Here is a 103,320-nt window from a genome sequence, read left to right on the forward strand (position 1 = left end):
TCACAAAGCAGCCGCTTAAGAACAGATTCTTTCCCACCACCTTTCCCTGGAACCACACGATGGAAGGCAGCTGGGTCTCTTTTTCTCACAGTGCCGGGTCTAGGCCTATCCCTGCCCTCTGCCAAAAAGGTGCTCCAGGGTAAATCACCTCCCTGCGTCGAAACAAGTTTAACCAGGTTAGAGTTAACTCTGGGAAGCCATGACAGCCTGGCAGATGGGAAGGGGACCCAGAGCTCTATTATGCAGGCGCCGTTCCCAACCCCCGCCCCGACTCTAGGATCTCCATTACTGTGCTAGCCCTGGACAAGCTCTCGACCACCCAGCCAGGTCGGACGACTCCCAGGAGCGGAAGTTACCTCCGGAGACGCCATCCACATGGATGTGCGGCCCCTGGCGGGAGGTGATGATCCGCTCACTCTTCCAGGTGCCAGCCGCGCGGATCCCTTCCAACTCCCCCTCCAGGATGCCGCGCAGTTGAGCCACCGCTGACTGTGAGCGACAGCCGCAGGGAGCCCGGGAGAGCGCAGCGCGCCAGAAGCCGCCAGCCCACATCGTGCCCACCGCTCCGGTGCCCGCCAGCCAGCCCGGAGCCGTATGCACGGGTGCCGCTGGCTGTCACGTGGCCGGGGGCCGGGCCGCGGCAGCCAATCGCAGCGAGAGTGGCTCCCTTCAAGGGGCGGGGCCGGGAACCCGCGGGGCGTGGCAGTATCAGCCAAGGACGAAAGTGGATTGATTCGTGAAGAACCCGAGGAAGTAGAGCCCACCAGGCCCCCCATCTCAATCCCATCCCCCACCTACACACCCACCTCTTAGAAAGGGGGTGCCCCCCGGGCCCCAGAGGACAGAGCCTAGACGGAGGCTGAGACACGTTCTACACCTTCCAGTCCCAAAGTTTCCGTCCAGCTCTCGGAACCCCCCCACCCCCGGGCATTCTCAGGTGCAAACTCGGCCCCAGATGTCCTCCCGCGCCCAGCAGCCCGACGGCTCCGCATTCTCCTCCCGTCTTAAAGGTATATATATAAAAAAATACACCACTCCGTTTTTTTTTTTTTTCCATTTCCCAATTTTATTTTAAAGTTTTAAAATTACAACGACAGCAAATCTTTTCCCGGCACGAATAACACTTGTTTAAAAAAAAAAAAAAGTGGGAAGGGAGGGGGACGCGCAAGTGCGCGATTTTCTTATTAAAAACAAGAGGAAGACAACTGTACAGGTTTCTTCTCCCAGCTCCCGGTGCGAAACGTGAGCACGAGCCCTGGACAGGCGGACACAGACACATGCACAGACCCAGCTGCTAACGCTACTCGGCAAAGCCAAAACCGACTGCAAGTCTGACGGCCACTCCCCGCCCTCCCCCTCCCCGTCTACAGCTACTTATAAAAGATTCAGAAGTAAAAAGAGGTCGGTCGGGAGGTTTCCTCAAGTGGCTAGTGAGACCTAGTCTTACACAGGAGGGACAACAAAACAGTCCTCCTAGGGCACATCCATCAGTTGTGTGGAAAAACCCAAGTTAGCAGGGCACACTGAGGCACTTGGCTGACTGACTACCCTCCCTTCCCCAAAAGTTTCCACTCCCACTTAACAGGGGACTTTGCCAAGCCACAAAGACCCTCCGATGCCTAGTTTCCAGCTGACTGGGAGAAGCATTGGCTTCTCCCAACCAGCTGTCACCTGGACCCCCTCCCCTTCCCTAAGACAATAGAGGCCACTAGGGCACCAAAGTGAGGAGGAACTGGCCACTGCTCACCACCGGGAGGTCCACCTCTCTCCTTTGCCGCTGGTGGCTGCCACCGCTTTCCTCCGCGCAAAGGCCCTGAGACTCTCACAAGGGGCACCCAACTTCAAGACACTCCCACAGCGCCCCAGTTCCTGGGCTCCCTCTTGTCCAGCCAGAACAAACTGCCTCCCCCACCTACCTTCATAGCAAACAAACCACCCAAACCCCTGACCCCAGAGACTACTAGCGAATCCACAGAACACAATGTGCAAGCCCATCCCGGCACCACACAGCCCAGGTCTGTCGCTGCTGTCCTTGCACCACTGTTAAGGAAAAGGGGACTATCCCACAAATTTTGAGGAATCCAAATTCTGTCTCATAAAGTCAGAATAGAATGGGGCAAAGGGTTGCAGAGGAGGATGGAGAGAGAAAAGGAGGAGAATATTTACAGAAAACAGAGAGGAAGGAGTGTCCATAGAGAAGCCTTGGCTGTCACTTCTTCTTGCCGGCCCTCTTGGCACTGGACTTGGCTTTGGGCTTCACTGGTTTGGCCTTCTTGGGCTTGGTCGCCTTCACGGGCTTGGCTTTGACGACCTTGGGGGTTTTGGCTTTCCTGGGCGTGGCAGCCGGCTTCTTCTTGGCCTTCTTGGCTGGGGGGGCTTTGGGCTTCTTGCTGGGGGCTTTGGTGGCAGCCTTCTTGGGCTTGGTTGCCTTCTTTGGCGTGGCCACCTTCTTGACTTCTTTCTTGGTCTTCTTGAAGGCCACGGACCTCTTGGGCTCGTCGCTCTTGGCCAGACGGAAGGACCCCGAGGCACCCACCCCTTTGGTTTGCTTGAGGACGCCGGTGGTCACCAGGCGCTTGATGGACAACTTGATCTGGGAGTCGGCGTTCTCCCCCACCTTGTAGTGACTCTTGATGTACTTCTGGATGGACTGGCGCGAGGAGCCGGCGCGGTTCTTCTCGGCCTGGATGGCAGCCACGATCATGTCTGAATACTTGGGGTGGTCTGTGGACTTCTTGGAGGCCTTGGCCCGCTTGGGTTTGGCCGCGGGAGTGGACGTGGAGTTCTCGGTCATGGTGGCCCTCCTGGTCCTGCTGCCGAAGGCGCCTTCCAAAGGACCAGCCCTCGTCGGAGGCGGAGCGAAGCCTGACTCGGGGTCTGCTCTCGGGCCCCTGACCCGCGGGCCAGTGCGGGGTCCGGCTGGCGGGGGTGCGGCCGAGGGCTCGCGGCCTCTCCTGCCGGGCGCGGGTCTCAGGAGGGCTCGCCGGGCCGGCTCTGCGTGGCCCGGCCGCGCGGGTGTGCGCTCGGCTCAGGCGCCGGGCTCGGGCTCAGGCTCCTGCTCAGGCTCTGCCTCCGCCTCTTCTGCCTCCCTTTTCCCAGCTCCGCGTCTGGCGCTCGGGCGGCGCATCCGGGTATTTAGCGGCGGCGGGCGGACCGCGGTGAGGACAGGGCTGCTGGCTGCCTGCTCCCGGCCCGGAATGGCGCCGCGCCGCCGCCATCTGTGTTTCTTCCGCCGAGCAAATCCGACCTTTCCCCCCGGCCCGGGCCTTCCCGCCCCCCGCCGCCGCCCGGGGCCGCTGCCCGGCTCCCTGGGCTTCCCTGCTGGGCAGCCCGCCGGCCCCGCCGCCGCCCCCCGCGCCCGCCACGCGCCCCAAACGGCGCCGAGGACCGCCGGGGCGCCGGGACATTTCCCCTTTGCGGGGGGCTGGCTCTGCGGGGCCGGGGAGCACCGCGGCGGGAAGCACCCCGTTGCAAAGCTCCCCCCTGGGGCTACCAGCGACCCGGCTCCCGGCCCGCTGCGACGCCCCCCGGCCCCGCGGCGCGGCTGGAAAGCAGCCCCAACTAACACACGCGGCCCCGATAGGGGAGACTCCCAGCCGGGCTGAGCCGGGACAGGGGGGAGGGGTCGCTCCCCCAGGGTCCGGCCACCTCTCGGGGGTCACCCCGCCCCCGACCCCCCCGCACCCCTACCCCCCGCCAGTCCGCGGGCCCCCCGAGGAAACTTTCCCTGGAAGAGTTGGAAGAGCACTTTCAAACTTCGTCCCTTCCCCCTCCGGAGTCCTCTCCCCCAGCGAGCCCCCCGACTTATGCGTCGAGGTCCCCTCCTGAGGCCGGACCCCCAGTACCACCTGGGTCCCCAGAGAGATGGGAAGGGGCCCCCGGGTGGCCTGCTCCCCTGGAGGACCCCCACATCCCTAACGAAGAGATCATTTATGTGCCTCCCTCGGCCTGGGAGCCTTGGGGCGGAGGAGGCTGAGCTCGCTGCCCCGCACCCCGAGGCCCAGCCTGGGGGTCCAGCCCCCCTCCCAAGGTCCCTAGGAGCCTATTGGGTGTAGGGTGTGGGGGGTCCACAATGGAGGAGCTGCCCCAGAGGCCAGCCAGCCCGTTGGTCCTGGGCGTCCCAGGGATGAAGAGAGGCCCTGAGTGCTTTTGAGACTTGGGGAAACGGGGTGCTGCAGGCCGGGCGAGGAGGGGTCCCATTCCCCGGCTCGTGACTGATCCTCGGGAAGAGTGCAGTTATCCAGGGAGCCCACCGCCATTTTGCTGGGAAGATGCAACGTCTTTGTTAAAATGTACAGACCAAGTGGACAAGGGGCGCCCCGGTCTGTGCGCAGTCCTGGGCTCGGGGTGGGGCTTTAGGGGCTCAGATGCCCGCAGAAGGAACCCCAGAGACCCCAGGAGCCCTGCTCACGGTGCCAGGTCCTCTGGGCAGGGAGTGGGATCCTTGCCGGGATAGGACTCTGGGACGCTTGCTCCTGGGCCCCTCCCTCAAACAACCCGCTTTTATTCCTTAGCAAAAAGGTCTGTCACTCTTTAATTGAACAATACACTGGCAGTGGGTTTTTGTAGCTGGTCAAAATAAGCACATCCCTGGTATGGCCGGCCAGGGAGCTGTGTGCAGACCGTCCTGCCCGGGAGGGGTGGGGGAAGGAAGGCTTAGGATGGGGGGGATTGTAATTGGGGGGCTGCTGGGAGGGCTCCTGCTGGACCTGGGAGTCCCGAGTCCAAGGCGAGTGAGTGGGTTCCCCCCACACACCATGGGATGGGTTAATCCAAATGACGGGGGGAGGGGAGGAGACAGGGAGGGGGAGGCCCAGACGTTGGAGATGCCTTCTCCCCAGGCTTATCTCCGTGGCACAGGCCGCAAAGAGAAGCCCAAGGGCCAGGTTGGTTGGAAGGGTCAAGGTTCTCATTTCTGTGATGTCGATTACCCTGAGGTTTCCTGATTTGAAGACACAACACTGTAGTAGGTTTGTTTTGGCTATTTTCAAAGACAGTTCTGCGGGTGCCCACTAAGATCTGGAAGGGGAAAATGCATTCCCAAAGAGCTACCCCTAAACCACTGTTCCACCCTGCGCTCCCAGAGACTGTCACCCCCACACCCGCCCCCAGGCCCATTTTGCCTCAGAATAACGACTGCTCGAATCCAGTGACAGGAGGCTGAAAAACATAATTCGCGCAGCGCACTACAGTTTGCAAAGTGCTTTTCACCAGTTTCTTGATCCTTTGTGCCTCCCGACTGGGAGGCAATGTGATCAGTACCCCATCACCCCCAGTTGACCGTGGGGGCCACCGAGCTTGGAAGGAGGGGTGGGGCAGGGCGCTGCCAGCCCTCTCCTGGGGAGACCCCGGCCTTCAGTTCATTTTGCGGCTCACCCGCCTCGTCCCCGCCAGTCCCCGCCCATCCCCGCGACCTGTGAAAGCCAGAAATGGGGGAGGGGTCGGCGGGAGCGGGCCACCAGCCTGCGGACACCCTGCTCCCCCTTCGTCGCCCGTCCCTGTTGGGAAGCGCTGGAGGGGGAGGGGAGGGTCCCGGGGGCTGGGGCCCAGGCCCGGGCTGGCGGGGTCGGGGGGCAAAATGAGGAGAGGCCGCCTCCAGTCCGGCGTGGCCTCGCCCTGTGGGCGCTGCTGGGCCGAGGCCCCGGGGCCCCCTCGCAGGCGCAGGCGGCTCTCGGGTCCCTGCCCTCGCAGGGCCGCTGGCCGGCCGCAGAGGTGTCGCCCCCAGCCCCCGCCCTCGCCACGCGAAGCCCTTTAAAGGCCGGAGCCGCAGCGCGCGGGAAGCCGCTCCTGGGAAATGTAGTCCCGGCAGAGCCCCGCGCCGCCCGCCGACCCTCGGCCTCCCGCGCGGGGCGTGGGTGCACCTGGGACTCGGCGCTGTCACAAAGGGGCGCTGCCGGCCTCGCGCTGGCGGAAGGTCAGGGGAAATCCTGCGTGGACAGGTGGACCCGCAGCCAGGACTGGGCGCGGGCGGGTGGGGGTTCCAGCGTCCACGGAGCCCCGACACACAACATCTCCAATTCGCAAACCGGGGGCCCAGAAAGGCTTGATGACACCCCAGGGCCGACAGACGCCCAAGCCATGCCCCTTCCGTCTGCCCCCGTGGGCTCGTGAGACCTTGGCAAGGCGGTCACCCGTGTTTTGGACTAGGAATCCTAAGGTGTCCGCTTCCTATGTGTGACATACTGGTACATGCAGGGATCCGGCCGTGAGTGAGGAGAGGAGTCCCTGCCCCGTGGAGGAAAGAGAAGCATAAAGAATAAACCGAGATTATACAAAATGCTTGAAAGTGATGGTTGTAAAGAACAATCAGAGCGGGGTGGGGAGGTAGAGGCAGTACAGAGTGGAGGTGGTTTGCAGTTTTAAATGGGGTGGTCCCAGGAGCCTCATTAAGAAGCTAACATTTGAGTAAAAACTTGAAGGAGGTAAGGGAGGGAGCCATTTTTATTCTTAGTGGAAGGTTCTTCCAAGCAGAGGGAAGAGCTAGTGCAAGGGCCCTGTGGTAGGAGTGGGCAGAGTAGCCAGATGAAGGCAGGCAGGGAGGAGAGTTTAAAAAGGTGTGAAGGGTGGGTAAGTAAGGCTTAGAAGGAGGAATCTGGGGAGGGCAATGTGCTTGAATCCAATGGCAGGTTTTGTGTGTAGGGCCTTAGGTTTTCACCGAGTGAGAAGCTATTGGGGCGCTCTAAGCAGAGGAGGGCATGATCCCACCCGTGGCACCTCTGGCTGCTGAGTGGAGAAGAGGCTGCAGAGGCCCAGGCCAGAAGCAGGGTTAGGCGCTGTTGCAGGGTCCAGGTGGTCAGAGGAAGGAGGAGGACAGAGAGTGCGGTGGGACCTGATGTGGAGGTGGAGGTGACGTAGAGGTGCTGGCAGAGGACACCAAGAGGGAGCAACAGAGGGGTGAAGAGAAGCACAAGGAGGAGGTGTGTGTCCTGAGGCTCAGGAAGGAGAGAGGGTCGATGCCACAGGCCAGGGCAGCAGACGTCCATCCTGCCCTTAGCTGGAAGGTGAAGCTCCTGGGGTTCCGGAGCACCTCCCACCCTCTGGGACTCACAAACAGGGACTTGGGGGCCTCCAGCCTTGACATGTCTTCCCTTCAGGGACAAGAGGAAGCAGGGACTGTGGCAGGGGGCAGGTTGTGCGGTGAAGGATGAGGAAAGAGTCCGGGGGACAGGACCTGGGCTGGGGAGGGTGAGTGGGATTCCGCGGGGACGGCTGTGTGTCAGGGCAGGGTGGCAGGAAGGGGCGTGGGTGACTTTACCAGCAGCAGGAAGGAGCCTGGCTGGGGAGCAGCAGGAGGGGCAGGCCAAGGAGCCTTGAGCAGGGGCAGGAAGGCCTGGGACTCCTTCCTGGTGACACAGCCAGAGGCTGCGGGGTGCGGGGCGGACCCTGTCTGAGAAGTGGCGGCCCCTGGAGAGGCCTGGAGACTAGGCCTGGATTTTAAGAGACCAGAGTGACAGGTACAGAGAGAGGTGATGGAGGCCAAGGTGCCCGACGTCCAGGTGTCCACAGGAGGCCAGGGTGTGGACTGCGGGGCAGGGGAGGGTTTGCAGAGCCTGAAGGGAGAGGTGCCCAGGAGGCAGATGGCCGGGGAGTTGGGGGTCCAGAGAGCTCTGGGCTGAGGGGGACAGGGAGTGACGTGAGCTTTCTCCAGGAGTGTGATGGAGGGGGGAGCCTGCCAGGAGCTGCAGTGGGGGAGAGCCCGGGCCGGCCACCCCTGCCCCCTGGACATCCGAGCCAACCTCAGGGCCAGCCCAGGACCCTCCTCCGTGAAGCCCCGTGGACTCCAGTTCTCCCTGGTCCGTGCGTCAGTGTCCTCTCCGCCTCACAGTGTGGTTCAGATGGGGGCAGCTCTGCACCCCCGAGGGCTAGCTGGCCGTGCCCGCTGCAGAGAGGTGGGGTGAAGTAACTGGCCCAGAGTCACCATGGAGCAAGTGGCAGGGCCGGACTGCAAACCCAGGCGTGCTCGACATGGGAGTTTGACTGCTCTGTGGCTTCTTCATGAAGAACAAGTGCAGAAGGAAAGGCCGGTGGCCAGGGTGGGAGCTCCTCCGGCCCAGGGTTCAGGGCACTGGGCCCTTCACTCCCCTACCACCCTCTGCCCTTCTCTTGGAAATGCAAGGTGTTGCCAGCATTGTTTTTGCTTTTGTTTTTGAGACTAGATGGAGCCCAGAGGCGCTTTAACATCGAGCTGCATCCCAGCCCTTTTTAGACTTCAAATTTTGAGACAGGGTCTCACGAGGTTGCTGAGGCTGGCCTCGAACTTGAGATCTTCCTGCCTTAGCCTCCGTCTGGGTGTCCAGGTGGGAGCCTGGCTTCGACATTCTCGTACTGTGTTCAGCAGGTCAAGTGCACTCACATTTCTGTGCAGTCTGGATTCTTCATCTTACAAAACTGACTCTTCACCCTTGAATAGCTTCTTGTGCCCATCCCATGACGCAGCCCCACACCTACCATTGCTGTTCCTATGAGCTCACCAACTCTAAGAGCTTCCTATACAAGTGCAGTCATTCTACTTGTTGGTCTTCATTTTCCTGGTCCTGGGAATCAAACCAAAGGGTGCTCTATCATTGAGCTGTATCCCTAGTTCCCCCCCTTTTCTTGAGACAGAAAGCTTGCTGAGCTGCTGAGGCTGGCCTCAAACTTGCCATCCTCCTGCCTCAGCCTCCCGAGTAGCTGGGATTACAAGGCTCCCCGACTGGCCCCAGTGGAATCAGACAATTTTGTCCTATTGTGACTAGCTTATTTCACACAGATCCTGTTTCCAAGGTCCATTCATGTTGTGGCACGTATCAGAATTTCTTCTTTTAGAACATGGTGTGAGGTTCCGTTGGCTGCATGTACTGCGTCTTGTTATCGCTCGATGCGCACTTGGACCGCCGCGCCTTTCGCTGTTGCCAATTGTGCTTCTGAACATGGGTGTGTCCAGGCTTCCTGTAAGACTAGAGGAAGTTTTGCGCCCACAGCACCCAGGCCAGGTCAGAGAGTTGTGTCTGGCATCCTCGGGGCTCTTGCTTCTACTCCGAGGAGAGGTAGAAGGGTAAGTCACCCAGTGTATGGTCTTCTACTGATACCGTGACAAACTACCCCAAACCTGGTGGCTTAAATCAACAAAAAGGAACCGCCTTCCAGATTCAGAGGTCAGAAGTCCAAAATGGACCAAAGTTACTGGGTTAGCTGCTACGTGTCCCCTCTGGAGGCTCCAGCAGAGGGCTCGTCCTTTCCTGCTTGCAGAAGCCACCTGCATTCTGTGGCCCCTGGGTCCTCCCGTCTTGGAGGCCAGCAGGGCTCACACAGGCCTTTCTCCAGCACCGGGCATCTCTGGTTCTCTCGCTCCCGCCTCCCTCTTCCGCATTTAAGGATCCTTGGATCACATCCCCACCCCCCATCCAGGTGACCCCATCTCAAGGTCAGCACACAGGCTGCCCCCTGCCTCCTGGCCACAGAACAGAACCTTCCCTCAGGTTTCGGGGGCGAGGCTGTGGTCCTGTGCTGTTCCCTGGGTGGCGCGGGAGGGGCCCGGTGTGCGCGGAGTCCCCCTGGACCCTCCCCGTGCCAGGTGCCACCCTGCCCAGGCCCAGGCTGTCGCCATGTCCTGAGAAGCGGAGCTGAGCTGGAGGCAGGTGGACGCTGTCCAGCCACTACGCAGCAGGGTGCTGGTGCAGAGGGAGGGACATTCGTAAACGCGGACCCTCAAATGTTGGTTGCTCTTCAACCGAAAGAATCCAAGTGACACTTGGTCCAGGTGAGGGCACCCCCTATTTCCAGCAGGTTCCCGAAGTGTAACACAGGACTGAGCTGAGAAGAGGGGACTCAGGCCTGCAGGGCAAGGCGGTGTCCCCTGAGGGAGGGGACCGTCCCTTGTCCCTCGTGACCCATCCCTCTGTCTCCAGGTCTTGCTCTGGGGTCCTCAGTAGCCCTCGCCCCCCCCCCCCCCCCCCGCCTGTCTGCTCCACAGAGCGTGAGTCTCCCACAAAGTGCAGAATTCAGGTCGCAAGGAAAGGGAGAGAGGTGAGCGGCTGGCCGAGGGACTTCGAGTCAGGCCTGGTCTCCCAGAATCCAGACTGCAGCGCTCTCCGGGCACAGTGCTTGGGGTCAGTTCATGTCAAGCCGTGGCCAGAGCACAGACTAGTTGTTTGTTTGTTTGTTTAAATATTTTTTATTTGTTCTAGTTAGTTATACATACCAGTAGAGTTTTGCATTTTGAGACAGCTTATATAAGTGGAGTGTGATTTCTCATTCATCTGGTTGTACGTGATTTGAGTTACACCGGCCGGGTAATTGTATATGCACATAGGCTAATAATGTCCAATTTATTCTACTATTTTTCCTATCCCAGGCCCTCTCCCCTCTTTTCAATCCCCTCTGTTTAGTCCGGAATACCTCTGTTCTTCCCCCACCTAACTGTGAATTAGCATCCACATATGAGAGAAAATATTGGGGCCTTGGTTCTTTGGGATTGGATTATTTCACTTAGCATAATATTCTCTAGTTCCATCCATTTACCAGCAAATGCCATAGTTTCCTTCTTCTTTTTTTTTTAATTTTTAAATATTTATTTATTTATTTTTAGTTGTAGTTGGACACAATACCTTTATTCCATTCCCAGGTCCCCACGCATTCTAGGCGAGTGCTCTACCGCTGAGCCACAATCCCAGCCCTAGTTTTCTTCTTTAAAGCTGAGTAATATTCCAGTGTATATATGTAACACAGTTTCTTTATCCATTTATCTGTTGAAGGGCACCGAGGTAGGTTTGTTTTTTGATACCAGGGATGGAACCCAGGAGCACTTGACCACTGAGCCACATCCCTAGCCCTTTTTATATTTTATTTAGAGACAGGGTCTTGCTAAGTTGCTGAGTGCCTCATTAAGTTGCTAAGGCTGGCTTTGAAACTGTGATCCTCCTGCCTCAGCCTCCTGAGCTGCTGGGATCACAGGTGTGCAGCATCATGTCCGGCACAGACTAGTTTTATAGGCCCAGCTTATTTGACTATAGGGTCCTCTTCAAAACCCCACAAAATTATAAAACAAAACCAGGTAAAAAGTGATTTTATATTGAGAATGAGACAGATTGAAAAAAAAACAAAACTGTAGAAGACCAGTTATGGTGTGACGCCTGTCGCCTGAGCCCAGTGCTCAAGACCCACCTGGGCAACAGAGCAAGACCCTGTATTAAAAGAAACAAAAAAACTGAAAAATATCACAAAGTCCGGAATCGACATGTTTGTATTAATTAACTGACCTACGATGCCAGGGTCCCCGTGAGGACTTGCAAGGGGCTTGAGCAATGGAGGGACCCTGAGACATGAGTGTGGACAGCTTCCCAGCAGAGCTGTCCCTGAAGGCAGCGTGTTCCTGCGCAGGGAGAAGCCGCCCTTGTCTTCATGGCTCCCGGGTCTCCGTCCTGACCCTCCAGCCTGTGCCCGTGCTGTTTCCTGCGGGGGAATGAAGCCTGTGGGGGGGCAGGGCAGCCTGTGTGCCGACCTTGAGATGGGGGTCACCTGGAAGGTGGGGGGCGGGATGTGATCCAAGGATTCTTAAATGAGGAAGAGGGAGGCGGGAGGGAAGAACCAGACACAGGAGAAAGGCTGCCCCTTTGGACCCACCCAGCCCGGGAGGTTCCGGGGCTATTCTGGGAGCGACCTCAAGAGGGAGACACGGGGCTTCTTAAGCACGGGTAGACGCTGGAGGTGCAGCAAGTAAAACGACTGCTTTCTCTGAGGAGCGCAAACCCGGCTCCCGGGGGCTTTATTTTCGACCTCACACTCCTACAGTGTCTAATACCATAGCCCATCAGCACGAGTTATTCTGTAAGATGAAGAGGGCACGGCCACAGTCAGCTCTCACCTGCAGGCGCAGATCCCTGGTCCAATCCCAGCCCTGCAGGAAGCAGGGAAAGGAAAGGGGGGTCTTCATAACGTCAGAAACACTCGATGAAAAGGCAAATTATCACCTAGAAAAAGCCTTGGGGTACAGAGGAGCAGCGGCAGACATCCTAAGACATCAAAGGCTCAAACAAATGCCCCAAAGAAAGCCGTGACCCCCCATCAGGAGAAAGTTGATGAACACTGTTTCTAGAGAAATCAGTACAAGGAGCTCATTTCACGTCACAGGCCACGGAGCCACACAGCTGTGAACAGCAGCAAGTCGAACTTTCCACCAAGATTAACTAAGACTTTTAGAAATGACGGTGGGGCTGGCCGAGTGTGACAGAGGCACACCGCGTCCCGCCAACCTATTTAGATAACAATTTGCTTCTAGGAACAAGGACCTTAAATTGGTCAGACTCAGCCTGGGTCCAATCAGACAAAAGAACGGGGGCAAAACACACTGAGGACATTTGGCAGAATGCTCGGCCAGGACCTGCTGACGTTAATGTCACAAAGGTCCACAAGCCGAGCTAGCACGGGGATGCACGCCTGTAATCCCAGCATCGAAGGAGGCTGAGGCAGGAGGATCGCAAGTTCAAAGCTAGCCTCAGCAACTTAATGAGGCCCTCAGCAACGCAGCAAGACCCTGTCGCAAAATAAAAATAAATAAATAAAAAGGGCTGGAGATGTGGCTCCGCAGTAAGGCACCCCTGTGTTAAGTCCACCGCATGCCCCCCAAAAAACAGATGAAAAAACGAAGAGCCACAAAATGCCAGAGATTGATTCCGTCTTAAAGGAGACAAAGATACCTGGCAATCAAACTCAACATGCGACGAGGACACTCCAGGAATCTTGAGCAAAGTCGATTGTGACTTGTGGTGCCTGTGACCCGCTTCCGGGGTGTCTCCCTGGGCTGTGGTCATGCAGGCCAATGTCCTCGTGCTTGAGGTGTCACTGATGATGGCGTCGGAGCGTCGAGTGCCCCGTTGCTGCATCTGGGACCATTCAGCAGGCGCACGTGTTGAAATGTAGACACAGCTGTCTACTCTGCATACAGTCGGCTCAGCGCACCGTGGGCTCAACCAACCGCAGACCAACAATATGCAGAAAGAGGGCCACAGCTGCAGTGGGGTGGCAGAGCACTTGCCCATTGTGTGGTTTCAGCCTCTCACTGCAAGAAGGAAAGAGAGAAAGGGGGAGGGGAGACGGGGGAGGGGGAGGGAAGATAGCGCATTGTGCTGAACTTGCGGACTCCCTGTCCTCAGCCTGGTTACTCTTTCTCCAAACAATACAGTGTAACAACTGGGCACACAGCGGTTATCTTGCATTAGGTAACAGACTGACTGTTATGTGTATGGAGGGCCTGCGTCACTCCTGTGCAAATTCTACCCCATATTGCATAAGGCACATCAGCATCTGCAGATTTCTGTGTCCAAGGAATGCTCTGGAATCCAGCCTCGTGGACACCGAGGGACAACGGTCTTATCTTTCAACAGAGAGCTCGGCAGAGAAAGCGAGGGCTGTGGAGGGGAGCGGCTGTGAGCCTGGGCAGGCGCGCGGGCCCTGGGTGCTCTCCTGGCGCAGCGCAGTGTCAGTTTGAAGATGCTCCCGGTAAGTTGGGGGGTGCTCGAGGTCAAGCGAGTCTTGCGAGAAGCTCCTTCTAGGACACACCCCGGAGCAGCAGGGCAGGCGTGCCAGCTTCCTGGGCTGCCTCTGTCCTCAGTGCCACCCACCCCTGCCCTGTCCTCAATGCCATGCCATCCTGGAGCCCCACCCCCACAGCACCTCCAGGAAAGGCTGGACTTTCCACAGGGGCCTCCTGCCCCAGCCCCTTCCTCCCTCCCTCTTCTCCTACGTCAGGCCCATGATGAGGCCAGACCCGGATCCTGGTCCAGAGCTTGGCGTCGACGCTGAGTTTGACAGACACTGGGTTCAGTCCTGGTGCTGCCTGTGGTCTTCTGAGGCCCTGACCTGCGCTGGTCTGTGTCCTCACCCGCGCTCATCACCATCCCCAGGGCTCTGAACACTCAACATCAGCACTGTTTTCCTGATGTTGGGCACGTGTTCTGCCATCCGAGTGGGCAGCTGAGCTTGACCTGGTGCCCCTCGTGTGAGCAAGAGCCTGCCTGGAGGAGGAGGTAAGCAGGGGTCCATGGTGGGGGGACGAGGGCATCTTAGAGCAACACAGAGAGGAGGTTCCACAAAAGACAGCAAAGTTCTTGCTCTGAGTCCCTCCCTCCAAGGTACCAAGTCCAGCTGACCCTGACCCTGGACTTCAGAGGAGGAGCAATAGCCTTCCCAGAATAAAAGGCAAAGACTTCTAGAATCAAAAATTCAGAATAACAGAGTCACAGGAGCTAAGAATTCTGGACCCACTTATGTCACTTTATATTCTAAAATGTAAAGGGTCAGAGTGGCCCTCTCTTACAGTTACCGGGCAAATCCTTCTCTCCTACTCCACGCATCAGGCTCTGATGCACCAGCCGGTGCCCTGACCAGCAGCGGGCACCAGAGGGACATGGCATGGAGACAGAGGCCCAGGCCCATGCGCAGGACCCAGCTGCCCGCCTGGAACCCAAGCACGGCTGCTGTCACTCCCTGTAGGTGTCCAAAGCGTGCTTTGGCAGCGGCTCAGGAGGCTGAGGCAGGAGGATCGTGAATTCAAAGCCAGCCTCGGCAATTAAGCAAGGTCCTAAGCTGCTCAGCGAGATCCTCGGCAATTAAGCAAGGTCCTAAGCTGCTCAGCGAGATCCTATCTGTAAATCAAATCTATTAAACAGAAGGTCTGGGGTGTGGCTCGGTGGTAAAGTGCCCCTGGGTTCAATCTCTGGTGCCAAAAAGCAAAAAAACACCCACCGTGCTTTGGCCCTGCTCCAGGCAGTGGAGGAACCCTGGGGGCCGCCTGGCTCCTTTGCACATGTCAGGGACCTTTCCCCTGAAAGAAGAGGCTGACACAGGGTCAGGAGGTGGCAGTGTCAGCCGTTGGCATCGTGGCTGGTACTCCAGACGCCCAGGTAGACTTCACACGCTTGCCCCAGCAAGGTGGCAGAGACACATGAGCCTGGAGGGTCTTCATTTCTGGCTGATTGATGTGGATTCAGTGAGGGACAGTGACCTTCTGCTGATTCAAAGCTCCGGTTTTTCGGTTTCGCGTGGCTCTGCTGAAGGTTGGAGAATGCAGGAAATCTCTAATTTCCTAATGGAGTTTGAGACCCAAACTTTTGAAACATGGAAGAGGTCCACTATAGAAACGTCACCTAAGGATATAAGCAGAAGTTCAGCAAATATGTTAGAGTTCAAGGGTATTCGCTGTAGCATGATTATGTTTTGAAAATATTTTTATTTTTATTTTGTATTTATTTATTTTGGTACCAGGGATTGATCCCAGGGATGCTTAACCACTGAGCCACATCCCCAGCCCTTTTTGTATTTTATTTAGAGACAGGGCCTTGCTGAGTTCCTGAGGCTGGCTTTGAAGGCTCGATCCTCCTGCCTCAGCCTCCTGAGCAGCTGGGATTACAGGCGTGTGCCACTGTGCCCAGCGGTAGCAATATTTTTGATCTTTGAAAAACTAGGGGAAAGGGGCTGGGGTGGTAGCTCAGTGGTGGAGAACCTGCCCAGCCTGTACCAGGCCCTGGGCTCTATGAAAAAATAAAAAGTACACTTTATTTTATTTTTTTATTTTTTGCTGTCCTGGGATGGAACCCATTGGCTCTTTCCCACTGAGATACATCTCAGCCTTAAAAATTTTTTGAATTTTGACAATCTGCCAAAATACATTGTACTGTCATGAATGTCTAAAAAGAACAAATAAAAAAATATTTTGAGATAAGGTTTCACTAAGTTTCCCAGGTTGGCCTCAAACTTGTGATCCTCCTGCCTCAGCCTCCTGAGTCGCTGGGATTACAGGGGTGGGCCACCAGGTCTGGTTTTATGACCATCTTCTAAGGTGGGGTTGATTATTCTTATTTTATAAATGAAGAAGCTGAGGCCCAGAGAAGTTAAGTGACATGCCCAAGGTCACACAGGGGGAAGGGGCTAGAGCCAGGTGTCAAGCATGTTGAACTCTAAAGTGCAGCTGAGCTCTGGCTACCGTCACTGCCAGCGCCTCTCTGTGCAGCTCTATGGGATGGTGAATGGCTGGAGTCCATCTTTGGCCAAGTATCATGGTGCATCCCATAACCCCAGCAACTAGGGAGGCTGGGGCAGGAGGATTGCAAGTTTGAGGCCAGCCTCAGCAATGTAGTGAGACCCTATCTCAAAATCAAAATTAAAAAGGCCTGGGGATATGGCTCAGGGGTAGAGCACCCCTGGGTTTAATCCCCAGCACTGCAAAAGAGAGAGAGAGAAAAAAAAAAAAATATATATATATATAGTCCGTCTTTCCCTGAGTAGTTTCTATGTTCCGGACGTACAGAGAATCTCCAAGATGGTTGGTCTCTGAGTCTTAGGCAGCTGAGGTCAGCAAATACTGAAAATGTGAGGCCAATGTCCACGTCCCCCGCCCCCCCCCCAGCATTGGGACACAGCTTCTGGTGGTTGCTTAGGCTCGTGGCTGCCAGAAATGGTGACTGCCTTTCGCAGCCTCTTCTGCAACTGGGAGTGGCCATGTGATCAAATTCTGGCCAAAGAATATCAATGGACAAGTTGTGCTAGAGCTTCCTGGCACGGGCCAGGGAGAGACAGCTGACGGGCCCTTTGTCCCTTCTTTTGCATTCCTCTTCCCCCTCCTGCTGTCAAATGCTGATGTGATGCCCGGAACTAGAGCTGCCATGTTGGCCCCTTGGGGAAGGGAGACTCTGGAGTCCGGCTCCCAAGAAGGGCGCGGGGTCACCGCGGCACAGCAATGGTCCTTCCCTGGGGCTTTTCAGGGTTAGATAAACACAGGTTGTTCTCACAGCCAGATGTCTTCCATTCACATGCAACAATGGCCGCTTTTCCCCAGATCCCAGGGTATTGCAGGCCCCGGCCTCAGTGCCCCGTGTGGAGGCCAGCGTGGCAGGAGAGAGCAGAGGTGGCCTGCGGGGGTGTGCACGTCCACACGCCTGCACGTCTCGTGCCAGGAGAGTGTGTGGACACACATGCGTCGTGTGCATGAGCTTGTGAATAGGCGCACACAGGCTTTTGGGTGTGTGTGTCCAACACTCGCACACGATGGCTGCCTCCAATAAAACACCAGGATATCCCAGGAATATGGACACATAAGGAAACGTCGTCACATGGTCAGATACGTGAGTATGCGGATTTTTTAGAAGATATTTTCAGTTGTAGATGGACACGTGCCTTTTATTTTATTTGTTTATTTTCACGAGCGGCCGACATGGAGCCCAGCGCCTCCCACGTGCTAGGCAAGCCTCTGCCCGGGCCACGCCCCAGCCCCTGATTCTGCACCTTAACGTACACGTGGGGAATCCTCCTGGGAACAGCAGCAGCTCGGGCCTGAGATCCCAGCAACTTGGGAGGTGGAGGCAGGAGGATTAAAAGCTTGGGGCCAGCCTGGGTGACTTAGCAGGACCCTGTCTCAGAACAAAAAGACCAAAAAGGCTGGAGATGTGGCTCAGTGGAGAGCACCCCGGGTTCAACCCCCAGGACCAGCAAAAACAAGACCAAAACAGAAAACCTCATGGTCCTGCACACTCTCCAGGTGCTCCTCCTCACATCCCTACATGGTGGATACGTATGGCCATGCAAGAGGTGGGGGACCTGAGGCCCAGAGAGGTTGAGTGACTTCCCTGGGGTGACACAGCTGCTGTGCACCCTTGGAAGCAAATACACAGACACGTGAGGAGAAGAGACGCGCAGGACGGGGCGGGGTGTGCTAGGTGTTCGTGATGGAGCGTGTTCAGAGCTCTGTGTGGGGAGGACGTGGTGAGTCCAGTGGGAGTTTTCTTCATGAGTCTTAGTGGCTCTGCTCCCAGGCCTAGGCACCCTCCCTCCAAGGTCCCCAGTTTATCTTTGAAGATTCGGAGGAGGCGGCACCTCCAGGCCAGGTAGCCTCCCCTGGGTCCCCTGCTGGGTCGTTTGCTGCTCTTCCTGGTTGTTGTGTGGTGGGGTGAGGGCTGGGACAGGGTGTGTCCCCCATTATCTGTGTCACCCTGGTGCCTGAAACAGGCTTGACCAGGACATTAACAGCATTGGTAACAGCTGTCCCTCCGCAGGTGTGGACATGACTTAACCCCACTTAGTGACCTCATCTGGGGGCGGGGGTGAGCTCTCCTGGGCAGCTGGCAGGAGCAGGCAGGGAGGAGCCCGGTCGTGAACCTGGGCTTGGCTGCACCCTGGGGCCCCACCACCGTCCTTCTGGGATATTTTATTATTAAAAGAGAAAAACGAAACTTTATTTCTATTAGAATCTACACTGGAGCAGTTCAGAATGTCTGAGGGCACCTGATACTGAAATAAGGGTCCCCCGTCCCCAGGCCCTGCCTTCCCCCAGGAAGCAGCCGCGCGGTGGCCAGGTCTCGAGTGCCAGGGCCCCTTGGCCCCGGGTTCGCTGGCCCTGGGTGTGGAATGTTCTGGAGAGGTCTTAAGGACGTGCAGACCCACGCGAAACCCCACGGGCCGATTCTCCTCCTGCACAGACCGCGGCCGCCCGGCGTGCGCCTCTGCCGCAGGCCTGCTCCCTTCCCGGTCCTCTGGAAGGCCTGTCGCCCTGCCCCGGAGCCCAGGGGACAGGGGAGGCTGTGAGGGGAGGCCTGAGGTGGGGGCCTGGCCGAGGGGCACCTGCCTTCCTAAGGAGAAGCCAGAGGCCAGGCCCCAGGCGAGGGTCTCTCTGCAGGGCCCCTGGCACCCCCTCATGAAGGCAGCTGGGCCACCCGCTGAAGCCGGGGCACACCTCGCCCCTCTCGGACCTTGGCCAGCGCTGCCGCAGCCTGCTCCGAGGGAGGATGTGACCGTGCAGCCAAGGACACGGGCCTGAGGGTGGCCAAGCCAGGACTCAGAGCGAGTGACCAACCATGAGACCTCACCCTGCTGCTTGCCGACCTCCCGAACCGGGGGAGGAGCCGCCGCGGCCTGCGGGGGTGGCCGGCCCTGGGGAGGTCTGGCTGGGCGCCGCGGGGTGGCGAGGAGCTCCAGGCAGGGGCCGTGCGGGAGCTCAGGGGCTCTGGGAGGTGCGGTTGGCACCGCATGGGGATGTGGTGAGGCCAGAGCTGTGGGATCCCGAGGCGGCCAGCCACGCGGGGCCCACGCCCTCCTGCCCTGTCCAGAGGCCTCCAGCGTCCTGGGCCTTTGGAAGGACGCTCTTACTCTGCTTCTCCAGGAACCGGCGGGTGTGGAGGTGGCCCCTCAGGGCCCACGGAGGTCCCCCGACCTCCCTCCATACGCAGCTCCTGTGGGGGCCCAGGGCCCCTCATCTCTGGGCAGCCTGCAATGAGAAGAGCCCGGTCAGCTCTGGAGGCCACCTGGGCTGGGGGACTGGCACCCCTGGACCTCAGCTCTGTGATCAGGTGATTTGGCCCAAATCTTCACCTGTAAACTGGGGACAATTGTGCCACCTCTGCACAGGCTGTTCTGGGGATTAAAGGAGGGGAGGAGTGGGAAATGCTTCTGCAGAGTCCCTGCCGCAGCCAGTGGTGACGAAGGTGGATAACGTTGCTGTCAGGGCAGGCGGGGGACCAGGGACAAGCCGGGCTCTGGAGCCAGACCTCCTGAGTTGTTGACCTTGGCTGAGTCAGAGGCCCTCTCTGAGCCTCAGTTTCCTCCTCTGTAAAGTGAGGAGATCCATGGATACTTCAAAGGGTTGTGCGCATTAAGAGGAATGTTGTAGATAAACTTTGCACGTGACAGACGCTCCCTGGGCCTCAGAGCCCACAGGGCCCTTTTGAAGTCCAGATGGGACGCCAGGATGACAGGGATGACTCAGGATTACAGCCCAGCCCTTCATGTTCTGGAAACTGCCATTAGCCTCCAGCCCCGAAGGCTGAGTGCTGGGCTTCCCAGCAGGTTTATGGGGAGACACAGCCTCTTGTCATTTTGTGGGGAGCCGAGGCTGTAACTGTGCCTGGCTGGGTGGGATTCCTTTCCAGCCAGCCAGCCAGTCAGTCAGTCAGTCAGTCAACAAACACTCATTCAGCTGAGACTGGGCTGGGCACTGGAGACAGAAGTGAATCAGAGCCAGGGTCTTCCCAGCCCGGCTTGTCTCCTGGTCCCCCGCCTGCCCTGACAGCAACGTTATCCACCTTCATCACCACTGGCTGCGGCTGGGACTCTGCAGAAACATTTCCCACTCCTCCCCTCCCTTATCCCCAGAACAGCCTGTGCAGAGGTGGCACAACTGTCCCCAGTTGAATTGTCCCCTGTGAATCAGGCCCTGAGCTCACAGTCTGGGGGAAACAGAGAGAATGTGCCACAGGCAGGGGCTGCGAGAGCCATGGTGGGACCAGGGATAGGGCTTCCTGGTGAAGAGGAGGCTCGGGGGTGTCTACACCCTAATAACTAAAGCCAAGGATGAGGGGTCAGGGGATCACAGGAGAACACCAGGAGGAGAAGACAGGAGAGGGAAGACGGACCCTGGGGACCAGGTGTTAGGGGGCTGCGCAGACTCCTCCCCGGAGACCTGGGGGGAGCTGCTGGGGACAGGCGCGGGAGCAAGATGGCTCTGGATGGGCCACGTCTCTGCCCCTGCACTCTGCTGTCATCCTGTCCCCTGGAACCGGCCTGGACAACGTGGTCGGAGCCGCGCTGCAGCGTTGCCAAGCCTGACCTGGAGGAGGCAGGAGGCCCCACGGGTCTCGATGTAGGAAATGGGGCTCCAGACGTCCCACTGTGCAGCGAGGAGAGCCAGGGATGGCCACATGGAGAAAGGGAGGGACGTGTCCTGGTAGACGCACCGACCCCCCAGCGAAGGAGCCACCTTGATGTGCACCCAGAGGGGGCTCCTGGCGACTCCAGCCCCTGCCACCAGTCGATTGCCACCGTAAAAGGACACCAGGAGGACTGCCCAGGAGAGCGGCTCGCCCAGGGGACCCCGTGAGCACAGGGCTTCCTGGGCCGCGAGGTCGTGGGGTTGGTTACAGGCCGCGGAGCACTGGAGCAGTGGGCACTTCAGTACCGCGCAGCCCAGGGGACATCACTGCCCCTCTAACACCTGAGGAATGTGGCCCAGGGCGGGAGGTGACTCAGGACCAAGCCGGCTGGCGGGCAGGTGGGCGGGGCGGCCGCAGGGCTGACCCTTCTCTTTCCGGAGCTCCAAACCACGTGGATTTGGCCCAATTCCCAGTGTGACGGAGGTTACGGGTGTCCTCCAGGTGGCCACCTGATGAACCCTGGCTTGGTGTTTGTTTGTTGTTGTGTTTCAAGCAGCCATTTTATACACCCAGCCCAACTGGTGTCCCTGTGACAGCCCTGTGACACTACCCAGCTCGAGAGACAGGCATTTCTGGCACCAGAAACTTCCTCTGTGCCATCTGCCAGGCAGCGCCCCTGCCCCGGCCCCGAGGCACCCACCGTTCTGATGGCTGTTGCACCCGACTGTTTGCTTTGTGTGGTGTTGTGTTCTGTGACCTGGATCAAACCCAGGCCTCCAAACGCCAGGCAAGAGCCGCACAGCTGGGCCACACCCGGCCCGTTTTATTTTACTTGGAGACAGGGTCTTGCCAGGTTGCCCAGTCTGGCCTTGAACTGGCAATCCTCCGGCCTCAGCCTCCCGAGTGGCTGGGACTCCAGGCGGGCACCGCCATGCCCCGCTTTGCATGGCCTGCTCTTGGACGTCACGCAGACGAATCCTGCAACACGTGGTCTTCTGCGGCTCTTCTGCTCATCGTGCGTGTTTCTGTATGCAGTGGGGATTCTTCTTTGCACTGCCGTACCGTACAGTGTCACAGGGTACAGACACGCCCCAGCTTGTTCATCCTGTTGTTGATGGACAACTGTTATGTCCCCAGATTTGGGCTCCTTTGAATGAAGCCGCTGACTCGTGACTCCGCGGGCTGGCTCCCGCTGGCTCCTCTCTGCTGTGTGCACAGGAGTGAAACGCCGGCCGCTTCCTGGGTGGCTCACAGAGCACCCTCCCACCAGCTGTGCAGAACCAGCCCAGCTGTGTCCTCGCCAGCACTCGATAGGGTCAGTCCTTCTAGCCTGGGTGTCCCAGCTGCAGGCGCGTGGCCTTCTAATGGCGATGCCTGGCGCCTCCTGACTCCTGCCGGCCAGCTGCTTCCCGCGTTGGCCTGGGGCTGTCCCACTCACCCAGAGCCCTGGGGAGGAGGAGGGGGGACGCCAGCCGGGAGGACACTGCCACAGCCCAGGTGAGATGGTGGTCCTGAAGCGGACTGAGGCGCGGTGGAGGGGCAGTGAGGGCCGCCTGGGTAGGTGGCGGGGATGAGGAGGGAGAGGAAGGGCTCAGGTCCCTCAGGTGGGGCTGCCAGCTGCAGATCTCCATCTCTGAGTGGTGGGGGATGCTCCTCGTCCCCTAAGAGGTCCTGAGGCAGGTTAGCCCTAAGCCTGGGTGACTTGAAGGCCTGGGGACCCTGACTACTCTCTGATTCCCAGCATATGGATGAGACAAGATGGCGGCAGCATGAGGACTTCACTCAATGCCGTCTAGAGGCCGAGGGGGCTTTCTTTCCTGTGCCCCCTCTAACAAGCAAGGAACAGGGCTGGGGATGTGGCTCAGTGGTCAAGTGTCCCTGAGTTCAATCCCTGGTACCCGCCCCCCCCCCCAAAAAAAAAAAAGAAGCAAGGGACACATTCCCGAGGACCCTCTCCACCCCACTCCTCCGTGCACCTCACTGGCTGGAGCTGCTTTCCCTGCCATCTCTGAGCTAATCCCGGGCAGGGGGTGGCACGTTTCCCCGGGTCGCTCTCCTCCAGGGCACACTAGGGATAGGCTCAGGATGTGTTCCTGCGGCTCCTTCTGCTTAGAATCCCTCCTTGACTTTCCCATTTGGAAAAGTCGTATGTGCAAGCTGCTTCCAAGAGCAACTGCAGGCCGAGCAGGGCTCTCGAGTTCCCACAGGCCTCTGGGATCCAACCCAACGTGGTGTTTCTATGGTTCAGAAATGGGGCCTCCTCCCAGCCCAGTGTGACCATGGCCATGGCCAGCCGATGCCCACCTTGCTCAGAGCTTTCATGGGCTCGAGGCCAGTCCTCCATGCAGGAACGGGGTTGGAAGGAAACGCCCTCTAATGGAAAAGCAAAGTGAGGCTCGGAGAGGGTGACCCGCCAGGGTCATGGCCAGCGGCAGCCTCAGCTCCCACCCTCTGCAAGGCCTGGGTGCAGGGCCTTCCCCCAGGGCGTGCCAGACTTGGGTGCTGATGGTTCCCTAGGGACCGTGTTGGAGAGCAGATGGCTCCAGCAGGTCAGGGCGGGGCCTGCAGGACACTCAGATGTCACATCCTCGCCTCCTGGAAGAACTGGCTTCTCAACTCCACCCTCCAAGCCACATGCCACCACTCACGAGGGTGGGGCGCTATGGGGCGCCGGTGAAGAAGCCACTTGAAGAAACCCCACTCTCCATTCCCCGCTGCCTGGCCACCCAGGGAACCGGAGTTGCTGGAACGTTTTATTAAGTTAAGGAGGTTCACAGAGCAGGAGAGAAGCGCCCTCATGGGTGGCGCCAGCGTTTCCATGCCCAGCACCCCTTGGAGGAGGAGGTGGGCCGTGGGGCAGCTGCTGGCTTCCTCGGTCCCACTGTCCAGAGTCCCAGGGTGTGGGTCCACCCAGGGCAGGAAGTAGTTAGTGGGAGGTAGGCAGGAGGAGGGTGCTGGCTCGTGGCCTCTCCTCACCAGGGCCACCTGCCTGGCTGCTGCCTGGGCCTCCTCTGTGACCCCGGGCAGGGCCACAGCTGATGCCCCAGCAGGGGACTAGAGACAGGGGACTCAGTGCTGGGGCACACACCACCAGGAATTGCTTTTTAAAAAGTATAAAGTGTTCTGCAAGAAAAAATCTATATAAAAATCTCTTCACATATAAAATCCTGAAGAAGGTGCCAGGTAAGACCCAGTGCAGGGCGCGCTCAGACCCGCAGAGTGTGCACGTGGGGTGTGTGTGTGTGTGTGTGTGTGTGTGTGTGTGTTGGTACACGTGCATGCGCGGCCCACAGGGTGGCGAGAAAGCTTGGCTTCTGACTCCATCCATCAGGGAAAGAGGGCTATTGGTCCCTTGGGCTGGAGGGTCTGCAGCTGGACTGGACCATGAGGACCTGGAAGGCAAGGGCGGGTGCTGAGGGCCAGGAAGCCCCAGCCGCAGGCCCACCTGGGGTCGGTCCTTCCACCTCCTCCCTTCCTGAAGGCTGCGCCAGACCCTGGCTTCCCGAACAGCCCGTGGCCTTTCCCGTGTGCCTTGGGAAGCCTGCACGCCTGGGAGGAAGAGGACACTCAGGCAGGCGGGCCCTGGGAAAGCAGTGAGGAGAACCCCTGATGTGCGGGGACCCCCGTGTGCACAATGCACCCCTGAGGTCTGGCCTGTGGCTCTGGGAAGGGGCAGAGCGCCTGAAAGTGGCACTCCTGCATCCCCAATAGCCCCGTGGTGGCCCAATCAGGCCACAGAGTGGCCCTGGAGAAACTTAGGCAAACAAGTTCAGTGCAGCCCGTGGCCTGATTCTGAGCTCCCAGGGACAACCCTGTGTGGCCAGGGGGTGACCACTCACAGAGGGGGAAGGTGGCCCGGCAGCAGGAGGGGCAGGTGCAGCTCCCTCCCCCAGACCCAACACCCACGGCTGCCCGCCACAGGGCCCACCGCTCACTCTACTGCGCCAGGCTGTTGCGCGTGGACTCCTTCTCCTGCAGGGCGGCCATGGCCAGGCGCAGGTGCTCCTTCAGCTGCTCGATCTCCCGCTCTGACCGCGTCTTGATGTGGTTCAGCTCCACGTACACGTCCTGGTACTTTCCCGAGGTGAAGCGCTTGTCCTGGGGGAGGGGGTGGCTATGAGGGCCTGAAGTCCCCCTACTGGGCCTGACCTGGGCACATTCCCACCTTGCTGCTGACCACACAGCGCCAGGTGGCCAGGCCCTCTGCAGCCTGGTACTTTGGCCCCTTTAGGGCCCCTCCTGGGCCACCCCCTCCCAGCCCTACATGAGACACAGGTTTACTGTCATCTCATCCCATTGGGGTGAGCACTGAGGCTTGGAGAGGTGACGTTCTGCCCAAGACCACAGGCAGTGAGTGGCAGGGACCAGAACCAGGTCAGCCTGGCCAGTGCCGGGGCCGGCTCTTCAAGTGTGGTGAGCCCCATGCTGCTCACACATGCCCAGAGCCACCAACATGTCCACTTCTGGTCCCAAACTGGCAGAGTGTGTTGGGGCAGGACATAGTAGCCAAGGGTGGGCCAGCCAGGCCACAGGCGCAGACCTGGCCTGCACCCCAGCACCCCAGCACCCAGCCACGTGGCCTGGGCCTCACTAGAGTGCGCACTCCTCAGGGGCAGGGATCTTGGTCTGCTTGTTTGCTGTCAGGACCCAGCATGGTGCCTGGCACACAGCAGGCGCTCAATAATAGTAAGCAGACAAAGCCCTGCTGAATAAATGAAAGCAAGTGTCGGCCTCGTCCAGTCACTTCCCCTTTCCTGGCCTTTGTCTCTCCGTCTGTAACTGGGATAATGACACCTTCGTGGGACACACAGAAGAGCCTCAGGAGAGGAGGAGCTAGAGGGTGCCTGGCACCCAGTGTCTCTCAAGCACCCCTGTGCCCCCGCCCCAGAGGCCGGTGCCCACCTTCTGCATCCCCTGGAGCTCGTCGCGCAGACACCGCACCTCCTTCTTCAGGTACTGGAGCTCATTCTCCTTCACTCGCAGCAGCACCTGGGGACGGGGCGCCGGGGTGAGCCAGGGCCGGAGGCCAGAGCACCCAGGCCCACAGTGCACCCAGAGGGCCTCTCGCTGCCTCGGAGCCTGCTCCACATCCGGGGTGGACTCCCTGGGAAGCCCGCTCTTCTCTGTCCCTCCCCCCCCCCAGACCCTGTCCACAACAAGTGCAAGGGAATGTGTCACTCGTACCTGCAGCCCCAACCCAGCACCAGGCCTTCCTTGCTGGGGGCAAGGAGGTCAAAAGGAGGCTGTGTTGTGGACTGACGGTCAACCAGAGCTAGGTGACCATGGTGGGCTACCCCCAAGGCCCAGGGGCAGGGCTGCTAACTTGACCAGGGGGCTGCAATCCCAGCTGGGCCCGGAAGGCTTGAAAGCTGTTTGTGTGTGTGTGTGCTGGAGATTGAACCCAGGGCCTTGCACCTGTGCAGCCAGCTCTCTACCAGCCGAGCTATAGCCCAGCCCAGCTTAAAGGCTCTGATTGAGTCCGCCTGCCTGGTTCAAGCCCTGCTCCTGCAAGGAGGAGTAGGGGACCCCAGGAAAGTGCTGACCTCCCCGTGTCTGCTCCTCCTCTGTCCAAGAGGACATGGAACTCACCAGGGTTGGGAGGTTGGGCAACAGAGGTGAAGGACTTACACAAGTGCCCTGCTGCGGGGTGCCTGGTGTACCTGTGTGTTACTATTACAATACGGGGTGACCCTGGATCTCACGCAGTTTCCCACTCTACGTTGCCTTGTAAGGGAGGCGCTGGCCCATCCTACAGAGGCTCACGAAAGCAGCGGGACAGGACTGGATGGGAGGGCCCGACCCTGGAGGCTGGGTCCCCAGCTGCAGGTGACTCCGTCTGTCACAGGGAGCTCTCTGCACAGCCCGGGCCAGGGGCCACCGTGCCTGGCGTCGGGGAGCCCCTCACCTCCAGCTCACAGGAGCTCCGCTCGGGGCGCCCGCAGCTGTTACCGGTGCCCTGCGAGGCAATGAAGCTGCGCAGCCGGTCGATCTCCTCCGACAGGCGGGTGTGCAGCTCCTGGAGGGGGGCGCCATCAGAGGGTGCTGGCCCGGCCCCGCCCCGCCCCTGTAGCCCCGCCCCCCGGAGCCCCGCCCCGGCCCCTGCAGCCCGCCCCCGGGTCAGGCCCACCTGGTTGTGGCGCAGCAGCTCCTGGCCCTCCTGCTGGCAGCGGCGCAGGGTGTCCTCGCGCTCCTCAGCCTGCCGCGTCAGCGCCCCGATCTCCAGGCACTTCTGCGAGTAGCGCTCCGACAGCACCTGCAGCTCCCGCTTCAGAGCCTCCACGTCCGACCTGCGGGGAGGGAGGGCAGCCAGCTGCAGGCGACCAGAACTCCTGGTCCCTCCCCAGCTTGCCCTCGGCCCACTGGGGCCTGGGGGACGGTGACAGCCTTTCTGGGCTGCAGGGTGGTGGCGAAGGCCTCTAGAGTCCCCGAATTCCAGAACTGTGTTCTGTGGCGGGGAGGTGACACTGCCCAGGCCTGGGGACACTGAAGGGGTGAGGAGGAGGGAGGTGGTCAAGACCAGCTCAGACAGGCCAGAAGAGCTGTCACCGGCACTGGCCTGGGCTGGCTGTGGCCCTGCTGTCCCTGTTCCTGTGTGAGACTGGGCAGGAGCCTCCACGGGGCACACTTGTGTCTTCTGCCAAGCGGTCAGTAGGGCCCTGGCTCCGAGGCAGACCCTGCCCACGGGCTCCAGGGCTGTTCCCTCTTACTGGTGCTGCTTCCGGAGGCCGTCTGGGCCCTGCTGCAGGCTGCGCGTCTTGCTTAGCTCGCGGCTCAGCTCCTCCTGGTAGGCCTTCTTCATGGCTTCGATGGCTAGGACGGGGCAGAGGGGAGGAGAGGTTGGAGGGGGGAGGCACCAACCCCAGCCTCCTCTCAGCCTCCACATGAACTGGTAGAGACAAGATCAGGAAGTGGGTTCATAGTCCAGCTGTGCCCTGAGTGGCTTTGGGCAAGTGCTCAACCTCTCTGAGCCTGTCACGGAAGACGAATCTTGTCTGATGGACTCTCGTAGGGAGACCACGATGTCTAACCACTGGTGCCTCCTGTTAGTAACTGTGGGGTTGGACCTGACATGGGGGATTATCCCTGCAGAGCCCCGAGGGCCCTTGAGCAAGACCCGTCTGCCTCGCCCAGGCTCAAGGAACAGAGCTGGAGCTGGACAGTCTGCACAAACCTGTGTGACTTTGTGCAGTGACTTAACCTCTCTGTGCCTCATTTGGAAAGTGGGGAATCAGCTGCGACTCCACTCCAGGGTTCCTGGAGGATGTGCGTAGAGCGTTTAGAGCAAGGCCCTGCACAAAGCGGACATTAGCTGGCTGTTTTTCTCAGACCATGAGCTCCCAAGGCCCGAGTACTTTTCCACACCACACAGGGTTGTGGTGAGGCTTAAACAAGTCGCCATCTGTAATTTTACCCACAATTCCCAAATCCAGAAGCTCTGAACACAGAAATGAAAGTTTCCTATCATTCTTCTGATGGAGGTCCCCAATGTGAAGGGACGTGAGGCTGTTCATGGTCTTTGCTTTGTCACACAAATGCCACTCCATCCATCTCACTGCAGAAGCTCTAGTGCTGGATCACAGGGGGCACCTGGATCCTGCTGGGTGAGGGTGGCAATGGCGCCTGCACAGGGTGACCTCCCCAAACACGAGTCCCCGAGCCCAAGGCCCAGCACGAGGGACTGTGGGCTGCACAGGAAGCACCGTGTCCAGAGCTGGCAGCTGCAGCTCCGCATCATGTGGCCTCTTTTATGGCTCCTACGTTCTGCCCTGGGTGCCAGGCCACAAGCCCCCGGGTGCCAGGCTGTGCCAGCACACACCGCAGGCGTGCAGTGGAGGGGGAGGAGGTGTCGCCACCTTGGGCAGTTGCTGCTTCTGGCTTGAAGGCACAGGGGGACTCAGAGCGTGACTGCAGTCAGAGTGCTTGGGGCTCCAACCCTGGCTCTGCCACCTCCAGCTCTGCCTTCTGGGACAAGTCAGCAGCCTCTCTGAGGCCCAGCTTCTTCACCTGGGAAACGGGCTGCTCTGGGAGCAGTGAGGGCTAAGGACATCTCCTGGCCAACACAGAGTGGGCACAGCGGCCTGGGGCAATGCTCACAACCAAAGCCGGGCCGCCCGGGTCTGGCCATGTGCCCAGGGACGGGGCACACCTATAAGGACAGGGCCTGTGACTTGAGGTGGACGCCAGGGGCTACAGGCCCTGAGGGAACGCAGTCACAACCCCCGGGGCAGTTACTTCCCGTCTCAGTCTGGCCTTTCAAAGGAGGGCCAGAAACCAGTTCTGCCGACGCCTCCCAAGCCCGACACCGAAACCCTGCCTCTTCAGAGCCTCCCCAGTTCCGTCGGGAGGCTCAGTGTGGAGGCCGAGCCTGGCGCGTCCTCACCTGAGGCCGTGGCCGCCGTCTCCTCGGCCAGCAGCCACTCCTTCTCCTGCTGCAGCCGCTGCAGCTCGCGGTCGTGGTGCCGCTGCAGCTGCTCCATCACGTGCTGGTGCGAGGACTCCATCTCCGCCAGGCTGCGCTCGCAGGCCTCCTGTGGGCCAGAGGCCAGGAGGTCACCGGTTGCGCCACGACCCAGGCCAGCAGCCCTTCCAGGCAAGAGGCCTCCGGCAGCTCCTCGGCACTACCCGGACCTGCCCACCAGCTGCACCTGCCCACCCCGCCCACCCTCCTCACCCAGAAGCCTCAATTGGCACTCTCTGGCCTCACACCCTCCAGGGCTCCCCACCCTGCAGGCTCCAGTCCCTGTCCCGCGGCTGGCCTGGTGGCCCATCCCTCCCAGCAACCCGCTATGAAAACGCAACCCTGGGCGCGTCCATACTCCGAGCTTTAGCGCACGCTGTTCCCACTGCCCGGAATGCCCCGTCCTCTCCCTAGGGAAGGTGCCTGGCCTGCGGCCCAGTCAAGATGCCTCTCAGAGCTCTGTCCCTGGGCAGCCCCTTCCCTGCCTCCAAAGGTTCTGCTTCTGCCAGAACATAACACCCCCAAACAGGGACCTCTGACCCCTGGGGTCCAGGCCAGGGCACAGCACACAGCGGATGCTCAGCAAACAAGCTGAAGTTAATGATGTAATACCAAACAGGGTTCTGCAGAAGGGGGCAGGGGTTTTAAAGACTGGCGATGCCCACCGCTAGGAGTGCCCACCATGACGGACACGTGCGGGTGGATTTGCGCATCATTGCACAAATGTTTGTTTGGTTTTGTTTTTCTGTGGTGCTGGGGATGGAGCCCAGGGCCTTGTGCATGCGAGGCCAGCCCTCTCCCAGCTGAGCCACATCCCCAGCCCCGCGTCACCGCATTTGAACAATTTTATCCCTTGACTAGCAGGTCAACTCTGAAGTGGTCACACAGGGAGTCACACAGGAAGCCACACGTGTACAGACTCGGGGACAAGGGTATTCCTTGTGGCAAGGTTGGCAACAGATGGAAACGAGAAACAACCTAAATGCCAACGGGAGACCCTTAAATAAATGATGGCAGGGCACCTTCTGAAGGACTCCAGGCAGTTGCTAGGACACAGATGCCCCTCTAGCTGCTGCGGAGGGTGTCCCAGGAGCCAGGCCATGAAAGCTGGCTGTGACCATGCACACAAAGTACTCCCGCTCACAGGCAAATCACATCTGGCTCTGTGTCCAAGTCGCGTGTGAGAAAACATAGACGGGCACAGACTGTGGGAGGGAGGAAAACAGCACCCCAAGATGTCCATGCCCTACTCCCTGGGCCTGGGACTGCGTGTCAGTCCATGGCAAGAGGAATCAAGGCTGTGCGGGATGCAGGTTACTGGTCAGCTGACCACAAACTAGGAGATTAGGCTGGACTATGGGGCCAAATGCAATCACAGGGGAGCAGCAAGCCGAGGGAGGGAGATGTGACCAGGAAAGAGTGGTCACTGGGGCAAGAAGTGACAAGGACCAGACTTCCCCTCTGCAGTCTTTGAAGATGAAGGAAGGGACCAGGAGCCAAGAACAGGCCTACCACCAGAAGTGGGACGTGGCAAGAGCCACGGAGGGGAAGGCCGTCCTGCAGCCCGGCCAGACGGCGCCAGGCGCCAGCCTCCCAACCAGTGGAGACCTGTGCTGTTTAAGCGCTGTCTGTGGTCATCTGCGCCAGAGGAGACAAATGGAGACGAGGTGCGATGGTCACTGGGGTGGGAGAGGCAGGGACACGCTCATTTCTAACCTTTCAATTTGCTTCAGTCATTACTATTATTTTTGTGGTGTTGGAGGTCAAAGCCAGGCCCTCACCCAGGTCTGGGCAGGTGCTCTACGACCACCAAGCTCCGTCCCCAGCCCCTGTGAGAACTTCTTGAAAATGTGAACATGTCTCTTGTGTCAGCTTTTGAGGGGTACCAGGACTGAACTCAGGGGTGCTTGACCACGGAGCCACATCCCCAGCCCTATTTTGTACTTTATTTAGAGACAGGCTTGCTTAGTGCCTCGCCATTGCTGAGGCTGGCTTTGAACTCATGATCCTCCCACTTCAGCCTCCCGAGCCACTGGGATTACTGGCGTGCACCACCGCGTCCAGCTCTTGTATCATTTTGTGAAAATGTTTCCAGTAATTAAGAAAGGCAGGGAGGGGCCGGGCAGGAAAGCACTGCTCAGAGCCAGGAGAGCTTCGCGGTACCCTGCAGCAGGCCTCTTGGAGGGAGGGTAAGGGCCTCCTGGATGCAGGTGTTCTGGTGGGAGAGGCACGTCTGCCCTCTGGGCCTCTCTGCTGTGTTCCGAATGTCCCCTACTGAGGACCACAGAACATGGCTTCAGAGCCCCACAGAACGGATTCCTTAGGAAGTGGATCTGCAGAGCCCCACTCTCTGAGCTTAGCTTCAGCCTCTCTCAAACTGGCCTCACAAGACCAACCCACGAGGCTCCCTGAGCAGAGGGACCGCTGGGCACAGGAGGACAAGGTCAGCACTGTTGGGGGAAGCCTGCATTCTTAAAGGGCCAGCGCAGGCAGGCAGGCAGGGCAGCTGAGGGTGTGGGGTAACCGTAGGAGGTGCCCATGAAGAGGACTCCTAGAAGGCGAGGTGCTGCCCTGACCTACCTTCCTGAGTGGCCCCAGGTCCCGGTACTGGCTGCACCTCTCCATGAACACCTCGGTGAGTGAAGAGACACTGCGGCACCACCGCACGGGGCCGGAGGGGTCTCCTTTGCCAGCAGAGGGGCTGAAGTCCCAGCGCATGAAGCCAGGCCCCTCAAGGGTGCCGAGCCCCACAGGAAGGGCGCCCGCTCGGCCTGAGACACCAGGCTGGGGAATCTTCCCCAGAAGACACCTCTCCAGGGCCCGCTGAATATCTAGCCACCTCGTCCTGTGCCTGAGGGGGACAATTGACAACTTCTCTTTTGCAGCCTTCCATTCCAACTACCTTCCTTCAGCTGAACCCAATCCGCCTGCTCCCCACCCATCCCATCCCGAGAGGAGAGTGCCGAGGCCTCTGGAGCACACACGGGGCAGATGGCCTGGAGCCCAGGTCTGTGACAGCCCAGGGCCACGCCCCTTCTATCTGTAAGTCAGAAGCCAGACGCTGCTGTTCAAGCTTCATTTTAGTGGCAGAAACACTTTCCAAATGGATCAAAAGCTGGTTCATAGCAGAACAGATGAAGGCGGAGCTGCTGGGTTCCAGGGCCCACCCAGAGCACCTGGAGCTTCCTGCCCTGGGGGGCCTCTGAGGTCTTCCAGGTGCCCCAGGCTGTGGTGTGGGCCCAGCTTGAGGAGGGGCCCTGCCCAAGGCACTTTGACAATACCGGTTCCCCTGCACCCCCAGTCCTCCCTCCCCAAACCCAGGGACCCCAGGCTAGCCCTCCTCACTAGCCCCCAACCCACTCCCTCACTGAACTCGTCACCTTCAATTCGGCCTTGGGTGGCCCCAACTAGCACAGCAGCCAGCCTCGAGGGCTCCCCTTGGCCTGCCCAGGGCCCAGCCCTACAAGGCTCCTGCCAGCCCACTGCCCTCCAGCTCGGCCCACTCCTTGCCTGGGCTCTGCCCTCTCCAGACCTGCCCGTGTCCCTGGCAGACCTCCCCAGGCCAACTCCTCAGCTTGTCCTTGGAGGCCCTCAAGAGGCAGCGGCTGGCCTTCCCCCCACCACCACTCTCACATCAGTGCCTGCCCCTCAGGAAGCCTTCCTGGATCCCCCTCGTGGTGACCTCCCCCTTCCCCTACTGGAAGCTTCCAGAAGGGTCCTGCTCCCAGGGTCTGGGACCCCAGGGTTCTTTTCTCCTCAGGCAGTGATGTGCTGACCGCAGACAGCTGATTATCAAATTTTTAGGAATTTTATGACTTCATTACTAAGCAAGACCATTTCAAAAAATTAAATTTATATATTTATCATTAAATTAATTACATTATAAACAAAAATACTCAGGATGTATCACTCCCTAATTGTTTCCCCGTGTTTATTAGCACGCTTACGTCCTGAGGGTGTGCCTGATGGTGCCAGAAGGGGAAGCGCTACCTATCCTGCGGTGTTTCCTCCCAGACCCTGGCTCCAATACGCCAGGGACTTGGGCTGGACTCGTGGCACTGGCCACATGGGAGTGTTACACCCCGGAAACCCGTACGCGTCACAAGTCAGGGCTCAGGTTATTGCTTCATGGATCAACTACAGACTTCAGCCAGTGACGAGGAAATGCGGAAAGGATGCAGGTTAGACTCTGAAGTGCGTCATCGATAGCTTTAAATGCACACAGAACCAAAAACTGGAGAAATATTCTTAATAGAATATTCTCAGTAGAAACTATTATCTGATTCAGGAAAGAAGTTTGCTCACATTTACCAAGTTTCAATGTACGTCTTCTTATTCATTAGCATAAACCACATATCCATCAACACACACATTACAACTACACGTGGACACGGCACGGAGAAGTCACCAGAGCCCTGAGACAAGTCCATCTGCCATATGGAATTCATAATAAAAAGTATTTCATCATTTTTATTTGTAAGTTATATACTAAAAACATCCTTTATATGGGGAATATTTATAATAAATGTGTACACACACACACACACACACACACACTTTCTGGCGAGCTAGTCGTCCCAGTTGTGACAATCAAGAGTTTCCAGACACAGCCAACTCTTCCTGGGGGACAAAAATCTCTCCCAGTTGAGAGCCGCTGTCCTGGGAGGACAGTGTGCTCCCAGAGGGCCACTAAGGGGGCCCGTGTCCTGCAGACCTCCTTGGAAGGCACAGGCAGGCTTTCCCTGTGTTTAAGGAACAACTCCCAGGGCCACTGGCTCCCCACTTCCCCAGGGTGATGCAGGGGAGGGGTCCAAGTGCAGAGTGTCACACGGGGACTCACACACAGGCTCTGCAGTCAGCTGGACCCAGGCTCAAATCCCACCTCTGACACCTGCAGGTCGGGTGACCTCGGGCAAGTCACATAACCTCTCAGTGCTCAGTGGCCTTGTCTGTAAAATGGGCACAGTGATCATGCCCACCAGCTGTGGGGAGATTAAATGAGATGACGCATGTCAAATGCCTCACGGTTCCACCGGGCAGGAAGGGCTCCCAAAACATTAGCTGTTTTCGGGTAACACAGCAACCAGGAACCTGCCCCCAACCCCTCAAAACAACTCCGTGCCATACCTGGGAGATGTAGCCTGGGGGGACGTGGCCATCCTCCTGGGACTTGCGTGCATTCTGAGGGGTCTCCCCTCGGAGGCGCCACGCCTCCAGCTGGGCTCGAAGAGACTGGACCTATGAGGGGAGGAGACCAGGTCAGTGGGCGCAGAAGCACGAGGGACCTGGTGGGAGGCAGGGAGGGGCCCACAGGCCTCCAGCTTCCAGGTGCTTAGGAAGGGCTCAGGGGCTGAGAGGGACACGCAGCCCTCGCGTGGAGGTGCAGGCAAGGGGACGGTTGGGCTGTTTCCTGGATGGCCGAGTTCAGCCCAGAGAAGCCCAAGCAGGTTGGGAACAGCACACGGCAGGCACAGACCTTGCCCACACCGGGGAGGTAGCAGGGGCACCTTAAGTCTGTTTTGCCACCAGTGAAAGGCCTGCACTGTGGGATCCCAGGTTGCCCGGCGACTGAGTAACCAGTGAAGCGGACCCAGGACCAAGGACAAGGCCTGGGGTGTACAAGATGCACATTTGGTGACCTCTCTCCACCTCCATGGCTTAAAATTAAGGGCAGAAGCGGAAAATACCCACGCGACTAACGCGGCCCAGCCTGGGGAGGGCTCCCTTCCCGGGAAGCGGGGCATCAAATCGGGCGACCCCCCACCCCGGGAGCTAGGCCAAAGCAGCGCCAGGGCGTGCGTGCGTGGTGGGCGCGGCCGGGCAGGGGCCCACCTCCTTCTCCAGGGCCTCGTGGCTGTCGCTCGGGGGCCCGCGGCGCTCGCCCCGGCTCTGGTTGAGCAGGGCGGTGAGCGGCACCCGCTTGTTGTCCCGCAGGGGCAGCTTCTCCAGCTCCTGCCACTTCTTCTCGATCTCCTCGCTGAGCCTGCTCTGCTGCTCCTCCGTCAGCGGGGCGCCCAGGCTCCTGCGCGGCCCCTCGCCGGCGGGCACCTCGGGGGCCCGGCTGTCCTCAAACCACTTGCGGCGCTCCTCGGAGCGCTGGGCCAGGTCCCGCTCCAGCTCCTCCTGCTTGGCCGGTCGGTCGGGAGCGCGGGCCCGCTGCGGGGAGCCCTGAGTCAACGGGGACAGCTCCACATAGTCCAGGGCCTGCCGAGGCCCATCCGCCTTCCGGGGGCCGGCCCGGCCGATGGCCTCAGAGCCGGCCCGCTGCTCCCCAGCCTTCAGGGAGCCCTTCTGGGAGCCATAGCCGTGCAGCGTGTTCTCTTTATTGCACTCCGAGAGCCTAGGCAGGGCACAGCAGAGAACTCTCAGGGGGGACTTGCCCACTAGGTCCCCCAGGAGCACTTTCGGCGGGCGGCTCAGGTGCCAGGAGCTGGACAGGGCCCAGGGGAGTAAGCAACCCAACCTGGAGGCCGAGGACCTGAGTTTCACTGTTTACAGACCCTGGGGGCATCCCAGCTCTGCCACTCAGTGGAGCCTCCGTTATCCATTTGTAACATGGGACAGCACTGACCCGAGCACTTAGAGAAGAGTGGGACGCACCAGGAAGCCCTCGCAAATGCTGACCAGTGCATTATTACCAAAAGCAAGAAACAAAAAAACGTATAAGACAAGGCCCAGGGGCTGGGGCTGGGGCTCAGTGGTGGAGCGCTTGCCTGGCGTGTGTGAGGCCCTGGGTTTGATCCTCAGCACCACATACAAATAAACGAATAAAATAAAGGTATTGTGTCCAACTACAACTAAAAAATAATTATTTTTTTAATATTTAGTTTTTAGTTTTACATGGACACAATACCTTTATTTTGTTTTTATGTGGTGCTGAGAACCAAACCCAGTGCCTCACATGTGCTAGGCGAGTGCGCTACCACTTGAGTCACATCCCCAGCCCAAAAAAATAAATATTTAAAAAAAAAAAGACAAGGCCCAGGGTTTAAGGGGCTCGTGGTGGAGCAGAAGAGGGGTGCCTGTGGTCTCTACAGATGGGGTGAAGACTTTGGGACTTTTAAGTGACTGGCAGTTCTCTTCTTCCACAGTATAGGCGGGTACACTGTCACCCAGCCAAAAACTACACTTCCCAGCAGCCCCTGCAGCAACCCCTGGCCATTAGACTGCATTCCACCAGCAGGTGCAAGAAGCTGCTCCCTCTATGGGGCTGGGTGATCCTGGCTCCTGACAGGGCCTCTGAGCCATAGCCCAAGCTCTGCACAGAGGCTGCAGAGCAGCCCACCAGGCTAGACTCCACACCTTGGGGCTCATCTGGAGAATGGAGTGAACAGCTATCTGGCTTAAGCCACGGTGTCTTGAGTGGCTATGTCAAGGCCATGAGCCTGTATGCTGAACAACAACTCCGCTGCACTGGACCTGGGAGCCTACCAAGGCTCTGGGCACATCTGCACAGGTGTGCAGACATAAAGCCCAACACGACAGATGACAAATCTGAAATTCAGATGGGAAGTCATTGGTCCAGGCTGAGCCGCCAGGGTGTGGCCAGGCTGGGGGACTCACCTCAGCCCTCTTCAATAGCAGGCTCTCTTCCTGCTGCCCAGCAGCTTCAAGTCCTGGCCCCAAGAAGGCTCTGCCACCAGGTAACAAGAACCCCACCCTTCTGCCCCGGCAGCCTGGAGCAGGGGCTCCCCACCTGGGAAGGGACTGCACAGACGCCAGAGGACCCAGTCTCTCCCCTACAAAGGCGCAGGTATGGCCCCCAAGGCAGAGAGGGAAGAGCCACCTGGCAGGGACCTCTGACTCAATGCCTCTTCTCTCAAGAGCTGAATCCCCTTCCCACTCTTACGGGATGTGGGGGACATGAAGGGGGAGAGGTCAGACTTCAAATCCTCAATGTGTTTCCGGGCGAATGCCAAGAACCCCCGCTGTTCTTGCCTAGCTTATGTTTTGGTGCTGGGGGTTGAACCCAGAGATGCTCCACCACTGAGCCAATCCCCAGCCCTTTTTATTTTTTGAGGATTTCTCGCTAAATTGCTTAGGGCTTTAGTAAACTGCTGAGGCTGGCTTTGAGCTTGTGATCTTCCTGCCTCAGCCTTCCAAGTCGCTGGAATTACAGCGTGTGCCACAGCGCCCAGCTCCCTACTTTGTTCTAGAGGTACCGAGGCCCAGGAGGCTCAGTCTCAAGGCTGTCAGGTGAGTTCCCAGAATCCCACTCCTCAAGATGTGAAGGCAGGGACACCTGCCCAGCCCAGCCCAGCACTTACTTGGTGACATCTGGCGCTGAAGTTGGACGCACAGTCTTCCTCAGAGCCTCGATCCAGTTCCGCCGGATACCTGAGGTCATGGCTGACAAGGTATAGACAGCATCCTTGGTCTGCAATCCACACCGCAGTAGGTTAACACGTGGTCAACCCCACAGTCTCCCTGCTGACGCAGGAAAGGTGGCCCTTCCTTCCCTGGAGGGGGTCTAAGGTGATAAGCAAAGGGTCTGCAGAGGGCGCAAACGTCCTCCACGAGCCTGGGCAGGCGCCAGTGGCACCAAGCTCTCCCCAGAACTCCCAGGTGTTGGCACCAAAGCTTGACTGGCTCTGCGGAGAGGGTCTCTGCATAAATGGGGGAGTCACGTCCGATACCAACACCTCCTCTGGGTCCGACAGCCACGCTGCCCACCCCCCACCTCCCCCAGCCACACGCAGCCTCACGTGGATCTGGAAGCCATAGTTGCGCTGCACCGCGTACTCGGTGACGTCTGTGCAGGAGCGCAGGTCGATCTCACCGTCCAGCTCATCTGCCTAGAGCAGAAGGCACGGCAGGGTCACATGCGCCCTGGGGAGTCCCAGTCTACCGAGCCCGGCTGGGGCCTGTGGGCACCGGCTGCCTCACCTCTTCCGCTGTGGAGTCTCTGTAATACTTGAGGCTTGAATCTGTCAGCACGAACCAGTGCTTCTTCCACTGTTGGGGAGAGGGGAGGTGAGAAGGGCTGAGGCTGCGGGAGGCTGGACCGCGGGGGCTGTGCGCGCCACCCTGCTGGCTGATGGGGGGGCTGTGCGTGCCATCAGAATGGCTGACCCGGGAAAGCAGCCGGGTCAGAGTCAGAGCCTCAAGCACCTCCCAGGTGCAGATGAGGGAGGGGCGTGTCCTGGGTAAGGCCACTTCCTGGCCAAGTCAGGGGCTAAGGGCAACCAGAACATCACCCAGGCTTTTTTCATACACCCGTGGTCAGGGACAAAAGACTTCCCAGACAGGAGAAAGAGGCCCAGGGGAGGGGACAGAGAGCTGGGCACAGGCAGCGTGTGAGCTCCGCCAACCTGTACGTGATGACTTGGGCATCTTTCTGTGGTGCCCATCTCCTCTAGTCCAGGGTCAGGTGGCAAAACATGTTAGTAAGGGGCAGGGGCGCTAGATGCACTCTGGGCTTTGGCCTTTCTACTGGAATGCCACGGGCAGTCCGTGTCCTGCCAGGGTCAGTGCGTGTCGCCCAGGCCCCAGCCCTCCTGGGGCTCCCCGTCATCAAGCCCTACCTGTGCTGTTGCAAGCACTTAGTTTCCTTTCCTCTGGGCCATAGTCAGTTTTCAGGGGTGTGCAGGGATGACCTCCCCACTTATTCCCACTCAGTATCTCCTGGGAACTCGGGTGTCACATCCAAGGACCTGGGGTGTGCCTGTGCCCTTGTTGGCTGAGTGCCTTTGTGCAGCTGTCTGCACTTCTCTGAGCTTTAGTCTTCTGGGGCTACCAAGAAGTCCCCAAGCCTTTGGCAAGGCGAGAAGTACCTACCCCTGTGTTTCTCACGACACTTGGCACGGGCCTAGCCGAGGTTGTTGGGAGTGGTCCTAAGAGGCCACTGGCTCAGCCACCCTGCCCTCCCTAAGTAGGACTTCAGCTGCCTCTCTGAGAGCGGCAGGTGCTGTGGCAATGGGGCTCTGGTCCTTGCAGGACTGCTCTGAGATGGAAGGGAGGAGCGCCATGGGCCTCAGTCCCGAGTTGTAGGCCTGGGCCGCCCAAGGTGCTGCCAGGAGAGGAGGGGACCACCACCCTGGTGGGCCTTCTCCTGCCTGTGCACCAAGGGACTGGGCTGGCTGGGCTCCCAGGGCCCTTCCAGCTCGGACATTCCAAAACCCTGTGAAAGAGGGTGAGTAACAGCCAGTTCTGGGCGGGGCCCATAATCCTCCTGCCCTCCGGGGACCCTGGGTGGGGAAGCCAGGAAGGGGTCACTGGCAGGGCGCCAGGCCTTGTGTGAGTCTGGAAAGCAGCCACCAGAGGACAGCGGCAGGCAGCAGGGACGGAAGGCTGTGGGCTGGAGGGAATAAAGCATGTGGGCAGGAAATACAATGAGGTCCCCCCTGGCCCGGAGCCCTGCCCGGCATGCGGGCTGCAGGCAGCCCCGAGCCGCAGGCACACGCAGACTGGGGTAGGCTGTGTCCCCTCCCAGGCTGGGTGGCGGGGAGCCAGCTCTCACTCCCAGGCAGGCCTGGCAGCCGAAAGGGCAGAGCTGGTGAAGTGGTCACTGTCCTCTCTGGTTCCAAAGACAGATATGACAGAAAAAGGCAGGGGTCATCACCCTAATAGGTGCCAGGGCTGTGGGGACTTGTCCACGCTTATCTCTGTGCCTCTGTCTCCACTCAGTTCCCATCACGGGTATATGACAGACGGAGCTGCTGAGGCCTAGAGAAGGCTCTGGCTCCACCAGCGGGGGCCCCAGGTTGGTGAGACTCCTGAGCTGCGCTGAGCCCCACCCTACGGCTGAGTCTTGGGGATCTGCATGTGTCAGGCCTGGAGATCTCTGTGGACCTTCCTGCCCGACCCCGTGGAGTCCCAGTCAGAGTTACTGTGAGGGGGGAGGACAAGCGGCCCCTGGTGAGACCAGAGGATGGGGCCTGGTGTGTGGACCAGCAGGCCTCTACTCCCTCCACTCAGGGTGACCCACATACTGCAGATCATCCAGGAGGACGATGCCCACTCCTCCCATCGGCACGACCCAGGCCCTCTTCTCCACTGGACAGGAAATGTACCCCCAGGGTTTTCACTCTGGGCCCCACTCCCACCCCCAGAGGCCAGGGCTCTAGAAGGCTGGGAAGGCAGGGAGGCCCTGAAGAAGCCCAAGCCAGCCTCTCCCCTGGCCCGGCCCTCCTACCTCTCCAGGCTCATCCAAGATCGACATCCATCCCTTCTTGAAGTTGAGCAGGTCGGGCTGTGGGGGGTGAGGAGGCAGAGGGTCAGGCCCAACAAGAAGCCCCCGGGCGGGGGGGGACGGGGTACTACACCCACCTGCCCCAACCCCGGTAAGGTTGAGGTCTTGAGAAACCAGGGAGGGCTGAGGGCCCAGGTAACACCTACCCCACATGCAGGTGGGCTCCCCACCACTGAGGCAGCTTGGCCCCTTCCCCAACACCTGGCATGAGAGCCCAGGGAGTGGCCAGTGGCCGATATACACACCACCCATGTCCAAGCTCCCCTCCCACCAGCCTTCCTAACCCAAGATGGGGAAAGAAGGGGTGAGGGGACTTTGCCTGTAGAGTCTCCTAGGGGCTCAGAGGACAACACAGAGCAACAGTCGGAGCAAGCTGTCCCGTCCTCTCTGACAGGCCGAGGGAGCCCAGGTGTGCACCTTAAAGCTCTGCCCACCCCTTGCTCCGACCCTCTGAGGTCCCCCTAGTCCCACCCTCTACTCATCTATTGGAGACCCTTAAAGACGGAGCCAGTCCCAGGCTGGGGTCAGAAACCCTCTGGTCCCCCAAGTCTCTTTGGGAAGGCCCAGCATCTCACTCCTGGCAAGCCCTACCTGCCAGGTGCTGCCCAGTGGGGCACGACCCCGGGGCCGGGGGGCTCCCAGCTGCAGCATGCTCCCTGGGGAGCCTGCAGCTAGAAACCCCACTCAGGCCTACAGGAAGAAGCTGCACATCCGGGCATATCCCTGACCATGTCCATGTGAAGGGTGCCAGCCTCCAGCCCGTCCCTGCCTGTAGGGGTCCTCTCTTGTTTATGTCCTGGTCCCTCTGCAGTCTCAGTCCCACAGGCTGGGAGGCTGGCAGACAGGGAGGAGGCAGCCACCTGTTGCCATGGCTCTGAGCCCACCTATCAGCACCTGCATCGCAGCTTACAGGCCGAGGTATCTGGTTGCCTGGAGGGAGCCGGGTGGCATGGCTCTGTGGGGTGGGCGGCGACAGCTGGAAACCAGAGCCACCTGACCTGGCCACCTCTCCTGACCAGTCCTACTCCCAGGGAGCCCTGTTCTCCTCAGGTGGAGGAAGCTGGCTGAGAGGGGCTTGGGCCAGCAGCCTGGACATCCAGAATTATGCATGGCCATGGTCAGGGGACCTCAAAGACTGGCGGCCTCACCCTGCTACCTGTCTGAGCAAGGAGACAGGCTCTGCTCTGAGCCAGGAAGCCCCAGGGCTGTTTTGTCCTGTCTGCTCTGTGTTCTGCCTGCCCCGTCAGCCACCTGTCCCAAACCAAGCCTGAAAACCAGTGACCACACTTCTACTTCCCTTCAGACCCTCCACGGCCCGGGGCCTGCCACAGGGCCTGGCTACAGCAGGCCTCAGAAAAAGCTGCCAATCACACCTCTTCTTCCTCCCTGGACTAAATTCTTGTGCTTCTGGGCAGGGCCCATGGAGCTGATCCAGGGGAAAGCCCCAGGGGAGAACCCCTGGGTGGGCTGAGCAGACGACAGCCAATCGGGCCCAAGAGGCTGAGCCAGGGATCCCCTCACCTCCCCCCCTCACTGCAATGACAGGCGGGGGGCTCTGAGAGTTGCCTGGAAAGTGGAACAGCTGTGACCTTTCTAGGACACATCCCTCTTGGAGCCCCGGATGCCTGATATGGCAAGTGACTGAGGGTCCTGCCCTCCCCCAGCCTTCCAAGAGGCCGGAACCTGCCGCAGACAGAGCAGCCTGGTGACCCTCCAGAGATCAGTACAGACCAGTACAGCCATGTCAGGCACGACCTAGCACGGCGACCTACGAGAAAGGAGGCAGCCAAAGCAAGTTTTTAAAATCTCTGGCACAGAAACCTAGGGCCAGGTTCAAAAGGTACGGCCAACTCCATTTCTCCTGTTTTGCCCTGGCTCTGTGGCCAGTCACCCTTTGGCACTTGCAGGATGCTCAGTGCTCCCGTTGTCCTTTCGGAAGTAGCCACAGGCTCCTGCGGCTGTCCTCCCAGACCTTGGTCACCGGTCAGCCCTGCCTCCTGCCTGGACCAAGGCCATGGACCCCTCTAAGCACACTGCTCACTCAAAGAGGCCTAGTGTCATAGGGTTGCTTAAGACCTGCAAGGTTGGTTCCAGGTGTCTCCAAAACAAAGTATAACTGCCTCAGGATGTGACAAAAGCCTCCACCTGCTGTCCCAACCTGGCTCCCCCAGCCTCGGCGCCCACATCATGCCAGGCCACCAAGCCCTTCACACTTGCCCCTGTCCTCAGCCTGAAATACTAGGTGCCCTCATCTGTCGGCCAAGCAAGTCCCCACTGGTGCCTCAAGAGTTGCCCTAATTGTCACCTCTGAGGCCCCCTTCCCCATACTTACCACCCACCAGCCGCTCATCCACAGCCCCTTACAGAGGCCCCACTGTGTCAAGATTGTCTTAAGACCTTTACTTCTCCCCCTGGTGGGCTGCTCACCCAGACCCCACTGGAGCTCAAAGAGTCTTTGCAGGAAAAACAAAAAGCAACCTTTTTTTTTTTTTTAGGCACCAGGTACTGTTCTAGGGCAGGAAGCCAGCTGGGAACAAGAGCTGTAGCCCCTGCCTTGGTGGGTTTGAGTGGCAGACCGTAAACAAGAGAACAAGCACATAACTTGACGCCCAGCGAAGTTGTGCTGGGACTAAGGCAAGAGTGGCAGACAAGGATTCCGACCCCAGGTCCAGCGCCAGATCACCAGCTCCTACAGCCTCGAGCAGTTACCTGCCCTCAGTACTGTGCCTTCTGCTCGGTCAGGGGTGGGGGCCAGGGAGATGGGTCAGGCACAGGAGAGGCAGCTTGGAGCAGGCTCAGATCCAAATGGCAGCCAGGTGAGCACTTGAGCCCCAGATTGGTGACTAGGAGCCTGTCTCTGCTCCCAAACCTGTGATGGCTCCCCTTTCCCACGACCAGGCTTTCCTGAGCCTCCAGGTGCTCTTGCCAGCCCTCCTCTACGCTCTCAGCATCCCCAACACCAGCCTTCACCCACATGCCCCTCCCCCATAACGCTGCCCTCCTCCCCAGTCCATCACCTGACAAAGTTCTAGAATCACAGGAATCTCCCTCCCCAGGCCCTCCTCCCACTAGCGGGGAGGAACTGTCAGCCTACTCTTGCTCAGCGCGTGCAGCGCAGGAACTGCAACCACACACATCTCTTATCTCTCCCTAGGAAAAAAAAATGGGACAGAACTGGACACAAACTGTGGCCCAGCCACAGAGGGACCGCGGGCATGCTGCTTCACCTCTCCACAGCTTAGCTCCCGTAGCTGTCTGATGGGGACCACACCGCAGACCTTAAAGGCTCCATCTGGTAGGGTGAAAGCACCCAGTGCAGGGGCTGGCAGGCACCCAGTGGGCAGTGTAAACACCTCCCCCTGGCCCCAGGACACTGACTCAGCTCCTCCCCCCACGTCCCCCTCTGCTCCCTGACAGGGAAGGGGAGGCTGCTGTCGACAGGAAGGGCCAGCAGGGAGGTGGCAGGATGTGCGGAGGCCGAGGAAGTCCAGGCAGCAGCGCCAGGTCATCCCGCTCACAGGGGCAGGGGCCCCACATGGGCCCCGCCTCCATCAGCCCAGCCCACTCCTCACTAGGACTTCACTCACTGGAAGGTAGAATGCGCATGTGCCGTGCATGTATATGTGTATGTGTATGTATGTATGTATATGTGTATATATATATATATATATATACACACACACACACACACACACACACACACCACACACACCCTGCTCATCCTAACCCCAGGAGGGTCACCAAACTCTGGAGCCTCCCTAATGCATTAGCCAGAAATCAAAAGCAGCTCCACCCCTCCCTTCCAGCACATCATGATCAGTTGGCCAGACTGATCTGGAAAGGGGCACTTCTTCCCTTACGTTAGGGGCAACCCTCAGGCAACTCACCAAGGCCCTCCCAAGCCTCAGTTTATCTTGCTGTGAAATAGGAACAGTGAATTCAGTTATGAGGCTCTACATGATCGTTAAGGCGCAGGTACTGACAACGCCTGAGTAGACCTTATCCCCCAGAGAAATACAACCTCCTGCCATCATGCCCACCGCCCCACCTGCAGTGTCGCCCCACTCAAGGCCCCAGAGCCCAAGCGGGGGAAAGTATGTTATCCCGCAGCTTCAGAGCCTCAGAATGGCTCCCGGGCCGTGGGGTGGGGCCGGCCGCCCTTCTCGCCCTCCTAATCTCGGGCCAGCGCGCACACGGGTGGCCAGCCTTTGCAGGCCAGGTCTGTGCGACCCAGTCAAGCAGCCCGGAGACAACCCAACCCAGGCCAGGCCCATCTGCGCTCCTCCCGGGCCGGAGCCCCTGGCAACCGCGGGAAGTCGGGTCTTCTAGGGAGTCGGAGGGAAGGTGGGACAGGCTCGCTCGAGTCCGCCCGCCACTGGTCCCGTCAAGGCGAGCGGGGTGCAGGGGACGGGGAGCTCCCAGCTCCTTGGGGTCGCCTGGGCTCCTACGGTAACGAGGGGATGGGGCGCGGAGGCAGGTCTGGCTGCCGACACCACCTCCCAACTCCGGGAAGTGAGGAGGGGGCTGCCCGGGCAGGGAGCGGAGGGGCTCCACCTCGGCGGCGGCGCGCAGGCAACGGGGCGCGGGGCACTCACCGTCATGGCGGCGCCCCGGGGCGGCGGGACCAGGCGGCGGGACAGTGGAAGGGGCTCTCGGTCCGGGCTCCGCGGCGCGGGGACCCCGCCGCCGCCGCCCCTCTCGGCAGGCGCCCGCCGCTCCTCCAGCCCTGCCCTTCCCCAGCTCAGTCCCGGCCCCTTCCATCCGCCCATAAAACTTTTTTTTTTTTTTTTCAAACTTCCTGGGAGGACCCGGGCGGGCCAATGGGCGGCGGGAACGCCGGGACAAACAGCGGCGGGGGGCGCGATCGGACCAATGGGGGCGCGGGACGGGTCCGGGGGCGGGGCCTGCCCGAAGGGACGGGCGCGCGGGGGTGGCAAGGCGGCAGGCCCCGCGGGCGGATGGGGGCGGCGGCAGGGAGCCACGGAGGGCGGGTCCGGCTCCGCAGCCGGTTGCCTGGCGGAAGGAAGAGCCCGGCGTGCAGGTGACTCCGTCCAGCCACTGCTCGGGGCGGGAGCTGGGGGTGGCCTCCTTGCCGCCCTGGCTACCCCCAGCCCTAGCCCCCAGCTAGGGGCGTTGGGCCAACCACGTCTCCGCGCCTTGATTGGATGGGGACATGGGCGAAGCATCTAGCCCTAACGACTCGAGGGGCACACCTGTTACCTTGTAAACGACTTTTGTCCTCACCATAGACCTGAAAGGGAGTGCTCCTTGTCTCCATTTTACTAATGAGAAAACGGAAGCTTAAAGAGGTGGGCCAACTTGCCCAAGGTCACAAAGTAAGACACAGAATTGTTAGTAAGTAAGATGGCACGCAGACTGAGTTCTTGAATGGTAAAGGCTTCCCCAAATGTTCCCTCCTGCCAAGCAGATCCTTCTCATTTTTGGTTCTTGTGGGTGGGTGTGCACCCGTCGATCATGTTCCCAGAGCTCTTGACAGTTATAGGCTCTTTGGCTGCAGATCTCATCTGAGGCCTGCAGATAAGGAGTCCTTGGAGGAATTTCTTGGCTACTGGTAGCCTGTGTAGCATAGCCAAACTGTTACCTGAAGAAAGGCACTGGATTCTGCCTCAGTTTCACCCGTTGTAAATGGACTAATGCTATTACCTCATCTGGTTGAGATGAGGATTAAGCTTTAATCCAAGTAAGGCATGTGAAACAACCTCTTGATCCCTACTTAGCCCTCCTTAGGTGGGAGGCATGGGAGGCAAGGGAGCCTGGATTACCCACCATTTAATTTCATCTGACGACTTGGGGTTAAAAATGATTGCCTTGTGGGGCTGAGGTTGTAGCTCAGTGGAAAAATGCTTGTCTAGCACATGTGAGGCACTGGGTTCAATCCTCAGTAACATATAAAAATAAATAAAATAAAGGTATTGTATCCCTTAAAATGAAAAAAAAAAGATTTTAAAGGAAATTATTGCCTTGTAATGACTATCCCCATTTCAGAGATAAAGAAATGGAGGTCCAGAGACCTGCTGTTCTTTCTCAGCATTTTCTGCTAGGAGTCTCCCCACCATGAAGAATGAGGCTGAGGATAAGTCCACCTCACTCTAGACACTGGCCTTCAGGCACCTGTGTGGCTTCCCACTCTCCTCTGTACTTCCCACTCTCCTCAGGCCTCAAGAGAGTGAGGAACAGACCGAAGACCCCACCTACCCCCAGGGGCCTGGCCCATGGCCTGGGAACTACGCCAGCCCCACACTCTGGTTTTCTGGTCAGGGATTCACCTTCTAGTACCCTCAACCCAGTGACCAGAGCACTCCACTGTACAAAGTCTTTCCTCACTTAATGCATACTAACAGACCAGCTGTACCTTCTCATCCTGGGGAGTCATCACAACCAGGCCCACCTACTGTCCCCCTCTTACGGGTACGTTCACATTCAGGGTCCATAACGCCGCACTACTGGAAATTCCCGGGGTTAACCAGCTCCTTTGTACCTCCTGGCTGCCATGTCTGGAATACTTCCCACCCTGTCATCCACACACCCATGCACGCATGCACACACTCATTTCCTCTCTCCTCACCCCCCTGAATGTCTGCCTGGACTATTCTCTTCACCCTTCATGCCTCAGGCCAAAGGGAGCCAGAGTGTCCAGTTAAACTTAGAAACTCCCTGCCACGTGCTCCCTCCAGAGTGATCCCTGCCTCTGCTGCCCAGACCTGTGCCCCTGCCTCTGCACATCCCTCCACCAAGGTCATGGCCATGCTGTGTTCTAAACAGTTACCTTTCAGGGACCTCACCTTGCTGCTCTCCTTGTGGGCGGGGATGGAGTGTGCCAGGCCTTGGCCCCCAGTGCTTCCTCAGTGAAGGTTGGTTAAATGGATAAACACCAAATAAAGAAGCCATGGCCCAGGCTAGCCAAACACAACTGGCAACGCCAGGAGTGAGTTTTTAAGATGGCAAAGACCACAGCCCCAAACGCAGGCAGTCCGGCCTCAACCCACTACTCCATTGAGGATAATAAGGTAAGGCTCAGAGAAGGGGGCCACGGGCCAGAGCGCACAGCAGGTGAGGACTCAGGGAAAACAGCAGGTGCTGGGCAGGGTTTGCAGACATCCAGCTCTGAGATCAGCCAGAGCAGGGTTTGAATCCCAGCTCTGCCGCTTGCCCTTTTGTGACCTGGAACACGTGACTTTCCTCTGTGCTTTATTTCCTCATCCGCAAAATGGGCAACATGTGTCTAACTGTGACTGGTGGTGAGCATCAAGTGTGGTCAGGCGCACTGCGCACTGAGCATGGAGCTGGGCATACAGTAGGTACACAGTCATTGCTGGTGACCATCACCATCATCATTACCCCAGGGTGCTGTCCTCAACTTCTCTCCTCCTTCTCTCCACCGAGGACGAACGTGTCCCCTCCTGGCAGACCTGCTGTGTGTTGGTGACTTTAGCTAGTCTGATAAGGTAATTCCTGCCCCTGCCTCGAAGGTACCACCCTACCTGGATCACTATGTTTGCCCAATTGCCCTTGGTGCCCTGATCCCCTAAAGAGGAATAATGATGTGGATGAGAAGTGGATGACCCTCCCCAACCTCTGTGCCTCTGGATCTCCCAGAGCCCTCCCTGCAGCCCTGAGATTCTCGGTAGATTTTCCCCAAGGGATGTGGCAACCAGGGCTGGGTAAGTTTGGCCGCAACCCTTATCTCACATGAGAAGCGGAAAATCAGCTCCAGGACACCCAACTGTGTGACTTCAGGTCAATCAGCTCACGTCTCTAAGCCTCAGTCCCTTCATTTATAAAATGGGTACACTGTCTCTAAGGTACCTGGATCAGTGCTAGCGCCAGGACCGACTATACAAAGTACAAGAGTTGGCCTGTCACCAATAAAGGAGATGCCATGGGCAAGCCTGCAGCCCCTAGACATGCAGCAGAAGCGAAGGGGACAGGAGGGTACTGGTCCCAGATGCCTCCCTCTCTGCCCTTGAGGAAGCCCCAACCAGAGGCCAGAGTGTTTACAGGCCTCTCTGGGCAGGGGATGGTTACGTAACGCCAGATGTTTGTGAAACTGGCTCAGACCCAGGCACACTTTGCAATCCCAGAGCCCCTTGCAGGCCTCCCCCGCCTTTCCCTCTCCCCAGCCTGGCTCCCCTGGCGCAGGGCTGGGGGGAGCTACCAAGGAGAAGCTCTCAGTCACTGGGCTGTTTGGTTGTCCTCACCCCCAAAGCCAAAAAGAGCCCCCACCCTGCCCTGGAGGCAAGAAAACCCACCTAGCAGAGACTGTCAGGAGCTTAAGAGCTCTTTCTGTGTGGGGCCCCAATCCCTGCTTAGCCCCCTCACTATTCTGGGACTAACATCAGCCTCCTCCCTGCCCTCCCTCCTCTGCCACCCTCACCCCTCCAGCCCCGTGGAACCAGCCTACCCTTTGCCACCTGAGGACCCCCAGAGACAGCAGGAACGGATTGAACAGCGTGGGTCGGTCCCCGGGCATCCGCCATGAGGTCACCAGTCGGCCCTTGAGTGGGCTCCCAGCCTTGCCCTCTGCTGGCCTCTTGTCTGCCTGTCAAACAGGGTCCAGTGTTGGCCACATGTCCCTTTGGCAGGATGGGGGCATCCCTGGCCACAGCCTCCCCTGCCCATTCTGCCACCTCAAAAGCCCAGCGTTCCCGTCATTCTCCCCTCCCAGAACTGCCCGGGAGAGAAGCTTGCCAACTGGTTCACACCTCACTGTGTTTGACAGACAGGGCCCCTGGGGCTCAGCATCCTGGGGATGTGCACCCCACACCCTAGAGTCAAACCCCAGGTTGCCAAGGGGAGGGTTACGTGTCCTAGACGCACGCGTCCACCCCAAGAGATGTGGGCAGACTGTTTCACATTAGGTTCTAGAGACGCAGAGACCGTTAAATCTGTGCCGAACTCTAGGCTCCTCTTCCTCAGAGCAACAATGTCTGGAGCCAGGGGGTCATACAAGTATCCCCCAGCCCCTACTCCTGTCACCTGCCTAGCCATCAGGCAGTAGATTTGTGACCCCAGGTTACATGAAAGGAATGAGTCACAGAACAGACACCTGCAGACACCTCTGGCAGAGCCCCAAAATGTTCCTTTGAACTCTTCCTTGTTGGGGAAACAGACCCCAGGGAAGCAGAGGGACTGGCCCAAAGTCACAGGGTTATGGGCAGGGGTGGGGCAGAGCTACGCGTACCTCTCTGGACGCGTACCTCTCTGGAATCGCAGATTTTCTGGGCTTTCCTTTGGTCTTTGGTTTGGTTGCAGGGCTGGGGATCGAGCCCAGGGCCCTGCACGTGCTAGGCCAGTGCTCGACCACTGAGCCACATCCCCGACGCTTTTTGGTTTTGAGTTTTGCTAAGTTGCCCAAGCTGACCTTGAATGTGCACACTCCTGTTTCCCCCACAGCCTGGTCCAGCCCCCCAGATCCCAGGAGGGGGGATCAGAGGCGGCGTGCCCCCGTGCCCCCGACAGCTGGAGTCCACACTCCCTGGAAGCAGAGCTGGAAGCCTCTAAGCAGAGGCCAGTAAGGCTTTGGAGGACAGAGTGCCCCACCTGGCTACCGTGCCCCCATCGCGGCCCTGAGCACCAGCTTGGAACGGGCCTGCGGTGGCACTCCAGCTCCGGCTGACCCAGCCCTGCACACAGATGTGCGCGAGGGAGCGCACAGATGAAGACCCAATGGAGCGGTCAGCACGTCTGTCTGCGCAGTCAGGGCTGCTGGGGGCTGGCTGGGAGGTTATCCACGTGGCTGGGAGACCAGAGGGTCCCCCAGTATTGCTATTTCCTCTTTGTTCACAAAGCTGTGGCTTCAGGAAGTATGAAGAAATTACTCCAAAAGAGGAAGAGCAACATTGTCAGAACCCAGATAGTGATCAGAGTCCCCTGTCCCATCCCCATCTCACAGAGGGAAGACTGGCCCAGCAAGCTGCTAGCAAGGAGCACGCAGATCAGGGGAGAGCTGAGCGGGAGGCCAGGGGCAGAGGGAACATTGGGTGGGGGTCTTGAGCCTGGGTTCTAGTTCAAGTCCAGCCATTGACTGGCTATGTGACCTGGGATGACCCCTGCCTGTTCCTCTTCTGCACAGGGAGGGGTGCACAGATCCCCCAGCTCCCAAGCAGCAGGGCCAGACTCGGGCTCCAGGCTGCCAGACAGATGCTCTCCTGTCACACCTGGATTTTCAGGAGGCAGCACAGGGAAGAGCAGGACCAGGAAAACAGCCCTGAACAGTGTGTCGCCTGCCCTCTGCCCCTCTGCTCTGATCTCAGCCCTCTGGAGGCTGAGGGTGATGAGAATCATCTGTTTGGCAGGTTGTGGGGAGGGGTGGGGCAGAGCAGGGCGCTCCAGCTGCAGCCTGGCCCCAGAGCGGCCTCACAGGTCCCCCCCCCATCACATGTCCCTTCCCCCAGGACCTGGAGACCCTCCAGGCCCAGCTGACCCAGCCCTCCTCAACACTTCTTTGGCTCTTAAATGTCCCACCCTGCCCCTCAGCCTGGTCCAGCCCCCCGAACCAGAAGGACCTTGCCCTCAGAGACCATCAGGGTCAAACCACGTTTGCCTGGGGAAAGGCAGCGACCTTTGTAGGGCAGCCCAGCAAGTTAGAAACAGCCCCGGGCTTTCAACTCCGGGACCAGCCACTCCCGGGTCTCCAAGCCAGAGTCACCCTGCTGTCCAGCTCTCCAAACCCCCACCATGTGCACAGATGACCTGGTTTCCCACCTGATTTCCTTCCCTTCCACTCCCCTGTGCCCATGCCCACACTCATCACCCAACTACCGGGTCTGCCTGCTTCTGGTCAGTCAGTAAATCTTGGCCTTTGCCTGGTTCTGACGTCTCACACTCCTCGGGTTGGAACTGGAGATGAGAAAGAATACAGATTAACCCAGGTTCTTCCCCAGGGTCCATCTGTCTGTCCGCTCTCATCTGTCCCACTCTCATCCATCCATCCAACTTGTATCTCACACCCAGCGTCAGTGGGTCCAAGTGTCCATCCGTCCATCCAACGTCATCCACCCTCTCATCCGTTCGGCATCCACCATCCGACCGACCCCTACTCCCAATCCAGCTTCTATTTATTCAACACCTCTCCATCCATCACGTATGGATCCTCCTCCGTCTGCTCAACATCTGCTCATCCATCCACCATCATCCCAGCCCTCATTTCCCATTCATCACCCAGCGTTAACTCATCCCTGTGACATTCTCCATCCATAGCCCGCCAGCACACCCCGCAGCCACCCTCTACTCTTCCAGCATCCGTGTATCCACCATTGGTCATTTGTCTGTCATCCATCCATCTCATTCACACATCTGGCACCTATCATTCACCCGTCTACCCGCTGTCCCATGGCCTCCCTGTGTTTCTCAGATGCTCCTCGACGGAGCCATGACCAGCCATCCACTGAGCCAAGCCCCTTCAGGCCTGGGCCAGGGCCAGAGGCACACAGATGAAGAAGGCTGGGCTCCTGCCCCTGTGGAGCTCATGTTTCATATGGGGAAATGACAGCCCAGTGTGACAGATGGAGAGAAGCAAAACTGCCAAGCTCAGAAGGGGAGCATCAGAAGGGGAGCTGGGGGTGGGGTGTTTGGGGAGGTCTGAGGACAGGACACCCAAGCTAAGGCTTGAACAACAAGCAGGTGTTTGGTGGGTAAAGAGGCAAGGAAACAGCACCCAGGCAGGGGAGCGGCATATGCGAAGGCGGGAGATGGGCTCAGTCCTGCAGACCCCCAGAGAGGAGGCTTTGGACGCTGCACCAAGGACGTCTTAGAGAGGAGCTAGGCAGCCCCAGCCACCATTCCTGAGCCTCCCTGGGACCCCTGAGCTGAGGCTGGACCACCTGCCTCCCTTTTGACAGTCCAGCCTGCAGCACCCCAGTGGCCCCTGGGACACAGCACCATGTCCTCCTCCCTGAGCTGCTTGTGGTCTCCTGACCTCCCTAACTAGTCCAGGGGCAGCTAGAGGGCAAGGGCAAGAGCAAGCTGGCTCTCCCTGCATCTCTGATGTCTGTGCACTGAGCTCATTAAAAGACCAATTTAGAAAAGTCTCAGGGTGGGGCGCAGTGATGCACGCCTATAATCCCAGAGGCTTGGGAGGCTGAGGCAGGAGGATCACAAGTTTAAAACCAGCGTCAGCAATTTAGTGAGGTTGTAAAAGCAACTTAGCGAGATTCTGTCTCAAAATAAAAAAATAAAAAATAAAAAAGGCTGGGTATGTGGCTCAGTGGTTATGCCCCTGGTTCAATTCCTGGTATACACACACACACACACACACACACACACACACACACACACACAAAGCCTCAGGGATAGACCACCAGGGAGGCCTCCCCAGTCCCACCCTGGGCTCAGGGCTTCACAACACCACGGCTGAAAGCACGGGCTTTGGAGTGGAGGCTTTACTGTCATTTCTCCTAACGTCTGCATGTGTGGTCCCCAGCAATGCCTAGTGAATCTGAGTCTCAGTTTCCTCATCTATAACAGGGGGCCGTCGCAGGTCCTTCCTGTCCATCTGAGGCACAGATGGCACAGCACCCAAGATGTCACATGGCAGCAAACGCCAATGCCGAGAAGCTCACCCTCCTTGGGGAGGGCTGTATGGGTGAGTGAGCAGGAGCCTTCCCGTCCCCCCAGTGGTGCCGCGAGTGCTAGGTCCCATTTTATGGCCAAGAATAGGCCGAGAGCAGCCAGAGCAGCCAGAGCAGCCGTGTTCCTGGTGAGCTACAGCCAGGTGGCAGGTCTCTCCCTGCCCCCACCTTCAGATACAGGCTCTGGGCTTGGAGGACGCACCAAAGTACCACTGAGATGGGGGGGACTTGGGGAGCACCTACTATGTGCCTGGTGCTGGGCCTACTCTGCACACAGTCCCCATTTAAGCAGTCTGTCTTGGCAGCCACCTCGACCCAGGGAGCACTCCCCAGCCTCTTCAGTGTCTGCAGAGTAGGGGCCCCAGGGAGAGGTGAGGCTCTCCTGGACTCAGCAACTTGGCATGGGGCAGGGGGAGGGGACACAGCCACACTGGCTGCAGTCCCAGGCATGGCCAGGTAGGGACCACAGACACAACACAAACCAGGTGCTGTGTGGCTAGAAGCAGAGAGGCCCTGACCAGAGCGCCCAGCTCAACGCATCAGGGTGACCCCCAGGGGGCAGACTTGGTTCTCCCTGCCCAGCCCTCGCTACCTGTGGACAAGGCGGGGCCTCGGAGTCCTTCTCCTCCAGACTCGCACCTTCCTCATCAGGGTGCTGTGGAGACAAGGGAGACAGGGCAGAAGAAGCATTCGGGCCAGGGCTGGGCTTGTAGTAAACGCTCAAAACAGGGCTGGGATCCAGTGTTGGGAGCTGGGACCGTCTTAATCAGCAGGGAGGACAAGGAAAGAACCCGGGGGTGGGGGGGCTGGGGTCGTGGCTCAGTGGCAGAGGGCTTGCCTAGCATGTGTGAGGCACTGGGTTCGAATCTCAGCACCACATATCAATAAATAAAATAAACGTCCATTGACAACTAAAAAAAATACTAAACAAACAAAAAGAACCGGGGGTGGGGTGGGGGAAGTGCATGAGCTGGGGTCATGCCACAGGGAAGCCTTTCTAAGAATTGTCTGCACTGGGGTGGACTTTCTGGCCGCCCTTCAGAGGAGGGACAGACTCACCTCCAGCACTGGGGGGCTGGGCCCGTCGGTGGGGCTGCTGCTCCCCAGGTGGCCTATCTGCTCCAGAGTTGAGGTCTCTAGGTCACTTGTCACTTTGGTCTTTGGCCACTGGGTGGAGGTGGAGGTGTAGGCAGGGCAAGGTGGCTGGGTCGGGCTCTGGGGCCGCTGCCCAGGGATATGTCCATTCACTTGAGTGGTCTCCATCCAGTCTTTGGGTTGGCTGTGTCGCTCTGGCTCTGGGGCATCTTTTGTGCCTGGGGGGACCAGCTCTGGTCCTGAAGTCCTGGCAGGGTCACCCCAGTGTCTGGCTGGGTCCTTGTGGGGCAGCCGGGCCTGCAAGAGCTCCAGGAGACCTTCCCAGTCCAGCCTTGGGAGTCGGGCCCAGGCCCCCTCCCCAGGTGCCCGGAGGAGGCCCAGCAAGTCCCTCCAGTCGAGGTCAGGTGGCTTCTCGGGGCCGGGAAGGTGTGGGCATGCTCCCTCACCCCTCCAGCCCAGGGCAGTGGGTGTCTCTGGCTGCGGAGGGTGTGAGAAGTCTTGGGGGCCTGCCCAGGAACTCTCTGGGAGAGTCACAGGCTGGTGGGGACTGGATAGCTCCTGCAGGCTGCCCCAGCCCCCCTGGGCTGGCTCCTGGAAGGGGTCCTGAAGCCCATTACTAGGGGGCTCCTCCTTCCAGGCCTCTGACTGCCCCCAGCTGTCCCTGTACTCCCTGGGAAGGCCTCTCCATGTTCCCTCCAGGGTTCTGGCAGCCCCCAGGCTGGGCTCCCCAAGTCCTGGCCAGCCCTCAGGCCCTGGGCCTTTCTCGTGGTTGCTCCAACTTCTTTCCAAGTGTCTGTGAGAGCCCTGGGACCCCGTAAGCTCCTCCTGACTCTGCCACCCCCCCAGAGGCTGCTGGGAGTCTGCTCGGCTTCCTTTAGCAGGTCTCTCAGTCCGTGGCTCCCTCTCAGGGGGTCTGGCTGATGTCCTGGAGGGCGGTGAGGGGGCCTGGAGTCGCCGGTTACCCTCAGGCCGCCTCTCAAGACTCCGGGACCCAGGGGGCTCTGCTCTGCTCCGATGGGCGGCTGGTTCTGGCTGCTTGGCAGGGAGCTTGGTCACCTGAGGAACAGGTAGGAGGCGGGTGAGGCTCCCGGGACTGGGCTGAGTGGCCACTGTCTGTCTTGGCCGGGCCCGGGACAGTCAGCTATGTCCTCACAGTGGCTTGGATGGAGCAGACTGAATGAGCCAAGGCCTCTGGGGTTCTTCCCCTCCAGGGGGTCAGCTCTGCCCTCCCACCCATGTCCCCAGTTCCAGAGAGGGGCGTGCAGAAGCTGCTCACTCCCCGGCTCCCCGGGCTCCCCCTTCCCCGAGACACCGATTCCACCCTGGGCTATCGGGTGCCGGAATTTCCACCACCAATCCCCAGTTCCACTGGGGTGGGCCTCGCCCTCTTCGAGCTTCTTGGGAAACACAATCCCCACCCTGGATGGTGGGCGGTGCAGCCCAACCTTCTCCAAACAGCAGGGAGCTAAAGAAGAAAGGGCCAGCACCCAAGGGCTGTTGGCAGAGACTAATTTGGGTCCTTTACATTTTACCGAGAGCTTCTGGCCCCTGAGGAGGGAGGAGGCCTGGACACCCGTGACTGGGACCTGACCATTTCACAGAGGACTGCCCTGCCCAGGACCCTGCCTTGCAAGGAGTGGGAGGAGGAGGCAGTGACTGCCCCTGGGACGCGACGGCTGGCAGTGCTCACCTGCCTGCTGGGGATGGGGCTGGAATGTCTTCGGTGAAGCTGGCTTTGACTTTGGCTGGGCCGCTGCGACCATCCCTCATCCCGAGCCTGGAAGGCCCCTGGTGCCTCGGACTTCCTAGGAGCGAATGCAGTTGCTCCTGAGGCCTTCAGGGCCGTTCCACCCTCAGTGCCCCAGCCCCTCCCCTCCCACCCAGCGGGAGGAGATGTGGGGGGTCCAGAGACCCATGACAGCCCTAAATGAGGGTTGACCTTCTCGGGCCTCAGTCTCCCCTTCTGAGAAATGGGGCTGGGCAGTACCACCCTACTCTGCCAGGAGAGAAGCAGGGTCAGGCCTGGGCCACGTCTCTCCTGTGTCGTGCTGCCCAACAGTCCACCAGCCACTCTAACAAAGGTAGACTGGCCCTTGTGGGAATTCAGGTTTACTGAGCACCTATTGTGTACCAGGCACTGTGCACACAATGTTTAAGCAAACAGTTTTTGAGCATGGAAAAGTAAGAACATCAAGCAGACTCTGGGCACATTTGTCCCCTCCCTTAGTAAGGAGGTCACCTCTGTAGACCCAGCCACTCCATGAATATTTTCATGGGGTTTGAGAGTCTGACTTCATTTAAATTGGCAAGCAGAGAGGGAGTGGGTGGGGACGGGGTGGCTCAGTGGCAAAGCATGTATTTAGCATGTTTGAGGCCCTGGGTTCAATCCCCAGCATCTCAAAAATAAATAATGAAAATAAATTGATGATTGGAGTCATGTCTCTGGAGAGTGAGCTGAACTGGGAGGAGAGGCCTGAAAAGGATGAGCCTAGAGTGAAAAGGGAGGGGAGAGGAAGCGGGCCTCCCTGGGAGCCGCCCTGCAGCCTGCTGAAGAAGCCTGGGAGAGCGGCAGGGGTTTTGCAGAGTCTAAAAAAGTGCAGTTGGGGTTTGCTGGTCACGTGGCTTTTGCCAGCGTCATTAGAACCAGATCCACAGAGCAATTTGGGTTAGAATACACGCGCCCTCCCACCGAGCTGCGCCCAGGCTGTGGTTTGAGTTTTCTGCAGTTCTTAGCAGCTCACACAGAGAAGAGCCCAGGTCCCCTGGAGAGCTTGTAAGCTGGGGCGCTCCTCATCAGGTTCACTTTTTAATGTAATTGGAGGTGCACGACTTTCCTTTCTCCTTGAGAGCCATAAAGGGGAGTTTTCTCTAGAACTGAGGTCTGGCGGCTCCGTGAAGCAAAGCCCCAGGCGTGACTGGTGGATGCGGCTCCCTCCTGGGAGGGAGGGGAGCAGGATAGGAAATGCCACTCCAGGGAGCAGGGCAGAGCTGCCTTCTCTCCCCAGTGTGCATTTCCCAAACTTCACTTGCTAGATGGGCACTCCTTCCGGGAATTCTTCTTTCTTCCCCGTGAGACACTGAGAAGGACCTAGGGATTCTAGAACACTCTGAGGCCCCTACAGAGACCCAGCTTTCCTTATCAGAGGGGCCCCTGTTCCTGAGGGCTGGTGTGGCCACAAGGAGGAGGACTAAAAAGTTTCCTTTGGAAGCATAAATGGGCTCATCGACTTCCAAGTCATGAAGTCTAGCACAGAGAAGAAAGGCTCTGTTTTAAATTCAGGTGACAGCAAAACACACATATGGTTCTAAAAGAAAAGATTCCAAAGGTATCTAAAGAAAAAAAGGTCAAGATATCAAACTAAAACTCCTGATGCTTTGATGTGATAGCCCTTCCAGAAAAACGTTCCAGGCTCAGAACAATGCTTAGACAGAGTAGATGCTCAATAAACACAGCAGGATGGATGAATGGGAGACAATAGAAGTACTACTCTACCGCCACCCACCCACTCATAACTTCCAGTCTGTCCCTCACACAAATGCATAGTCTAAAAATTTGTCTTCAGGGGCTGGGGCTGAAGCTCAGTGGCAAAGTGCTTGCCTAGCGTGTATGAGGCACTGGGTTTGAGCCTTAGCACCAATAAAATAAAACAATTCTATCCATCTACCTACAATTTTTTTTTTTAATTTGTCTTCAGAAGACAATTGGCATTCCCTGTGGAAAAGTGCCACATAAGGGGAAATTTTACCCAGAAGAGTTATGAAACTTTGACCAAAAGGTAAATAATCTACTTTGAAGAGGAGCAGAATAAAATATGTAAGACTGTACAAGAATAACTAAACTGCTAATAAAAGGGCAAACAAATCCCTGATTTCTGTTATAAACCCCTTTCTCTCTCCAAAAGTCATTTCGGGGGGAACAAATTTGAAAGTTAACTTGGTTTAAAGATTTCAGAGTCTCTGGGCTATGGTTGTGGCTCAGTGGTAGAGCACTTGTCTCACAAGTGTGAGGCCCTGGGTTCGATCCTCAGGACCACATAAATAAAAAATAAAGGTATTGTGTCCACCTACAACTAAAAAAATAAAAATAAAAATATTTCAGTGTCTCTGTTGAATTTTCAATAAAACAGAGGTATACAAATTGGCATCAGTTGGGCACAGTGGCACATGTCTGTAATCCCAGCGAATTGGGAGACTGAGGCAGGAGGATTGCAGGTTCAAGACCAGCCTCGGCAAATTAGTGAGGCCCTAAGCAACTTATCAAGACCCTGTTTCAAAATTAAAAATTTAAAAGAGGTGAGGAGGTGGTAGAGTGCCCCTGGGTTCAATTACAGTACCAAAAATAAATAAATAAATAAACAAATAAATAAATGCCAAAGAAGGAATGACACCAATGCTGGAGTCCCCAAAGGTTGTCACTTGGATATCAAATGGATCAAGTGTACTGGAAAAGGAAATTTGAAGAATAAGAGATAAGGTTTCTTGTGCAGGTTCAGATCTCAGAGAAATGTCTCAGGGACAGCAAAGAGGAATTTTAAGCACCAAATATTACCTAAATAATATGGTAGAGCGCTCGCCTAGCACAGGCGGGACCCGGGTTGGATCCTCAGCACCACATAAAAATAAAGACATTGTGTTGTGTCCATTAAAAAAAAAAATAGGTATTTAGGGAGTGGGATATGTTTTAAACTAGGCTGTGGTGATGGCCCTACAACTTGGTAAATATGCTAAACTTCACTGGAAGTTCTGAGCTTCAGACCTGCTTTCCTCCCCCTAATCTCCTTGACCTCAACTAATGGAATTCTAGCTCTGGGCCTTGAAAACTCCGCAGCCAGCACTGCTGGGAAGGAAATCTCAGCCACCTAATGAGGGGGACAGTTCCCCTTCTGGCACCAGTTGAAAGTTGAAAGTTAACTTGGTTTAAAGATTTCAGAGTCTCTGGGCTATGGCTGACCAAGGAGGTTCACACCTGGACTCCAGGCATTAGCATTATGTCCCAGGAAAATCATATGTAACCTCTGACCCTAACTCTAACCCTGACCCTAACCCTGCCAGTCTGTGAGGTCACTTATTTAAAACACGGGGCTTCTGGTTGGGGGTGTGGCCCCAGGTTGCATCCCCAACACTGCCAAATAAATAAGATAAAATACATGGCTCTGGCTGTACATTTTAAATGAACATCTCTGTTTTTGGAATTGCAAAAGGGCCTGTGAGTTTTCTTTGTTCCGTCAGAAAAGAATCATGTTCTTTCCCATGCAAGAGAGAAAAATATATAAATAAATAAAACATCCCTGACTATGGGTCAAACAAAAGTTCTGAGAATTTAATTTCATTAAATAAATGTGCTATTGCTCTCCCTCCTTTGACAGAAGAGGAAACTGAGGCTCACATGGGTGAACTCATGTTAGCAGGTCACACAGGATGTGAGTGGCTTGGACCCTGGATTTGAACCCAGCCTGCCTGACTCTAGTCTACATGCAAAAACAGAGATAAAGTGCCTTGCCCAAGGTCACTCAGCCAGTGGACAGCAAAGCAGAAGGACTGGACCCTTGCTTCTGGCAACATCACCCTGAGTCCACCTGCCTTGCGCTCCACCTCCCGCAGGCCCCCTGGACGCCACTGCCCACCCAGGGCTCACCTGCGCTCCTGCCCGAAGAGGCGCTCCACCTCTGCGCGGCCAGGGCTGCGGGTGCGGCCCCCGTCGCTGCCCTGTGCCTGGGGTCCTGGCTCCCTCTGGGCCAGCCTCCTGGGCGGGGGCAGGTCAGCCAGCACGGTGTACTCCTCCCTTTCCAAATTGTGCCTGGTTTCCCAGGGGGCTGCCGAGCCCCGGGAGCCTCCTGAGCTGCCAGGGGGAGGTGACGGCGCTAGGAGCGCCAGGTCGCTGGGTGGGTGTCGGGGAGGGGAGGACGCTCGGGGTGCATCTCGGTGGCCAATGCACACTTGTGGGGGCAGCAGGGGGGAGCCGCTCAGGGAGTCGGTGGAGGGGGCCAGACTCTCCATACTAGCCCCGGGGGGGTCCTGGAAGCACAGGGAGGGCTCGGGGGCCTGGCGCGGCGGCGAGGAGAAGGAGGGGGCATCCCGATGGCCGATGCACACGGGGGCGGGCCTGTGCGGGGGCTCGGGCAGAGAGTCCGTGGAAGGGACGAGGCTCTCGGTGCTGGCCCTGGGGTAATCCTGGAGCAGGAAGGAGGGCTCCGGGAACTGGCGTGGCGGGGAGGAGGCCCGAGGCGCATCCCGGTGCCCAATGCACACAGGTGGGGGCAACTGAGGAGGGTCGTGGTGCGGGGGCTCGTTTTCGTTTTCGGTATCTGATGTGTCTGGGAGGAAGGGGAAGGGGTCGTACTGGGTGTGGCGAGGGGGCGCGGATGCCCAGGGGGCATCGCGGTGGCCAATGCACACAGCCGGTGGCAGGGGGGGCGGGTCATGGTGGGGCAACTCCATCTCAGAGGCTTGGGGGTCTGGGAAGAAGGGGAAGGGGTCGTGCTGCAAATAGCGGGGCGGTGAAGAGGCTCGAGGGGCATCGCGGTGTCCTATGCACACGGCACATGTTGGCTGGAAGGGCCCAGAAGAGAACTGGGGCGCCCCACGGGCCCCAGGGTACAGAGGCGAGGACATGCGCCAGGCACTGAGGTGGCCGGGATCGTGGGTAGAAGAGGTGGCCCCCGAGGGCAAGGTGTGCTGGGAGGGGCCAGCAGAAGTCTGGGGTGGGTCCCGCTGGGCTGGTCTGGAGGGAGAGGAGGTCTGAGGCCTGTCACCTTGGGTTGGCCGGAGGGACACGGATGCCCAGGGCACCTCACTTTGCTTGGAGCGGGATGGAGAAGAGGATCGGGGGCCGTCACTCTGAGTTGGCCGGAGTGGAAAGGAAGCCCAGGGGATGTCCCTGTTGGTGCGGTGGGGAGAAGGGTTCCCGGGACTGTTTCTCTGAGTGGAGCGGCAGGGAGATGGTGGTCCCGGGTTGTCCTCTGGGATACTGGTCTGAAAGCTGGGAGTCCCAGGGCCGTCCCGCTGAACGAAGGAGTGTGGGGAGTCCCGCTGGGTGCAGGTGCTCCTGAGGTGCTCCCACCTAGTACAGGAGGCTTTGGGGTTGGCTCGTTGGGCAGGAGAGATTCTGGGGGCGTTCTGTTGGACGGAGGAGGTTCTGGGGGTGTCCCGCTGGGTGGTTCTGCTGGGGGAGGAGGTTCTGGGGTTGTCCCATTGGGCACAGAAGGTTCTAGAGCTTTCCTTCTGGGTGGTTCTGTTGGGAGAAGAAGCTCTGGGATTGTCCCGTTGGGCACAGGAAGTTCTGGAGTTGTCCCTCTGGGTGGCTTTGTTGGGAGAAGTTCTGGGGGTGTCTCGGTGAGCACGGGAGGCTCTGGGGGTGTCCCGCTGGGTGGTTCTGCTGGGAGAGGAGGTTCTGCTGGGAGAGGAGGCTCTGGGGTTGTCCCGCTGGGTACAGGACGCTCTGGAGTTGTCCCGATGGGTGGCTCTGCTCGGGGAGGAGGTTCTGGGGTTGTCCCTCTGGGTACAGGAGGCTGTAGGGTTGTCCCGCTGGGAGGTTCTGTTGGGAGAGGAGGCTCTGGGGGTGTCCCGCTGGGTGGTTCTGCTGGGAGAGGAGGCTCTGGAGTTGTCCCGCTGGGTGGCTCTGCTTGGGGAGGAGGTTCTGGGGTTGTCCCTCTGGGTACAGGAGGCTGTAGGGTTGTCCCGCTGGGAGGTTCTGTTGGGAGAGGAGGTTCTGGGGTTGTCCCTCTGGGTACAGGAGGCTCTGGGGTTGTCCCGATGGGTGGCTCTGCTCGGGGAGGAGGTTCTGGGGTTGTCCCTCTGGGTACAGGAGGCTGTAGGGTTGTCCCGCTGGGAGGTTCTGTTGGGAGAGGAGGCTCTGGGGGTGTCCCGCTGGGTGGTTCTGCTGGGAGAGGAGGCTCTGGAGTTGTCCCGCTGGGTGGCTCTGCTCGGGGAGGAGGTTCTGGGGTTGTCCCTCTGGGTACAGGAGGCTGTAGGGTTGTCCCGCTGGGAGGTTCTGCTGGGAGAGGAGGCTCTGGGGTTGTCCCGCTGGGCACAGGATGTCCTGGGGGTCTCCCGCTGAGAAGTGGGAACAGAAGATTGTGGGCTGTCCTGTTGGGTAGAGGTTCCGAGGTTGTCTTCCTGGGCAGCTCTGAGGGGAGAGGACAGTTGAGGACGGCTTCCTTGGGTGGATGAGCTTCCGGGGCTACCCCGCGGGCTTACTCTGGCGGGCAATGAGGTCGCCTGGGTGTTCCGCTGGGTGAAGGAGGCCCTGGGGGTGTTCTGCTGGGTGGAAGAGGGCCTAGGGTTGTCCTTCTGAGCGACTCGGTGGGTAGAGGAGGCCCGGGGGGCTTCTCGCTGTGCAGAAGCAGCCTGAGCAGAGGCCGGGGTGGTGGCGCTGTGAGGTCTGTGCCGTGGTGTCGCAGAGGAAGCCTGGGCAGGGGCTGAGTGCTGTCGCTCCAAGGAGAAGTACCCGCCTTCTCCCCGGAGCTTGGCCCAGTGCTGTGCGGCACAGCGGCTCCCAGCGCCCGAGTCTGGAGGGAGACGCAGAAGGTGAAGGTGAGGAGGGCGCCAGGCCAGTCCCCACGCCCTATCTTTCTTTGTCCCCAGGGACCCATGATGGGGGCAGACCCTGCTCCTCTCCATAAGGCTGGCTGGACCTCCCTCTCCTCTGGGGCTGGGATTTGAAATCAAAGCCAGGTTCGCTCGCCAGCAGGGGGCGCCAGGCCTGAAGCCACCGCACAACTCCCCGTCCAGTCCTGCTTCCTGCAGAGGGGGTTCCCGCGAGTTGCTCCGATGTCTTCTAAGGAGCCTCTTGTGTGTGACACTCTAGAGGGCTCCTGTTCCCTGTGCCTGCCAGCTCTTCCAGCTCCGGAGGCCCCGCCCAGCACTGGCTGTCTACAGGGAATCACAACCTCAGGCCCTGCCCCCATGTGCACGGTCAGCATTGACCAGATTCCAGACGACTTAGGCACCTCAGAGCTTCAGAAGCGCTGGTCTAGGGACAAATGAACTTCCCTCAACAGTCACCTCTTCCCGATCCCCAGGCCCATGATGGCATTGCCATGACCTTGGTGTCACCTCCACCCCTGATTCCTTGGCCACCAGCTGTGTCCTTGGGCTGGTGGTCAGGTGAGCAGTACTGTGGCCTTGTCTTGAAGGAACCACAACTGCCTTCCTGGACGTCCCCTCTCCTTTGCATTCAGCTCCGTCCCCTCCACCCTTGCTACGCGGGTGTCACCTAAATCTGGATCCCTAGCACTGCTGTTCCAGATGGGCTGATGCTCCCGGGCCATGCTGAGCGTGTCCAGACCCACCCGCTTCTCTCATCTCCAGCCTCCCCTCCACCCTGCCACCGCCGTTCCTCGCCTGGGTGGTTGCAGTAGCACGGGCATGTGTTCTTTGGGTCCAATGTCATGGTTTTCCCCAGGGAGATCCTTTCCAAAGCAAAATGACCAGATCCCTCTGCTCACAGTTTTGCAGGGGAGGATGAAAGACCAGAAAGCTGTCCCAGAGAGGACACAGAGGAGACCTGGCAACTGATGCCATGTGGGAGGCTAGAGTGGACATAAAGGGCTGCTAGAGGAGAAACGAGAGGCTCCCAATGAAGTTGTAGTTTAGTTAATAGTGTCACACCCCAGCGTTCATTAATTAACTAATCAACATTTTTTGGTACCAGGGATTGAACCCAGAAGCACTTAACCACTGAGCCACATCCTCAGCCCTTTTTTATATGTTTTTAGAGACAGGGTCTCGCTGAGTTGCTGAGGCTGGCTTTGAACTCACGATCCTCCTGCCTCAGCCTTCCAAACTGCTGGGATTACAGGGAGGCACCACTGCACCCGGTTCTTTTCTTTTTTGTGCTGGGGATGGAACCCAGGGCCTTGTACACGCTGGGTGAGTGCCCTACCTACCTCCCCAGCCCTCGCTGTGTTCATTTCTTAATTCAGATCACTGCACTGTGGCCATATTCGATGCCAATATCCAGGGAACCGGGGCAAACGGCATAATGCACCTCTCATACCATCCGGGCAACTCTCGAATAAATTTTTTTTTTGGGGGGTGCTGGGGATTGGGAACCCAGGGTCTTGTGCATGCAAGGCAAGCACTCTACCCACTGAGCTGTATCCCCAGCCAAATTTTTTTTTAATTTTATTTTTTAGTTTTAGGTGGGCACAATATATTTATTTTATTTTTCTGTGGTGCTGAGGATCGAACCCAGTGCCCGATGAATGCTAGCTGAGCGCTCTACCACTGAGCCACAACCCCAGGCCCTCGAATAAATTTAAGAGTATTTCAAAACAGGAAGTTAGAAAGAGAGAGAGAGAGAGAAGGGGTAGAGAGGGAGAGAAAGACACAGAGAGCAGGGCTTCCTACTGCATTTGAAATAAAATCCCCAATTTCCGCCGCCAGGCTGGCTCTGCCCCACCCCCCACGGCAGCTTCCGCACCTGCCTACCTTTGGGTTCCTGGAACACACCACAGACACCTCACCACCCCAGCTCTTGCTGCTGCCTCTGCCTGAAGCACGCCCCTCTTCACCTGGCTGGTTCCTTCAGGTGCCCCTGTCACCGGGAGCAGCCCTGAGTCGCCTCCTCACATGGTCTCGTTCACTTGGTCCCCGGCTCCCTCCCCAGCAAGCTCTCTTCAGGAAGGGCCTTGCCCTCGGGATGGGGCTTGGAAAAGCGCTCAGCACACAGTAGGTGCACAGTACACACTGTGCTGCCACCTCCAGCTCTAGCTGTGCTTGGGCCTGGGGTCCCTGTCCTTTGAGAGTGGGCACTGGCCGAGCTGCCCCTGCAGGGGGCCCAGCTCCTTCCCACCATCTGAAGCAGCCCTGGCCCTTCCAGGACCGCCCTCACTCCCACAGCCCTTAGTGATCACAATGGGGTAGGCGCCTGCGTGTCCGTCCTCCGCCAGGTGGGCTCTGTGTCACCTGCCCACCTGGTGAGCTCTGCAAACAGGCAAGAGCTCAGAGAGTGGAGGGCGGAGCCCTCAGCATCCCAGAGTTGGCCAAGTCCTGGGCCTTAGCCCCTGGCCTGCCATTTAGGAAGATGCCACCAGGTGGACAGTGGTGTCCACTTCTGATGAAGTTGGGCACAGAGCGAGGCTGCCCACCCATGTTGTAAGGTGGGGTTTTTTCTTTTTTTTTTTTTTTTTAGTATCAGGGATTGAACAGAGGGGCACTTAGCCACTGAGCCACATCCCCAGCCCTTTTTATTTTTATTTTGACACAGGGTCTTGCAAAGTTGCTTTGGGCCTTGCTAAATTGCTGAGGCTGGCCTTGAATTTGTGATCCTCCTGCCTCAGCCTTCCTAGTTCCTGGGATTACAGGTGTGCGCCACCACATCCGGCCTACAATCTGTTTAGGAGCAAGAAACCAGGGGCTCAGTGAAAACCCCCACCTGCCCTTCCAGGACCCCTGGCCCCCATGGGGCCAGGACTGCCCACTGGAGCTCAAATGCAGATGCTCTGGCCCCCTAACCTCAAATCCTGTCCCTGCTGAAGACAGAGACAAGGAGACACAGAGCAGTGGCGATCAAGCGAGGGCTCAAACTCTGGGATTCAGCATCCTGGGCACGTATTCTGGTGAGCACGGCCCCTGTGGGCTCGGCCTGATGACAGCCTCTCCCCTCTCTGGTAACAGTCATCCTCATTTCTCTCCTTTCCCCATATCGAAAGCCATGAGGTTCATCAGAAGCTGACCCTGGTCACCAGGTGGGCACATCCTCCATCCTGAGTCCCAGCGAGAACCCTTCCTGAGACTAGCCTCAGGTTAGAGAAGACTGGACCCTCCTTCTAAGGAAGCTGATGAGCTGGTGGGACACACCTAGCACAGCGGTGGCCATCATGCCAGGGTCAGGGGAGGGTCTATCTAAGGATGGAACCACCTCAGAAGAAAGCCGAGCAGAGACCAGTTTCCTGATGCTGCTGAACACCTGGATCCAGCCATGCCTGAAGTCACACCCCTGAGGCTTTTTATTTATGTGAGTCATTCCATTCATGTTCAACCAGTTTCTTTCCTTGCAACTTACGGATCCCAACCTGGTTATGAAATGATGTATTTAAATCAGGCAGCCTGCCCATCACGGTTGTCCCTAATTCCACAGAAACTTTACTATTATTAAGACTCAGGTCACCAAAGTAAGCCCTGCCCGTGGCCCATTTGCCAGTGAGGTGGCTATCTGGGGAACTCCAGGTCCTTACCATGTCCATGGTCACAGGGACTAGCCTGATAGAAGGACTCACCATCCTTTTTCTGGCCTGCAGTGTCTCCTCTTGTAGGGGACCTGGTGACCCTTCGGGCCCCTTCGGCTCTTTGCCCCTCCTGGGGCCTCTGCGGGATCATCGCAAGCAGGTCCCAGCTGGGGACTTCCGCCCACCTCTCAACAGTGTCGCAGTCCTACCAGGAAAAGGGAGGACAAAGCTGGATGGGGGGGGAGGTGGCCCTGGCCTGCAGTCCCAGCACAAGACGCCAAAGGAACTGACCTTGAAGGTGCCCACTGAGTGCCCTCACCGACCTCCCACCAACCCCCCACCAACCCCGGCCAGCAGGCAGCCAGAGAGCCCAGAGTCTGTCCAAACCCTCGCAGCCAGGAGATCTGGGTTCAGATCCCAGCCCTGTCACTTCCCCTCTGTGTGGCTCTAGTGGCCATGACCATCTCCAGGACAGAGGGAGGTGGAGCCCCAGCCCTGCACACAGCCCGGGCCACCTGGGGGGCACCGGCTGGGGTGTTAGGCTGAGCCTGTCACTCCCCGCCAGGTTCCTCTGAGGGAGGTTCTCATGACAGGCCAGCCTCCTCTGCCCCCTGACGGCCCCTCCACCGGAGAGCTTGAGAGGACTCCAGGCCTGCTCCCGCACCATTGGAGGGGCCCAGTCCCTGCCAGGACGATCCCTTCCCTGTCCTTGGAAACCAATGCCAAGAGTGGCCATGGGCTCAGCAGCTGTGACCAGGGCCCAGCCCCAGGCCTGCCCTGGACACAGCGCCCACATCCCAGCTCTCTGGGACTCGAGAGGCTTTGGCAGCCTGGGCGGGCGGGTGACTCACCTGAGCCTAGTCAACCACCTTCGTCCCCACCACCCCAGGCCCAGCGGCCGGGAGACCCTCCCAGTTCCTGCTGTGAGGCACCGGCTGGGCTCAGGGGGTAGATCCTCTCTTGTCCCCTCTGTCTCCAGCCCCCAGCTCACCACAGAGGATGACCTGCTGGTGTCATGGGTGGAACTGCCAGGGCTCCAGCTGGTGTCAGAGTTGGGGTCCTCGTAGCAGCTGCCACTCGGGGAGGGGGCCAGGCCCTCCAGATAGGGCACTGCCTCCAGCTCCTGGTGCCTGCTCCTGGGGGCAGCTTTGGGGTCCTCCTCAGGAAGCCCTGCTGTCAGGGACAGGCCCCTGGGACAGGAGACACTCGTGACTTTCCCCCCAAAAGTGATAGGGAGTTAGGGAGCACTCCTCCGCCCAGATGCACACGAGAACACACTCTACAGGGGCCGGGGATCTGCTGTCATTGCAGAACAGGGAGCCACACCAAGGGCCTCATGAGCTGTGCGACGACAGCCTCCCTTTGAAGTACAATGATTCCCATTTTATAGATGAAGGAAATGTGACTCAGAGAGGTCAAGATACTGGCCACGGTCACACAGCCAGAAAAGGACAGAGCTGGATTGTGAACCAGGACAATTGCCTGGGATCCAAACCCTTGTCACCAGAGCAGGAGTGGGGACTCTAGGCTCAGTAAGAATAAGACGATAGACTCATGCTGGACTAATGCGGGGAGGTGGGAGACTGTGGGGCAAGAGCTGCAGAGAAAAACCTTGCTTTAGAGAAGCCAGTCAGGGCAGCCACGGACCCAAGGAGGCATGTAGCTGACATCTTTCAAGATGGGGACACACAGATTGACCTACAGGCTGGTAATGAGTGATGACCCCAAAAGAGTTCTATAGTCAAGTTTGGGACAAAACACATGTCTCTGCCTCCCGCACCCAAACCCACCCCGTACCCACCATGCAGATGCATGCCTACAAACTAAAAGTCCTGCTGAGAAAGCATTCGACTTCCCCTATCCCAGGGTTTCTGAAATGTATTTGAAAGCCGGGCTTTTCTTTAAAATAACGTCTTGGGGTGAGAGATGTAACTCAGCAATACAGCGCTTCCTCAGCGAGGGCCGAGGACCATAAAAAATGAATGAATAAGTAAAAGTAAAGCCTACTGTGAGGAGCACATGTTTCCAAGCAAGGCCATTTGATTCTGCACGGTGAGTGTGTGGGTGTGTAGGTGTGTGTGCGCGTGCGTGCGCATGCACACACACTCGGTGCTGGGATGGAACCAGAACTTCACACGCGCTGGGCCAGCACCCTACCACTGAGATGCGCCCAGCCCTGACCTGTCCCTCTTATTTTACAAAGAAAGTGAGGCCCAGAGAGATGGACCAACTTGCCCGAGGTCCCACAGCCTCTGAGGGACAGACCAGAAGCTGGGACCCAGGTTTCTGGATCCTGAAGTCATGGCCTCCCCAGGTTCCATGACCCCATACGGGGAGTCCAGGGGAGTCCAGGTGAGCGCAGGCGTGGGTGGAGGGAATCGAGAGACTGGCGCAGTGCACAGCCAGGAGAGAGGGTGACAGCTGGTACCCCACTAAGCGCAGGCCTCCTCTGCATGGCCGCTACCCCCTGGAGAGAAGCTGAGCTAGGGAACTAGCGAGTGGGTAGCACCCTCAGGAAAGACAGCCAGGGCTGGGGACAGTAGGCTCAGAGACCCAGGACCCCAAAGGGACAGTCTGATCCGAGTTCTCCTGTGGGGCTGAGGCGCATGCCTCCTGCCTGCCTGTGCCCAGAGCATGGACTACCCACGTGACCCCCTTCAGCAGCATCAGGCAGACGCTGTCCCCGTGGAAAGCGCAGGAGGGGTAGGTGAGGCCACCCTACCCCAGGGAGCCCTTCCCTGGGTCCTTGGGCTCTACCCACCTCTTGGGCCCCTGGCCCACCGCAGACTGGCAATCGGAGGTGGAGGTGCTAAGCGGGTCCTCAGGGGCTGGCGGGCAGCGGGGCAGGTCGTAGTAGGGCGCCTCAATGCTGGAAGGGCTCCCCAGCTCCTGAGGCAGAGCAGGAGAGAGACGGGCTCAGTGCCTCCCGCACGGGGCCACGGGGCGGGTGGGTTTCAGCCATGTCCTCAGGGAGCGCCTGCTGCTGCATGAGGCTGCGCCTAGGGACCCGGCTGGGGCTGGCAGGGCCTGGGGTGTGTACACAGCGGGCCTAGGCTCAGGTGCCGAGTTCTAAGGTGTGTGTGTGGCGTGCGCACGTGTGCATGGGACTCTTGAAGGTGTGTGCGCGCACAGAGCGTTAGGGGCGTAGGGCGTGTGCTTGTGTGAGCGCACGCAGGTTCATTCAGGGGTGTTTCAGTGCGTGCGTGTCTGAGAAAGCAAAGTGACCCAAAAGGGCCTCTGGTGGCCAGAAGGCAGGTGCACGATGCCTGGCCTGGCGAACAGGGAGAGGTCTGTGGGGAGAAGAGCCGAGATGGGAAGCAGATCTCAGAGGAGAGAAGAGATTTGCCCTGCTCAGGGCCAGGCAGGGGCTCAGGACAGGAGGCTGGGGCCCCAGGTGTGGAGAAGGCCATGGCCCTCGTACTCCTCTCCCCTCCTGGCCTCAGCACGGCCACACCTGGGCCCTGGAGCTGGGCTCACCCAGGGGGAACGGCGGTGGCTCGTCTCCACCAGGGCCCCCCCAGTCCTCCGGCTGCCTGGAGTGGCAGGGCCTCCCCTGGTGGTGGGACACCCGGCCATGGCACCCGTGCCCCGCCTCCTCTCGGGTTACCTGGGCAGCGGCTCCTGTGGTAGCAGCAGAGGCTGGCGGCTGTCAGCACCCTCGTCCCCGGGGGGCTCCAGCTCGGGCCCCCGCACTGCCGCCCTCCTGGCCCGACTCTGGGCCGTGGCGGCAGCAGCAGAGGCAGCGGAAACCTTAGAGGGGCCGGCCGGGAGCAGGGGCCCCTCATTACTGTTTCATGAGCCAGGGCCCAGCCAAGAACAATGGGGCACATGAGACCCAGGAACCCGATCCCCGCGGCTCACCTGAGAGCCAGGGCGGGTGGGAGCCTGGGTGGGGCTCCCTGGGGACCCTGGGACTGGAGTCCAGGGCCGAAGCTGCGGCCTGATCAGTGCCCCAGGTGGGCACAGGCTTTCCTGGACCCAGGAAAGTCACCCCCAGCAGGGCCTGGGAGTGCTGAGGTGTCGGCTGCGACTCCAGCCAGAGGAGGCCGAGGGGATCAGTTTCACCCCCTGCCCCGCAGCCAGATTCTGATCTGATCAGCGCTTGGCAGCAGGAGGTGTCAGATCCACAGCCGGGCCCGGCGCCTTGGCCACCCAGGGGACAGCGCAGCAGGAAAAAGAGGGAGTGGCTTGCTGGACACTACCAAGGGTCCTGGCTCAGCAGCACCTCCAGTCTGGCATGGCACCTGCTCCCACTTTCACCCCAACTGCCACCCACTGCCCACTCACTGCCCACTCCCCAGGCCGGCAGGCAGTCCCCACTCTGACTACTGTCTGGGGGTCAGCGCGGGCTTCAGTCTGAGACCTGCGTCCTGTCTGGGCTCCTTCACTGCCCAGCCAATGGCCTCACCAGGGCCTTGTCTCTGTAGTGCAGGCAGAGGGAGGCATGCCCAGGATCATGGCCATGATCTGCCCTCTCTGTGCCTCAGTTATGTCATGCAGAACTGGCCTGAGCCACGTCCTAGGGGCTGCCAGGAGAATTAAATGAGTTAATATCTGTAAAGGGCTCATCTGCCCTTTCCCATCGTAAGTATAATAACAACGAAAGAGCATTAAATAAACTGTAGACGCAGGCAATTGTCAGAGTAATGCTAAATGCAATCAAGACTCTGTGGAAGGGCAGGACCCGACCACCCAGCCACCCACCTTCCACTGCCTGCCGCCCCGCACCTGGCTGTGACCTGGACAAGGTCATGTGACCCCTCCCCTGGCTCCCAGCCTCTGGGAGACTCAGCTGTGAATAGAGAGGGACAGGAATCCAGAGCCAGGGGCCTGTGGGAGCTGGATTCCAAGGACTCCTTGTTGACCAGTTGGTCAGCAGTTGGTCATTCTTGGTGATGATGGGGACACCCTGGGACATGGCCATTGACACCTATTCTAGAGTGGCTGAAGATGTCAGAGTGGACCTGGCCCTGCGTCTCTGTGCCCACTGTGAGTAGAAGTCTGGCAGGAAACTTCAGTCCCTCAGACTGGAGGCGCTTTCTAACAGAGGCTTTTCCGTTTCACATGTTTGAAATCTCAGGGGCCATGAGGTTTGTTTGTATTTTGTTTTGTTTGGTGCTGGGGATGGAATCCAGGGCCTTGCACATGCTAGGCAAGAGCATCCCCAGTTCTTTGTATTTTTATTTCTTCATTTTGAAACAGGGTCTTGCTAACTTACCAAGACCGGCCTTGATCCTCCTGCCTGGGTCTCCCGGGTAGCTGGGATCCCAGGCATAGTCATTTTAAGGGGTCAGTTTTTCCTTTTACATCTGCTACACAAGAATTCTGTCCTCCATTGAGCTGGGTCCCACGGCCGGGCTCAGCCCTGGGAGGCTCAGGGGAGTTTCACACCTTGGGGTCTCGTCATTAGAGCAACTGGAAACTAAAGGATTTGGTACCAGTACCCTTCTCTGGTCATGAAACCCACTGTACCTGTATGGGCTGCGTGTCTCTGTCCTCCGGGATTCTCCGCCTCCTGTTACCTGGGGCTAAAAGCTGATTCAGTGGCCAGAGCTTGTCTAGAAACAGCTGTGTCCTGGCCCTGGGGGCCTCTCCTCTTCCCACCCCATACTCTGCCCAAGACTTTTGCTGGAGCCAGACCCCAACGATGGGCACGGCTCCATCTCCTGCTGCGGTCTGACGCTAAGTGCAGCCCTGGTCCTCTGCAGCCTCCCGTCTCCACCGTGCCTGCAAGTGCCCCACTCACCAGGCCCCAGCAGCTCCACGCGGACCTCCACCCCAAGTAGCTGCCCACAGAAATAACGAGGGGTCAGCCAGGGCTTCTCTCTCCCCCACACCCAGATTATCAGCTAGTTCTCCAGTGCGTCCTCTGTCACCACCCCAAAGCCCCGTCCTCTCTGGCACAAATGGGTACTCGCACATTTTCCTCACTGGTCCCTGATTCACTCCTGCCTCTCAGCACTTCATTCTCTGCCCAGAAATCACAGTGACTCTGAAAAATGCAAATCGAATAACATTCATTGTCACTTTTTTATTTAAATTCCTCAGTGAATCCCATGACTGTCTGAACAAAATCCAAAAATCCTCAGCTTGTCCACAAAGCCACATGAGGCCCCACCTGGTGAGACACAGGCTCCGCCCGTTTTCCATCCAGCTTCATCCTGTAGCTTCAGTGTCCCTCCCTCTCACCACTCTCCAGTCCACCAATGTGCCTCCTCCTTTCTGCCTCAGGGCCTTTGCACATGCAGTAGTACTACTGTCTTCCTCTGCACTTCCCCAACTTCGATGGCTAATTCCTGCAAGCCTACCCCTAGCAGCCAAGTGTCACCAGGGAAACCTTCCCCATGCGCCATCATTTACCCTCTGCCACTTGCTATTACTTATGGCACTTATCACAACCATGACTAAATAATCACGTGCAGAATTTCTGACTCTCCATTTCCCTGACTATCAGCTACACAAAGCAGGAATATGACTGTCTTACTTATCACTATGTCCCAGTATCCAGCACCATGGCAGGCACATTTTACGCACTTATTCAATATGAATAAATACGTGAGTATTTGCTGAGAATAGGTGAGGTTGATGCTGGAACTCACACCTGTCTGAATCCACACTGGCGTCTCCCCACCCACTGGGAGGAGGTCACTAGCATGGGAGACGGACTTACAACACTTTTGTGCATCTGTTGTCCTCAGGGACAAGGTGGCAGCTGTAGCTGGAGGTATGGAGACTGGTGTAAAGGAGCCTCCAAGCTTACCTCTCTGGTCAGGAAGGGGGTAAAGAAGAAACTGCAGGTACTGAATGGGCATAAGTACTGGCAGCGATCCAGAGTGAGGAGCCTGCTGCCCCCACGGACCCAGGAGGACAGTAAAGCCAGAGAACGTAAAGGGCCCAAGGCCACACAGCCGTTAAATGGTAACCCCAGGACTGCGCCTGCAGCCTGCTGGCTCCCAAACCGAAGAGTACCCTCCACCGCGGCCGCTTTCAGATCTCAACCCCTGCAAGAAGCTCGCTGCCAGGCTCAGGAGGAGCCTCAGCCCCACAGGGAATGACGACGTCAGAGGGGGTCAAGGCTGGAAGGGCCTCTGGAGATCCAGGAGCCCCACGCCTCCCGGGGTGTGTGTGCCAGGCGCTCTGGGATTACCGTACAGGGGCTTGGCATCGGACACACCAACCGCACAGTAAGAAAACCAAGACTCTTTCGCTCTCACAGCAGCTTCAGGAAGAAAGTCTTTGGCAGGTTCTGGAGTAGTTTTAACACCCAATATCTGCTAACCTGCCTTCTTTTTTGGGGGAGGGTACCGGGGATTGAACTCAGGGGCACTCGACTACTGAGCCACGTCCCCAGCCCTATGTTGTATTTTATTTAGAGACAGGGGCTCACTGAGTTGCTTAGTGCCTTGCCATTGCTGAGACTGGCTTTGAACCCACAATCCTCCTCTCAGCCTCCAGAGTCACTGGGATTACAGGTGTGTGCCACACATCGGGTTAGGCCCTGGTCTTAATTTCTTATTTGTGGTGGTGGTGTAAAGTTTTGTCTCATATAAGTGAAAAAAAGATGTTGCTTTTGGGGTTGGGGTGCAGCTCAGAGGTAGAGCTTGCACAGGGCCCTAGGTTTAATCCCCATTATCCCCCCACAAAAGATTTTAATCTAAGGAACAATAAGTAATAGATTAGATGAAGCTATGGTAAAAATCAAAAACTGGAGGAAAATGACTAAAGATTTTAAAACATCGACATGGTTCAGCCACCTCATTGTATCAACAGGTAAACTGAGGTGCTGGCCAGAAGGAAGCATTTGGGTTCAACTTCAAGTTCATGGCCCAGCCATTGTGATTCCCCCATCCCAAACCACCCCAGCCACCCAGGAAAGCCAGCTCACCTGGTGTCTTGCTCCATGGGCCTCCTCAGGGTGGAGGCAGTTTTGACAGCAGCTCTGGGTAAGCATATTGGCCTTGAAGGGTTCACAGGAGACCTTCTCAGCCTCATGCTCCATAATGGGTGAGCCAGGCCAGGGCAGCTCCTGTGAGCCACTGGCTGACCTTCTAGAAGGGGCCTGGGGAGAAAGGGGGAGTAGTTCAAGGACCAGATGACTGACTAGCCATCCACTCAGACCCTAGCCCCAGTGTCTCCAGGCCAGACGAGGACCAAGGATCCATGGCTATCCATCCACTCATGTTCATTTATTCACTCAGTAAACACTCCTCAATCCCTAAGCACCCAGGCACACTGCCAAGTATTTGACATGTGAATTTTCAGCCCTCACTACAGTGTTGTTCAAAGTGTGTTCCAAGGACCCTACGTTACACAATCCTGGTCTGCTCATAAAGAAATACAGATTTCCAGCTGCTAAAGAGGCCAAGGCAGGAGGCTTGCTTGAATCCAGGAGTTCAGGATCAGACTGAGCAACATAGAAAGACCCCTGCCTCTTAAAAAAATGCAGATTCCCTATTCCTTCTCCTGATTCACTCAGTCAGAATCTCCAGGAGGTGAGGCCTGGGGGTATGTCATTTAAACAATTCCCGTGGGAGATTCCAGCAAGCACCCCCAAATTTGAATACCTTTTTTTAATAGCAATCCTGGCATTGCAGTTCAAATTCATGCTAATTTCAGATCGGACAACTAGAGCTCAGAGAGGTTCCCTGACAGGCAAGGTGATGTGGCTGAGCGGAATTCAAATCCAGGTCAGTGTGCGCCCACTCTCTTGGAGGTGGAAGCGAGGGGCCCTAGGGTCACACTGACAGCTTACACAGTTCACTTGGGAAACACAAGGAGAGGCAAAAGGCTACCCAGGTATTTTTAGGGTTGAGGACTAAGTCTTAAACAAAAGTAAACAGCCTAAGATTACACAGCAAGTTTGTGACAGAGCTTAACGGGAAAGAAACCCTGATGCTTTGACCTGAGCCCAGGGCTCCAATGTTCAGCCTCTGGAAACAAAGCTGGGTCAGGAGAGGGATTGGAAGAAGCCCTCCCCTCCGGTAAGGAGACCAGGACGGCAGGGGCGACATCTGACTCCAAACACACAAACACCTTAAGGCTCCCCCTGCCACCCCATACTTACCGGACCTGGTGACTTTCCTCCAAAGCTCCCAAGGGATCAGGCCTTTGTTGTCAATCTCAGCTGAGAGCTGTGGAATTTCACGTCTCCACGGGGGCAGCAGGGGAAGGCTCCATCTCTTCCCCAGGAGAGAGGACCGCAGAGGGGACAGGGTGGGGCACCCACTAGCCCGCCCGTGGCATCGGAGCCTCGGATCTTCACGAGGCAGAGGCAGTCACCTCCCCGCCTGGCTCCCTGTTGCCGACGGTGGACAGATGCTCCGCACCACCTGGGCGGTTCTTTCCCGGTTGGTCCACATAAAGGAGTACCGCCTTGGACGGAGAACGCCATTCATTTCCCTGGGGGCGGGGTGGGGGGCTCCATTCCACGTGCCCCCAGCTGCTCCCGTTCTCCCCTACCCTCAATCAGTTGGCAAAATCTTTCTCTAAGATGCACTTTAGATTTAACAACGAAACCATAAGTGGCCACGCCTGCCCCACCCGGAGAATGGACCCCTGGACCTCTCTCCATCCATGCCGGCAGCCAGTTCCTCCCGCATCTCTCAGCCCCCTTCCCCTCCCTAGCCGCCCTTTTCCACCGCTCACCTGGGCTCGGGTTTCCAAGCACTGGGGCTGCGGGGGTGCGAGTACCAGGGTCACGGCCTTTACATTTTAACAATGAATCAAAACGCTGCTGGGCGGTGGTAGGCTCGCTCTCAGAGCCTCATTTACATGAAGGCCGTGGGATTGGACCAGCCGAAGACGAGGGGCGGGGCGGAGGCGGGCGGTACCCCGCAGCCTCGGAGCGCGGGACTCGGCACGTTCTGCCTGGGCAGCAGCATCCCCTCCCAGGCGCGGTTCCCAGGGGGCCCACGAAGCTGGCACGGTGGATCTTCTCTTTGGTTTATTCAGGCCACAGTGCCCTAAGCCGACTTTAGCCGAGACTTCACCTCTCCGCCTGTTTTTGGAACAGGATATGTAATAGTACCTATGAGAATGAAAACAAACAGTTTGCACGTGGCTCAGGAGGCTGAGGCAGGAGGATCCGAGTTCAAAGCCAGCTTCAGCAAAAGCAAGGCGCTAAGCAACTCAGTGAGACCCTCCTGTCTCTAAATAAAATACAAAATAGGGTTGGGGATGTGGCTCAGTGGTTGAGTGCCCCTGAGTTCAATCCTTGGTACCACCCCCTCCACCCCCCATCCCTCATCTAACAACAACAACAACAACAAAAAAAAAACCCAAAAACTGAAGTGTATCAGAATAGGCACCCAGTAAATGCCAAACAGATGCACAGAACTAACACAGCATCGCAGTTGTGGCCTCAGGGACCACCAAACATCCCTGCAGGAAGGCTTCAACCTCCACTCCACATTTCCACCAACTGGAGCTCAGGCCCTCCCCACTTTGACGCTGACCTTTGATCTGTACTGTCTGCACGCAGGCTCCTGCACCATGCCCTGACATTCAAGAAGACAGTGTCACCTACCAAGGGAGTCCAAGGAGGTCCTGGAGAAGGGGACCTCAACGCAGGATGTTGTCCTTGACATAGTGACTGAAAAGAGTTGTCAAGTATCAGATATGAAGGTACAGAAAGTTACTTAGGAAAGCAAGGAATTCATGTTCAACAGAGAATTGGGGATGTGTGGGGGGAGAGCAATGTGTGCTTTTGGGATCTTAGGCTCTTCTTTTAAAGGAAACCTGGCGAGGGGTGTGGTGGGAAGATTCATGGGGACATCAGCCTGGTGATGACAAGACTGATGGTGGTGGCAGTCTGGCACTTTCAGGACTCTTAGGTTGGCGTCTTCTCCACTATCTGATCAATAGATAGCACTGGGAAAGTGCCCCAATAGCAAGTTTTGTTTCTCTTTTTTCTCAATCTATTCTAAAAATACCTATATCTGTGGATAATTAATAGTGCACAGGGAAATTTTCAAAAGTGAATAAATTCCCAGTGACTTCACACCTACAATCCCAGCTACTTACAAGTTCAAGGCCAGATTCAGCAATTTAGTGAGATCCTGTCTCAAAACTTAAAAATAAAGGGCTGGGAATGTAGTTCAGTGACAAAGCACCCCTGGTTCAATCCTCAGTACAGGAATAAATACACAAGTAAAAGACCACCGTGAAGATTTGTAGATTTTCCAGAAATGTGGGAGTGACAGGCCTGGGAGAGAGAACTAGCTTGGGGATAAAAGGTACGAACTTTGGCACAAGTCCTTCAGATTAGAGATATAATGTCCTTTTTCTTTCTTTTGTCTCCTTTCTACCTTTTAAAAATAATCTCTGGCTGGGTGTGGTGGTATATGCTTGTCATCCCAGTGGCTTGGGAGCTTAGGCAGGAGGATATTGAGGTCAAAGCCAGCCTCATCAATTTAGTGAGGACACAAGCAACTCAGGGAGACCTGGTCTCTAAATAAAATATTTAAAAATGGGTAGGGGGTCCTGACTGTGGCTCAGTGCTAGAGCGCTTGCCTAGCATGTGTGAGGCACTGGGTTTGATCCTCGGCACCATATAAAAATGAAAACTTAAAATAAAGGTATTGTATCCATCTACAACTAAAACAAATATTTAAAAAGGGGATTTGGGGATGTGGCTTAGTGGATTCAACCCCACTATCCAAAATCAATTCTACCTCAATAGTTATTGCAGGGTGACCAGCACCCCTCCAGGGTAGGTTCCTGATCAGGAGGTGTGAGCCACCTGGGCATAAAAGTCGGAAATAATTAGTACGAAATAGAGATGGAACCAGATATTAGATATAAGAAGAGGAGCATCTGGACGAGGTTTCAGTGGGAGGAACGGTGGGGTTTGGTGCTTGTTTCTCCATATGGCAGGGTCTTGTAGTAAACAGGTTGATTGGCATTTTGGCAAGCCACACCCACCTCCAAGAGGCTGTGTGGCTCCAGCGGGTCACCCCATCTCTTATGCTGTGCTGAACTTGCAGTGGAGCTGGGTAGGAAGCCACATGAACCAGGCGTTCTCTCAAACCAGCCAGGTTGCTACTGGGAGTTCCAAATTCAAGGCTTTCCTCCTAATGGCTTCCAGATTGCTGTAGTTCATGCACATGGCTCAATTCACATATGGGTCATGGATGGCTTCCAGCCAATATGCACCTGAAGGACTAAGTACTAAGGTCCCCATTTCACAGCCACTGAAGATCAGCGAAGTTAACTAACTTGCCAGTATCACACGGTTAGTAAGTGGCAGAGCCAGGCCTAAAACCCCTGTGAGTCACCACAGATCATCTTCACTTCCTGATTCATCAGACCTTCGCCTGTGACTGGAACATGCTAGGCCACCACGGAGGGTACAGGGGAGAGGAGAGAAGAATAAAATGTGACTCCTTCCAAGGTGAGGGGCCTCCTGATCAGTGAGAGAAACAGAATCCTGAATGGTTCATCCTGGCCCAGCATGGAACTGGGTAAAACACACCCACTTAACAAGGGCCACAGGCTTCCTGCCTGGCCCCTCTTACTCCAAGCAAAACAGAGGCTAGAGAGACCCCCCCTCAGGAAGTGCTCATCTCCCCCTCGCGCTTCCTGGCTGGAGATCTTGAAGAATGGGACTTGCCTCCTCTGAGCCTATGGTGCTTGGGTTGAATTTGAAGCACAGGGTGTGGCCTCGGCTCTCTGCCCCCACCCACAAGCAAAACCTAGAGCCAACTCAAGGCAGCAATGAGGACAAGTCATTTATTAAATATTTACGGATCGCCTTTGTCAGTTATCAGGACAGTCTGCAAACAAAGGCTCAGTCTGCTTCTCTGGTGCAGAGAAGGGCTTTTAGCAATCCAGTGACAGCAGCCCTCCCCTTGCAAAGCCTCTCTCTTGCTACACATGGGCATGCTGATACCCATGCTGTCCAGGGCACAGGGAGAACAGCCTTGTTCCCATTTTATCATAGGGACAGGGAAGGCTTCTTGGAGGCGGTGGCCCAGAGGCAGGGAGGGTGAGCAGGGCTGGGACCAAGGCTGCGAGCAGCCTGTATCATCTGAGGGCTCTTAGAAGCGGGCTGCTGGCTCCCGGACTGCCTATCGGCCAGCCCTCTCCAAGCAGGCAGCAACCTGGGTGAGCCAGAGCACCCTCCCGCACAGCCAAAGGAAGGTCAGCACCTTGAAGTTGGGAACCCTGGAGGAGACAGAGGCCGAGGCCACCCTGACACAGGGACCCTCTCTTCCAGTTCCTGACCCACCTTGCCCACAGGGAGCTCAGGCCACCTCAAAAGAACCTGCTAGAAGAGATTCCTTCCCTTAGTGGACTGAGCCAAACTCCCAGGAACCACGGCCATTGCTCCTCGTTGTCCCAGAGCAGGGCCTGCCGAGGAGGGACCTGAGGGAGGGTAATGTCTGCAGATCCCCATCACAGCCTTGAACATTTGGCTTTGGGGGTAGAATCTTCTGGTTGCCAACCAACTCCTCTTCTCCTATTAGTAACATAATCCTCATATATTTTATTTACTTTTGTACTGGGGACTGAACCCAAGGGTGCTCTTCTGCTCTACCACTGAGCTACATCCCACTTCTATTTTTTTGAGACAAGTTCTCACTAAATTGCCAAGGCTGGCCTTGAACTTGATTCTCCTTCTTCAGTCTCCCATATTGCTAGGATCACAGGTGGGTGCCACCCCCTATAATCCCCATTTTTTTTTTACATGTACTTTTTTTTTTTTTGCATTACAATTCTTATTACCCATATATACCACAAATTTTCATATTTCTGTTAGTATATGAAGTAGGTTGTCACCCAATTGGAGTCTTCCTTCATGTACTTTGGATGATGATGTCCATCACATTCCACCATCCTTGCTAATCCCCTGCCTCCTCCCTGCCCCCCTCCTCTGCCCTATCTAGAATTCATCTATTCCTCCCATGTTCCCCCTCCCTACCCCACTATGAGTCAGCCTCCTTGTATCAGAGAAAACATTTGTTCTTTTGGGATTAGCTAACTTCACTTAGCATTATCTTCTCCAACGCCATCTATTTACCTGCAAGTGCCATGATTTTATTCTCTTTTATTGCTGAGTAATATTCCATTGTGGATATATGCCACATTTTTTTTTTATCCATTCATCCACTGAAGGGCATCTAGGTTGACTCTACAGTCTTGCGTTGCTATAAACATTGATGTGGCTGTGTCCCTGTAGTATGCTGTTTTTTTTTTTTTTTAAAGAGAGAGAATTTTTTAATATTTATTTTTTAGTTTTCAGCGGACACAACATCTTTGTTTGTATGTGGTGCTGAGGATCGAACCCGGGCCGCATGCCAGGCGAGCGCGCTACCACTTGAGCCACATCCCCAGCCCTAGTATGCTGTTTTTAAGACCTTTGCGTATAGTCCGAGGAGTGGGATAGCTGGGTCAAATGGTGGTTCCATTCCCAGTCTTCCAAGGAATCTCCGTACTGCTTTCCATATTGGCTGCACCCATTTGCAGTCCCACCAGCAATGAGTGTACCTTTCCCCCACATCCTCGCCAACACTTATTGTCTTCATAATAGCTGCCATTCTGACTGGAGTGAGATGATATCTTAGAGTAGTTTTGATTTGCATTTCTCTGATTGCTAGAAATGATGAGCATTTTTTCATATATTTGCTGATTGATTGTATATCTTCTTCTGAGAAGTGGCTGTTCAGGTCTATTTGTTGACTGGGTTGGTTTTTTTTTTTTTTTTTTTTTTTTGGTCCTTAGCTTTTTGAGTTCTTTATATCTGATGTGTGAGGGGTAAAGATTTGCTCCCAGGATGTAGGCTTTCTGTTCACCTCACAAATTGTTTCTTTTGCTGAGAAAAAAAAGTTTTTACTTTGATTCCATCCCGTTTATTGATTCTTGGTTTTAATTCTTTGCTATAGGAGTCTTATTAAGGAAGTTGGGACCTAATCCACATGATGGAAGATTAGGGCCTACTTGTAATCCCCGATATTCATCCGGTATTTGGTTTCCCAGGAAAGGCCAAAGTCCCCAGCCTCTTTTGCAGCCAGGACTTCCTTCCTCCACTCTACCCACCCCTGCACCCAGGCCTTTGCCTTCCGCCTGGCCAACAAAACCCAAGTGTTGAGAGTTCTTAAAAGTAGTAAGTATCCTTCTTACCTTCCCCTTCATCCTGCCAGCTGAAATGCAGATTTGATGGCCTGCAGCTCAAGCAGCCATCTTGGACTATGAGGCAGAAGCCATGTGTTAAGAATGGCATAAAAACTAAAACACTGGTAGAGAATCCCTGGGTTCAATCCCCAGTACCACAAAAACAAACAACTAAATGCCAACCTTCCCACCCTTCAGCCTTCCCAGCTCCAAGCTGGTAACCTCCTATGTCTGCCAACTAGAGAATTAGTTGTTTCTTAGTTTTGTTTGATACATATAGCTAAAACCCTTTGAAATTTTATTTATTATTATTATTAGTGTGGTTCTGGGGTTGAATCTAAGGATACTACCACTGAGCTACATCCCTAGCTCTTTTTCTATTTTTTCTTGGGACAGAGTCTTGCTAAACTGCCCAAGCCTCAAACATGAGATCCTCCCGCCTCGGGAGTGGATGGGATCACAGCGTGCACCACAGGCCCAGGGGGAACCTTTCTTTCCTTCAGCCCTGAGGATTGGACCCAGGGTCTCAGTGGTGCAAGCAAGTGCTCCAGCACTGAGCTGCATCTCCAGCCCTTTTATTTTGAGACAGGATCTTGCTAATTGCCCAGGCTGGTCTCAAACTTGCTATCCTCCTGCCTCAGCCTCCTGAGTTGCTGCGATTACAGGTGTGCACCACCATGCCTGGCTTCACCCATCTTGAAGAAACTCCTAGAGGCCCAAGTCGTCCCCCAGGATGGAGGGCAACAGGAAGGGAGTTTCAACTCTGTGGTCCCTGATCCCAGAATTCGCTAAACCACTGTCACTCAATTTTCTGGCTGTCTGGAAACACCATGGCACACATGGGAGGGGCAGGTCAGGACTTGACACTTGTAGAAACAAGGAAAACTGTGAGTGTGATGGGCAGGGCCTGGAGTCCGGACCTGTGGATGTCTCAGCTGAGACAGCGACAGAAGACACACCCTGAAGTGTCCCGTGTGGCCAAGTGGCTCAAGCAGGTGGTCTTGCTTTGGCCCTGAGGGAGGTGTTTTGTCATCTTCCATACAGCTGCGCATGGTGGTCTGCAGGGTGAGACCCACCCCCACTCTGGGCTGAGTACCAGAACCCCTGGAGGGTCTGGAAACAGGTGCATCTGCGCAGCAGGGAGGCGGCCAAGGGGAGTCACCCCACCCCAAGAACAGGAGGAAGGCAGGGAGGCAAGGGAAGGAGCCTGAGGCCTGTTCCCATGCCTGGGCGTGGGTTTTAGACATGAACTCGCTGTCATCAGACACCCCTGGGTGGGTTCTGGTGGTGCCAAGGAGGGAGGCCAGGTTCCCTAGGAATGGCCTGAGCCATGGTTTTCCTGAGCCTGCCTGCCAGAAGGGTACGGCTGCTCCTGGCACCCCCAGTGGAGTTGGGGGAGGCCCATCCTTGATTCCCTCCCATGTTCTGAGGTGAAGCCTGTGGCCCCCCAGGCGCTTCCCTGCACCATCTCCCACACTAGCCCGCGGGCTTTCCTGGGAGCTGGGAATACGACTTATCCTGCCAGGACTCACGCTGCACCAAGAGGGAGCACAGCTGCCTTACGAAGCCACATCGAAGCTCTCTCTGGAAAGAATACGAAGAAATGGCAGCCCCGGGCGATGGCAGGGGTGGGTCAGCTCTGGAGGGGCCGTACTGTGCTGGTTGGGATGCACTTTCTTTAACAACTGAGGACGCTGGGGTGGGGCTCAGCGGTACCCCTACCTAGCACTGGGATCCCAGGGTTCCAGCCCAGCCCCACCCAAACAACCAAACAAACAAAATGAAAGAAAGAAAAAGCCGAGGATCAAGGATCAACGAATGCTCCTTTGTTGGGCCCTGGGAGCTGCTGGCAGCCTGAAGGGGTCCCAGATCTGGGCTCTCCATCACCTCAGCTCCAGCTGAGGAGCCTGATGAGGCCCGGGGAAGTCTGAGAGGAGTGCAGGGCCTGCCACTGTCCAGCCACCCAGAGCAGCAGGTGGACTCTGGACTTTGCCATGGACATGCAAGAGGGACCCAGGGCTAACACGACCTTAGCGCATCCTCAGGGACAGTTGCCGGAGAATGATGGGCCCCCGCCCCAGCCATTTCCACCACGCCCTTGGGACGTGGAGACAAGTGACCTGGGAATAGGGTGGAGGGGCAAGGGCTGGGGGCACACCAGCATCCAGCCAGGGGGGACAGGCCCCAAATTCACCCCAAGATTGGCCTTTCCTGACCAAACCACAAGGCACACATTTGGAGTTTCACAAATCTGATGAGTTCCAGACAGGGGTACATTTCGGGAGATGCCTGACCTGGCTCTGAAGTCCCCTGCTGGGGCCAGCTCTCAGCTGCCTGCTCCTTCCGGGGTTCAGGCCCCAGAGTGGTCCTCGGACAAGGACAGTCCCAGGCCTGAGAGGCCCTCAAGTTTGGCTGTGGAGCCACCGCCTCAGTGTGCAGGTTACAGGACGGCCATGCTGAGGCAGGACAGGACCTGGCACTGCTGGGCTCTCGGGCTCACTCCCCGCTATGTCGGGATTTGCCTGTCAGCCGGCGGCGCTGGGTCTTGCTGGTGCGGGTGGCACTCGGGGGCTTCTTGGTGGAGTCCTGTGCCCGTCGGGGACGTTTTCTCTTGACCTTTTTCCGGCTGTGGGCATGCAGCGACGCTGTGAGGGAGGAGATCCTGTGGAGGGTGGAGGGGTGAGGCCCAGCCTCAGTGTGCCCTGGGAATGGGAGGGCTGGGGGCAAGGGCTGGGGGCACACCATCATCTAGCCAGGGGGGACAGGCCCCAAATTCACCCCAAGGTTGGCCTTTCCTGACTCCAGAGCACCTGCAGTCCCACACCTGGCCCTCTAGCTTCCCCCCACAGGCATGGTGACAAGCCAGGGCTCACCGCTGAGACAGCAGGGGGTCTTTGGACTTCCTGGGTAAGGCTCTGGTTGGTTTCTCCACAGACGACATCTCCTCCTTGGACCCGTCCCCAGCCCCTGGCTAGAAAAGCACAGGAGAAGAACTGTCACAGAAAGTGGATGGGCCTGGGGACACAGCTCAGTTGGTAGAGGGCTCACCTCCCGTGCACGAGGGCCGGGGTTCAATGCCCAGCACCACAAAACACAAAAAACGGGGAGTGGATGGATAGGGACCAGGCTGGACACCCTAAGTGAGCATGGCTATGTCCAGTGGTGGGCATGGCCTGATGCCTAACAGGCCTGGAGCCAGGCCAGAGAAGGCCTTGGCCAGATGGCCCACATCCACCCGAAAGCCAAGATCACACAGGGGACAGCCCTATTTCAAAGTCCTCCCTGCCTCAGCTTGTAGTTTACAGTGGACAGTCGAACACTCATGAATAAAAAGCAAGCAAACAGGTGACAGGACTGGTCTCTGCATCAGATCTCACACAGGGACCAGCACAGTGGCAGATGAGAGTCAGACCCTTATGGACAACACAAGGCAGTGGCTTCGGGCAGGACGCTGCCACCATGGGACGCACGCAGGTGGGTCTCTGTACCCAGGTTCACACTCAACTGAAAACATTTGGGAAAAAAATTATTGCTTCTGTGCTGAACATGACAGACTTTTTTCTGGTCATTATTCCGTAAACAACGCAGTGAACTATGCACCTTGCACCGGGCTGGTATTAGACGTCATGAGCCGTCTAGAGGTGACTAAAAGCCCAGGGGGACTGCACAGGCTACAGCAGGTACTATTTTATTCAAGGGACACAGACACGGCAGATCTTGGAATCGGGAGTCCTGGAACCAATCCTCCTTAGCCGCAGAGGGACAACTGCACATAATAAATCCTGAGGCAAACCAGGCAGATACAACTGTGATTGCAAGTGGTGTTTCATGAAACAAGGTTACATGTACTCACGAGGAAGCTTTCTGCTATTTTCAATTACATTCTTTTTCATTTTTATTTTTTTGGTACCAGGGGTTGAACCTAGAGGCATTTAACCACTGAGCCACATTCCCAGCCCCCTTTTTATTTTCTCCTTTCAGACACAGTCTCACTAAGTTGTTTAGGGCCTTGTTAAATTGCCAAGGCTGGCCTTGAACTTGTGATCTTCCAGCCTCAGCCCGCTGAGCTGCAGGATTACAGGTGTGCCTACTACCCGGATCAATTATATTCTTTTCTTTTTATTATTTTTGCCATGCTGGAGATGGAAGCCAGGGCCTCGTGCATGCTGAGCAAGCACTCTACCACTGAGCTCCTCCTTAGTCCCTCTTTTTTTTTTTTTAAAGAGAGAGAATTTTTCTTTTTTTTTTTTTTTAGTTTTTCGGCTGACACAACATCTTCGTTTGTATGTGGTGCTGAGGATAGAACCCGGGCCGCACTCATGCCAGGCGAGCACGCTACTGCTTGAGCCACATCCCCAGCCCTCTTTTTATTTTTTTAATATTTGTTTTTTATTTATAGTTGGAGACAATACCTTTATTTTATTTATTTTTATGTGGTGCTGAGGATCAAACTCAGGGCCTTGCACATCCTAGGCGAGCACTCTACCGCTGAGCTACAATACCAGCCCCCAGCCCCTCTTTTTAATGCTGTGAACTACTGATGATTTACAACCCACAGGTTGAAAACTCATGCTCAGTGTACACGGATGTGCCATATTACTGCTGCTTATCACACCAGGGGAACAATCACAACAAACAGCAATCTTTGAGCACTCATTGCTGGGCAGGCAAGGTACCAAGTGATTCACATGGATTGGATTCATCCCCTTTTGAGGATTGAACCCTGGGTCACCACAAAGATGTAACCTTTTTTTTTTTTTTAAAAGAGAGAGAGAGAATTTTAATATTTATTTTTTTAGTTCTCGGCGGACACAACATCTTTGTATGTGGTGCTGAGGATCGAACCGGGGCCGCATGCATGCCAGGCGAGCGCGCTACCGCTTGAGCCACATCCCCAGCCCTTTTTTTTTTTTTTTTTAACTTAAAAAAAGAAAAAGTGTGTGTGTATATATAAATATACATATTTATATATTTATATTTGTAGTTGGACACAATACCTTTATTTTATTTATTTATTGATATGTGGTGCTGACGATCGAACCACTGCCTCGAAAGCTAGGTGAGTGCTCTACTGCTGAGCCACAACCCCACTCTCCCCTTTTCATTTTTTAAAACAGGGTTTAAGTGGCTGAGGCTGTCCTCAAACTGATGGATCTCCTGCCTCAGCCCCCAGAACTGCTGGGATTACAGGTGAGTGCCACACCACACCTGGCTGGAATCACCACTTTTATCTTCAGAGCAATGCCACAAGGCAAGTGCTACCATGAGCAGCTTCCAGTTTATGGATGAAGACAGGGAAGAAGGCAAGTCAAAGAAACTTGCCCAAGCCGGCTGCGGTGGCCCACACCTCTAATCCCAGTGGCTTGGGAGCTGAGGCAGGAGGATCGCAAGTTAAAAGCCAGCCTCAGCAACTTATGAATCCCTAAACAACTCAGCAAGACCTGTCTCTAAATAAAAATATAAAAAAAAGCACCCCTGGGGGGCTGGGGATATAGCTCAGTTGGTAGAGTGCTTGCCTTGCATGCACAAGGAAGGCCCTGAGTTCAATCCCCAGCACCACAAAAATAAATAAATAAACACCCCTGGGTTCAATCTCCGGTACCAAAAAAAAAAAAAGAAAGAAAGAAACTTGCAGCTCCTTTACTGCCCAGTGGTGCAGCCAGGGACTAAAGGGTCCAGACCACAAGAGCTTCTTGCACTGCGATACCCGCGACATGGGCAGTATCCGGCAACCCAATGAGGACCATGCCCCATGCCCGTTCTTCCCCAGGGCAGGACCCACCTCAGGCAGGGGTAGTCCGAGCAGTCGGGCTCCAGAGAGGTCCAGGTCGCTGATGGTGGTCACGGTGACTGTGTGGTTGGGGTGGTCATACTGCACAGACTCTGTCTTTGCCGTCACCAGCCGGTCTAGCTCATCTGCCTCCTCTGCAGGGCAGCCACAGATCAGGCCTCAACCCCAGAACAAGCAATGGAGCTGCAGCCTCCCTCCCAAGCCTGGACTACAGGGGCCCTTCCACCCTGGCCCAGAGCCTGGCCTGCAGACAGATGTAATCAATCACCCACTCTTCCCTCCTTGCTCTAGGCCAGACCCCATTCACAAACTCTGTGATACCAGGAGCTGCCACCGCCCCTCCCTCCAACTACTTCCTCCAGTCCTTGGAAACTGGGTTCTGTTCAGGCTCAGTTTACCATGAGGTTTGGGTCTCCTCCTGGTCTCTGATCCACTGTGCTTAGAGATATGAGAGGCCCACCCCTAGTGCCCAGGTCATCACCAAGACCCCTGAAGCTAAGGAGGTCACCTGTGCAGTTCTCACCCTCTCCCCCCAACACCAGAAGCCCAGCCTCCCTGGTTGTTCTCCAGGTCAGGCCAAGGACTCACCCAGCGCCTCCTCTCTCTCTGCCAGCATCTTCAAGTATTCTTGGTGGCGCTAAGGGCACATGGGAAGGGTACAGTGAGTATGGCCTCTCCTTCAGTCTCAGCAGGGGCACTGCTGACCTCAGGGCATGTGAGACCACGGCCCGATAGTTCAAGGTCAGGAGGAGACTCCATACTCCACCTTCCCCAGTCCCAGGCCAGAATCTCTCCCTGTATAAAGGGCTTCTCAGTCCTGTCCTGCCCCACACCCCTCCACCTTCCCTGTGGCCATCTCTATCAGGGCCATCTGGGGCTGTAAGTCCCCCTCCATCCACCTTCCTTCACCTCCTCCCGGAGCTTCTTCTGCTCCTCCTTCAGCCGCTGCTTAATCTCCTCGATGGCTGCCTTCTTCCGCTCCACTTTCCGCTTGTGGAAGCCAGTCAGGTACTCCCTACAGGAAGGAAGCAGGCCAGAGGCAGGAGAGTTTGGAGGAGATAAGGAAAGAACTGGCTTAGGAAGAGAGCACAGCCAGTGCTGCACCATGTGTGCAGGGCTCTACTCACCCACCCTCCTCACCTCACCTGTAGGGATCAAGCCCCATTAACAGACAGGGACATGGAGGCACACAGTCTAGGTTACTTGCCCCAGGTCACACAGAGTACAGTCATGCACCATTTAATGATAAGAACACAGTCTGAGAAATGAGTTGCTAGGTGATTGTGTTGTTGTTTACATATCACAAAGTATATTCACACCAACTTAAATAGTATAGTCTACTACACATGGAGGTGGCATGGTACACCATCATTACGTGGGCCATCACTACCAAATCATCATTATGGAACATCTGATTGTGTAAGCTGTTTTTCTTTTTTTTGTTTGTTGTTTTTGTAGCAGGGATTGAACCCGAGGTGCTCTACTACTAAGCCTCATCCCCAGCACTTTTTATTTTTTATTTTGAGACAGGGCCTCACCAGGTTGCTGAGGCTGGCCTCAGTCTCCCAAGCCATGGGGTTGAAGGTGTGCGCCATCACACGGAGCTGGACGGCCTAAGTTTAGCAAAATATGAGATATGTTGCCTCTTTCCACTCTACACTCTCCAGAGCTCTCAGCTTCAAACAAGAGCTGGTAGTGGACACACAGAACTGGCTGAGGCCCCTTTTACACTGGCAAATATCACCGCTCAGGGTATTGAGCCACTTCCGGCAGGGCTTTCAAGAACACCAGATCTGCAGAAGTCCTCCACTGAACCAACACCCACTTCCCCAGGCCCCTGGCCCCACCCTAGGAGCTGCTGATTTACCCTCGGAGTTTCCGGGTGAGACCCAGGCATTTCGCTCCCTACCCCTGCCCTTTTACATCTCCTAGAGCCGGCTGCTCTTTAGGTCAGAACCGTTTGGTTCTGACGCCCAGCACGGGCTTTTTCGCGGGGTCGCCACCCTGTGCCATTTGTCTAGCGGGGCGCTGGGCCTGGGGCACTGCAGGAGCTCAACAGGCGTCTGGGGAGTGAATGAAAGCAGACAAGCCATTCTCGTTTCATTGGCTCATCGTTCTCAGCGACGGCTGAGCGCCTACTGGGCGCAGGGTCGATGGAGCCAGCTGGACTACCGAGGTCCGAGCTGCGGCTCTAGGCGAGCAGGAAGAGAGCGCGCCACCCCAACGGGCGGAGCTAGGAGAGCCCGAAGGACAGTCTGGCCACGCCCCGGGGCGGGGCCGGAAGAGCTCTCCACGCGGGCGGGCGCGACCCGGACCTGACCTAGGCCTCGCCGGGGAGCCCGAGGGGGACGCTCTCCCGCCCTGCCACTCACCGCCGCTTCTCTTCATCGAAGCTGAGAACGAGCCGGGGACGCCGGTCGTCGCCATCTCGCTGCTTCTTTTTCTTGTTGCGACCCATAATGCTGAGGTTCCCACCAGCACAGCTTCCTATATCGCCTAAGAGACTTCCGGGTGTAGCGTTCGCAGCCTTCCGGGTGCACTTCGCAGAGTGGACCGCCGTTCCGCCCGTCAGGCCCCGCCTTTTAAAGGGGCCGCCTGTTCTGTCTCCTCCCGCAATGGGTTGTATTCTGGTTATGGTCCTCCCAGACCCCATGCCTCGGACAGTGCCTGGCGCTAGAGGGCGCTCAACGTGGAGTTATTCGTGAATGGCCAAAATTCTCTGGTCCTAATTTAGGTCTGATGCCAAATGGTTGGTGATTTCCATGAGAGAGCCAAAGTGCTTGGTTTTGTAGTCTGGTACCCCACCTACAGGCTTGTGACCCAGGACTAGTTGCCTTCCTTGTGTTTCATTCACCCTATTCCTAAAATGGCCATAACTTTCGTGACTTTGTAGGTTTATTGTAGGACAGCGCTTCTGGAACTTTGACATGCACTAGATCACATGCGGGGCTTGCTAAAACGCAGATCCCTGGGCTAGCAGGTGTGGAGGTGCCCGGCTGTAATCCCAGCAGCTTCGGAAGCTGAGACAGGAGGATCGCAGGTTCAAAGCCAGCCTCAGCAAGAGTGAGGCGCTAAGCAACTCAGTGAGATACTGTTTCAAAATAAAATACAAAATAGGGCTGGGGTGTGAGTGTGTACTGTGTGCTGCGCACACGAAGAAGCAAACTTATTTCTGAGAGAAGGGACTGGGGCAAAGCTGGAACTTGAACCTGGTTCTTTGGCCTCCTTGTCCAGCTCTCTGGGCCACTGGTCTGCAGGACATTCGCCCAGTAGCCAACATACCCTCTGGGGGGGGTAATATGTCACAGACTCCCTCCCCCACTCAGAGTGGCTGTAGATCAAGCGGGAAGGCACTGCTTGATAAACAGAAACCTGCCTCTCTCACCCCCTTCCCTCTCCATAGTCCGTTCATTTGGACTTCGGGCTGAGGCATGTTCCCAGAGCAGCCGTCACCCCTGCTTTACAAAGGACAATGCAGAGGCTCCGAAAGGGAAAAGGACTTGGCCAAAGCCACACAATAAGCGATGGGATCAGAGCCGCCCACTGCCTGCTGCCCCAGACAGAGCAGCTCGACCTTCCCAGGGCTTCTTGTCGGGCCCAGAGACGGGAATGAGTGAGTCAGCTGCTGGCCTGGGACCCAGGTGGCAGGCTCTGCAGGTTCACCCCTCTCCCAGCCCAGCCCCAGCCACAGGTCCTACGGGGCTCAGGGAGGACACATCCATGAATGAACCCGGTGCAGAGTGAAGTCTGCCGCCTGGGTTGGCTCCGCTGCTCCAGACCCTTGCAGGGAGTCTCAGGTTCCTTTGTCCCAGGAAGGGAGGCAAGGACCACCCACCACCCTTGTTGATTGGGTTTCTCTTAAAGTTATTTTTGCATTTATTGATCATGTACTGTGTGCCAGGAGCAGCGGGACATGGCATGTTCTCTGAATAGAAATGATGATAAAGATGGCAGCTGCCACTTACTCAGCTGGTCACATCATCATTTCTCCGGGGGCATGATCCCCATTTTGCTGAGGAGGAAACGGGCTCAGAGAGATGCAGTCTCTTGCTTGAGATCACACGCAAGAGCAGGAGATGCAGGTGACGTCCAGGGGTCTAAGAACAGAGCTTTTCTTTTTTTTTTTTTTTTTAAATATTTATTTATTTTTTTAGTTTTCGGCAGGCACAACATCTTTGTTTGTATGTGGTGCTGAGGATCGAACCCGGGCCGCACGCATGCCAGGCGAGCGCGCTACCGCTTGAGCCACATCCCCAGCCCCAGAACAGAGCTTTTCTTAATTTCTCTGGACCCAGTTTCTTAGGCTCTCGGGGTACCCTGAGTCTTAAAGCGGGTGAGGGGAATCACATCTACAGGGCCCCTGTTGGTTTCAGGCACAATACATTTCTCCCCCCCCCCCCCAGGTCCCTCTGCCTTCCCCTCAGAGACAGGACCAGGGTTGCTTTAACCACTGAGCCGCATCCCCAGCCCTTTTTATTTTTTTGATTTTGAGGCAGGGTCTAGCTAAGTTGTTTAGGGCCTCGCCAAGTTGCTGAGGCTGGCTTTAAACATGTGATCCCCCTGCCTCAGCCTCCCCAGCCTTTGGGATTACAGGTGTGGGCCATCATGCCTGGCTCCAGCCCTTTTTATTTTCTGAGACAGGGTCTCCCTAAGTTACCCAGGCTGGCCTTAAACTTGTGATCCTCCCAGGCACCATACATTTATATACCTTACCTCAGCTAATCCCCACAACCCCACAGGGAAGATACTAGTATTAATTTGACAAATGAAGAAACTGAGGTTCAGAGATGTTGAGTAACTGGTCCAAGGACACATAGCAGTGGAGTGAGGTTTAAACACAGGTCTATCTGATTTCATGCTCAGTGGTCTCTTCTTGGCCCCAGGGATCTCCTCTGCACACTGTAGTCCCAGTCCAGAGTGCGCGCTTGGCTAGTGTTGGAGAATCAGTATGGGGGACTGCGAAGACCTGAGACAGGCCAGGTGCTATGGAGCATACCTGTAATCCCAGCAGCTCAGGAGGCTGAGGCAGGAGGATCTCTAGTTCAAAGCCAGCCTCACCAACTTAGACAGGCCTTGAACAACTTATCAAGACCCTATCTTAAAATAAAATATTAAAAAATGGGCTGGGGATGGGGCTCGGTGGCTAAGTGCCCCTGGGTTCAATCCCTGTACCAAAAAGAAAAAAAACAATTTGAGGCAGCCTAGGGGACATTTCCCTGGTGTCCAGCAGAGGGCGCCCATGGGAGCCCCAGGAGAGCATGGAGATTGGGTGTGGCTCATGGGACCCGCCACCGTTGTGATGCCTCTTCTTTGGCCCTCTCTGGAGGTGGGCCCACCAGGTCCCAGGGAACCCACCAAGATGCAGCTCATCCATCCACAGTGACCCCCATTTTATGGGTGAGAACACTGAGGCAACACAGCCGGTGCCAGATGTCCTGGAGCACAAGAGTGGCTAAGCAGCTGCCACCGGCTCAGGAGACTGTGCCCAGGGTGTGGGGGAGCCTGGTGACGTTCTGACTTGAGACTTCCAGAACGTTGACGGAGTTCCCACAGCTGCTTCCCAGGGAGGTAGAAGGGCCCCTGGAAAAATGCGGCCCAGCAACAAGCGGAGGGAAAAGGCACAGGGAGTGGCCTGCGGGGTGACCAGGCCACCCACCCTGATCCCTCATGAGCACCGGGCGTTTGAGGTCAGCATTGTCAACCAGGTAACAGCCGGGCTGCTCGTGAAGAGGCATCCTCTTTGAAAACCATGGAGGACCAGCTCAGAGGCCTCATCAGGCCCAGAGTGACCTCTACTCTCCTGTGCCCCAAGGAAGAGGCTGTGGGCAGCAGGAGGCCTCACATTAGCCGGCCTCTACCTCTGGGATCTTTGCAGGGGTCCACTTACCTCCCCAGCTCCTCCTAGCACAGAAATGGGGGCTGGCAATAGGGGTCAGGGGACCATGGCTTTCAGATTAGCCTCCCAGTTGTCCTTGCTCCAGCAAAGGGGCACCAGAGCTCGAATGCATGGGGCCCGCTCAGTCTCAGCTGGGCCTGGCACAGGACCAGGGCTCCTTTTTTGCATTCAGAGCCCATTTCCTCCTTTAAACTGGAGTCATGACATCTCAAAACGCAGTGCAGTGAGGAGGAAGGGAAAACCACCACCCACGGGGCACTTGCCATGAGCCACGCACTAAATTTGTCCTCCCTCATGTGACATCTCATTTAATCTTCACAACAACCCTAGGATACGCTGTGTGTAATATTCCCTTTCTATAAATAATAAGCTCAGGCACAGAGAGGTCAATTAATATGCACAAGACCACACAGCTGGTAGCCCCTCCTTCAACTCCAGGTTGTTGTTTTTTTTTTCCTCCAAAGTCTTTTTTTTCTTCCTTTTGAGACAGAGTCTCACCAAGTTGCTGAGGCTAGCCTTGAACTTGTGATCCTAATGACTCATCCTCCCAAGTTGCAGGAATGATAAGCATGCATCTTTTTTATCCCCTTAAATGGAGTCTCCTGTTCAAACCCCAGCACTGCACAACAATCAACAAATAAAGACGGTTTGCTAGGTTGGCCCCAAACCCCTGGGCCCAGGTGATCCTCCTAAGTAGCTGGAGCTGCAGGCAGAGGGCTGCTGCACCTGCTGACTCCACGTCTTTGAGCTCCTGAAGGTAAATGAGAGGGGGCTGTTGTTCCCTCCACCTTCTCCCATCCCACCTGGCACCAGGACCTAATGGGTTCAGTGCCCTCCATGGTGCCTTCAAGGGTGTGCTGAGCTCTGCTCCGTCTGGGGAGCCCGGGGGAGACGGTACACATGGAGGAGGTGAAGGCAGGGCCAGGCCTGGGGAAGGGGACCTTTCACCCACGGACACGCACACAGGAGGCTGGCTCAGGGGAACAGAGGCAGCTGCCTTTATTGGCGGCCTTGGGCCGGCTGGTGTCACTCGAAGGCTATGCACTTGATCTTGAAGTCGCCGTCCGCTGCCACATAGTTGATGGCCTCCAGGTTGAGGCGGTTGGGGAACTTGAACTCGTGTCCATCTGGCAGCTTGATGGTCAGGTCCGTCTGGTCAAAGGAGAAGCACACCTGGAGGTGGAGAGGGACATGAGCCGGGCCGCAGCAGGACCCGGCCATGCTGACCCCGTGACCAGGCAGTGAGGGAGGGACCCCGGGTGGGGCCCAGGTCCAGAGACCCCAAACCCAGCACCCCCCAGGGCACTCCCCCCCCCCCAGAGCCACCTCCACGACACTCCCAGGCTGGAAGGGGAAGGCGGGCTCGCGGTGCTCGGCCCCCCAGGCCCCGCCGTCCTTGCTGTTGCACACGATGGTGTTGGCGTCCCCGAAGGCGTTGAAGCGCGGGTTGAAGTGCAGACACAGGTTGTTGCTGTCTTTGCCCAGGTTCAGCACGAAACTAGGGAAGAACAGGTGAACTTGAGGATAGCTTGGCCAGCTGAGGCTACCTTCTGGTCAGTCCCTAAAGCAGACCAGTCTGTCACTCGGTACACCACTACTGCACCTTGCTGGGAGACTCATCCAACCAGACCAGAAATCCGTATTCTAGTCTGGCCTGGCTGTGTGACTTGAGCTAGTCTCTGACCCTCTCTGGGTCTCAGTTCGCTCGCTTGCATGATGGGGGCTGCAGAAGAAAGATCTCTAAGGGTTTTGCTGTGCTGATGGCCCCAGACTCTTGCAGATCTAACCTTTTTTTTTTTTTTTTTTGGTGCTGGGGATTGAACCCAGGGCCTTGTGCATGTGGTATCCCCAGCCGGTGATCTAACATTTTAGGTCAAGCTCAGGGACCCCCTCCAGATGGTGACCTCTGGGGGGGCAAGTGTCCTGTCTTGTACATTTCTGAATCCCTGTTGCCCAGCACTGAGTGGGACACAGCATATACTACCGGGTGAATGATCAGAGGTTTTTTGGGCTGGGGTGTGGCTGCGTGGCAGAGTGCGCACTTAGCACGTGGGAGGCCCTGGGTTTGATTCCCAGCATCACGCAAAAAAAGAAAAAGATGGCTCTTTTCGTGGAGCGATGAGTGTGAAAAGAGTGGGTGTCTCTTACAAAGAAATCACCGCCATCATTGATATACCCAGCCTCTGTCCTCCTCCAGCTCACCCCTGCCCCCGTGTTTATTGATTAAGAAACTGAGGCCCAGAGAGGTTGGTTGACTGGTCCAAGGTCATAACATAAGGCTGCTGAGAGGAAGGGCCCTGGATGGGCGAATGAAGGACTGAAGATACAGAAGGGTGGGCCAGGGACAAGCAGCCCTAGGAAGGAGGGTCTCTAAGGGAGAGTGGGTGGCGCCCCTCTGTCCCCTTCTCCAGGCCCCAGCCTCAGATCCTGCCCGGAGTCGGAAAGGGAGGGGGCCAGTCAAGGTAAAGATGAGGCCGCAGCTGGTTTAATTTAGAGGCTGGGAGGGGGGAGGGGGCGAGGATGGTGGGGGCGCCAGACCCCGCGGAGGAAGTGACTCACCCAGAAACGCAGCCAGCAGCTGGCCGCGGACCCACTGGAGAAGCGGGCTTCCCGCCGGCCACGCCCACCCCGCCGCCCCACCCAGGCCTCGGAGCGCCATCCCCGCCATCGCCATCCCCGCTACCTCCCACCGCCACCGGCGGTCACCCCTCACCTCTTGGCGTCGGGAGCCACCTCGCCGCGCACTCTGAGGCACTCTCCGGGTTTGAGGTTCAGGTTGCTGGCGACCAGACCCTGTGGCACACAAGACCCGCCCGCTGGGTTAGGGAGAGGTGGCTTCCTGGGGCGGCTGGGCGTGGCAGTGGGGTCTTTCCCACCCTATGTCCTCTGACCAGGCCACCGGGAATCCTGGGGGACAGGACAGGTTCTTACAGGGAAAGCCCCTCTCCCCACAGGGACTCTGAAACATGGGGTGCTCCCCAGCTCGGGCTCTGGATCTTGCCCTTGGGCTGCGGGACCTGGTTCAGAGCAGCCTGGGAGGCGGGGTTCAATGCCCCTCATTTAGCAGAGGCCACTTGCAGCGGGTGCAGACACTTTCCCAAGGTGACACTGGAGGGGTCTGTCCCTCTGCTGGAGAACTGGCCTGGGGCTACAGCAACCTCCCCCATTGGGGTCAAGCTCCTCTCTGCAGAGAGGTGCAGGGGCCAAAGAGGACACCGAGGACTATGGCCAGGCCCTTCTGCAGGAGGGAGAACCCCCAAAGATTAGGGCTGCCCCTGGGGATGGTTCAGGGTTAAGGAGACTGACCAGGACGCAGGGCACTGCCTGGCACTATGAGCCCTGGCACCAGGGCGGTGGGCAGGAGTTAACTGGAGTTAAGAGTTCCTTCTGCCAGAAGCCTTCCCTAGGGGCCTGGGGAGACTCCGGCCTCCCCTTCCCTCCCTCACCAGCCTCTTCAAGTGGGATTCCCCACCCCCACCTGGTCATCCCAGAGGAACCAGCCCCACCCCCGGCCCCAGGGAGACCTCCACCAGCAGCCCCCCTGGCTCCTGCAGACTTTTTAGAGCTCTCTGGAGCAGAGGGTGACTTGGCCCTGGAGCAGTGACTGGAGACAGCTGCAGGGGGGGAGGGGACATGAGGCTCTGGAGTGCAGGAGGGGGGAAGGACAGTGGCCTGGACCAAAGTGCCCCCCCACTGTGGCCACACCCTTCAAACTCCCACTTCTCCGAGCTGCAGAATTGAGCTGCAGAATCGCAGAATGTGGGACCTTGGCAGAATCAACTCCGCTGCCCCACCCTGGAGCAACCAGAAAATTCTTAAGCCACAGAAGGCCCTGGGGGACCATGGCGCCCACCCCCATTTTACAGATGTGGCCACTGAGGATCAGAGAAGAGAAGGCACTTGTCCAAGGCCATACAGCTGGGACTAGAGCCCCGCTTCGGAATGGCCCTGCACTCCCCTGGTCATCTGCTCCCCGCTATCCCCAGTCCTTGGGGTGGGGGACCCACACTCACACAAGCCATAGTGAAGCCTAGAGGGTGTTCCCGGGGTCTGCTGCAGGGCTGTCAAAGGACTCCTCAGAGAGATGGGCCCGGCCGCTCCCACCCTTTTAACTGGACCGGACCCGCTGAGTCCCGCCCCCTGGAAGCTCAGCCAATTGCAAGTCAGGACTGGGATGGGGGCCACCAAGGCGGGGTCAATGGAATTTCTAAATCGATTCTGGAGCAGAGGTGACCAATCAGAGTAGCGATTCCCCTCCCTCCTTCCTAGCCACGCCCCCAGGGTCCCACTCCACCTCCTATCCTTCATCCTCCCCCCATCAAAAAAAAAAAAAAAAAAAAACTTATGCTGTGGCAGAGATTGGGGGGAGCCAACGGAAAATAGTTTGAGGATGAGCTAGACCCAAAAGTTGGCGGGAAGGGGCCTGAGGCCGGCAGCTGAGCACAGGGGGCGCCCAGAGAAGAGGGCTGAGGGGGCGCAGGATGCGCCAGGGAACTAGAGCTGGGGAGGGAGAGGCTGCGACCTGGGAGGGCCAGGGCGTGGCTCCCGCTGAGTGCCACTGCGGAGGGCTAGGGCCGGTGGCCACGGGGCCCTGGCCCCACCCGTCCCCCACCCCGCCCCGGAAGCGGTGCCTGCAGCTGCCGCACTCGCCGCTCACTTTGAGCTAAAGAAAGGCTGGGCCCCGCGCCAGGGTGAGGCTGTCAGCTGAGGCCTGCACCTCGGGTTGCCTGGGCGGAGGGGGCGGCCGGGGGTTCTCTGAGAGTCGCTGCCCCCGGGAGCGCAGGCCTGGGAGGTGGCCCGCGGTGCGCCAGGCCCTGAGGGTTGGGGTCTCCACTCTGTGCACCCCTGCTCCTCCCATCTCCTGTCTGAAGCCAGCCTCCTCTTCCCCACGTGCACAGCAGATATTCTCCTGAGCACCTACTGTGTGCCTGACCCTGCTCCGACTTCAGAGGATACAAAGAGGAGCCCCTCCTGGTCCCTGTCCCTCCCGAGGAGCCCATGGTTGGGGTTAGGTGGAATCTGACCAAGAAGCTGATGAAGAAACCGGGCGGTTCTAAGGCGAGTGGGATGGAGAAAGGGAGGCAGGTGGTCTCAAAGTGCAGCAAAGAAAGACTGGCCTTCCCGCAGGACACAGGCCTGAGGACAGGGAGCGTCTGAGCATGTAGGAGAAGGTGGGGGGCGAGACTGGAAGAAAGCCAACTGTACCCGGTCTTGAAGGGGCTCGTGGGCCAGGTAAAGGGCTTGGCGAGTTTCATCTGAGGGTACTGGGGAGCCACCGAAAGTTGTAGGGAGGGTGAGTATTGAGAGTAGATATGGGATATGGGGAAGGTTTCCGCAGCAGAGTTGAGGGGGCCTGCGGGCAGTCACCTCACATTCGGGACCCGCTTAAGGAAGGGGCACGAGGGCTTGCCAGGGAGTTTCCAAGGGGACCTGCTCTGTGTGGCCACCCCCCTTCTAAACTGACAGCACTGAAGAGGGAGGGAGATGCGACTAGGAGTGAGTCACATCTGGAGGCCAGGCCAGCACCCACCCACCCCTCCCGGCCTCCCCAGCCGAGCCCCCACACCCCCACACCCCACTTTTGTCCAGATGACTGAAGCCCGCCCCCCCTGCACCAGATGACAGGGGTGTGTGTAGGGCCGCCCTCTGTGTGGGGGACCCAGAGAAGGGGGCTGCACCCAGGAGCCCCCTCCCTCTCCCCAGGCCAGTGTCGCCTGGTAACCCAACCACAGAAGCTTCACTTTTTCCTGTGTGCCTCCCCAAAACCTCAGTCCTAGGGAGGGGCCGCCGGACCAGCCCAGCTGCACTCCTCTCCCAGAGATGCTCCCTGCCACGTCACAACGGGGCCTCAGGAGGTGCCCCAGACCCAGGACCAGAGGAGCTCTGGGCAGGGCGCCTGTCCCAGCCCAGGAGTGACCTGGAGAGTGGCCAGCACCAGGGAGTGCTTGCTCCTGGGCAGGGACGGGTCACTTCCGTCAGGGTCCAGCAGCATGGCGAGGGTGCAGGTCCCCAGGAAGGCCCCACTGGGGTCTGGGGACTTGGGTTCTGCTTCTAACCCTGTTGTGCTCCCCCACCCCCAGGGAATCCTGGCCGCCCGGGCTCCCGGCTTGCCTCAGTCTCCCCATCTGCAAACTGGGCCTGTGAAATGCTGCTCTTCTGCTCAAGGGTCACACAGGGCCTGACTCAGGTCAGTGACTCAGGCATCTCAGGTTTCAACTTCCCTCTGGCCCTTAGGGCCCTTTCTCCCAGACTGAGTTTATCTTCCTGGGGGGATCTGAGAGGACTTGCCCTCTGGTTCCTAACATGGATAACTGGGCTCTCAGGGAGACAAAAGATACCCATGCCAGGCATAGAAGCCCACACCTGTAATCCCAGTATCTTGGGAGGCTGAGGTAGGAGGATGGAGAGTTCAAAGCCAGCCTCCTTGGCAAAAGCAAGACACTAAGCAACTCAGACTCTGAATCTAAATAAAATACAAAATAGGGCTGGGGGTGTGGTTCAGTGGTCCACTGCCCCTGAGCTCAATCCCAGGTACTCCCCCTGCCCCCCAAAAAACCAGAGACCTTTACTAGAGACCCAGATCTACGAGCATGAGCATGCCCAGCCCTTTGGTTAGATGAACAAAGTCTCCAGTGCGTGCGTGTGTTCCAGATCAACTAGAACAAAAGCATAGTCAATTTAAATGTCACCAGATTCAAAGACCTACACAGGGAGCCCACAGCTGATTTCAGGCTGGATTGCTCAACCAGGAAGCAACATTCTGAACCCCAAATATCAAAGGATTGATGTGGGGTTTAATTTTCACAGAAGCTTGCTGGAAAGTCGTACTTTTCTTCCTAGGAAAACCCTATGTATAGTCAGATAGCTCTGCCCTGGGGACATCGCTCTCTTCCCTGAATGAGGGGTCTCTGCACCCTGCTTTGGGGTATGTAGACCTTTGCTGTGTTTTATTTTTATTTAAGATTTTTTTTAATTTTTATTTTTTTGGTACTGGGGATTGAACCCATGGCACTTAACCTTAGAGCCACGTCCCCAGCCCCATTTTCATTTTGTTTAGAGACAGTGTCTCACCGAGTTGCCGGGCACCTTGCCATTGCTGAGACTGACTTTGAACTCGCAATCCTCCTGCCTCAGCCTCCCAAGTTGGTAGGATTACAGATGTGTGCCACCACACCAGATCTGCTTTGCTGTTTTTAAACAAATCTTTGCTTGTGACTTGCTCTTGGTGTGTCTCAACGTGTCTTTTCAGTGGTGTAAGCCTAGAACCTGCCTGGCTGAGTTGAGGACCCAATGCTCCCCTTGGAAGGGTCTTCACAGATCCTGGGACATTCCTTTGGCAATCCAGATGGCACTCTAAACTGAGGAACCACCCGTGGTGAGTTGAACTGAATGCTTTGAACCCAGGGGCAAGTAACCACGGAGCCACATCCCCAGCCCTTTTTATTTTTTATGTAGGACAGGGCCTCAGCTAAGTTGCTGAGGCTGGCCTTGAACTCATGAACCTCCTGCCTCAGCCTCCCTTGCTGCTGGGGTTGCCCGGCTACATTCTTTCTCCTATTTCATGCTGCAGAGTTTCTGTTTCTGACCTGCTGCTTTTTGTTTCTCGCAGTGCAAGCTGAGCTCCTGCTTCACCCTGCTCTGCGGCCTCTGGGAGTGAACCCTCCTATAGGACACACCCAGCCTCTTTTCATTTTTAGCATTTATATCCCTCCAGGTCTCCCACTGCCCTTGCATTTCTCTTCGCCCAGCCCCCCCCCCCCCCATGTAAAGTTGTGAAACTCTGAAACGCCTCACCAGCACAGCCCCAAAGGAAAATGCCCAGTTGCAGGGTTTGATTATTTCTGAAGAACACACCCCCCTGTTGGCTTTGTTTAAGGACCCAGTGGCTGCCCCTCCCTGGCACCAGACGGTTCCCCTTAGGCTCATCTTGTTGTGTGCCTCATGCCCACGTCCGCCCCAAAGAATTCTTTGTGAGGATTTTGTGTCATTTCTATTCTGTTCTTAAGGAAATTTGTTTCAGGGCTCACTTGGGTGAGATTAGACTTTGAACTTAAAGACTCAAGGGGTGGGGCGGGGGCTCCGGTTTTCCTAATTTTGGGAACCAGAACTCAGAAGCTTTGGAGTGTCTGGTAGTCAGAGGGGTCGCATTTCCCCTGAGTACTCGGGGTATCTCCAGGGATGCGGGGAGCAAATGTTGCCCCAGGAGGAAGGCTTCGTCCTCAGGCTATTTGGTGGCAGCAGCACCAGGTGAGGCTGGCCGAACTGGGGTACCGGAGCTCCGGGGGATCTGAGTATCCCATAGTCTTTCTTTCTTTCCTTTTGATCTCCACCTGCAGGTTCGAAATTCTTTCAGCTGTTAAAATATGGGAAATTCAACGTCTATCCCTGTAAACTCACTTGGGATTCCATAATAAATAGTTGAAATTTCTACACTCAAAGCACAGATTTACAAGGCCCGCGTAGGGTCCCGTGTTAGTAGAAGGCACGAGAAAGATCTGTGAATAAACCAGTGAGTCATGATCAAGTCCCGGGAGTGACTCGGGGAGAGAATGGGAACCTGTTTGGGTCTTGATTAGACTGAAACCTTAAGAAGTGAACGAACACTGACCCAAGTTCTCAGGAGGGATGGAGTCTCCTGGGCACCAGCGGCAGACGTGAGGAGAGAATTTCAAAAGCCAACTCCGGGTCCTCAGTCCCCTGTCACCCAATTTTTAAATTTGACCTTTGGGGCATTCAACAAAAAGATAAAGGGCCCCATGAAATCTTGGAGACAGCGACAGCAGGCGGGAGAACAAGCCCAGGGCTTGCCCTGGCCACAGGCCCGGCCCCTCAGAGATGATATCCAAGGGCTCCACGCCAAAGAGGGAAAAGAGTTGGAGACCTAGAGGATGTCACCATGGCAGACTGTCCCCAGCAGGGCCCATCGACACAGGGGCCGTGCCCCCTTCATAGAGAGGGGGACCCTGGGGAAGAGATTGCCTCACCTCCAGAGAGGGACAGGAGGCCATCTGCCCCATCAAGGTGCCCTGGAAGACACATGCCTGAGGCCTCTCAAGTCCCCTTTGACCTTCTGGACATCACCACAGAAGAGGCTCAGAGACTCTTGATGTGGCAGCCTGTTGGATACTGGAGCTCAACTCTCTGCCTTCCTCAACCCCCAGGACCTTTTTCTAATCAAACTGTGTGGCCACTGCACCCTGAGGCCAGTTGACTCGCAGAACCTTTCACTTGCAGATTTAAAAACCTGATTTTCGGGCTGGGGATGTGGCTCAAGCGGTAGCGCGCTCGCCTGGCATGCGTGCGGCCCAGGTTCGAGCCTCAGCACCACATACAAACAAAGACGTTGTGTCCGCCGAGAACTAAAAATTAAAATTCTTTCTCTCTCTCTTAAAAAAAATTAAAACATAAAAACTTGATTTTCAGTCCAGCTCTTCGGGTCCTAAGAAAACCTCCTCACTGGCTCCACTCCTTCCTGAATGGAGGGGCCCTTCGGGATCTTTTAAGCAGCCCCACAGGCGGTGCCTCCCAGGGACACCCTTCAAGGAGTCACAGCCCCTTGCCAGGTGCCATGGGCACGCCTGCAATCCCAGCGGCTCAGGAGGCTGAGGCAGGAGGATCACGAGTTCAAAGCCAGCCTCAGCAACTTAGTGAGGCCCTAAACAACTTAGGGAGACTTTGTCTCTAATATATATATATATAAAAATATAAATATAAAAACATAAAAATATATACGTAAATACATTATATTTTTATTTTTTTAGACTAACAAAAATCCCCCAAATCTCCAGCACATGTCATACCAGATCAACTGGAACAAAAGCAGAGTCAATTTAAATGTCACCAGACTCAGAGACCTACACCCGCTGCCCACAACTGACTTCAGGCTGGACTGTCCACCAGAAAGAAACAATCTGAACCCCAAACATTGACACGGGATTTGATTTCCACAGAAGCTTGCTGCAAACTTGTACTTTTCTTCCCAGGAAAATCCTGTGTATGGTCAGAGAGCTCCACCTGGACTGTCACTGTCACTGTCACGGGGAGGTGAGGGGTGTCTGCACCCTGCCTTTGGGATGGGTCTGCCTTTGCTTTGCTGTCCTTCAATCAATCTCTGCTTGTGCCTCAACATGTCAGTCAAGAACCTGCCTGGAGCCGGGCACGGCGCAAACACCTGTGATCTCAGCAACTGGGGAGGCTGGGGCAGGAGGATCCTAAGTTAGAGGCCAGACTTTGTCTCAAAAATATAAAGGGCTAGGATGGAGCTCAGTGGTAAAGTACCCCCGAGTTCGACTGCTAGTACCACAAAACAGGGGACCTCCTCAGACCCATTTGGTGCCAATCTCCTCTTGCTTGGGCTGGGGTGGGGAGTTGTTCAAGATTCCAGAGTTCTCTAGAACAGTGACTAT

General features: G+C 57.1%; 5 protein-coding genes and 1 long non-coding RNA gene across 10 annotated transcripts in view; 1 reads left to right on the forward strand and 5 right to left on the reverse strand.

Moving 5' to 3' along the window:
- Positions 1-605, reverse strand: part of Gcat (glycine C-acetyltransferase) — a 6,456-nt gene extending 5,851 nt beyond the window's left edge. Inside the window, exon 1 of the mRNA XM_027927790.3 lies at positions 357-605. Within this exon, the coding sequence (XP_027783591.1) occupies positions 357-552 (196 nt within the window). The 5' untranslated portion in view covers positions 553-605. The remainder of the gene's footprint in view (positions 1-356) is intronic.
- A 444-nt stretch (positions 606-1,049) lies between these two features.
- On the reverse strand, positions 1,050-3,183 carry H1-0 (H1.0 linker histone). Its single transcript, XM_027927749.2, has one exon. The coding sequence runs from the start codon at positions 2,792-2,794 to the stop codon at positions 2,210-2,212; it is 585 nt and encodes a 194-aa protein (XP_027783550.1). The 5' UTR covers positions 2,795-3,183; the 3' UTR covers positions 1,050-2,209.
- Positions 3,184-23,313: 20,130 nt separating this feature from the next.
- Positions 23,314-74,082, reverse strand: Triobp (TRIO and F-actin binding protein). 3 transcript variants are annotated; one of them, XM_071609499.1, is made up of 23 exons: positions 74,002-74,082; positions 68,878-69,005; positions 67,108-67,306; positions 66,168-66,321; positions 59,582-62,453; positions 55,637-55,751; positions 53,911-55,002; positions 51,044-51,121; positions 48,684-48,821; positions 40,205-40,261; positions 39,142-39,145; positions 37,957-38,069; positions 37,776-37,865; positions 37,338-37,447; positions 34,903-35,410; positions 34,198-34,308; positions 28,993-29,140; positions 27,320-27,422; positions 26,740-26,899; positions 26,518-26,628; positions 25,515-25,601; positions 24,548-24,710; positions 23,314-24,004 (listed from the first exon to the last, which is right to left on the reverse strand). In XM_071609499.1, the coding sequence occupies exons 1-22, from the start codon at positions 74,065-74,067 to the stop codon at positions 24,549-24,551; spliced, it is 6,606 nt and encodes a 2,201-aa protein (XP_071465600.1). In that variant the 5' UTR covers positions 74,068-74,082; the 3' UTR covers positions 23,314-24,004; position 24,548. The 3 variants fall into 3 exon arrangements, with proteins under 3 accessions (XP_071465600.1, XP_027790403.2, XP_027790445.1); XM_027934602.2 differs by lacking the exons at positions 39,142-39,145; positions 48,684-48,821; positions 51,044-51,121; ... (5 more) ...; positions 68,878-69,005; positions 74,002-74,082 and adding an exon at positions 44,857-45,045 and having other exon boundaries at positions 23,353-24,004; positions 37,957-38,025; XM_027934644.2 differs by lacking the exons at positions 23,314-24,004; positions 24,548-24,710; positions 25,515-25,601; ... (12 more) ...; positions 68,878-69,005; positions 74,002-74,082 and adding exons at positions 33,514-34,052; positions 44,857-45,045 and having other exon boundaries at positions 37,957-38,025.
- An 8,949-nt stretch (positions 74,083-83,031) lies between these two features.
- Positions 83,032-89,544, reverse strand: Nol12 (nucleolar protein 12). The gene is made up of 6 exons (XM_027934867.3): positions 89,391-89,544; positions 87,928-88,033; positions 87,607-87,655; positions 87,010-87,152; positions 84,101-84,198; positions 83,032-83,889 (listed from the first exon to the last, which is right to left on the reverse strand). Exons 1-6 carry the CDS (start codon positions 89,474-89,476, stop codon positions 83,724-83,726), a joined length of 648 nt encoding a protein of 215 aa, XP_027790668.2. The 5' UTR covers positions 89,477-89,544; the 3' UTR covers positions 83,032-83,723.
- Positions 89,545-93,889: 4,345 nt separating this feature from the next.
- Positions 93,890-97,037, reverse strand: Lgals1 (galectin 1). The gene is made up of 4 exons (XM_027934936.2): positions 96,928-97,037; positions 95,628-95,707; positions 94,241-94,412; positions 93,890-94,087 (listed from the first exon to the last, which is right to left on the reverse strand). The coding sequence occupies exons 1-4, from the start codon at positions 96,934-96,936 to the stop codon at positions 93,941-93,943; spliced, it is 408 nt and encodes a 135-aa protein (XP_027790737.2). The 5' UTR covers positions 96,937-97,037; the 3' UTR covers positions 93,890-93,940.
- Positions 97,038-97,566: 529 nt separating this feature from the next.
- Positions 97,567-102,377, forward strand: LOC114092425 (uncharacterized). Of its 3 annotated transcripts, none has more exons than XR_011707019.1 (4): positions 97,567-97,605; positions 97,816-99,101; positions 100,164-100,289; positions 101,251-102,377. It is a non-coding gene; the product is annotated as an uncharacterized lncRNA (long non-coding RNA). The 3 variants fall into 3 exon arrangements; XR_003582727.2 differs by lacking the exon at positions 97,567-97,605 and having other exon boundaries at positions 97,626-98,146; positions 98,995-99,101; positions 101,251-102,360; XR_011707020.1 differs by lacking the exon at positions 97,567-97,605 and having other exon boundaries at positions 97,626-97,972; positions 98,995-99,101; positions 101,251-102,359.
- Positions 102,378-103,320: the final 943 nt, after the last annotated feature.

This window comes from Marmota flaviventris, chromosome 3 (genome assembly GCF_047511675.1).
Source record: "Marmota flaviventris isolate mMarFla1 chromosome 3, mMarFla1.hap1, whole genome shotgun sequence".
In the NCBI taxonomy this organism is placed as follows: domain Eukaryota; kingdom Metazoa; phylum Chordata; class Mammalia; order Rodentia; family Sciuridae; genus Marmota; species Marmota flaviventris.

What these genes read in the sequence shown, in the direction of transcription:
- H1-0 (XM_027927749.2), bottom strand. Translation starts at nt 2,794, where the DNA reads ATGACCGAGAACTCCACGTCCACTCCCGCGGCCAAACCCAAGCGGGCC.
- Triobp (XM_071609499.1), bottom strand. Translation starts at nt 74,067, where the DNA reads ATGCTTACCCAGAGCTGCTGTCAAAACTGCCTCCACCCTGAGGAGGCC. An exon ending in ACCAGAAGCAGGCAGACCCG is followed by an intron (nt 48,822 to 51,043) that starts GTAGTTGGGTGA and finishes CCTGTTTGACAG; the next exon opens with GCAGACAAGAGGCCAGCAGA. An exon ending in GGCCTCCGGAAGCAGCACCA is followed by an intron (nt 26,900 to 27,319) that starts GTAAGAGGGAAC and finishes CCCTCCCCGCAG; the next exon opens with GTCGGACGTGGAGGCTCTGA.
- Nol12 (XM_027934867.3), bottom strand. Translation starts at nt 89,476, where the DNA reads ATGGGTCGCAACAAGAAAAAGAAGCAGCGAGATGGCGACGACCGGCGT. An exon ending in TTCGATGAAGAGAAGCGGCG is followed by an intron (nt 88,034 to 89,390) that starts GTGAGTGGCAGG and finishes TCCTTCCTGTAG; the next exon opens with GGAGTACCTGACTGGCTTCC. An exon ending in AGAAGAAGCTCCGGGAGGAG is followed by an intron (nt 87,656 to 87,927) that starts GTGAAGGAAGGT and finishes ATGTGCCCTTAG; the next exon opens with CGCCACCAAGAATACTTGAA.
- Lgals1 (XM_027934936.2), bottom strand. An exon ending in GTGGCTCCCGACGCCAAGAG is followed by an intron (nt 94,413 to 95,627) that starts GTGAGGGGTGAC and finishes GTTCTTCCCTAG; the next exon opens with TTTCGTGCTGAACCTGGGCA. An exon ending in AGCCTGGGAGTGTCGTGGAG is followed by an intron (nt 94,088 to 94,240) that starts GTGGCTCTGGGG and finishes CTCCACCTCCAG; the next exon opens with GTGTGCTTCTCCTTTGACCA.